The following is a 144,179-nucleotide window of genomic DNA, read 5'->3' as shown; positions in this document are numbered from 1 at the left end:
GAACTTGCGTAAATCCCCTGCTACAGTTCGTAAATTAGCATATCAGACTTTTGTTCGCCCACAGTTAGAATTTGCGTCATCAGTATGGTCACCACATCAAAATTATTTAGTTGATATGCTAGAAAAAATTCAGAACAGGGCATCGCGCTTCATCACAAGTAACTACGACAGAACTTGCAGCGTGACCAAGATCAAAGCAGATATTTCGCTCCAGCCACTTGAAACTCGTCGCACGATAAGTCTTCTTTGCCTTTTCCATAGATACGTCCATGGTAATCGAGCTCATGTGTTGCCGCTTGAAGTACCAGCGCGCACGTCACGTCGCCTTAACAATAGCCATAGTTTCATGCGCATATTCGGTAATACACTGTCATTTAACGCATCAGCACTGCCACGTGTCATAACCGTATGGAACAGCCTTCCTGATAACATTGCGAGCATAACAGATCGTGACGCTTTTCGCGAAGAATTGCTGAATTTCCTGTAGAAACATTGTATAAGGATGTTATTGACCTGCTTTCCTTCGCTGTTTTTCACACTTGTATTTTTATATTTTTGTGAGCATGAGTATATTACTGTGTTTACGCTCTCTAAAGCTTAGCCTAGACAAACATTTATTGAACTTCGCTTTACTTATCTTGTGAATGCATGTATAGATATTTATATTCTCCCCTCCTGCACTGCTTTACTTATCTTGTGAAAGCCTGTATTGATGTTTATATTATTTACTCCTGTTGAAACACTTACTTTGTGTCCCCCCTTACCCAATGCCCTTAAATGGGCCTGTAAGGTATTTTAAATAAATAAATAAAAATCTCTGGCGAACACGCGACAACCGGCCGATCTGTTTTGAATGTGGTGGCCCTGGTCATATCGCCCGATTCTGCTGCCGTCGCGCGCCAGCATACTCAGACATCCGTTCACCGAACTACAGGATCGTCCCCGCTCTCGTTATGAAAGTCCGGACCCCGAAACAAGCACGTCTTCACGTGGCTACCCGCAACCCACGTCTCGTCGCTCACTTTCACCCCGTCGCCGCTCCTTGTCGCCCATGCGTCGGCGACCAGCCCCTGAAAATGAGGGGAACTAGCCCCCGCAGTTCATGAGGCAATAACTGGACTGTTGAAATGCTGAAGTCTTAGAACACTTTGCCGTCGAATATCGTCGAAGTTTTTGTAGAAGGCACTCGTGCATATGCTCTTGTCGATACCGGTGCTGCCGTTTCTGTTATAGAGGCCACACTTTGCCGCAAGCTTCGAAAGGTGACCACGCCTCTTGAGATGATGCCCTTACGTACAGCGAATGGAGACCCTGTTCGGTCTATAGGTGCCTGCACTGCTCGACTTATTATCGCTAAAGAGCACTACATTCTTGTTTATCGTCCTTTCATCTTGCTCGCACGACATCATACTTGGCCGGGGCTTTCTGTCGTATAATCCCGCCGTTATTGATTGTGCCAGATCTGAACTTGGGCTCTTCCCGTTGTGTGACCAGTCCTACAACCCCGCTCATCAAGCCGCACACAAACTAGTCGTAACAGAAGACACAGAAATTCCGCCGACAGCAGCTGTTTTGCCCCCCGTGTTCTGCAACAGCATATGTAATGAAGCTGCATTCTTTGAACCATCATGCCTCCTTCTAAGTCGGAAGCCACTTTTTCTGCCTTATTCGACCTTCTCTATTTCAAATGGAACAAACGCTCTCTGCCTCACAAATTCTCTTCCGCATCCCATCAAACTGCTTAAAGGTGAATTCCTTGGATGCGTGCAACCCAATGATATCGGCCAAATTTTTTCCGTGCTGCAAAATTCAGCTCGACGCGACCTCGACGTCGTCAGTGCTCTTAGTCCTTTTGATGTACCAGCTGCCGACCTATTCGATTCGTCGATCGCAGACGGACTGCCGCCATTTGAACGCTCTGCTCTTCTCCAGCTGCACTATAGACCACCCATTGTCACCTCTTGACGTCGCCACCGTCTCATCTGCACAGCGCCACGATCCCTGGATCGCTTCGCTTCTTGACGTTTTATCCGACGTGCTCCCACCCTTTCGACCAATCGAACACTGCGACGCCAAGCTTCGCACTTCAGCATCCGTAATGGCCTCTTGTACCGGCGCAACGACTCGCCAGATGGTAGGAAGTGGCTCCTACTTATCCCCCGAACGCTGCGCTCTGCAATCTGCGCGTCTTTTCACTCCGACCCGCAGTGTGCTCACGGCGGTGTCTTCAAGACCTATGAACGCTTACGGAAAAGGTACTACTGGATGCGGAATGTTTCGCTTTGTTCGCAAGTTCATTCGCGGCTGCCACGAGTGTCAGCGACGAAAAAAACCACCGCATGCTATCGCAGGTTCATTACAGCCCCTTCCTTGCCCAGACCGTCCATTCGACCACGTTGGAATTGACGTTTTGGACCTTTATCTTTGACCACGGCTGGAAACCGATGGGCTATCATTGCTGTCGACCACCTTACACGATACGCCGAAACCGCTGCTCTTCCCACGGCGACAGCACAGGACGTCGCCTATTTCATCCTCAAGCGTTTTGTGCTTCGACACGGTCCTCCTCGCGAACTCCGCAGTGACCGTGGCCGCGTATTTCTCTCCGATATATTTCAAGCACTTCTCCACGAGTGCAGCACTGTACATAGGACGTGTACTGCCTACCAACATCAGACGAACCGTCTGACTGAGCGGTTTAATCGGACACTGGGCAACATGCTTGCGACACATGTTGCATCTGATCAATCAAACCGGGACCTGGTTCTTCCATTTGCGACATACGCCTATAACACTGCTACGCAAGTCACAACCGGGTTTTCCCCTTTCTTCCTTCTCTACGGTCGCCAGCCGACGCCCACTATCGACACGTTGCTGCCATACGCATCAGATGCCTCAGAGTGCACGCCCTTGTCGGAAGGCGCCCGTTACGCTGAAGATTGCCGACAACTAGCCAAGCGCTTTACTACAGCCGACCAACAACGCCAGAAAAACGCCCGCGATGATGACCACTCTCCTGCCGCAACATTCGCTCCAGGAGCACTTGTGTGGCTGCTTGTACCGCCCTGCGCCCCTAGCTTGTCGTCCAAACTACTCTGAAATTATCATGGTCCCTACCGCGCCATCGAGCGTACGTCCCCCGTAAACTACGTCATTGAACCTCTTACGCACGGCGACCGTCGTCGACGTGGACGTGATGTTGTTCACGTAGACCGCCTCAAGCCGTACTTCGACCCTCTTGTCCCCACCTGTTAGATCGCCAGAATTGCTCCACCTTTCTCGACGGGGGCAATTATAATAAAGGAAGAGAATGACATCCCCGGCTCAGCGATCATCATCAAAAGCGGAGGGCACGTGATCGGCACTGGAACACCACCATCTTGTTCTCCCTGCGTACTGTTCCGAGATACCGCCTGTTTGTTGGACTCGCCCAATAAACATCCTTATATCTAGAGTTTGGCGGCCAGCTCAAAGGCAACAGCGCTTCCGAGAGCTCTCAGCTGGAGAACGCGCGAAGCTCGAACCAGATGAATGTGTTTGGAGTATGCGATTTCAGCCAGCCATATGTAAACAGAGCTGCCAGAACACTCCTAGTAGCTCGAGAGAGAGACCTATGGAACATACTGTATTAAGTAGTTTTCACTTTCCTGGAATAAACAAAAGTCCTCATTTACTCAGTACTCATTATTATATCCATGTGGAAAAAATGTACTTTCTACGTTATACCACTGCTACTTCATGAGGCTTGGAGGACAGTGGGAGCGAAATAGTTTGAGTTTCTCTCCGTACGTGGTATTCATGGAGAGGAAAAAGAGAACCAGCACAGGGTAAAAAATATACAATAGGGACTTTGTTGAACTGTGCACCATGCTTCGCCGTTTCTCACATGCCTCTGAATGACATTGTGCATGTCACTGTCGTCCCTAAGACCACGGCAATAATATTCTTAACGAAGGAGCCCCTGGCGACTCCCTTATAATGCGTGGCAAACAATAGCGGACTGCTATTCGCAGTGCACCTCATTCTACACATTCTGGACAAATAAAGGGTACAACGCGTGGTACTAAAGTACAATTTGATCGTGCCCTTGGGGCACGACAGGAGATCGTTGTTCGAAACGCGCGTTCAGTTTCTCCTCACGCTATTGGCCCAGGCCGCGCCGATGCCGTCAGGCGCAAGGCGCGGCCACGTTTTTGGTGACGTCAAAATGACATTCCTGTCAATCGTTTTCAAACCGAACGTGTCATCAGTTAAGAACACAACGCGGTGAGAGCTCTTCTGTTCAAGCGACTACGCGCTCACTACGATGCCGGCTTTGCATGGCACGTCTGGTGAGCTCCAGTAGATCAAAACGGCGGCTGCAGTTCCGGAATGGCACGTTCGGATCCAACTAGCGACCATGCAGAGAAAAGAATAGCAATAAATTGTAGTAGTTGTACGTATTACGATTTCAGAACATCTTTAAGCTTGAGAAGAAAAGTAGATTCTTTTATATAAGCATTTTATTCATTAGAAGGCGAGAAACTTTTTTTGCACTATATCTTCCCCAGGCATACGGCAAACAAGGTATGCCAACTTCCGCGGAGTTCGCTGGCCGATTGGCTGTTCTCTCCCTCCCGCTGTCACAAATTTTGCGGACCGCCCACTTTCTGACGCCTAAACGACAAAGCGCGTTCTGTTCCGAACAAAGATCTCTGATGGCCATCCCCCCCCCGCCCCCATGTTTTCATCTCTTCTAAGCAAGCTCATGGATTGTGCTGTAGCCTCCTACCTGAGACCACCTGCTACTGCAGCTATGTAAGAGGCAAAAAGCACGCATATATTTCTGGAACGCGCACAAACCCCACAAAAACAAAGCAGGGGGCTGCTCTTCTATAGACGTCCGATTCCGCCATGTTGTTGAAGTCCTCAATGCTGGCGTTTTGAGCCAATCAGAGAGGCCACAGCAGCCGCGTGGGCCTAGTAGAGTTTACAATAAGACGAATTAGACAATGTGGTAGAATTTGAGTGTTAGAATAGCACCCCAGGTCCGTCATTTCCTGATAACGAGTAACCTACAGCGGCTCCCACTAGGGACATTTGCCTAGTGCACCTCGCTGAGTATCAACGGTAATATATTAACGCGACAGCGTTAAGAAGCTCGTGTCGCAGAAAAGCCGGTGTCGTCGGCGTCGGTGGCGTTGGCCGTGAGCGATAAATCCCAGCAGGCACTTTATGAATAAAAAATAACTTGTAAGATGGGCTGGGTGGGAACCGAACCAGGGTCTCCGGAGTGTGAGACGGAGACGTTACCACTGAGCCACGAGTTTTTTTTTATTTATTTATTGCCTGTTTTGTACTTCTATATCAAACAACAAATGACATTTGAGAAAACAAGACAAATTTGCAAGTTTTCAGCACCAAGTGTCAGCCTTATAAACCAGAACACCGTGAATTCTAAGCGCGCCGCCATATTGATGAGCGCCGGTCGCGCCATCTATCCCAAGCGCCGCGAAGTAGCAGGCCTGGGCTGCCACGCTGGAAGATGCGACCCGGCGCGAAAGCGAAACATGGGCTTTTTAGCTGGGCGGAAGGCGTGTTTCGCGTTTTTTCTAACCTGTCATTTGCGCTGTCTCGATTCAATCAAACTTCAACACCTCATGCAAGTCCGCAATGGCCACACTGAGTGCTGTGCAGACTGCAGAAGCGAATATATCGGGTATGTACGCTATTGCGTTTGTACAAACCGCGCGCTATGTGCTAGAACACGTGTGAGCTTTTTGGCACGTAACCTGTGAAGGATTTTACAGCACTGTGTTGGTGCCATATTTTATTAAAGCACGCAGAACATTGTCCTCTGCGCTTTCAGTTTGGTCTTGTTTGTCATGGTCAGTACTGGGTTGGCCGCGTTTGGCAACCAACTGGCGAGCTCGTTTGACTGCCTGATTAGCAGACGCCTGCCCTTCACTACCTGCACATTGAAAACAAAATAGATGTTATAGTAAGAAGGACTGTAGTTCTTTCCCATGCCATCACTGTTGCGAAGATATAAAGTCCTCTCAAAATGAAATAGAAAATACACCAGGCCAATTGTATCGTGCAACCACTTAAGAGTACAACATTCAGAACACAAGCCTACAGCACTCGAACAAGCGGCATATGATGCTAAACCTGCACTCATTGGAAAATGAGGAACTACAGTAGCTATAATGTTCAACTACATGTGCAGTCAAAGCCCGTTTAACAGGGCGAGCATGACAGACGCAGGTGTTGTACAGTTGCACAAACCATGACAGGGCACATAAAATTACCATCCCTACTTAAAGCTGCATCATCAGGGACCCCTTTGGTACAAGACAACAACCGCACCTGCATTCCAAAAAATTAGCCTCACCAACTGCAGCTACCTGGTGTCAGACCTGTTTCGCTTGTGCGAGGCCATATCGGATTGTTGTCGCTCCCTTAGAAAAAACAGTAAAAAAACTGGTCAGAACGAGCAAAATTTTGTTACAAAAAACAACAATAATTAAGCACCTTATTTTCCTCGCCATATGAACGGAAAAATTTTGCGCTTTGCCCCGCATAACAGCACGCACGCAGTTTAGAGCTCAGGAGGCTCAAATGAATTCGTTACGAATGACACCTGCAACACCAGCTCGTAAAGTAAAGGCGCGCTGCAAGAACACCTTCGGCGACGAGCAGTCGTCGATTACGTTTTTGTGGACGCATGCTACGTGACGAGCGGACTTCAGTTTACTGTCATTAGCAATAACGCTCACTAGCAGGGCAACATACTATTGCCTACAACTTGTCGTTCACACTTAATGGTCATGCCGTGCACAAGCTGCAAGTATCGCTAACCGCAAACTCAACTGTTCCGCTTAACCGTAGGGAGCTCTGCCTGAATGAAAACACGAAAAGGCTTGCCTTCTCGTTATAGCCAAGGCGAAGCACCGGCGCGGGATTCTGCTCTGTAGGCTTGTTGTCCAGAAAGTGCTCGGAGCAAACCTGCGTGTTACACATATTACGTTCGTAGGACGCAAAGTTGAACGTGGCACCAAAATATACACAGATCGAATACTCACTCGTGCATTTTCACTGGGTTGGTAGTACTTCCTACTCACTGCAGCTATCCACCGGTGGCGCAGCTTGTCATTCTTCGTTGCGGACGGAAATCGGTGCAGGCTGAAAACACCGCACCGGCACGATTCCCTACGTGTATTGTGCTCTTCGCAAACAGCGCTAAGCAACCGGCTCCTTTTCCACTGGTTATTTTGGCATCCAAACACGACGCAATGATGCCCAGATGACTTCTTGTACTTTGGATCCGCGTGAACGGGCACATTTCCGCACTTTGGAGTCCTAGAGCTAGCGCTTGCCGTGGCTACTGGTCGCCGGCGAACACACTTTGGCAGCCCAGTACAATATGGCGCTGGTCGACCGGGCAATCCGGGTGCGAGAGTATGCGTTCGGTTAGTCTGGGTGCGAGGCTAGCGTATTCTGGTCTATAGGGCTGACGAGTTCGATGCTTCAAAGCTTATTCAAAGCGGTACAAAAGCGCCTCTAGTGAACGCAGTGTTGCCTTAGAAACGAGCTGTTTCTAAGGCTCAGGCGTGCGTCGCTTGCTCAGGCGCACATTTCGTTGTCGCGCCGAACGCTGCGTTGCTCGACGCTCACCGCGTCCGATGCGGAGCGCGTAGTCGCTGCGCCGTAGCGCGTCTTACACCCCTTGGCGGGCCGACGGGAACGCTGTCGCGTTCCACTCTTGAAGGCCACTCCGTGTTGAAGGCGAAGCTTAAGCGTCCTCCAATTTTTGTAGTGAATATTTGTACGTCGTAAAGAAGGACTAAATTACCAATAAAGGAGCGCTGAAGTTTAACGTTGGTGTTGTGGTCTTTATTATGCGTGATACTGTTTAAAATTGGAAATGAGGCGGGCCTATATGGGTTTTCCTCTACTGAGTGGTTTTACAGAATCGTTGAGCGTTTTGTGCAAAATCCAATGGCGGTAAGCCTACTTTTGACATTCTAAAGGGTTGAGAAAGCTGTTCTAATACAAAGTGTGCGGTTTCCCATGTTATGTCGGCCGCAGGACCAAATTTTTTTAACCTCTTCTCTTCTATGTGTAGTAGGCACAACCTTACTGATAGCGCCCACAGAGGCTGGAGTCAAGTGGGTCAGGTGTAAAAGAACCTTACAAAGTACGTATCGAAACAACAAAGGTCAACAATTGGCTCCTAAAGTGGAGCGAGGCGAAAGCTAGAAGCTGATTATTGCGTAAGGTGAATTGTTTTTTTTTTTCATAATTCGTCTTAGTTAATTATCCTAAACAAAATATAAATGAATTCTTTGAGCAGCACATCACGGCGAACAACAAGTGGCGTTGGAAATTTCACCCAGCAACTGTTTGCCACTCTTTTTTTTTTTCGTCTTTCGCTCAATTTACATGAAAGACATGGGGCGCTGACCTAGCTCACTGCACTAAAGACGCGTGTATGAATACAGCACTCAGCGGGTTGCTCAACGGGTATTTTTATCGCCGTGTGCGTTAATGACCCGGTGTTTACGACGTGAAAATCGCCGGAAACTTGCAAGCCAGCTGCGGCACCGCGAGTGCTGTCACTTTTATTGGGAGTGCGCACCGGATGCACACATTTCCTTCTGCCTGAAAAAGCGGAGTTAGCACACAACGCTGAATATTCTTCGCGCAGTGTCAGGTAAAGAGATTCTACAGTTAAAGTATCCGCCGTTATTTATATCAGCAAGGTAAACGCGTCCTTACACTTTCCATCCACGCGCAAGATTATTTCCAGGTTCTTTAATATCTTGTACGAATGCCAGTGGATTGGACTCAGTGAAGCTAACATAATGTCTGTTAGCAAAGACTGTACGTGAGACACAGCGAGCATTTCGGAGGTCTGTAATCGTAGTTGCGCAAGACAGGAGAATACATCCGCATCTCTTTAATCTAGAAATCGATTTGCCATATCAAAATTTAAACTTTGCATTAAAATGGCACAAATACAACGTCACAATTTTTACCTGAAGGGTTTAAGCTCGTAACATTACGTTCGTATGGCGTGAGGGACTCATCTGAGTCAATGTGGTGAGCCTTCGAAAGCCTGTCCACCCGAGGAAGTGCCCTCGGGCCTTAACATCTCCTATCTATATATCTGTATAATAAAGGACTTAAACCGCAATAAAATAGTGAACAGAAATCACCATACATCCACATTTGGGGCGCTATAACGTAATGCTATTTCAAACTTTTCTACTGCAATTCTGCAATCAGCCCTCCACCATTGGTCAAACAATTTTCAGGCCGCATCCAACTTCGCCTGTCTGTCATGCGACGTCACAAACACTGCGAGAGCTCCCAATCTGATATGACGTGCACACACTGATTATGCATTAATAAACCGCACAAAATTAGTTATTCCAGATTCAAGGCCTTTCCACCATTAACCCTCTGCTATTGGTCAAAAGTTTTCGGGCTGCGCCCACTTTGCCTGTCTATCACGCGACACCACAAAACCAAGAAAGCTCACCGCGTCAGAGAGACGTGCACGCGTTAAGAATGCATTGATGTGCCGTACAAATATGAACCTTTGTCTGAATAGCCAGAGACTGCCCCATTCAGAAAGGAATAGAAGATGGCAGCCCGTTGATTGCCCAGGCACTTGTTACTTCGGACCTCCCGGTGAGCATGGATTTATGTATAATAAAGCTTTTTGTGTGGCAGTAAAGCGTTAGCGAGCCCTTTAAACGTGTATACGACATCGCTCTGCCAACTATTCCTTGCTGAGGATCCGTTTTAGCTGCGTTCTGAACTTTCCGTGGCACGCCGCCACAATTTTCGACCGGCCATCGCAAGCTAAATAAGGGGAAGCGGACCAATCGCAGAGGCAGAGACCACCCTCTTCATCCGGTTGTCTGCTTTCACTGCACTGGCTCGGCCCCATCGAAACCATCTTCACTTGAACGGGCTCCTCGCCTCTTGTCAGCTAATTACGTACGAAAAACTGCTCAGTGTAGGCAGTGTTATTCATATTGAAAGTGAACAAAGGTGACCTCCTATGAACGAGGAGAGCGTTTGATTGGGCTGTTCAGACAACGTTGCGGGTCACCGCTCGAGGCTTGTGTTGGAGATTACGTAAATATGATGTCAGGAGATTGGAATGTTTTTAAGTTACAGGGCCCCTCGTTGTGCAGTTTTGCATCAAATCCCCACATGCCTAAGCAGATTCATCGCTCAGGGACAAATTTTAATAATTTTCACAAGAGCTCTAGCTAACAACTCATTTATTCTGCTTAAACTGCTCTCCTTCTTGCGCTGCAGTTATGCAGCTATTTATGCTCGTATATTTGCAATATTCAGTACAATGTGCAATGTGCCGAAAAAGGAGCATGTTTTACCGCGAAAAACAACACAACCAGCTGCATGGTCTCGAGCAGATACAGTGTACTATCCGACGTGCCTTCAAAGCTAGAACCCGGACTGGTCCGTGGGTTGGCGCTCACCGAGGCCTGCGCGTGCCAAGGATGTATAAGATCGGCTGCCCGCTATCGCGGAGAGCCAATTTTTTATGCGACCACCCCCTGGCACGCTCCGGCCTACGCGGCCACAACCCACGGGCCGCCCTGCTTCCAGCGTTGATCCCCCCACTACCCGTTGGGTGACCTTATAGAGTTTCTAAATAGATACTATATTATACTAATATGAAACTCTATGGGTGGCCTGGAGATCCTGCACCACCTGCTTTATTATAACCTCAGGTACTCTCCTGAGGCCTCCATTTACCGGTTACATGTGCCCTCCTGGAGCAGTGCTTGTGAAAAATCCAATCTATCGTCGCAACTAAAAAAGCGACCACCGACTTATACAACCCCAGTTAGAACTTTGCCCCTTCAGACACAGCGATCACCAAATTGGAATATGATTAAATCGATGTTAAGAAGCATAAAGTCCGCTGAGGTGACAACTGCTTTCCTAATATGCGAGCTGGTACATTACACGCTGCCCGAGCACGTTGTTCGCAGGAGTGGCATAGTGAAGGCCTACGGGATCAGCGATTACAGCGACCCTACACCCGCCCACGCCAAGCACGCAATAAGCACAGAGGACTCGCGACCATACGAAGATTAAACAGAGGAAATTATGCAGTAATTTTAATCACTACCCAGTAGTTCAACCTCTTTTCAGGCCCCTGATTGTAGTGCGTGGAGGCCTTTTTTTTTATGTTGCGCCGAGCCTCGTCCGCGGATGCGGACAGCGTGAACGAGGAGGAGAGACACGAGGAACCCTGCAAGACTTATCACGAAATAGCCCACAGGCATCGACTGAGGCGTCGCGCGCTCCCACCACCAGCCAAGCAACTCGATAAAATGCAAGCGGTCGCGAAACTGACTGGACAGCCTGGCTCAGTTCCAGGGACGTGGACCGACAGCTTGAACTGGTGGGCTGGTTGGAGAAGGCCAAGCAGGCCCAGGGCCTTACTTGAGCCTGATCCGGCAGCCATCTCCCCCTTTCTCCTTCCCCTTATCAATAAAGTTTACCACCACCACCACCACCATGTCGCGTTTCGCAATACATTTCCGCACTTCAAAGTATCAAAAAAAAAAAAAAAACGCCTATGATTATTGATGATTTAGAACTTCTATTCCATATGGACAGGAAGAAAGAGACTATACCTTGCAATCCTTTTTAACTGTGTTTTACGTAGACACAATAAAGCATAATTCGAACGAGATTGTGGTTATTTTTTATTTATTTATTTATTTATTTATTTATTTATTTATTTATTTATTTACTTGGACAATGCTGTTAGCCTCATTGAGCGGCTGTTACAGGATAGGGCCAGAATTTAGATTATAGGGTTTTACGCGCCAAAACCACTTTCTTATTATGAGGCACGCCGTATAGTGGAGGACTCCGGAAATTTCAACCACCCGGGGTTCTTTAAAGTGCACCTAAATCTAAGTACATGGATGTTTTCGCATTTCGCCCCCATCGAAATGCGGCCGCCATGGCCGGGATTCGTTCCCGTGACCTCGTGCTCAGCGGACTAAGGAAAGGGCCAGAATGAAGCGCAAAAAGCTGAAACACACAAATGAAGGCCCTGGAACCTAAATAAAGAATTAAGAGAAGACATAGCCCCAACAATACAAGTCAGAGTTTGAATACTAAGTAACAATATTTATACAAGGTAGAAAAGGCGCAGTATAGTTATACAAAGTAAATACAAAAACAAGGCGTTTGTGGCGTATATTCACACAACAAACATTACACGAATGAAAAAGCTAAGTCTGATACATGGCAGGTGTCAAGAGGGATAAGCAGGCCTTAGAGTGGATAGAAAACCTTCAAGTGACGGTCTGTTGACTGTATCATCTGTTAGTACGTTCCATTCCCTGGCTGCTAGCGAAAAGAAAGAATACTTAAATGTATTGCAATGACATCTTAATTCTGTTAAATGTTTAGAATGCTTTGTGCGCAACTTTCTTGTAGCTGAAAGTAACAGGTATTGGTTTATGTCAACTTTTAAGGGCTCCACTCAAAAGTAGGTTGAGGAACTTAAGGCGCAAGAAATAGGCTCGACTGCATTTAATGGTAAGACCGGCTTTATTAAGGAGATCGCTAGGAGAGTCCTGTGTACGATATTTATTATAAATGAATCGAACTGCCCTCTTCTGGACCCCTTCCAATTTCGCTATAAGTTGTTTGTGCGAGGAAACCAGCCGATAATGTTATATTCAAGTATCGGAAGAACTAGGCATGTGCAAGCCAGTAACTTAGTAGTAGGGGATGCGGAGGAGATAGACCACTTGAGCGAAACAGCGCGGTGAGAGCTTTACTTGTTATGTAAGAGACCTGCTTGCTCCACTTTTGGGTCGACAGAAAGAATAACGCCAAGTTATTTATATTCATCCACAGATTTTATTTCTGTTTCAATAATGCTATATATGAAATTAAGGGTTTTCTTTTCTTCCTTATCACTGATATAAATACAGTTTTTTTTTTTCTAAATTAATCTAGCATCTGCCAGTCTTGATACCAGTCCGCAATACAAGACATTCCGCTGTTTAGAATAACGTGATCGCTATGATCCTTAATTTCTTTATAAATAATGCAGTCATCTGCAAGCACGTGAACTGTGACATCTACGTTGAGTGGTATATCGTTGATATACAGGAGGAAGAGAAGCGGTGCAAGAACAGTACCCTTGGGCACCCCGAAGGAAATTTCGCATAGTTTGTACATTGATCTTCATCCTGAACTAATTGATATCATCAGTGGACGCGTCTTAGGCTTGTAGCGCAGCTCAGAAAGAGCAAGAAAAGGAAGGAGGTAGGCGTAATCAAAGGGAACAGAAAACAGAGTGAGCTCCAACTTCCAACTGATGGTTTATTTCATGACACAAGACTACTTATACACTCGGCAAACCATGTGACATCAAAAGATTACAAAGAACCAAGCAACAAAACCGATAGTAACCAAGTGGCAACATATTCAGACAGCCTGTGGCTGCAGTCAGAGATACGCCAATTCATTGCTTGATAATGATAATGCGGGTCAGCTTACACAAGCATGGCCCAGACCAATGATAGTCTTTGCTTCGATGATTTCTCTTGTGATCTGATTACGACTATGACCTGGAATGACGCATCCGAAGGTTTCGTTGAGACGTGTAGCTACCTATCTGCGTGACAATTCGATTTGCGTGTTACCGCAAATAAAGAAGGCGGGTTCTGTGTACTCTGAGAAGGGAATTTTCACGCAAAAGCTGGTCAGGCAATTTCCGCCGTTTTTAAGCGTCAGGATACAGTGTCCTTAAGTAAGGTAAAAGCCCAAGGCTAAGAAACTTTGCAGGGAATGAAACTTGGACAAAATGTTGAGAAACGTTGCCAGCAGCAAACGAGATCACCTAGAGGTGTTCTTTAGCGCGAAAACGCGCAATCCTGACGTCCCGTTGAGGGTTACTGTTTCAGAGAAGGACACGTGGCAGAAGGCTGTCACACTGTTTCTGCAGGCCAAGCTAGCCATTTTACCCGTGAATGACCCGTTGTTAATACGCAACTCCGATGAAGTAATTGAATTTTTAAAGGACAACTCTGATCGAGGCTTTCAATTCTTCTCCGTCGATGTGAAGGACCTCTACTATTCTATTCCTCACAATGACCTGCTGTCAGCTATTTTGCAGACAATTGAATTTGGCGTCACTCGTTTTCAAAATAATGCTGGGCTGCCTAGTAATCACTTTTTAGAACTTTTCAGCTTTTATTTGTCATCAACATTCATTACATGGAATGACACCATCTATTTGCAGAAAAACGGAGTATGCATTGGTTCGTGCATTGCCCCGCTCCTCAGTGATTTATATTTAGCTCGCCTAGACGTCGCCATGTCAGTGAACCTTTATCAGACTAACATTTTTAACATATTTCGTTATGTGGACGATTTTTTATTTTGTGTTCAGTGTTCTCCAGCTGACCTTGAGACTGAGGTTGCCTCGGCAGTGCCAATAGTCAAGGAATGCCTTGCGCCCCTTGACGTTACCTACGAGCTCCCACAGGATCACACGATCCGGTTTTCGGATCTGCGCCTAGCTTGTTCGGATATTCATACGTGTTGGTTCTATGAACCTCGTGCTAACAAACCACTTCTTCCGTTTCATTCTGCCCATTCTAAGTTGGTCAAGAGAGGCATTGCTAACCTTTGCCTTAATAATGCTTTGAAAAAGTCGTGCCACCATTGTGTTTCGTCTAACTTTGCCTCTCAGTGCGAACGGCTTTCGCAGGCTGGTTATCCCGTGTCCCTACAAGCGTCAATAGCAGAACGAATTCTAAGTGAGTGTAGAAAAGACAGCCAGCACGCATATAATCCTGCAACTACTCGGGGTAGGACAAGCCTCATCCCTTATATTCATACCATCTCGCATAATCTTAAGAAAATCGCCCAGCGAGCGAATGTTCGTGTAGTGTTTTCTGCCCCTAACAAGCTCATGAGGATTTGCAAGCTCACTAATCTGAATAAGGTAGCTCCCCTTTCCTGTGATGAGAACCACAAAAATAAGTTCGTTAATTTCGCACATTGTGTTGTTTATTGTTTTCCACTCAAGTGTGGAAAACGTTACGTTGGTCAAACTGGCCGATGTCTGAATGACAGGCTGTGCGAACATGGTTACAATGCCAGGAATTGTATTACAGCTGGGGGGTTTCCTGCGCAGCACTGCAAAACGTGTGGTTGCGAACCTGTTTTAGAGGAATGCGTCATTCTAGGTCATAGTCGTAATCAGCTCACAAGAGACATCATCGAAGCAAAGGCTATCATTGATCTGGGCCATGCATGTGTAAGCTCACCCGCATTATCATTACCAAGCAATGAATTGGCGTATCTCCGACTGGCGTATCTCCGCCACAGGCTGTCTGAATTTGTTGCCACTTGGCTACTATCGGCTTTGTTGCTTGGTTCTTTGTAATCTTTTGATGTCACATGGTTTGCCGAGTGTATAAGTAGTCTTGTGTCACGAAATAAGCCATCAGTTGGAAGTTAGCACTCACTCTGTTTTCGGTTCCCTTTGATTACCCCTACCTCCTTCCTTTTTTTGCTCTTTCTGAGCTGCGCTACAAGCCTAAAACAGTCATGACATACCAACTCGCCCAAACTGCCACGCTTTTGACCTTCAGTGGACGCGTGTTTTATTTCCGGTGTTCTAGTGCTAAGCGATCAACAAACCGGCCTCACTGAAGCATCATTAAGCGGGAAACAGCTGAGGCACGAGCAGCAGACAAGCAGAGCGACGTCGAGTCCCAGCTGTGCCACAGTCCATCAGCACTTTCACTCGGCACATTGCTTCGCGGCACAAGCGCTTTTAGTTTCGCCGATACCGAAGCTGCTTGCGACATGGGGAACAGCGACGTGCTGCTGGTACTCGCTGCTTTTGTGGTCAAGTGCGGATTTGCTCAAGAAGACCGCAGTAATGCCTGCCGCCCGCAGTACAAGGCCTCTTCTGACCTCGGTAATTTCACTCACTGGGCCGTCTCTACTGAAGCTGCTTTATGTGCAACGGTGCCAAGGTAACTGAAGAAAAGGTTCATTTTTCTTCCTAGCGAAAAGCTTAAACTGCCATTACCCAAGTAAGAAAGGTTAGCTTGGGGCTCTTTTCTACGACAAGGCAGAAGCGTACTCCTTACTTCTTACTCCGTACTGAAGAACTATTTGTTTTTCATCTTGAAAACGCTCTAGGAACTTAATTGAGCAGCCGCAAGGGCCTTAAATTTCCCCGAGTGCCAAAGCAAATTTGTCTTTCAATCATCTTCTCGGTCGCAATTTTACAAGTGAACATCGTAGCGTAGCTTATACAGCGTGTTTCAGAGAACACTTTCACATTTTTATTTTTTATTTTTTATTTTTTAGTACTGCCTGCGGCAGATAGCGCAATTCTAGTCTCTGAGATGGTCTGCTCGAAGAGGCGGACATTACTTGCACAAAAAATCTAAATCCATATCCACTAAATAACCAAAATTAAATAATTATGTTTTTAGCTAATTCACTGTTATGTTTGATTGTCTAGTGAGATAACAACTGCATTAGCTTCTACATGTGCGGCTGGCAGCTCATATTGTAAATAAATGAATAAAAAGATGAAGTTCTGAACGACACTAGCATTGCGTAAAACATGCGAAAATCGTCGGAGAAGATGAAAGAAATTGAAGTTTGCTATATAAAAATGGAGTGTACTTATTTCATAGACGTCTCGTTAAGCGTCTGAAAAAAATTATGACGACACGACTCTTGAGTCATCATCATCATCATCATCATCAGCCTGGTTACGCCCACTGCAGGGCAAAGGCCTCTCCCATACTTCTCCAACAACCCCGGTCATGTACTAATTGCGGCCATGCTGTCCCTGCAAACTTCTTAATCTCATCCGCCCACCTAACTTTCTGCCGCCCCCTGCTACGCTTCCCTTCCCTTGGGATCCAGTCCGTATCCCTTAATGGCCATCCGTTATCATCCCTCCTCATTACATGTCCTGTCCATGCCCATTTCTTTTTCTTGATTTCAACTAAGATGTCATTAACTCGCGTTTGTTCCCTCACCCAATCTGCTCTTTTCTTATCCCTTAACGTTACACCTATCATTCTTCTTTCCATAGCTCGTTGCGTCGTCCTCAATTTGAGTAGAACCCTTTTCGTAAGCCTCCAGGTTTCTGCCCCGTAGGTGAGTACTGGTAAGACACAGCTATTATACACTTTTCTCTTGAGGGATAATGGCAACCTGCTGTTCATGATCTGAGAATGCCTGCCAAACGCACCCCAGCCCATTCTTATTCTTCTGATTATTTCCGTCCCATGATCCGGATCCGCCGTCACTACCTGCCCTAAGTAGATGTATTCCCTTACAACTTCCAGTGCCTCGCTGCCTATTGTAAATTGCTGTTCTCTTCCGAGACTATTCAACATTACTTTAGTTTGCTGCAGATTAATTTTTAGACCCACTCTTCTGCTTTGCCTCTCCAGGTCAGTGAGCATGCATTGCAATTGGTCCCCTGAGTTACTAAGTAAGGCAATATCATCAGCGAATCGCAAGTTACTAAGGTATTCTCCATTATTTTTATCCCCAATTCTTCCCAATCCAGGTCTCTGAATACCTCCTGTAAACACGCTGTGAATAGCATTGGAGAGATCGTATCTCCCTACCTGACGCCTTTCTTTATTGGGATTTTGTTGCTTTCTTTATGGAGGACTACGGTGGCTGTGGAGCCGCTATAGATATCTTTCAGTATTTTTACATACGGCTCGTCTACACCCTGATTCCGTAATGCCTCCATGACTGCTGAGGTTTCGACAGAATCAAACGCTTTCTCGTAATCAATGAAAGCTATATATAAGGGTTGGTTATATTCCGCACATTTCTCTATCACCTGATTGATAGTGTGAATATGATCTATTGTTGAGTAGCCATTACGGAATCCTGCCTGGTCCTTTGCTTGACAGAAGTCTAAGGTGTTCCTGATTCTATTTGCGATTACCTTAGTAAATATTTTGTAGGCAACGGACAGTAAGCTGATCGGTCTATAATTTTTCAAGTCTTTGGTGTCCCCTTTCTTATGGATTAGGATTATGTTAGCGTTCTTCCAAGATTCCGGTACGCTCGACGTCATGAGGCATTGCGTATACAGGGTGGCCAGTTTCTCTAGAACAATCTGCCCACCATCCTTCAACAAATCTGCTGTTACCTGATCCTCCCCAGCTGCCTTCCCCCTTTGCATATCTCCCAAGGCTTTCTTTACTTCTTCCGGCGTTACCTTTGGGACTTCGAATTCCTCTAGACTATTTTGTCTTCCATTATCGTCGTGGGTGCCACTGGTACTGTATAAATCTCTATAGAACTCCTCAGCCACTTGAACGATCTCATCCATATTAGTAATGATATTGCCGGCTTTGTCTCTTAACGCATACATCTGATTCTTGCCAATTCCTAGTTTCTTCTTCACTGTTTTTAGGCTTCCGCCGTTCCTGAGAGCATGTTCAATTCTATCCATATTATACTTCCTTATGTCAGCTGTCTTACGCTTGTTGATTAACTTCGAAAGTTCTGCCAGTTCTATTCTAGCTGCAGGGTTAGAGGCTTTCATACACTGGCGTTTCTTGATCAGATCTTTCGTCTCCTGCGATAGCTTACTGGTATCCTGCCTAACCGAGTTACCACCGACTTCCATTGCACACTTCTTAATGATGCCCACAAGATTGTCGTTCATTGCTTCAACACTAAGGTCCTCTTCCTGAGTTAAAGCCGAATACCTGTTCTGTAGTTTGATGTGGAATTCCTCTATTTTCCCTCTTACCGCTAACTCATTGATCGGCTTCTTATGTACCAGTTTCTTCCGTTCCCTCCTCAGGTCTAGGCTAATTCGAGTCCTTACCATCCTGTGGTCACTGCAGCGCACCTTGCCGAGCACGTCCACATCTTGTATGATGCCAGGGTTAGCGCAGAGTATGAAGTCTATTTCATTTCTAGTCTCGCCGTTCGGGCTCCTCCACGTCCACTTTCGGCTATCCCGCTTGCGGAAGAAAGTATTCATTATCCTCATATTATTCTGTTCCGCAAACTCTACTAATAACTCCCCCCTGCTATTCCTAGTGCCTAGGCCATATTCCCCCACTGCCTTGTCTCCAGCCTGCTTCTTGCCTACCTTGGCGTTAAAGTCGCCCATTAGTATAGTCTATTTGCTTTTCACTCTACCCATCGCCGATTCCGCGTCTTCATAGAAGCTTTCGACTTCCTGGTCATCATGACTGGATGTAGGGGCGTAGACCTGTACAATCTTCATTTTGTACCTCTTATTAAGTTTCACAACAAGACCTGCCACCCTCTCGTTAATGCTATGGAATTCCTGTATGTTACCAGCTATGTTCTTATTAATCAGGAATCCGACTCCTAGTTCTCTTCTTTCCGCTAAGCCCCGGTAGCACAGGACGTGCCCGCTTTTTAGCACTGTATATTCTTCTTTTTGCCTCCTAACTTCACTGAGCCCTATTATATCCCATTTACTGCCCTCTAATTCCTCCAATACCACTGCTAGACTCGCCTCACTAGATAACGTTCTAGCGTTAAACGTTGCCAGGTTCATATTCCAATGGCGGCCTGTCCGCCATTGAGTGACATTGAGGACTCTTGAGTGATAACTGATAACTTCAATATATCAAGCCTAAACACGTGCTTCCTTTCGTGTGGATATTTCGCGCCGAGTTTATCTTTAGTATCTTAACCACGACCATGAACAATGCCCACTCCTTCCAAGCCTTTCTTGTTGCATCGCCCGCTCGACGTCCCAAACGCTGCTGGCGCATCGACTTTCTCACTCGTGCAATACTGGCGGCTCTAGGGGAGGAAGTAGCCTGTGCAAACATAAGTTACGCCAAAGATGTGCAGCCTGTGAAGATAACTGTGCTGCGCTATACCTCACAAAAGTGCCCCCAACTGCTTCCTCTTTAACGTATGTGATAAAAAAATTTACTCTTGTCTTAAAGTGACACTCCAAATAATTTTTTGTTCAAGAAAAAATAATACCAGTCGATAGTGCGGAGCAAATAAATGTCATTTTGTTAACTGCGCGATGTTCTCAGGTACTTGGTTTAAAGACAACCTGGGCCCGCATTTAGAAAAGAATATGTTACGCTAGAATTGTTCGCAAGAGAAAATTTCCCCCAATGGATGATGCTAAACATATTATTAGTGAAGGCAACCGGCCAATTGCAGAGAGCACCAACGAATTCAAAATTTTGCAAATTTGGCCACTGTGTTTTGTTTTGTTTTGTTTTGTCAACTTTTGGCATGTTCCTGTTCAAGCCGCGTTCCCTCAGGAGGATCCTGTCGTTTACCAGCGAGCGAACTACGTACTTGGACATCATTAAACCAGCTTTAAGTATAAGACAGATGGAGAACCGTCTTCGAAGCTTCAAATTCGTGGCGCAACGAAGAAATCTGTATTTAAACTGGGGCAATATAGCGTAAAACTATTCCAATATGTTTTTGTTCAAGTCTCCTGCCGTCAAATTTGTGTAACCGCCGACGCAAGCATCGGGCGGTCACCCACAAGTTTGTCTGAACAGACCAATCAAACGCTCTCCTCGTTCGTAGGAGGTCAATTTCGTTTGCTTGAAAAACGAATAACATTGCCTACACTGAGCGGCTTCTCTTATCTAATTGGCTCAGAAGAGGCGAAGAGCACGCTCAAGTGGAGAGGGATTTGATGGGGCCGAGCCAGTGCACTGAAAATAGATAACCGGATGAAGAGGGTGGTGCCGCCGTCTGTGATTGGTCCGCTTTCTCTTACTTAGCTTGCGGTGGCTCATCGACAATCGCGGTGACATGCAACGGAAGCTTAAGAATGACGCTAAAATGGATCTTCAGCAAATATGAGTTGGCAGAACGAAGTCGTAAACGTGCCGAAAGTTCTCCAAAACGTTACACGGCCACGCAAAAAGTTTTATTGCACGCAAATAAACCCACGCTCTCCGGCAGGTACGAGTAGCCTGTGCTTCAGCGATCGGTGGCAGCCATCTTTTATTGCTTTCGCAACGGGGTAGCCTGCGGCTATTCTGAAGAAAATTCAGTTTTGTTCAGTATATTAATGCATCTTTAACGCGTACCCGTCACTTTGACGCCGTGAGTTTTTGCGGTTTTCTGACGTCGCGTGAGAGTCCGGTGAAATGGGCGCAGCCCGAAAACTTTTCACCAATAGCCGAGCGCTAATGGTGGAAAGGCGTCAAATGAGAAATAACAATTTTTCTTTTGTTCGGTCAAATTATGCGTAATCAGTGTGTACACGTCATATCAAATAGGGAGCTATCGCAATTTTCGTGACGTCGTGTGACAGACAGGTGAAGGTGGGGGGGGTGGTCCTTAACAGTTTTTCACCAATCGCGAAGGGCTGATAGCAGAAGTGGAATAGAAATGTTTGGAATAGTTTTACGTTACAGCGCCCCTGCTATCGTATACTTTCTTCGGCGTAATTTTTTGATGCTGTTACGGGTCCGACGCCTGTGTCATGTGGTGTCTGTTAAATTGACGATGGTCATTGGCACTCCGACGACGAAGCATTGAAACCTGTTCGAACTGTGCCGACCTTGAAGGCGTTATGCAGTGCCGCGCAGTTCCTCGCAGTAGCTGACGCTACTACGAGGAAAGGACTGGGTAATGTCATGTGGCCCGATCCCGAAGATGAATGCAGTCTAATACAGGCTCTTAAATCGCTAGCTCTCAGGAGGAAAGAATGTGAGAAACGGGCATTTGACGCACGTGCTGAAAGATTTGAAATAGCTAGTCGAAAGGAGTGTGTGAGAGGAGTATGCTTGCGATCATGGCCTAGTAGTTCGAGCATTGAGCTTTCTGCTTGCAGGAAAAGGTTCAATTCCTGTGACAATCATGAATTTCTTTCTTTTACGTAAGGTCCGAAATGTGGCGGGACAACACCTACCTACCTTAGAAGAACTTTCTGTGGGCCTAGTTAGTGCGTAATTGGCAAGTAGTTTTCAAAGAGAAAACAAGGAACACGGCACAAAAGGAACTTCATTCAAAGGACAGGCGCTCTCCTGCGCATGTCCTGTGAATGACCTTCGTTTTGCGCCATGCTCCTTGTTTGCGCTTTGAAAACTATTATCTACCTACCTACCCACCAACCTCCCGCGAAGTCCCTGCAGCAGAGAATGCTTCCCATTGGAAAAATCAAACAAGCTGTGCTCGTTGTGACTCCTGACACATTGAGATTACCATAGATTTGGAGACGTAGGCTGGCTGCATGTATTGTTGTTTTGTTCTTTTGTCAAACAATATTCCTTTCTAGTTTGTTTTCATGCGCTGGGTTCTCCCGTCCTTATTCGATAATGAGCGCATTCTCTCACGTATGGGATATAAACGATGTTTATTCATCGATTCTTATAACCTCATTTTAAATAGTGAATACTTTGTGGGGTATGCTTTCATTTTTTTGTCAGTCTTTGTTTTCCTACAGTGTAAACCATCTTCGCATTTTCAGGATTCAGCAACGCAGCATCCACTGCTAGACAAAAAAATTAGGCTCGATCCCTCTTTCATAGGAATCGGCAGAACACGAAAGTGAAGCGTGCCTTCACAGAAGCTGTTGCATGTTGGCTCCGTGAACTCACGGTCCGCTGCAGCGAAAGGCGCACGATTTGCGTGTCGGCGACCGTGTTGCAGGTTTGCTTGGTGTGCGGTGTCCTGTTGGCGAGGGGCGCCCAGCTGCCACGTCACTTCGGCGACGACACGAGCATTTTGGTCCGACTCCCTAGTGTGTTGGGCAGCCAGTTGAGTAGCCACGCGCTGAGCTTCAGGAATGCCAGCGGCGCCGCGAACGCGCGAAGGCGTTCTGCTTCACGCTGGCGTGTCTCTCGCCGGGCCAAAGCGAGATTCGCCCGTCGACGCCGCTGATATTCTGCGCCGCTTAGCGTAGCGATTTTCTTAGTTGGTGTCATCGCAAGCGAAGCATATAGGCCTCCTATTTTCCTGTTTTACCCTTTTGCCTTAGCAAAGGCTATCAATAAACAACAAGAAAGCTTCGTCTTTTTTTTTTCTTAATTCTTGTGTGGGACTCTCAAGGAAACTGATCCCGTTTTTAAAGATCCGGTGAAAAACTTTTTTTGCGTTGCCCTTTGTAAAATAAACTGTATTTCCTAGTGTCTGGAATCGTGGAGAATCTAATAAAAACTGCTATAATTATAGCTCACGGGGTGCCAAACGGAAGACTGACATATCCAAGTAGACGAAGTTTCTCTGTCACGTTGACTTTATCTTTGCAGGACAATACACGGGAAGGGAGGCAACATAGCGGACGCAGCTGTGGCCACCTTACTTTGCATGGGCGTTGTGCTTCCGCAATTCATGGGCATCGGAGGCGGATTTGTCGCAACGCATTACTCAAGGTATGCCGCATGGGGGCCTGACTACGCACTTCTATATCATGATATTTTTGGGTGAGCGGCAAGCACTATGTAGGCGGTAAATGACAAGCTGATAAATGACAAGCATCGGTCGCTTGCTTCACCTGCTGAAAAAAGTCTCGAAAGGTCTCGCTTATATCAAGAGCCAACTTATCGTACTTATCATTACTAGAATAATTAAAATCTGTTCACGATCGGAACTTCCCAACACAATGCTTACCCAAAAGCGTCTACACGACACCGCTCGTATTTTTTCTATTACGCATGTAGAAGCGCTGTCAACGCAAATTCGCTTGCTTTTGAAATGTTTTTTTTATAGGACATCCTGTCCTTATACAATCAATGAATTTCAGCGCAATTGCTCTGCTCTGCTTAACTACTACAATTTGCAGGCGCTTGCACACAAACTGTACACTCGTTGGATCGGGCTAACTTTGTCGGAACCTTTAGACAAATGTTTCGACTTTCAACAGCCAAATATATTTCAGCTCTCTGTCGTTGTGCGTGCTAGTATTGTTTTTTTTTTCTTTTTTGAACGGGCCAACGTTGCCTCAGTTTAAAGAATTAGCGAAATGGACCCCGGTATAAAAAGTGTTATGAAAAGAGCTCCATAGTTAATAATGCGTTGGGAACACATAACTGATATATAGTAGGCAAGTACGGGAACTTTCAAACCTACTACTCAGTAAAATTAGAGTGCAATTAACGAAAATAGCTAACTAATCAAGAAAATAGCTCACTAGCTACTTCAATAACGAAGTAAACAAGGCCGCTCTCGCACTTATTCAGCCTTTACAATATGGAAACAATGCTCCGTTTCAAAATTTGTAGGTTGTATGGCGCACATATTTATGCTTATAACCATGTCCTATTCTTCGTAAAATTTTTTAGATAAATTTTAGCTAGCCAGAGAATTAGGGTTGAAGATTCTGAGAATTTAAACGGTGTGCTTCTTTGTAATGCAGCCTCTTCCTCTGCTAACATGTGATCGACCAAAGAAGAAAGATCTCCTGCGATACTGTCTGTGCCGCTATGCAGTAACTCTGCCTTCGTCTTTGGTGCGCGTAGGTTCTCTATCTATGGCCAACAAAATTTAAAACGAACAGTGCAGCCGCTCGTACTTTTTCATTATAACCAACACGATATCAGCTGCCTTGGTCCTCAGTTCAGCAATTTGCTCTTTTACAGTGCCTAGCTACTTTGCCTTTCGTTATCGACCCCTCTCTCCCAGAGTCATTTGCACCGCTGTGCCGGCAACGACCGGGTGTTGCTTTTACAAAGTCATTCTCATTCCTCAACGGAATGGTTGACTCTTTTGTATGCGAACGCTTCAACCGTGACGAGCCCATCGAGCACCCCCTCCGCCCCTGCACACGCGTTGACGTTCAACGTACGCCTCTTTGGAGCGCACTCATTCAACTGGACGATCGACCCATTGCAGACGCTACGATTGTGACTACTTGGCGTCATCCATGGTGAACCCAGAAAGCATGCCTCATGTCTTCTCTAAAATCAACACACCTAAAAAGACGCTTGTAGAACTCTATTTGGTACGGTGCGAGTGAATTGTCCCATTCGCCTTCCCCTTTTTTCTTTTAATCCCTCATCCCCTCTCCTCCCTACCCTATCTATCTATCTGCCCGCCGTGGTTGCTCAGTGGCTATGGTGTTGGGCTGCTGAGCACGAGGTCGCGGGATCGAATCCCGGCCGCGGCGGCCGCATTTCGATGGGGGTGAAATGCGAAAACACCCGTGTACTTAGATTTAGGTGCACGTTAAAGAACCTCAGGTGGTCGAAATTTCTGGAGTCCTCCACTACGGCGTGCCTCATAATCAGAAAGTGGTTTTGGCACGTTAAACCCCATAGTTTTATCTATCTATCTATCTATCTATCTATCTATCTATCTATCTATCTATCTATCTATCTATCTATCTATCTATCTATCTATCTATCTATCTATCTATCTATCTATCTATCTATCTATCTATCTATCTATCTATCTATCTATCTATCTATCTATCTATCTATCTATGAGGCCGAATCAGAAAGTTTGTGCCCCTATTTGGCCAGAATAAGGTAAATACAAGTAATTACAAATGTACGTGCTGTTTTACGTACCTTACACTATGTTTTAACATAGTCCCCACACCGGTTCAGACATTTCTCCCATCGCAGCACTAAATTAGCGATGCCCCTGATGTCATTCAGCGATGCACACGGCCTCCCCGAACGCTCATTGCCGTGCGAGTCTTCACGGCCCCTTTTGCTAACTCACAACGCCACCACCTCATACTTCTCAAAGCGAGACACCTTTCCCCATACGTCGGCTGCATTTCCCAGTGGAATTTAATGGGCGTTCGTCCCTTGTTTCATACAAAACGAATCAGACTTTGTTGCTCGTATGCCGTGTACGTGTGAAGCACAACGGCCATCTTCAGGAATAAAGTCCCTTGTCAAATTAACAAGGGGCTTTATTCAGCAACTGACAGAAGCGCCATGCCGCGGAACTACCGGCAGATATGGTCGGGCCGGCCCAAGAAAGGTCCACCGCTGGGAATGGATATGTTGACTTCGCATTTACAGTCATAATTGGGCTAAAAGATATAGAGGCAGGGACTTTCTGATTCGCCGCCGTATATATCTAGGAGGAGGAGGAGGAGGAGGAGGGAAAGAGATAAGTAGAAGGCAGGGAGGTTAACCAGAATAACGTCCGGTTGGCTACCCTACACCGGGGGAATGGGGAAGGGGAAACAAAGATAACAGGGAGAGAGAGAGTATGTATCTCGGGTAATTCTGCGTGTATGCCCCGGTAGAAACCGTGGTGAATGTATTGCAGGTGATAGCATAATTATGTAATACTAAAAATATTAGAGCCTCTAAGTGCATGGTAATACCACTGCATTTATTTAACTTTGAATATAAATCCGAACGGCATGGTTGTAAGCGCTCCCATTTCAATGCAGGCGTGACGGGCAGGCCATGTCGCTCATCTCTCGAGAGGTGGCTCCCAAGGCTGCGACCACGGACATGTTCGTCGAGAACGCTACGCTGTCTCTCATGGGTAATGTACAGAAGTTTATTATTCGTAACACATAACTGCGAATGGAAGACACTTCGTCTTCACACCGCAAGCTTTCCAAGAAATAGGATAGCTTTACAATATTCACGAGTAAAACGCGGATGATATTGAGTGTTTCCAATAGTTCGTACGCTGCTAGAGGTATTTCTTTTGTATTTCATACCTTTGAGCTATTCGATACAAAATTTCACGCTAGCTGGATCTTCTACTGCGCCATATGTTTATGCCTGTAATGCAGAAGATGAATAGATGTTGCATTAAGGTTATTTTCTTCATGATTGTCCCTACAATCGAACACAGCCAGTGACAGCGGCTGCCTTCTCTAGCTGAAATTTTGGTACCGTAGCACAACACTACTTGAAAAAAAAAAAAAACTTCACGCGCAGAAGCACTGCGTTGCAAACCAGCTTACACCTTCCCGCAATTCACGCGGAAACTACGTTGGAGCAGCATTTGGCTTAGCTGCCATATTGGTGCATAACTGACGTAACAAGCACAAAGAGCAACTTATGTGCCAAGGAAATACCATAAAGACAAGAAAGAATGCAACACAAAGAACAAGTGGATAAGCCGAATAAATAAACCAAGTGCAATGATATTAAGATTTGAAATTAAACGCGTTTTGGCAGCGCAAACATAACAGGATTCCCCTAATGCCCCCGAGACACGCTATCTTAACCAATTTAGAACGCCTTGAGTGTTGTCATATAGGCTACATTATTTGTGCCCTTGGCCCACATATTTGTCGTCTAAAAAGTTTTCTTTACCTAACAGCTTCGTATACTTTCGATATGATTTGTTTTGTTGCTGTGCATGTAAAATTCATTTTCTTGTGCTCGTGACCTCTTTTCGTAGCATTAAACCATCTGTAGTGCTTGTCTAGCTATCATCTATATTCTTGGACCTGAACTAGCCTGGTGCTACGGGTCCGATTAGGGATTTGCAGCATCCGTGCGCAAATTAAGAGTACTATAACAATGGCGGCCGGACAGGCCGCCATTGCAATCTGAACCTGGCAACGTTTAATGTTAGAACGTTATCTAATGAGCCGAGGAATCTGAACCTGGCAACGTTTAATGTTAGAACGTTATCTAGAGTTTAGGAGAACAAAAGAAGCATATACAGTGCTAAAAAGCGGGCACGTCCTGTGCTACCGGGGCTAAGCGGCGAGACGAGAACTAGGAGTCGGATTCCTGATTAATAAGGAAATAGCTGGTAACATACAGGAATTCTATAGCATTAACGAGAGGGTGGCAGGTCTTCTTGTGAAACTTAATAAGAGGTACAAATTGAAGGTCGTACAGGTCTACGCCCCTAAATCCACTCACGATAACCAGCAAGTCGGAGGCTTCTATGAAGACGTGGATTCGCCGATGGATAAAGGCAAAACAAAATACACTATCCTGATGGGCGACCTCAATGCCAGGGTAGGCGAGAAGCAGGCTGGAGACATGTCAGTGGAGGAATATAGCATAGGCTCTACGAATAGCAGGGGAGAGTTATTAGTAGAGTTTTCAGAACTGAATTATATGCGGATAATGAATACCTTCTTCCGCAAGCGGGCTAGACGAAAGTGGACGTGGAGGAGCCCGAATGGCGAGACACTAGAAATGAAATAGACTTCATACTCTGCGCTAACCCTGGCATCATACAAGATGTGGACGTGCTCGGCAAGGTGCGATGCAGGGACCATAGAATGCTAAGATCAAGAATTAGGCTAGACTTGAGGAGGGAACGGAAGAAACTGGTACATAAGAAGCCGATCAATGAGTTAGCGGTAAGAGGGAAAATAGAGGAATTCCGGATCAAGCTACAGAACAGGTAATCGGCTTTAACTCAGAAGGAGGACCTTAGTGTTGGAGCAGCGAACGACAACTTTATCGACATCATTAAGGACTGTGCAATAGAAATCGGGGGTAACTTCGTTAGACAGGATATCGGTAAGCCTTCGCAAGAGACGAAACATTTGATTAAAAAACGCCAATGTATGAAAGCCTCTAACGCTACAGCTAGAATAGAATTGGCAGAACTTTCCAAGTTAATCAACAAGCGTAAGATAGCTGCCGTAAAGAAGTATAATATGGATAGTATTGAGCATGCTCTCAGGAACTGAGGAAGCCTAAAAGCAGTGAAGAAGAAACTAGGAATAGGCAAGAATCATGTATGCGTTAAGAGACAAATCGGGCAATATCATTACTAATATGGATAAGATAGTTCAAATGGCTGAGGAGTTCTATAGAGATTTCTACAGTACCAGTGGCACCCACGACGATAATGGAAGAGGGAATAGTCTAGAGGAATTAGACATCCCACAAGTAACGCCACAAGAAGTAAAGAAAGACTTTGGAGCTATGGAAAGGGGGAAGAAAGCTGGGCTAGATGCGGGTACAGCAGATTTGTTGAAGGATGGTGGGCAGATTGTTCTAGAAGAACTGGCCACCCTGCATACGCAATGCCTCACGACCTCGAGCGTACCGGAATCTTGGAAGAACATCAACATAATCTTAATCCATAAGAAAGGGGACGCCAAAGACTTGAAAAATTATAGACAGATCAGATTACTGTCCGTTGCCTACAAATTTTTTACTACAGTAATCGCAAATAGAATCAGGAACACCTTGGACTTCTGTCAACAAAAGGACCAGGTAGGATTCTGTAAAGGCTAGTCAACAATAGAACATATTCACACTATCAATCAGGTGATAGAGAAATGTGCGGAATATAAACAAACCTTATATATAGCTTTCATTGATTACGAGAAAGTGTTTGATTCAGTCGAAACTTCAGCAGTCATGCAGGCATTACGGAATCAGGGTGTAGACCAGCCATATGTAAAAATACTGAAAGATATCTATAGCGGCTCCACAGCCACCGTAGTCCTCCATAAAGAAAGTAACAAAATCCCAATAAAGAAAGGCCTCAGGCAGGGACATACGATCTCTCCAATGCTATTCACAGCGTGTTTACAGGAGGTATTCAGCTACCTGGATTGGGAATAATTGGGGATAAGAGTTAATGGAGAATACCTTAGTAACTTGAGATTCACTGATGATATTGCCTTGCTTATAGTAACTCAGGGGATCAATTGCAAGGCATGCTCACTGACCTGGAGAGGCAAAGCAGAAGAGTGGGTCTAAAAATTAATCTGCAGAAAACTAAAGTAATGTTTAACAGTCTCGGAAGAGAACAGCAGTTTACGATAGGTAGCGAGGCACTGGAAGTGGTAAGGGAATACATCTACTTAGGGCAGGTAGTGGCCACGGATCCGGATCATGAGACTGAAATGATCAGAAGAATAAGAATGCGCTGGGGTGCGTTTGGCAGGCATTCCCAAATCATGAACAGCAGGTTGCCACTATCCCTCAAGAGAAAAGTATGTAACAGCTGTGCCTTACCGGTACTCACGTATGGGGCAGTAACCTGGAGGCTTGCGAAAACGGTTCTGCTTAAATTGAGGACGACGCAACGAGCTATGGAAAGAAGAATGATGGGTGTAACGTTAAGGGATAAGAAAAGAGCAGATTGGGTGAGGGAAAAAACGTGAGTTAATGACATCTTAGTTGAAATCAAGAAAAATAAATGGGCATGGTCAGGACATGTAATGAGGAGGGAAGATAACCGATGGCCATTAAGGGTTACGGACTGGATTCCAAGTGAAGGGAAGCGTAGCAGGGGACGGCAGAAAGTTAGGTGGGCGGATGAGAATAAGAAGTTTGCAGGGACAACATGGCCACAATTAGTACATGACCGGTGTAGTTCGAGAAGTATGGGAGATGCCATTGACCTGCAGTGGGTGTAACCAGGCTGATTATTATTATTATTATTATTATTATTATTATTATTGTTATTATTATTATTATTATTATTATTATTATTATTATTATTATTATTATTATTATTATTATTATTATTATTATTATTATTATTATTATTATTATTATTATTATTATTATTATTATTATTATTATTATTATTATTATTATATTCAATACCTTCCCCGGGATTCTGTATTGTCTAAAGGCTTGCTCCACGGGCCTGCTAAGTGTGACGTGTCGCCGCTTTACGAAATTCACATATGATGGTGCAGGTTTGGCCTAGAGACAGTTTAAATTTTAAAAAATCTTTGCATATTATGCACTTCATTAGCATGTGCTAGGAAAGTTGAGAATCGCACTCGTATAATGCAAGCGCCAGTAGTCTAGCAAGCACGCCAGGGATTAGCAAGTTCGAAAGGTAAACGGCTGGTTAAAAATGAGAATATGGAAGTATTGCGGGTAAATAATAAATTGACGAGGTGCTGGTGCTCGAAGAGGAAAAGGTGGGCAGCGTGTACAGTAGGTGTGCGTGGCGAGAAAGGTATGTGGTAACAATTTCAACGTTTGACTTCGACGTAGTTTAAACAGATAATTTTTTGCTGACTTGTCCGTTTTATGCGTCGGGTATCTTATGTCACAAGATGCAATAAAAGATCACATTTTATATGTACCGATAGATTGATAGCCACCTCGATTTGATCGTATTTTGGAAGCATACGAATCACCTTAAGATGGCAGCAACGACCGTACGGCATAACTCTATTTCATTTTGAACCCGTCGTGGTGGCTTAGTGGCTATGGTGTTGGGCTGCTCAGCACGAGGTCGCGGGATCAAATCCCGGCCGTGGTGGCCGCATTTCAATGGAGGCGAAATGCAAAAACACCCGTGCATTAGTGTACATTAAAGATCCCCAGGTGGTAAGAATTTCCGGAGTTCCCCACTACGGCGTGCCCCATCAGATCGTGGTTTTGGCATGTAAAACCCCAGAATTCAATTTCGACTTCATTCGCATCTCCTGACGTCACATTTGCGTAACCGCTAATGCAAGCACCGGGCTGTCATGTGAATGTTTGAACTACTCAAACCAATATTCTCCTAGTTTATGGGAGGTCACTTTTGTTTGCTTTGAAAGCGAATACCTTTGCGTACTTTGGCAGGATTTTCTTGTCTAATCGGCCGATAAGAGGCGAGCAGCTCGCACAAGTAAAGAGGGTGTCACTGGGTCTGAGCTGGCATAGTGAAACTAGATAACCGGATGACGAAGGCGGTACCGGCGTCTATGATAAGTCCGCTTCCCTTTGCTTAGCTTGCGGTGGCTGGTAGAAAATTGTAGCGGCGTGTAACCGGAAGGTTAAAAATACCGCTAAAATGCACCTCTACTGAAGTAGAGTTTGTACAGCAATGTCGTATACGTTTCGATAGTGCTCTACATTATACTGTCATCATAAAAATATTATACGCAGATAAATACATTCTCCACGGCAGCTCAGAGTAGTCAGTTCCAGAGCGCTCGGTGGACAGCGTCCTCTTATTCCTTTCGGAACGGGGCAGTCTTCGGTTATTCCCAAAAAAGCGCAGTTTTCTTTCTTGGCATATTAGTGCTCCTCTTTAGTGCGTCCACTTCGTGCTCGCGGTTTTGGGACATCGTGTGACAGACAGTCGAAGTAGGCACACCCGGAGACAATTTGGTTACTAACGCAGTGCGCGTGGCGAAAAAATCGGAGAATTGTCATGAATTAACTTTTCGTTTGTTCTCGCCTTATTGTGCATAATGAGTCTGTACACTTATCAGATTAGGTGTTTTCGTGGTTTGTGCGACGTCGCGTGAAAGACGCGCGAAGGGGGGGGGGGGGGGGGGGGGGCGAGGCGTGCCGGCAATGTTTGACCGCTTGTGGAGGGCTAGTGGCGGAAAAGGAATATAAACAAATTGCAATAGCTTTTACGTTACAGCGCCCCAAGATAGATATATCGCCCATACTGACCAAAACTGGTGGTGTGACCTCGCCAATTTGCATTAACCTTTATTTCTCTATTCCTTGCTGTCTCTTTATGGGGTAATCTGCAGGCGGCCTGTCCATTGCCGTGCCCGGAGAGATACGCGGCTACGCTGAGCTGCACAAGCGCCTAGGTGGCAGGCTTCCCTGGAAAGCGCTCTTTGAAGACGCCATTCGCTTGGCCAACGAAGGATTCCCAGTGGGGCATTATACGCCGTATGCTCTATGCTACGAAGCACCCTACTTGTTTGCTTGCCCCAATGGACCATGTGATTCGCGATGGTGAATAGCATCTCACATGAACTAATGCGATTTTTTTTTTTTTTTTGCAGAGGTTACCCACTTTTTTTTCTACAAGAAAGGAAACAGACGATTACGGAAAATGTGATTTTATATTTTCTATGCTACCTAAATGTTACGTGATGATACTTTTATCTTTTTACAATGCTCGATTCCTACTTCTTCTGCTTCGTCTTCTTCTTTTTTCGAGAAGGGGGATGGGACGAAGCAGTGACTACGTAGATTGATCGTGTAAAGCCACGAGGTGTTTACTTCAAACTGAACAAATGACGATAATTTTTCTCCTCATTATGTTTACTGAAAAGTTCTTTGAGCGCGAGGTTGGTAGCTCACGAATGCTTAGCGCGGTAACATGAGCGCCATTGTCTGCGAGTAGAAAAAACACAACGAATGCAGTTTTGTGGTCTCAAGGTATCGCATATTATGCCTAAAGGTCAGGGCTGTCCTATTCTCAGAAATTTATCCGTAAAAGAAGCCCAGGAGAGAAACACAAGGTGAAAGGGCTTAGAGGGACTTTGACATTGGAAGATCTGCCTGCAATTTACGAAAGGTTAATTATGTAAAATAAGCTCCACATCTAACATATGTACCGTGTTCAGGAAAATTGACTGCACGGATTTAATTTATTTAGCGACAATATGCCTTATGGCAAACCGTGTGGTGAAAAAAAAAAACGAGACATTTTCATATGTTATAACGTTGGGAAAACTCTTATCCTCCTGTGACAGTACGTGAAAAAAGTGCTTAACTATTGAGTTAAAGTACGTCCTCACTTGCGCAAGTAAGCGCACGCAAGGCGGCGTGCTTAAAGACGTGCGCCGCGAAAGCAGCTTTTACAGCAAGAATTCTATAGAATAACAGCTTGGGCTTGTTGGTTTTCCGTCCTGGTGTTCACAGTGCAAAACGTAGATGGGACACGAGACGAGAAGACGACACCACAAGCGCTGCTGAAATAAGCACGCCGCATTGCGCGCGCTTATTTTCGCAAGTGAGGACGTACCTTTATGCGTTTACTAGCATGATCAAAACATGATGCGCAGCGCACGTTCAGCCAATGCTGTGACATGGAAAATAACGGAACTTCGTGATTCGGTAGTTTGGATCTAGCTGCGCATAAACCCTGCGCTGCATCGCGCTTTATTCTTGGCATTGTTATATTGTATATACACATGTCGCTGACCTGGTGACATAATTACTACCGGGTGTTCAAAATTACGTTTTATGGTTTTCTTAAGGCTAGGCACTGGGAGGCACTCGAAGACCACCTGTGCAAATAAGTTATGTGGTCCGGGGGACACAAAGTGAGATGATAATTATTGCTCTCAGCACTCCAATTAACTAAAATTGAATAATTACCTTTTTTCTTACTGCAGTAAGTGGGTATGCTTGTATTGAAAAGTTAGAGGCAGTTGTGTTTCTACGCAGTGTCAATTGGAAGAATTCTAGCGTGTCTGCGCTTCGAGATTATCGTCATCATCATCAGCAGCAGCAGCAGCAGCCTGGTTACGCCCACTGCAGGGCAAAGGCCTCTCCCATATTTCTCCAACTACCGTGGTCATGCATGTACTAATTGTGGCCATGTTGGCTCTGCAAGCTTCTTGATCTCATCCGCCCACCTCACTTTCTGCCGCCCCCTGCTACGCTTCCTTTCCCTTGGAATCCAGTCCTTAACCCTTAATGACCATCGGTTATCTTCCCTCCGGATTACATGCCCTGCCCATGCCCATTTCTCTTTCTTGATTTCAACTAAGATGACATTAACTCGCGTTTGTTCCCTCAGCCAATCTGATCTTTTCTTATCCCTTAACGTTACACCCATCACTATTCTTTCCATAGCTCGTTGCGTCGTCCTCAATTTGAGTAGAACCCTTTTCGTAAGCCTCCAGGTTTCTGCCCCGTACGTGAGTACTAGTAAGACACAGCTGTTATACGCTATTCTCTTGAGGGATAATGGCAACCTGCTGTTCATGATCTGAGAATGCCTGCCAAACGCACCCCAGCCCATTCTTATTCTTCTGATTATTTCAGTCTCATGATCCGGATCCGCGGTCACTACTTCCCCTAAGTAGATGTATTCCCTTACCACTTCCCGTGCCTCGCTACCTATCGTAAACTACTGTTCTCTCCCGAGACTGTTCAACATTATTTTAGTTTTCTGCAGATTAATTTTTAGACCCACCCTTCTGCTTTGCCTCTCCAGGTCAGTGAGCATGCATTGCAATTGGTCTCCTGAGTTACTAAGCAAGGCAATATCATCAGCGAATCGCAAGTTACTAAGGTATTCTCCATTAACTCTTATCCCCGATTCTTCCCAATCCAGGTCTCTGAATACCTCCTGTAAACACGCTATGAATAGCATTGGGGATATCGTATCTCCCTGCCTGACGCCTTTCTTTATTAGGATTTTGTTGCTTTCTTGTATTGGATGCTTAGTGAACGGGATGGTTTCTCACTTGACCACATCGACTAGTTCGGAGCTTGTTGCCCTCCGAGGTGCCGTTGATTATATTAATAACCAGCCGGCTAATCGGTGGGCTATATTCTGCGATTCGAAGGCGGCCTTACAATGTCTTCTAGCATCTCTTCGTCGCGGGTCATGTGAACAACTCGTGTCGGAGATACGAGAAATGCACCATCACATGATCGCGAAAGGACACGACGTCGTGTTTCAGTGGCTACCTGGTCATTGCGGTATCTCCGGCAACGACCTCGCTGACGAAGCTGCTAGAAAAGCTCACGAAGGAGCAACCCTTGTTTCAATACCTTTATCGCGGACCGACGCAGCCCAACACTTAGGCAAGCTAGCGCGCTCTTTGACATTGGAGAAGTGGCACACACCTGAATTCACTCACCATCACTTGCATTCCCTCGATCCCTATATGCAACTGCGGCTGTTACCAGGTCTTCCGCGAAATGAGGAAACAGTGCTGTGCCGCTTACGTTTGGGCGTCGCACTCACAAATGCTTATGCATTTCTGATTGGAACGGCTGATAGCGCCGAGTGCAATGCCTGTGGTGTCGAGGAAACCATAGAACACCTACTGTGCTACTGCCCATCTTATGAAAATGAAAGGCAGGACCTCTGCACAGCTCTCAATCAGCTAGATGGAAAGCCGTTCACCTTGAACAAGATCTTGGGATCATGGCCTCGCTTATCACAGCTACAAAAGGCCACAAAAGCACTGCTGCGATATTTGAAAGTGACCGGATTGAGTAAGCGTCTGTGATCCGGACTGCGTGACCGACTGATATCTCCAGTGGACTTTCTCTCTTTTTTTGAAATCTTTCCGACCATCTTTCCCTTTCCCCTGTGTAGGGTAGCCAACCGGGCTCAGTCCTGGTTAACCTCCCTGCCTTTCATTTATCATTTTCTTTCTCTCTCTCTTTTGTTGCTTTCTTTGTGGAGGACTACGGTGGCTGTGAAGACGCTATAGAGATCTTTCAGTATTTTTACATACGGCTCGTCTACACCCTGATTCCGTAATGCCTCCATGACTGCTGAGGTTTCGACTGAATCAAACGCTTTCTCGTAATCAATGAAAGCTATATATAAGGGTTCGTTATACTCCGCACATTTCTCTGTCACCTGATTGATAGTGCGAATATGGTCTATTGTTGAGTAGCCTTTACGTAATCCTGCCTGGTCCTTTGGTTAACAGAAGTCTAAGGTGTTTCTGATTCTATTTGGAATTACCTTACTAAATACCTTGAAGGCAACGGACAGTAAGGTTATCGGCCTATAATTTTTCTAGTCTTTGGTGTCCCCTTTCTTATGGATTAGTATTATGTTAGCGTTCTTCCAACATTCCGGTACGCTCGAAGTCATGAGGCATTGCGTATACAGGGTGGTAAATTTTTCAAGAACAATCTGCCCATCATCCTTCAACAAATCTGCTGTTACCTGATCTTCCCCAGCTGCTTTCCCCCTTTGCATAGCTCCCAAGGCTTTCCTTACTTCTTCGGGCGTTACTTGTGGGATTTCAAATTCCTCTAGGCTATTCTCTCTTCCATTATCGTCGTGGGTGCCACTGGTACTCTATAAATCTCTATAGAACTACTCAGCCACTTGAACTATCTCATCCATAGTAGTAATGATATTGCCGGCTTTGTCTCTTAACGCATACATCTGATTCTTGCCTATTCCTAGTTTCTTCTTCACTGCTTTTAGGCTTCCTCCGTTCCTGAGAGCATGTTCAATTCTATCCATATTATACTACCTTATGTTATCTGTCTTACGCTTGTTGAATAACTTGGAAAGTTCTGCCAGTTCTATTCTGGCTGTAGGGTTAGAGGCTTTCATACATTGGCGTTTCTTGATCAGATCTTTCGTCTCCTGCGATAGCTTACTGGCATCCTGTCTAACGGAGTTACTGCCGACTTCTATTTCACACTCCTTAATGATGTCCATAAGATCATCGTTAATATCTTCAACAATAAGGTCCTCTTTCTGAGTTAAAGCCGAATACCTGTTCTGTAGCTTGATCCGCAATTCCTCTATTTTCCATCTTACCGCTAACTCATTGATCGGCTTCTTATGAACCAGTTCTTTCCGTTCCCTCCTCAAGTCTAGGCTAATTCGAGTTCTTACCATCCTATGGTCACTGCAGCGCACCTTGCCGAGCACGTCCACATCTTGTATGATGCCAGGGTTAGCGCAGAGTGTAAGGTCTATTTCATTTCTAGTCTCGCCATTCAGGCTCCTTCACGTCCACTTCCGGCTATCCCGCTTGCGGAAGAAGGTATTCATTATCCGCAGATTATTCTGTTCTGCAAACTCTACTAATAACTCTCCCCTGCTATTCCTAGAGCCTATGCCATATTCCCCCACTGACTTTTCACCAGCCTGCTTCTTGCCTACCGTGGCATTGAGATCACCCGTCAGTACCGTGTATTTTGTTTTGACTTTACCCATCGCCAATTTAACGGCTTCATAGAAGCTTTCGACTTCGTGGTCATCATGACTGGATGTAGATCTGTACGACCTTCAATTTGTAGCTCTTATTAAGTTTCACAACAAGACCTGCCACCCTCTCGTTAATGCTATAGAGTTCCTGTATGTTACCAGCTATATATCCTTAATAATGAGGAATCTGACTCCTAGCTCTCGTCTCTCCGCTACCCCCGGTAGCACAGGACGTGCCCGCTTTTTAGCAGTGTGTATGCTTCTTTTGTCCTCCTAGCTTCATTGAGCCCTATTGTATCCTATTTACTGCCCTATAATTCCACCGATAGCACTGCTAGACTCGCCTCACTAGATAACGTTCTAACATTAAACGTTGCCAGGTTCAGGTTCCAATGGTGGCCTGTCCGGAGCCAGGGATTTTTAGCACCCTCTGCTGCACCCTCAGATAACGGGGCGGAGGCATTGGCAAAGATGATAACTGCCCCCCTCCTTCCCCTCTTGGCTGGCGAAATACAAGATCGAAGAACACGGAACCACGGTCGTAACAGGTGACCGCTCAGCCTGTAACGATGCCAAGCCAAGATAATGGCGCGAGCGGAGAAGCCAGAGGGCAGTGCGCGGGCGTAAGGGTGACTAGACGAGCGGGCATGGCCCTTGCCTGGGCTACGCAAATTAAGTGAGTGTTGATTTCCAAGTATTGTACTTTTTATTGAAATCAAGAGCAACAACTGCACGGCACACCGCGCTGTCATACCTTGATTTCGCCAGCCGAGAGGAGAAGGACAGTTATCATCTTTGCCTATGCCTCAGCCCCGTTGTCAGACTAAACGCCGCACGCAACAGCCACGTCAGATCAAGGAGGAGCTTTTGGCCGATCCTCACTCTCTTGCATACGTAATCATGCGAACGACAATGAAAACTTGGAGTCTGATATTTGGAAGCAGAGAGACGCGAGAATTCTTCAAACTGATACTGCGTAGAAACACAACTACCGCTAACTTTTCAATAGAAACATACCCACTTACTGCAGTCAACAAAAGTTGATTATTCAATTTTAGTTAATTCAGCTGCGGCTGACAGCGATAATGATTGTCTCCCTTTGAGTGCCCTTGGCCACATAACGCATTTGCACAGGTGGTCATCGCATGCCTCCCATTTCCTAACTTTAAGAAAACCATAAAGCTTAATGTTGAGCACCCTGCATAGAACAAATCTTGGAGGCAGTGTTAAAGCGAAATGACGAATGCAATACTTACGTTCATCGTTCTATGAATTTCACATTATGAGAGATTCTCATTCTTAACGCGAATGACGCTACAAATTAGGAAAATCCCGCGATCCAGGTTCTCAGTGATGGACTGGACGAGCGCCGATCTGCCGGACTACTAACTGAAGCACCACTACGCCACTAGGTCGTGTGGGCTTTGCCGCACTTATTATATAAAGTGTGTTTCAGAAAGTGCGTTCAAAAATCTTTGATAACGGGGAAGGCGCGATAGTACTGTATTCACTCGAATATATGTCGGCATGAAATCAAACATCATAATTCGAATTTATGTCAACCCATATCCTTATCAAAAGAACTATCAACTTTGAACATGTCACACCTTTATTTGCCGTAAACTGGGCTACTGAACCTCGCCAGCCGATATCACAAGCTGCATGTTCACCGGAACTGCCAGTGAAGTAATCCTCGTTGGACGCATCGCAGGCGTCGGCGACAGACACCACAAATGATCAACGCCGTCCATGGTGCCGCCGAGGGCGTTGGATATGCAGCACTTCTTAGAGCCTGTCTGGGTAATCTCCAGACTGACTTTACGATGAGCGCGACGAAGGAGCTCATTAAGATGGGCACTATTGTTAGTTTTCTTCACGAATATAGGTCGAGATTCTTTTGTAACAAATACAGGTCGATAGCTCATCCATCGAATAAATGCGGTAAAACTATTTCCTCTGAATTCAGTTACTCACAGAAGCATACAGTTGAATATGATTCGACATTCTTATTATTCGAGTAATTTTCCAAATTAGACTAATTGCCTTGGTAACCAATAAAACCAATTTATGCTAATCCAAGACACGAAGACTATCATGAAAAGAAATTATAACCATTTTGAGACATAAAAAATCTTTAGCAGCCTATTTCCACAGCGCAGTAGCTTCCGACCAGTTTCATCAGAAAACTGAAACTCAGCTGTCAAAGAGCGCAATCTCCTCACAGTTAGCAGACGCCCATGAGTGATGGATGGATGGATAGATGCAAAACTTTAATGAAGATCCTGAGGTACGCGACTCAGCGCGCTGCGGGCCGCTCCCACGTTGGGACAGTCAGGCCATGCCCGACCGCCGAATCGTGGGCCCTCTGGACAGCCCATAGTTGCGCCCCGGCATCGGGGCTCTTGATAGCGGAGAGCCACTTGTCCTCATTGATTTGTTCTGTGCCTCGTAACGAGGGGCAATGACAGAGCATATGGTCTAGGCTAGCTAAGTCATTGCAGTGCCTGCAAGAACTAGTTGCATAGGTGTCGGGATAAAGCTTGTGGAATAAAGCCGGGCTGTGATACGAGCCTGTTTGCAATAATCTCAGTGATGGGACCATTTATGTTTCACCGTTGGGAGGCCATAAAGCGAGCGCCATTAGAAGCCTAGATCTGTCTCCCGATGGTGATAGTGTAAACAGCTACCTCCCTCCCATGGACGTGTGCTAATTGTGGGACATTTGCACTTTTCGGTAGTTCAGTTTAGGCCTTCTCGATGAAATTGGAGGAATTTCAAGAAACTGTGAAAGCTAGCGTCAACTTTTTGCATGTCTGAAAATGGTTATGAATTCCTAGGATGAAGGGCTTTCAGTCCTTCGTTAGGATCGATTATCTCGTTCTTGTAGTTAAAACAAAAATAATTTACACTCGCCCGCATTCTTTCGCTCGCTTACCCTTTTGGAACCTGTAACGTGCCACACAAAATATAGCCGACCCAATAACAAAACTAAATTCCAGCCAATGAGTAGGCACTAAATTCTAAGCATTCGTTACCTCAGGAATGCCTTCTGGAATTTCAAGCGTGGTAGCCCACTCAAGCAAGGTGAGGTGCTCGTGCAGAAGGACCTGGCACGCACGCTTGAAGCCATCGCTGAGAACGGCCCGGATTACTTTTACGAGGGCCCATTCGCAGAGGAGATGGTTCGCGAAATCGCCAGCGAAGGTAAGAGCAATGAAATCGGCCATATCAGTAAAACAAATGAAATCATATCGTCCTATATGACGGATCACTGACTAGAGATTTCATGCATGAGCGTGGCAGTTAGTGTTCTTGTTAAGTTCACAGCAAGCTTGTTTTCGCTGAACGTTGATTATTATTCTCGCGGGTCTTTCACCACTATCACCCGCCGTGATAGCCAAGTGGCTATGGCGCGTCTCAGCTGAGCTTGATGTCCCGGGTTCGATCGCGATCCCGCCACGGCCGCATATGGATGAGGCCCGAATGCGAAAACGCTCGCGTACATAGAGTTAGGTGCACTGTTAAGAAACGCAGGTGGTCAAAGCTCGTCCGGAGTCCCCAACTACGGCATGCCTCATAATAATATCGTGCTTTTGGCACGTAAAAATCCCAGATTTCAATTCATTTTTTTTTTTCAGTAGTTCAAAATGATGGTCACAGCGAGGAAGAACGCAGCAAGCGCGTAAGTTAAGCATTCAGTGGGTGTACAAGTACGGGAGCCAATGAGTAGGCACTTTTTCCAAGTTAACCAGTGCATGGGCGAATCTTATAGGCTGATCAGTTTGAGTAGACGTGATTATGAGCACGAGTGAGTGCCGCTTAACGTGAGTACGAACGAAAGTGCATGACGGTGATTTTCGAGTGGAGGTGAGTATGAACGTGGCTGACACGTCGGCGACTGTCAGTGGACGTGAGCATGCATGTGAATGAGTGCCGCTGAGTGGGAATCGAAGTGGCTGTACTGGGTGTCCCAGCTAACTTTAGCCAGAGTTTAAAAATATGTAAAAGCCACGTAGCTGGACAGAGCAAAGGCAGCGTTGTTTGCCGTCGCTTGCAGATACTCAAAACTATTTGTTTTCCTTCCGCCTAATCAGATAATTAGGCTAGATAAATAATCAGCTTCTCAAATTATATAGTTAGATGGAAAGTGTCAATGTAAAAATTGTAGAGTGGCATAAAAAGCTCCCGATACAGCTTTCTGTTCCTCAATGCGTGCTACATAAAAGTGTTTTTCCGAGCAAGAAAGCCCGCAAATACAGGCAAAGTGCCCCGAGCGGCCGTTTGAGCGGAAATTCGATTCCAGTATTCCAATTTGATTCTTCTGTCCATTGATTCCAGAAACAGCACAAGTAGTAATGAGATGTTGCCAACGCTCAGCTCCAGATGATCGTGGAATGTCCTCCGGTCGGAAACACATTTCCATTTTTAACTTTTATTTCGTACTCACACTCTGCAAAGGTCGCCATTGACCTCTGAGTTTGGTAGACCCACGAATCTTATGAAAATATTTGTTACGGTATTCCAATGTACTGTACTACCCAGGAGCAATCCTAACAGTCGAAGATCTGCTGTCATACCGCCCCACATGGGAGCCTGCTCTCAGCGTTACTCTCCAAGATGGCCGAGTTCTCTACACGGCACCGCCACCTGGCGGTGGCGCCATCTACACCTACATCATGGCTATCATGGATGCTTTCAGAAGCAACGTCAGCGCAGAGCTTCAAAACGATGCACTCACTCTGCACCGGTATGTGATATGCTGCGTGACTGAGTTCTTAAGGTGTGCACGTTGCAGTCTGCCTCTACAGAGTTTGACTGAAAGTAGAAAAATTTTTGTTGTCTGGTACAGCATTGTAACGGCAGACGGCGACAGCTGAATTATGAATCCGGATGGGCCGTAAGAGTGCGACCAAAAGCTAAGCAATGGGCACGTCCAGCCCGCTGATTTCCTCGGTGCTTTGATGCATTCTTAGACTGCACCTTGAATGCATACTTTTTTGTTTGTTTGTTTGTTTGTTTGTTTGTTTGTTTGTTTGTTTGTTTGTTTGTTTGTTTGTTTGTTTGTTTTATGAAGGAATGGGATGGCTGACATGGCTCGAGCAGTATATCTATGTATATGCGTCCGTCACGTGCGGTCGTTTGTGCATTCCTAAGGTTTCACTAAAGCATTTTCTCGCTATAAATCGACGAGCTGCGTAAGTGAATAACAAAGGTCATTTGGCGGTGAGACTGACCAATGGCGTCGAGTGGGTAAGATCTACTGACCTAGCGCGCGCAGGCAGCATAGTGGAAAGGGAGGAAGGCAAAGGTAGTTTTGTGTCGTGGACAGATCGCTCAATAGGCAGGTCGGCCACGGCAAACGTGCGATTTCCTTCTGAGGGCAGTTGTCCATTAGCCACGCCGATCTTCTTTGTCATTGCAAAGGCGTCATTGAAACTTGTATTTGGTTAACAAAGCGCACAAGTTCTAAATCCACCACACGAATTGAAGCTAAGTTTATCACTATATTGAAGTCCATGGTCATGTGAAACGGTGTTCCCGAATATTTCAAACATTGCGAGTAAATCCTATGCTTAATCTAACTCAATTGCGAATAGGCTTTTAAGAAGTGTACCTTTAATACTTGACTCGTAAACGACAGCAGCCGTGTCTGCTCAACTTAAATTCTGTGAGCAAATTAAATAGTGCGAACTTGGGCTACTTGGTAAATTTTCAATATTAAAAGGACTAAAGAAGGAAACGCAATTAAATACCACAACCCGTTCGAGAACTTTATTATTTTTCATTTTTTTCTCCAGCATTCTCTTGAGAAAACAGTAATGGCTGTTTTCGCTGAAATTAATCATTTTTTTATATACTGACATGAAAGTAACAGATATATCAGCTCTCGCACAATTACGGATGTACGTACACTTATCCAAAGGTTTAACGTTAACTTCCGTCGTCATGGGCACTGTATGCATAAGATGACTTGACAATTCAGAACTGCTTATTTTTCTTGCGCAGCTTTATCGAAGCCTGCAAGTTTGGTTTCGCGAAGAGAAGCCTCCTTGGTGACCCCCGCTTTGAAGATGTAAGAGATGTAAGTAAACAAAGATGTTCTTGTACCACTTGATAGAAACAGAACTGCAACTAACAGTTCTCTAGAAATCAGAAGAAAATACAAATAGCTTATCAAACCCAAGACAGCAACGAGACACTCCTGTGATGCGCATATTTCTATCAGCCAATGTGAGGGGGGGGGAGGGGGGAGGGGAACCGAGTCTAGATATATTTCTCAGAACGGTGCAGTAATCTTTAAATACTTACTATAACATATTTTATTTATATATTTAAGACATCCTTTGATACAGCGCCGTAATGATCCCACACCACGGAAAGCTGACCAATGCTATCGTATTCAACTCTCATACGCATGTTTCAAAGTATCCTTCGTGAATTTGGTTCAAAACAGCGAGTGTGCGGTCCAAAGCCACGAAGTCGTAGTACTCATTCTTTCCACATTTCTATGAAGAGAAATGTTAAATACAGGACATTTTAGAGGCCCTACTGTCAATCAATGTAAATAATATATGAGGTTTTACTTGCCAAAATGTCGATCTAGTTATGAGGCACACCGAAGCGGGGGACTCCGGAAATATGGACCTCCTGGGATTTTTTGACGTGCCCCTAAATCTAAGCACGCAGGTGTTTTCGCATCTCGCCCCCACCTAAATGCCGCCACCACCGTGGCCGGGATCCACTCAATTTATTAATGACATAGATCATTACATATTCTTGCGCGATTACATTACATTGGCAAATCTGCGATCACAGCTGGTGGTGTCTCTTCAAGCGGAACACGTAGAATAAAGTGCGCTCAAAAAATCAACCTCGTAATCCCAGTGACTCCTTTTGTCGGAGCATGCAAGATCAGTGTTATTCAATTGCTTTAGTTGCTGCTTTCTTCTCGTTTCATTCATTTCTTATGTATATATCGCAAAAGAGAAGTAGCAAAGTAATCGCAAAAGAAGGTTAACTGTTCCACTGCACCTAGACTGGCGGAAAGGGAGGAGTATTAGCGGATGGAAAGCAAGAGAGAATATACGTAGCCAGGAGCCCTATAACGTCAAACTATTCCAATGTGCTTTTATCCCAATCTCCTGACGTCAAATTTGCGCAACCGCCGACGCAAGCGTTGGGCGGTGACCCGCAGGATTGTCTAAACAGACCAATCAAACGCTCTCCTCGTTTATATGAGGTCACATTTGTTTGATTTAAAAACGAAGAACATTGCCTACACTGAGCGGCTTGTCTTATCTAACTGGCTGGCAAGAGGCGAGGAGCACGCTCAAGTGGAGATGGGGCCGAGCCATTGCACTGAAAATCAATAACCGTATGGAGAGGGCAGTGCCGGCTTCTGCGATTGGTCCGATTCCCCTTAGCTTGCGGTGGCTGGTCGAAAATCGCAGCGGCATGCAACGGAAGGTTACGAATGCCACTAAAACGGATCCTCAACAAAGAAGAGTTGGCAGAGTGAGGTCGTAAAAGTGCTGAAAGTGCTCGAAAATGTTACACGGCCACGCAAGTAGCCAGTGCCCGAACAATCGGCAGCAGCCATCTTTTACCTTTCGGACTGGGGCAGCTTGCGGCTATCCAGAGAAAAATTGAGTTTTTTTTCTGCATATTAATGCATCTATAACGTGTACACGTCACTTTGACGCCATGAGTTTTCGCGGTTTTCTAACGTCGCGTGACAGGCAGGTGAAGGGGGTGCAGCTCGGAAACGTTTGACCAATAGCCGAGGGCCAACGGCGAAAAGGCGTCGCATCAGAAATAACCATTTTTATTTTATTCGGTCCAGTCATGCATAGTCAGTGTGTACACGTCATATCAGATGGGGAGCTATCGCGGTTTGCCTGATGTCGCGGTGACTTAAAGGTGAAGTAGGGGTGGTCCAAAAAAGTTTTCGACCAATCGCGGAGTGCTGACTGCAGAATCGGGATAGAAAAGTTTGGAATAGCTTTACGTTATAGCGTCCCAGAGCAGCCAAGCTGCTTCGACAGAGACGTTCTTTCTCGCTGCGGGCAGGTGCTACAGAACCTGACGTCGTGGGATTACGCCAATGCGACGCGGTGGAAGATCGACGACGACAGGACATACCAGGACCCAACTCATTATGGCCTCGACACCGCGCCTGCGCCAGAGAATAGAGGCACGGCGCACCTCTCCCTGTGGGAAGACGACGGAGACGCCCTTAGCGTCACCAGCACCGTCAACGGATAGTGAGTTGAATAGCTGTCTCTCTTGTCATTCTACAGTGAGCGATCAGTGCTTGTGTGCATTACAGGACACGATATACTGCTTTCATGTCATCCCTTGAAAATTTGTTCCAAAGTATAAGCAGCCATTCGCTTTTTGATAACATGCCCCACCATGGGTAACTTACTTTCATTGTAATGCCTTTTCCTCTGTTCTAGAAGCCATGAATCGTGTGACCAAACTAGCACTGGGGTTCCAAACAGAATATTTGGTGCGTCCTCAGGCCGAAGTTTTACCAGTGTGTCGTGGTTACGCCCATTTACGTGAAAAGATGCGCTAAATTGCATATAGCGACCGTTTATGGAATACATGGGTACACCGCATTTGCGTGAATCAGATTCAAATGCTGTAGGTGTTCCAGCATGCAGCAGTGAGGACACGCTTTTCTTAGCACTAGTAGTGGCTATTGCTCAGAACACAAAGATCAAACTGCTCCTAAAAGCTACCTCACAGGTTGCGAGCGTAGTCGGGCGTTTTTTGCCGGAGAGCTGCTTGGGAAACTCAGTCTACTGAGGCGTTCGTGTTGGTTTTGCCCTGACGCTGGCGTTAAGCATGTGCGTCTTCAATTTATCTATCATTATTATTTATCCGATTGGTGCCAGTATCTGTTTTTTATTGCATCTATCTGTCACTATCTCTCTTTCTGCCACTATCAGTCTTTAATCAACATTCAATATTTAATACAGTTTACCTCTTGGCGAGTGTTTGTTTTATTCTACAACGTCGAATATTCATTATTTGTCCTTGTTCATTTAAATTTGAGTGTCATGAACATTCTAAGGATTACGAACGGATAATCGAGTAGTCTTTGACTTTGCTCGGTCGGTCGGTCGGTCGGTCGGTCGGTCGGTCGGTCGGTCGGTCGGTCGGTCGGTCGGTCGGTCGGTCGGTCGGTCGGTCGGTCGGTCGGTCGGTCGGTCGGTCGGTCGGTCGGTCGGTCGGTCGGTCGGTCGGTCGGTCGGTCGGTCGGTCGGTCGGTCGGTCGGTCGGTCGGTCGGTCGGTCGGTCGGTCGGTCGGTCGGTCGGTCGGTCGGTCGGTCGGTCGGTCGGTCGGTCGGTCGGTCGGTCGGTCGGTCGGTCGGTCGGTCGGTCGGTCGGTCGGTCGGTCGGTCGGTCGGTCGGTCGGTCGGTCGGTCGGTCGGTCGGTCGGTCGGTCGGTCGGTCGGTCGGTCGGTCGGTCGGTCGGTCGGTCGGTCGGTCGGTCGGTCGGTCGGTCGGTCGGTCGGTCGGTCGGTCGGTCGGTCGGTCGGTCGGTCGGTCGGTCGGTCGGTCGGTCGGTCGGTCGGTCGGTCGGTCGGTCGGTCGGTCGGTCGGTCGGTCGGTCGGTCGGTCGGTCGGTCGGTCGGTCGGTCGGTCGGTCGGTCGGTCGGTCGGTCGGTCGGTCGGTCGGTCGGTCGGTCGGTCGGTCGGTCGGTCGGTCGGTCGGTCGGTCGGTCGGTCGGTCGGTCGGTCGGTCGGTCGGTCGGTCGGTCGGTCGGTCGGTCGGTCGGTCGGTCGGTCGGTCGGTCGGTCGGTCGGTCGGTCGGTCGGTCGGTCGGTCGGTCGGTCGGTCGGTCGGTCGGTCGGTCGGTCGGTCGGTCGGTCGGTCGGTCGGTCGGTCGGTCGGTCGGTCGGTCGGTCGGTCGGTCGGTCGGTCGGTCGGTCGGTCGGTCGGTCGGTCGGTCGGTCGGTCGGTCGGTCGGTCGGTCGGTCGGTCGGTCGGTCGGTCGGTCGGTCGGTCGGTCGGTCGGTCGGTCGGTCGGTCGGTCGGTCGGTCGGTCGGTCGGTCGGTCGGTCGGTCGGTCGGTCGGTCGGTCGGTCGGTCGGTCGGTCGGTCGGTCGGTCGGTCGGTCGGTCGGTCGGTCGGTCGGTCGGTCGGTCGGTCGGTCGGTCGGTCGGTCGGTCGGTCGGTCGGTCGGTCGGTCGGTCGGTCGGTCGGTCGGTCGGTCGGTCGGTCGGTCGGTCGGTCGGTCGGTCGGTCGGTCGGTCGGTCGGTCGGTCGGTCGGTCGGTCGGTCGGTCGGTCGGTCGGTCGGTCGTCCGTCCGTCCGTCCGTCCGTCCGTCCGTCCGTCCGTCCGTCCGTCCGTCCGTCCGTCCGTCCGTCCGTCCGTCCGTCCGTCCGTCCGTCCGTCCGTCCGCTTGCCCACCCGTCCGCTTGCCTGAACCTCTATGCATTGAACCCATCTGATATCAACTGGTTTCCCTGGGTACATGCCAGTAGGTGTGTGCCGCTCTTCAATGAACCTCTTTGACGCCAACATGGGTAACTAGACGGGTGCTTCTGGGCACGTGCCACTGCACAATGACAAAAATTATCCTTTAAATTTCGCTAACGCTCGGCGGAACTGAAGGCGCGCCGCCCGCAGTCCTTATGGCGGCGCCACTGGATGGCGCAGCACTCTTTTCTTTAATTGTTGTGGACGGTTCCCTGAGGCTGAGCCTCCGAGAACTCAATTGAGGACAAAGCCGTTTCTTCCAGAACACACAAAACATTTATTGCAACGAATGAAAATAGCAACACATAAAATAACCACTCTGTGAAAACTTATAACGACAAACAAAATACAATAAGAGCTATAACAGTAGCCACAGCGCTCGAGTTAGTAGCAGGTTATGAGTGTGAGCGCGCACGCAACAGTTTGACGCGGAGAAGCGGAGACGAGGCGGTGGAAGATGTGGCGTTTGTCTCACCAGAATGTCAATGTAACTGACCGATGAGCCATTGACCAGAGCGCAGTTCCGGCTTGAAGAGGTGACGCAGGCGGCTTGGCGGCCAGGGCAGGTGGAGGCGACATCTCGGCCAGGCAGCTGGGTGCAAACTCGGGCCCGTACCCTCACTACTCGTACTCTGCCTGCGGGCGCAGAAGTTCGCCGCCCTCGGGTAGAGTAGTTCACCAGCCGTGCTCGGTAAGAGTAGCCGCGCTTGGGAACAGGATGGCAGGAGGCCCCGGTCGGGTGAAGCCCTGGTGGCTCGGGTCCAGAACCCGACGGCACGTCTTCTACTCCCTGCCCGGTGGTCGATATTCACCCTCGCGTCGCTTCCTCGAGCTCTTCCCCTCTTCTGCCAGCGCGCCTCACTTTTCTGCCACTCTGGCCGATTTGGCTTTTCTTGATTGGCCCCTGGGAACTTCGTGCACTTTTCCGATTGGGTCATTTTCCTTTTTGTTCTATGTTTTTGTGCCGCGCTTTCGCATTTTCTACCCTCCTCCTCGTCGTCATCTTCCATTCTGCACTGAATTCGCCTCCGCACGTACACTGTTTGTCGTTCTCTTCTTTTCTTCCCTTTTCACGACGCTGTATATTCGCACACTTCACACAACACAGTGCACTAGTAAGCGCAAGAGAGGAGTCCCGCAGCATACACCTCTCGGCCGTGTCAGTACGATGTGCCGCTACGTTGCTTCAGTGTGTTTTAATTGCATAAACGTCGACATTCATCATAAGATGAGCTCTGACATTCTTTCTTTTTTTTTCGGGCGCTGCCACATGCCTCGTGTGATTATTAATAAACCTGAAACACACTTCACAGGGATTCTCGGGGAATGAGCTGTCTGTAGAGATCGTAGTGTTGAGGAAGGCAGGAACTTATCTGTATAAAGGCATATATTTGAATAAAGGCATACATTTGTATAAAGGCAAGGTCGACCTAAGCTTATGCGCTCTAACCTGCTTCTCTGCGCTGGGGGGAAATGAAAGCACAGGGGTGTTCTTTCATGTGCTGCGGCTTAATGACGTTCGTCCTTAAAACCGCAGAATAGCTGAGTCAGTCTTGAGTCAGCTCCTGCGTAGTTTACAGATCCTATCATGGTCCTTACTGTTAGTGCAGGCACCTCGAGTTTGGCTAATGACCAGGAATAAAGTTATCCGAGAACGATTACGCATGATGTTTACGAGAGAGAAAATTAAGGTATTTCGTTCATTTTTGTGCGCTGCGCGCTGGGCCATCGTACATCCCGCTGTCACTGAGTTAAAAACGCTTGGGATTGCTCGCGTATGAAGTCATTATTTAGCAGATATATCATATGCAGCCTTCGGTTATCACCGTTACACATCATTAACTCTTAAAAGAAAAGCATCCCATCGTTTTAATCGTCATCCATTTATTGCTACTTGTCCTAAAATTTTTACTCGCATAGCCTGCTATGTTTTACTAGCCCACACAGTGTTGTAATACTAGGAGCACAATCATACCTCCCAGCGTCGAGATTCATTGTTGAGTTTCTCGATAATGATGCGTATCTTCAGCTGCGGCAGCTGTCTGCCGGCATCGGATGGCCTAGGCAGCTCATCACCGAACAAGAACTTGTACTTAACGTAATTCTTAATAATTGAAGTTAAAGGGCAGGACTGAGGTGAGGCGGCAGATACTCTAGTAATTGATTGAAACGTTTTGGAAGAGTTAAGGATGTCCTCTCGTATCTCGTGATCAGTTGCATTCGGGCGCACTTCACGTGGTTTACGATGTTTGCCACCACCAACAGAAGCAGTTCACTTAAAAACAGCTGACATTATCGACACGAGCGCAGGTGAGACATGGCGTAATGAGTTCCCAACGCTCACCTTGTTTCGCACGCTTAATCAATCTGTATCACGCTAAGTGCTCGGTCACACTTCCCTGGCCTTATGTGGCACTTTTCTATTCAACTTCGCTGTGCAGTTTCGGAAGCATGATACGGAGCTCTTCAGGCGTAATCTTCAATAACCAGATGAACGACTTCTCCACGCCCGGCCAGAGCAACTTCTGGGGCCTCCCACCATCGCCGGCCAACTTAATAAAGCCGGACAAGAGGCCGCAGTCCTCCATGAGCCCCATTGTGGTGGTTGATGCCAACGGAGACGTGGAGATGGTCATCGGTGGCTCAGGTGGAAGCAAGATCATTACGGCAGTGGCTCTGGTCAGTGACACGTCATCATTAGAAGAAGGCCATGGCAACTGCTGCATAATTATCGAATAAGGTTCCGCAGAAAAATGCCAGGCAGCTGGCTATGTGGGAGCTTGTATAGGCATTCCTAACTTTTTCTTAAGTAATACTTTAACAAGCTCACCCTCTTAACTAATAAAAAATGTCACTGAGATATGCTGATCATAAATTAGTTGCTTAGATACTTGCTCTACTTAGTTGAGCTAGAAATAACTACAGATGATGTGCCAAAATGAGGCGGAAATTACTGTCGTAAGCCTGGCATGATGTCGCGTCAGCAAAGTTTTCCGTTCTTTTAGTAGGACTTGTCGACAAAAACTTATATCGATATCGAAGACACTTAAGCAAAGTTGGCTTTATCGCGACTTCAGAGCGTGAGATATCGCAGAAATATTTGCTACAACTTTTTGTAGTTGTGACAACAGCAGTTAGTGACCAAGTATCTCGTGGTGAGCTCTCGACTTGCAATGTCGTGTTAATTCTTGTTTTCCACCCAAGTCTGTGTAGCGTCTCCCCACCACCACGCACCTTCATTTTCCCTAGGCGTCGAACCATCCGCTTACTGGCTATAGCAGGACTATGTTATAACACTCTGCTGCTCAGTACAAGTTCGCGGACACCAGTTGCGTCTGCAACGCCCGTATCCCCCACGGGGTCAGAATGCAGAAAGACTAGTGCGGTCAGGTTTAAATGCATGTTAAAGAACGCCTGTGGTTAACATTTATCTGGATGCCGGAACTACGGCGTCTCGAATAGCCCCACTATCGTTATTGTACATTTAGTTTGGAAAAGTTCAAACCAACTACGGGTTCATGAACCAGCTTACGCTTATTAGTTTGCTTTTTACTCGCCCAGTAGGACTTCAATAGGCCAGCCATATGTACAGAGGCTGTGTTATCCAGTGTGACTGAAACATAACGCAAAGAGAGGCGAACGGGCAGATTCTACACTCTTAGGCAAAGTTACACCCTTTGGGGTGTATCTCTGCCACACAACAATAATCGTCACCTGCCTTGCTTGCGTTTCCTTTCTTGAAAGCGCCGCGCCCGCTATTTTCCTGTCGGGAACGCTATGTCATGCTGATAACGCGCATGGCGCTCGTTGCTGGGAAGTACCGGGCTGGTCACGTTAGAGAAACGAAATGCGGACAAGACAGATGATGATTATTGTTGTGTGGCAAAAGGGTGTAATTTTGCTTAAGAGTGTACTCGCCCTGGCGCAGCCTGGTGTAAACACTAGGTCCGACCACGAACGTCTCCAGAAGGCTTTCTAAAAAAACGCCTAGGTTACCCCGTGTCCAGTTTTCTTTTTTTTTTTTTTAGGCAATCGAACACGAGTGCACGCCCAAGTGCCGGATCTGCGGCGAGGCGCACCCCACGGCCGAACGAATGTGCAAGGCAAAATATAAGTTGCCACACATAGTTAAGGAGAGAAGGTGGCGGGCGAGAAGCAGAGAAGAAAGGGAACACACATTGGAAGAAGGAAAGACCCCTCAGCGGACCCTATCACCATCGGGGTACAGTATGGCGCAGGGAAAAGGCCGAAGTTGCTCGAGATCCGGATCCCTCTCGCCGATAAGAAGACGTAGCCTAAGTCGTAACAGACCTAAGAACAGAAGTCGAAGCCGGAGTCGGAGTGGAAGCCGAAACCGAAACCGCCCCATGCCAGACGGCGTGCGGGCCACACATGGCGAGATACAGACAGGACCGCGCAAGGGCACCTGGTCCGACATAGTCGCGGAAAGAAATAGATACTCTGTAAAGAGCACCCCACTTTCTGGCAGCACCAGGGAAGCCCCCGACTCCCTCATGGCGTCGAGGATGGAGAAAATGGAGCGAGAGAATAAGGAACTTCGAGAAGAGCTGGGCAGGGCCAGAAAGCAGAACGAACAATCAGCGAGGAAAATCGACGAGCTACAACAGACGCTCAACGAAATCTTGAAAGGCATGAGAGAATCCCCTTATGAGAGGATCTCCTGCTTCACCTCCCGCGAGGCCGCGGGGCGAGGCGATGCGACCGCGACAGGAGGCGAAGTAGGCCAGATGGACATGTGTTGTGGCGAAGAAGAAGCGCCAGCGGCGGCGGGCTCCAAGCGCAAGGGCACAAGCGATACGCCACCTACGGAAGACGCTTTGGACCACGCACAAGCACTGAAGAGACCCAGGTCAGGAGCCAGAAAGATAGACGCGATCGAAGAGATGGTGAACAAACTGACGGACAAGACGGAGCGAATGTTTGACATACTCCTGACAAGGCTGAACGAATCCGACGTGGAACGGAACGCGCAGTACGCAGCGGTCAACAGCCAACTCGCGGCCATGATTAAGCGAATCGAAGATCTGGAACACGGGACGATGCAGCTGAAGCAACAGCAACATTACCACCACCTGCCCGGAAGCGCCGGGGTACCATCGTCACAAGTGGTAAACGCACCGGCCATCCTCGCCAGCGACAACAACGCCAACATCACCCGCACCGGGGCAGGAGGGACGCACGGACAGTTGTGTCCCCCCAACACCTCTGCATAACAATCATGGCTGTGTCCCGCAAGTCCGACAACAGACGCATAGTCTGGCAGTGGAATTGCAGGGGCTTCAAAATCAAGAAAGCAACGATGGTACAATACATGAAAACGCTTGCCAATAACAAACTTCCTGTCCTGATTGCCTTGCAAGAACCTTTCGACCGGGCCCAGCTTCCGGGTTATGTGACATGCGGTCCCCCCTACGAATACATGGGGAGGGACGTCAGGGTGTGCACCCTGGTTAAGCGCGGGACGGCCTTCATCGAACACGAACTCGTGCTCCACGAAGAGTCGGACATAGACCATGTACTGATCGAAGTCGTGCCGAGTATTGGAAGTAGGAAAACCGGCCTTTTCGTGCTCAACGTATATAGTTCCCCCTCGCAAAGATACCGCACTCACACTTTCGACGCCCTCTTTCGCGAAGCGATGGCAAAGGCCGCCTCCAGTCCCTTGCTGATATGCGGAGACTTCAATGCGCCGCACACGCAATGGGGATATGGAGCCGACTCGCCGAAAGGGAAGAGGCTAGCCGGACTGATGGACGAGCTCGGCCTGACTGTACTCAACGAACCGGCTTCGCACACCAGGATCGGACAGGGAGTGTGCCGCGACACATCCCCCGACCTCTCCCTCTGGTCAGGCGCGGGCGTGGTCACTTGGTCGAACTCCTTCGAGGACCTGGGGAGTGACCACAGGATCCTGTGCGTGACCGTGGGAAAGGATGAAAACGAGGAGGGCGTCTGCCGAAAGGCGAGAATCGTAGACTGCGACAGATTCCGGAAAAATAGAGAGCAAGACAAGAAGGAGGGCCCGATCGAAGACATCAGCGAATGGTGCAGAGTACTACTCGCGGACGTAGAGAAAGCCACCGATGAGGTCGAATGGACGGACTGGCGACAAGAACCACCCAAAGAAGAAACAGCCAGATCCCGCGGAGCCGTGGGCGACGGCGCTCCCCAACCGTCCAGAGTGGACAGCCGGCTGGCACATCTTGTTGCGGCCAAGAAATCCATGCAACGGAGAGCGAGTAGGCAAAAACTCAACAGGAAGATACGCAAGAAGATCGCCGAAATCAACCGGGAGATCGAGGCGCATTGCACCCGCCTGTGCGAGCAAGAATGGCAAGAGCTGTGCGACACGATGAACGGGAACATGAGCGTTGGCCGCACCTGAAAGATTCTCAGGCACCTTGCCGACCCGGCAAGCACCAGAACGGCGACCCGTACAGAGATGGCCAAGCTGCGACACAAGTACAAGGACGACCCAGAGGCCTTCGTGGAAGAGATCGTGCAGACGCACCTCGCACGCCCGGAAGGGCAGAGTCACCCAGAGTACTATGGGGCTCCCAACGAGGAGCTGGACGCGGACTTTTCCGTGCAGGAAATTAGAACGGTCCTCCAGCTACTGAAGACCAACTCGGCACCCGGTCTTGACAGGATCACCAACAAAATCCTGAGGAACCTGAACGACGACGCCATCGAGAAGCTCTGCGAGTACATCAACGCGTGCTGGAAGGAGAGCCGAATTCCGCAAGAGTGGAAGACCGCGGACGTTATACTGATACCAAAGCCGGGCAAACCGCTGGAGGTCCGAAACATGAGGCCGATCTCCCTCACGTCCTGCGTCGGGAAAGTGATGGAGCATGCCTGCCTTAATAGGGTGACGACGCTGCTCGAGAAACAGGACGCCTTCGGCACCCACATCATCGGTTTCCGGAAGGGCCTTTCAACGCAGGACGCCATGCTGCAGATCAAGGAACAGGTCGTGAACGCTCCGAGCACGCACGTGCGCGCCCTACTAGGGCTAGACCTCAAGAGCGCCTTCGACCCTGTGAAGCACATGGCCATACTGGACAAGATCAGCCGACTCGATCTCGGGGCGAGGTTCCACCGATATGTCAGCAGCTTCCTGAATGGGCGCGAGGCGACAGTCAAGATCGACGGGGCCCCACCACGAACGGTCCGAATGGGTGGTGCGGGAACGCCGCAGGGCTCCGTACTCTCCCCCATGCTTTTCAACCGCGTCATGATCGGCCTGCCGGAACGTCTTGACGCGATAGAGGGCATCAATCATACCATATACGCAGATGACGTGACGGTGTGGACCACGGAGAACACGGGCGTCGGCGAAATGCAAGACCGACTGCAGCGGGCCGTCCGGGAGGTTGAGCGGCACCTCGAAGACACGGGACTCGTCTGCTCACCCGACAAGTCGGAGATCCTGCTCCACAGGCCGCGCAAGAAAGGACCCCTTCCGCAGGCCGTGCTTGACGCTCGTCGTTTGGGCGTCCGCGTCACGACGAGGGAGGGGACCCGAATACCGACGGTGTCCAAGTTGCGAGTGCTCGGCCTGTGGCTGGAAGAGAACGGTGCCAACCGCGAGCTGGTTGCCCGACTGCAGAAGAAAATGGCCGCCGCCACACACCTCGTGCGGCGGGTCGCGAACAAGAAGAAAGGAATGAAGGAACACAACGTTACGAGGCTGATACAGGCGTACGCGCTGAGCCACATAGCGTACGTCGCCGCATATGCCGACTGGAACAGGAGCGAAACCGACAAGCTGAACGTGGCGATCCGCAGGGCGTTCAAGACCGCCCTGGGAGTACCCCAGTACACGCCAACCCATAGGCTCCTCGAGTTGGGCGTACACAACACGCTCGAGGAGATTGCCGAGGCGCAGATAATCGCGCAGCTGGAGGGGCTGTCCAGCACCGTAACGGGAAGACGAATCCTGGACTTGCTCGGGTTTCGATATCACGAGGCGCGTGGACTGAAAGAATCACTGCTACCGGAAGTCAGGGACGCCATACAGACGGAAAACATGCCGAAGAATATGCACCCGGTGCATGACGTGCAAAGACGTATACGCAGGGCGGTAGCAATCCTCGAGAAGCATGGAAGACAAGAAGGCGTCCTCTTCGTCGATGCAGCCAGGTACCCGCGGCCAGTCGGTGACTCTGATGGCGACGAGGAACGTCGACCACCACCACCGCTACAAGGGAATGTGCGAGGCGAGCCGCAGTTACCAGCACCACCACCACTACAGCTACTACGACAACAACGGCAGCAGCAACAACGGCAACATCGACACGGCCGGCCGACGGCGGCGGCGCCCGCCTTCTCCATGGCAGTCGTAGATACAAAGGGAACGATCCGAGTCACGGCATCAGCGAGGCTGCCATCGGCCGAAGCAGCGGAAGAGATGGTCATAGCCATCGCGGTACTCCACGGAGGTGCGGAGGATAACCTGATTATCAGCGACTCCAAATCAGCGATTCGGAATTACATCAAAGGTTGGGTGTCCGCGGATGTGGCGCGCATGCTCAACGCCCGGGCCGGGGACTTCGGATCCGGCACCATTACAAACAAGTCCCTCAAGTGGTTCCCCGCGCATGTCGGGGAGCTTGGCAGTAACAGCAACAATGACACCAACATTGCTAACGGCCGAAGACGCAACGACACTCCACCCAACCACAACGAGCGCGCCCACCTCGTCGCGAGGCAACTTACCCGCCGCGACGCGGTCACCCAGAGGGCAGCCGCTGCCGTTGTTGTGCGGGACCCCAGCGGAGGAGTGACGGTGACGGCGGCTGCCACTCCGTCTGACGCGGCCGCTGTCGTTACCAATACAACACAAATCGCGGCGGACGGAGCTGGGGATCACGCGGACGCCGACTGCGATGTCAAGGAGTTTCCGGCAACGTACAGAGAGGTGACTGGTCACTACAGGAAAGAAAGAAGAAAATATCCACAACCCCACGGGCGTCTAGACAGGTCCCAGGCGGTCGACCTAAGACGGTTGCAGACGGGCACTTTCACCAACCCCTACCACCTGCACCGCCTGTGGCCCGCGCTGCACCCGTCGCCCGGCTGCCCGTGGTGCGAGCACGAACGGGCCGATATGGCCCATGTGCTTTGGGAATGCCAACGCCACGTGGAACAAGGACAACGAGGAAGGGGGAATAGAACAGCGGAACCCTCTGAAGCGGGGTGCCTCGCTGAGAGATGGCAAGCCGCCCTCCTCAGCGAGGCACCCGAAGACCAGGAGTGGGCCGGCCAGCGGGCCAGGGCCGTTGCCGAGGATCTCGAAAGATCTTCCTCGGGCGATGGACCCCTGGCAGCCTAGCCCCGGGCACCAACATCAACAACCGTTAGACAAATAAAGTTTATTCCTATCCTATCCTATTCGATGTCACCCTCCACCTTACAATTTCTTCCTCTGTTCCAGCTTCGAAGCTCCTAGTTTATTCAGAACAGCATCGATGCTCGAGTTAGTGTAGCAGATGCGCGCCAGGTTTAAACAGTCATTCGTATCGCTCCAATGGCCCTATAACGTAGTAAGTCAGCCCCTAAGCGCCTGCTGGCATCCCCAGATATTTCGTCTGGTGTCGAGCTATCGCTACCTTATACAACAGGGAAGATAGCAGCAGTGCGTCGTTTATTGCTTCGTTTACGAGGACATGACCTTCGCAAGCTGTTCAAAACTGCTCATGCGCTAGTCTCTAAAGCATGTTTGTACGATGGCGGAAGATAGCACGCTCCCACAGCAGCGATGTCCCTGCCCCAGTCAACATCGTTCACGTCCACCGCATAGTTTGTAGCGCGATATACACGTTGGTACACCATGCTTCGCCTGCGCCACCTGAATGAAAACATAATGTAGCGTGAGCTGTGCACCGAGCTATAGGCGACTAGCGCTGTCAAGCGATGCATAAGGACAGCCTATAGTGCTATTGGTGACATTATTTTCCTTATTTACAACGGTTTGCATTTATCCTTGGCTGAATGCGTTCCAGAAAGGGGCCCTTCTTTACAATGCACTTATTTCCGGCCTTTGTCGCAATGTCTGCAATATGCATGCACTCTGACGAAGTTCACGTCGTTTCCGCAGGTGAGCATGAGAGCACTTTGGCAGAGCGGCGACATCAGGGAAGCCATCGACTACGCAAGGCTGCACGAGCAGCTCACAGCCGATGATGTCATGGTAGAACCTCAATTTCCCGAAGTGCGTACTGGTATGGTTTCCTTGACGCAGAGCGAGTGGTATAGTTCTCATTGGGAATTAGCGCAATCCGTTGACCCTTAAGAATTCCGCACCAAGACTGCGGTTTTTATTGAAGCACATATCATGAAATATTTGGCCCCAGTCCTTTCCTGGTTTGACGGGCATAAAGGAAAAATATATTTCCGTTTACGCAGACGGAAAAGTACTTTAGTCAGCTTTAAGTAGCTTCGGTGCCGTCATCTGCCTTTCCCTAACCACAGCGATAATCACTCACAGAGCGGCTGACTTGCTCTGCCCCGCATGCGGAAGCCTTTTTGATGCGAAAGCATCAAATGGCCAACTGAGTGCAAAAGCCGGCTCCTGTCGTCTGGAGCAGCGAAACGGCAGCTAAATTCCCATTGGCTTCGACGCCACATCACGTGCGGGCATTGATAGCGGAGAGCGGGCAAAACCGGGTTTGCTGGCTGCAGCGTCAGATGCTGCGTAATGGGGAAAGGGCGTCACTGCGACGCCACGTCACTCTCGCTCTCAGAAGCCTGTGTTACCCGCGCGTTCCTTGTGCGCGCAAGCTTTCTCCCACGTTATAACTTCGCCTCGGTAATGGCTATAAAGAAATGAATGTTTCAAAACAGAATAACTTCGAAAGGAAAAGCGTTGGCGGTAGTGAGTTTCGAATCTATTACTACCCCAGCTCAGAAGCCGAGGGCCTTATTCACTCGGCTAAACCTGCGCCTCCTAGATATCAGGCCTGTGCACCCTGTCTTATGGCATTATACTTACTGGACCGAAATTTTCATTTCCAAGCCTGGCGTGATGAAAGTGGTTGCGTCATAATCACTGCGGCTTACTCGGGAGCATCCTTATCAGATTCTCTGGCAGTCGAGCAATGTAGCATGACGTCACGGATCGAAGTGCACCGGCCTTGTACTATCTAGGAGGCGTTGGCCAAGCGTCTCAACGTGATCGTTTACCCGCGAGGATTTCTTAACTCGAAGGACCACTCAGCTGTGTTCAATGGGACATTAATGCTTACGCATTCACAACTCATAAAAATTCCTGAGGTGCCCGCGGATCTTTAGCCATATGGCGATGGGTGCGTACTACAATAGTCTAATTTTTAGCTTATGACTAAGCGACTCACAGTCACTAAACGTCTTATTTCACGATTGTAGACTACAAAGTACAATCTTGTGCAAATTTTCAGCGATAGCAAAGCAACTCTTAAGGCAAAACCTAGATTGCTCATGATGAAAAGGCAGAGCTACATATCGTCTTCTTCTGCCTAAGTATCTTAACTTTCTCAATGCAGTAAGCAGAAATACTGTTTGGTTTCTATAATTTTGACACCTCCCAAATACGTGATCGGCGAACGACCAGAAGTGCATTAACTAGCAATATAATAAATACACTTTATAAAGCCTATTAACCCTCAAGATTGATGTGGGTGTCATTTTGTGTTGTGTAGGCGTCTAGTACCTTCTTATGTCAGGATGCATAAGAGAGCAGATGTTGCTTTTCCAAGTTTAAGTGAATTAGTAATAAGGGTGCGTCCTCTTGCTTGGAACGGAACCGTACACGTCTATATGTGGCGTTTGGACATTTCTCATCATGTGTTTAAAAAAAAGGTGCATTGGCGTTCTCCGTTACAAAGTTATTGTCATTAACGCCGAAGTGTTTCCTCATGAGCAAGCTCACAAGTTTCTAACTACCACTTGATAAGAGAGGCTGAGAATAAAATGCCACAATGTGCAAAACGTTGTCCCTCTCTTCTAGACCTACGCTCGCCAGCTTGAAGAAAAAGGCCACAAGATACAAACAGTCTTTGGAGAGTTCAACAACGTCATGGCCGTGCAGCGAAAGAACCAACGCCTCCAAGCCAACGCCGACTACCGCAGCGATGGAGGTGTCGACGGCAGCTGACCTTCGCGAATGTAGCCATGAGGTGTTGCGTCAGTACAAACAGGGGGGGGGGAGGGGGGGGGGGGGAAGGGGGGGGGGAGGGGGAGTTGAGGCACACATTCGTCTACACAGTATTAATGTTATTAATTTAGTCAGAGTATCTCTGAATTTAGCAACCTCAACGACAACTTTGCATTTCTGGAGTCTTAGAAACTTTCAGGGAGATTTTAGTGACGTAAATTGAGAGTTAATTGTCCAGGTCAAATTTATTGAGAACTGGGTGAGTACACTGCATAGGCTTCTATTACATCCCAAGTGCGGTATATGCGCCTCCATTCGTCGCTGCTTCTAAAGACATACCGCAGAACTTATATATGAGCCATCTGGATGCATCGAAAGCTTCTTTTTCTCCCGCCGCGGTGGCTTAGCGGCTATGATGCTGCTCTGCTAAGCACGAGGTCGTGGGATCAAATCCTGGTCGCGGCGGTCACATTTCGACGGGGACCAAATGCAAAAACGCGTATGTCCCATGCACTGGGGGCTCGATAAATATCCCCTACTTGTCCAACTTAATTCGCAGCCCCCCCTCACCCCCCCTCTCGCCCCCCCCCCCCGCCCGGCGTGGCTCTTAATCAAAGCGTGGTTTTGGCAAGCATAATCCACCCATCGAAAGTTCTTGTGCTAGCAAAACATTGTCTTCAGATCTTATACCGCTCCAGCAAATCGCATGGATGGATGGATGGATGCAAAACTTTAATAAGGTCCTGAGGTACGCGACTCAGCGCGCTGCGGGCCGCTCCCACGTTGGGACAGTCAGGCCTTGCCCGACCGCCGCATCGTGGGCCCTCTGGACAGCCCATAGTTGCGCCCCGGCATCGGGGCTCTTGATAGCGGAGAACCACTTGTCCTCATTGCTTTGTTCTGTGCCTCGTAACGAGGGGCAACGCCAGAGCATATGGTCTAGGCTAGCGATGTCATTACAGTGCCTGCAAGAACTAGTGGCATAGGTGTCGGGATAAATTTTGTGGAATAAAGCCGGGTTGGGATATGAGCCTGTTTGCAGAAATCTGAGGGTCAATGCCTGCGCTCTATATAACTTCTTGTGTGGAAGGGGAAAGTCTCTCCTGCCGAGGTAGAAGTGCTGCGCAATTTCGTTGTATGTGGTCGGTTGATCTCTGTTCTCCACCACGGCGGGCCGGCGTTGGAGTTCTCCATGGTCGCGGAAAGCGAGACCTCGCGCCTTGGAGTGGGCCAGCTCGTTGAGGTTTGTGGGGCCTCCCATGATGGATCCCATGTGAGCGGGGAACCACGTGAGAGTGTGGGTGGCGATGCTTTTGCCGCCGAGGATGCGACAGGCTTCCTTACACACGGCGCCAACGCTGAAGGCGCGAATGGCTGCCCTGGAGTCGCTAAAGATATTGGCATGTCCGTCGTCCAGGAGGGCCAAGGCAATGGCCACTTGTTCGGCCGCACGCGACGACGTGCTTCGTACCGAAGCGGCGTTAATGGTTGAACCCCTGTGGTTGATTGACACTACCGTGAAATTGTTGCTGTTGCCATACTGGGCCGCGTCAACGAAGCAGCTGCCGCCAGGGAGTTCTGTTGCGCGGCGTAGGAGCGCCACCGCTCTGGCCTTCCTTCTTTCTACGTTGCGCTGGGGATGCATATTGCGCGGGGCGGGCGATATGATGATGTTATCTTTCTGCTCTTTGGGAAGGCCCTGTTAGGCGTCTTCGACAGTGGCCGGGGGGACGCCCATCTCAGTTAGGAGTCGTCTGCCCGCCCTGGTGCCGGAGAGCCTGAGAATATGCGCCCTTTCTTGTGATCGCAGTGTCTTTTCTTTTTCTTCAGATCCTGAATATTGACTCCCCACCGCGGGAGGCAATTTAAAACCACACTTTAAAAAATAACGATGATGTCGTCATGAACAATAAAAGAATAAAAATGACAAAATTCTGAGCAGGTCCTCATCATTATCAGCTCTTAGCGACTTCTTTATAAACATTACGTGTTTTGAGCTGCAACCTGGCGACAATCTCCAATAAAAGTTACCTACATTGAACTGTATGCGCATAATGAAGACAGAGTCCGAGTCATTCACACAGCACTTCAAGAAGTGTTTTCCATTTATTGTTTCATTGCATTCTGGAGGAAGATAGCATTATCTGCAAGAGGATCTTGCCTGGCGAAGTTGTCCTAGTAGATGCTCCTCCCGGGCGTTTCCGTTTACTATGTGTGGGGCTAAACTTGCCCCCAAGTAAAATGTGACGCAAGCATGCCACTTTTCACCAGCTCTACCAACAGAGATAAGCAAGGCAACTAAACGAAGCTAAGGTAGCATGCATTCACTCCACCAAGCCTGCCCCACACCCAATGAGCAGTCGAGTGCAACCACAAGAAGTGCTCTAATAAAGAAACACACATTCAAGCATGTGTAACAGGTTTCATGGACGCATTCGTTTGCCTCGTAATGGGTCAGGCATCTTTCAAGTCAAGTAGGGAACCACGTGTATCTGTTATAGTAATTTGATAAAACCAGGCACAGAAAGTAGAAAAAACACGCGGCGTGAACACTCCATTATGAAATCATATTTTTGGTCTACCATAACAATGTTCCTGGCATGATTGCATCAACTGCTGTTTACTGGCTCATCTCCCAAGGTCGATACAGGTTTTCTGAAGAAATTTATTCAGTGTGCTCATAAATGAATGTGGTCAGGCATATTATTTTGAGCTAGCATATTCATTGTAACGTTGCCCATATTGCACTGCACAACTCTTTCTCACATGACCAGGAATTAGGACGGACGGACGGACGGACGGACGGACGGACGGATGGATGGATGGATGGATGGATGGATGGATGCATGGATGGATGGATGGATGGATGGATGGATGGATGGATGGATGTATGTATGTATGTATGTATGTATGTATGTATGTATGTATGTATGTATGTATGTATGTTATGAGCGGGGCGGCGGGTTGCGCCACCAAGCTCTTGCTATTATACTCCCTAATGTCCTACTCAAGTTAAAAAAGAAAAAAAGAAAAAAAACACTATGAACTCCTACAACCACATTTTCTGACCCCCTATTGCGAACTTTGCTTTTGTACGTCTCCGTTTTCTTTCGTTTCCCTACTCTTCTTTGACCAATCTTCCAATCGCCTCTTACTAATCTCTATTGCGGACGCGTTTAATTTTCCCCTGCTCTCGCTGAACCCGAGAGTTTCAAGGAGGCCAGTGGTGCATAACTCGACTGCTGGGCAGATGTCTCCGCGTTCTAATAAAACATGCTCCATCGTTTCCCTAGCGTTACTGCAGCAAGCGCATCCTTCCTTCTTAGATCTCGATTTATAGGTGCGCGTTCTAAGGCATTCGGCTATCTCTTCGAAAAGTAATGCGCTTCCCTTCGAGTTATCATAAATTGTTTCTTTCCTGATTGCGTTCTTTCCTCTAACGCAGTAACTCATGGCAGGTTTCTTTTCCATTGCCGCCACCCATGAGATATTTCAGCATCTCTAACTTTCCGCTTGACGTTCTTTGTTGCTGTGTTGCCCACCCTACTGGCCGTATGCTTCCTAGTCTTTCCCTCCACTGTGAAGCAATGTTTTTCCTATACAGATACCTCAACATTCTGCAAGCCCATTTACTTTCTTTCATATTCTTCACTCGTTCTTCATAATCAATTTTACTGCAAGCTTCCCTTGGAGAACCACCAGACGGCGCTCACCTCCGCGCATCCCGGCTGGCACCGCGGCAGCAGAGTTTCACAGTTTTGTGCGTATGGCACGTGCTGTGCTTGCATTCCTGCAGCACCTGCTTGCAAATGCAGGTGCTGGGCTGTGGAGGTCGCGTGTTGGGTTGTGATAGTGTAAACATTACAATCATCTATAAGCTGAACATAGCGCTTCGAGCTGGCCTCTAAACCGTGTGTTAACCTCGTATGCAGAAGGATCACGTAAACACGAGCCAGCCAAATGGCTCCAAAGCGTGCACTCAGCGTCGAGAACATCCAGGCTCGAAAGAAGGGCCGTGCGGAACAGGAGCATTTCGCTACGCAGCGAAATGGGCTGCAGACCGCGAACGTATGTATACAGTGTATACATACAGTTACAATAAAAAGTTGAATTATGTACAGCCCCATAATTAAATTTTAGTTTAACACCTCGGCGGCGATGCAATGTGCCATGCGAGCCAATGATAATGCTCGACCGTCTAAGAGATTATGAACAATGACGCACCTCAACGCCTCAAGCAAACAAGCCTCCCTGAGTGTTCTATGTTCTACACAGAAAAACAGCACTGTTGCATGCAAGGTAACGTTTAACATCAACTCACAGCTCTCGTGTTGGACTAAAGGTTAAAGTAATTAGACATTCGCCGTCAATCACCTCTAATTATCGCTAATCAAAGGTAGCAGCACAGAAAGCTTCGCTTACCTCTATTTCCACAGAGCGTGGGATCCGCCTAAATTTAGCTTCCGATGTTCACTGTTTGCCTCGTATCACAAGTGGGGGCCCCTTCAATACAGCAGCGTAAACAATCGCCTCCTTCAGCTTCCAACGGTGTCAATACTGGCAGCAGCGTTTTCGCGAGAAAACTACGCGTTCTCCAAATGAACGATCACACTCGCAATGTCCTAATCTATGTCTACTTTACGCAACACATTAATTGTGTGCGTGAAGACAACAAGAAGAGTGATAAGTAAGCAGCATAACAACGCTCCCATGCTACGGTCTCCCGCTGGCTGTTTTCGAAGGTGTGTGGTCGCTGATGTCAGCGCGACTCGGAGTGATGCTACGGCGCTTACGTGCACAAAACATGCGTGTTTCCCTATGTTCTGACATTAATTGATGCCACTGTTCAGCGACTATTATTACATCTCAAGCGAACGACGAGCGGTCGCTATACCTCCCGATGTAAACAAATGCACCGGTTGGTGCTTTGGACTACCAACGGCGTTCTTGCGGGATATAAATGCGTAAAGTCACGCTCCACATCATATAGTGAGCGTGCGTAGCACTTCCGTGAGAAGGAGTAAACCACCTAAAATAGCAAGCAGCGCGAATAAAATGATTGGTTAGGGCTACCCTTGGTCTTCATGTTGCAGCGCGATATGTTGCGCATTGGGCTCTGGCACTAGTGGCGTGTCGAATGCAAACGGTGATTCGTGGCTATTGAATTCGTCGGAATCGTAGCTGCCACTGTTTGGCAGATCCGAAACAGGGACACTCACACACATAATGTGCGAATGCACCTCGATCCCCCCACCAACAGCGAGACTGACTGGACAGCCCGGCTCAGGTCCGGGGACGTCTACCGACAGCTTGAACTGGTGGACTGGGCGGAGAAGGCCAAGCAGGCCCAGGGCCTTACTTGAGCCCGATCCCTCAGCCACTTCCCCCTTTCCCCTTGCTGCTTTCGATAAAGTTTACCACCACTAAGGGCTGGTGCAACTGTCATTGTCACCCGAAGGTCAGGTGCGGTCACGAATCAGCTGAGCGTCTGCTCTTCACCGCTTTCGCTCATCCCACAGGCGAGACCGGCATGCCTTGAGTGCCTTCCCCGCTGGCGTGCTTCTCGTGACGGGACAAAGGAGGTTCCCTCGCCCATTCGGTGAGGCTTCGATTGCGTTTTTGCGCTTTCCTGCATATTTAAGATTCCTTTCGAATTTGCGGAACAATGCTACTATCAGGCGCGTGACAGGGGGGCTTCGGGAACCTAAATGTTCTATTATATTGATATAGCCAAGAAATCGCCGAGTTGCCCTTTAATGAATATGCGCCGCTCTTACGCAAAGATTATAGATGAGCGAAATGCATTTTTAAGTGTCGTACTTCCCTTGTACATACCTCTCATCGACATTCTTCCTTCGACTAGCATCATACATTGCCTTCGTCCTTGTGACGCGGACAGAGAAGCACTGCAGGTAATGTACCTGTGCTGGTGTCATCGTTACTGCTGCTAGCTCACCAATCCAAAGCTATAACGTGCTAACTTGGGCCGGTTGGTACAAGCCTGAAGAAAACGAGTAACAGCGCAAAAAACGGCACATGACTGAGACAGACAGCGCTTCGTCTGTCTCGGTCACGTCCCATTGTTTCAGCTGCTACCAATTTGCTTCAAACTCAAAGTAAGGTTCGAGTAAGTTAGGTTCGAACGTTGTTTGGCATCTGCACATTTTTTACGCTTTAGCATTCTTTGCTACTTCACGAACTTTGCTAGGGCTAACTATGTATATATCCCTCTGTGTTTGTATCTAACTTTTCTCTCGCCAACCTGGGTCACTGCGCAGTCCATAGACTGTACAGTGACCAGACTGCACAGTGACCATAGACTGCACAGAATGAGAGAACAGGGTTCGAAACCAACCGTCGGAACAACATCAGTGAGTGAGTGTTTGGCGATGTGTGCATACACATGCGCAGCTCTTCAAGGAACCTATTTGCCACCGACATGGGTCGCTGCCGATGCGAAACTGGGTATACAGGGTGTTTCGTCTAACTTGGGCCAAGTAGTAAAACAACAAACACAGGCGCTGCGCTTGTCGAATCGGCGCTGTATTGATCTGAGCCATATGGAGCCCACCGTGATACTTCTTTCTCAATCCGCCAAGCTGAGTTATTAACAAGGATTGTCTACTTAAAGTTTTAAATACTAACTTCCATAAAAAAAATTGAGCACTTTTTCTGGAACGTCGGATTATTTCATCTGTGCTAAGATAGCTGCCGTGTAAAATTTTTTTGCAGATTTTGTTTGAAGCTTGCGAAATTTAAAAAAAAATATGGCCGACGATTACGCTTCTTGGTAATGCGATCTTTGAGCGCAGCTGATGCCTTATTTCAACAATAGGCAACCGCATACAGAACACGCAGTGCCGAACGGAGGCGGTTCTGCGCTCCGGAACGGGGAGCACACTACGCGATCCGCCGCTATCGAGCCGGCGATTCGGCGACGCGCCATCTTATGGTGGGTCACCGCCGCGGAGAGGGGGGGGGGAGGTTAGCAATTATTATTTAATGTTCCTTCTGAGGTGGGATGAGGAGACGAGAGGAGAACAGGGGTATGAGTAGAGGTCACACACTCATTCACACACAGACAGGCCTCAATATAGCCGCACAAGGTTGGGGTGGGAAGTAGAAGTAAGGGGACGAAATGCTATAACTGTCTTTCGAATCGCCGCAACGGCACTGCGCCAGGTAAGGGGAGGTATAGGGCAAGAGTGGAGGTGGGAGAAGGACAGCCAGGCGGAAACACTGCCAGAGGAGACAAATGTCACTGCGGAACGCGCATTGCAAACGGGGAAGCGAGAAACATGGCTGAGAGTCATACAGACACGCGACGCGGAGGCGGAGGAGCAAAGAGCCGTGGACCACGCGCGAGGCGGCAAGGAGCAGCCGCCGCCGGCACCGCGGCAGGGCCGCGACAGCGGGAGAAGGGGCGGCGAGGGCGGAGTGGACGGTAGCGGCGAGAGTCACCGTAACGCCGCTGCGCGGAGGAATGGGGCGAGAGGATAGGCACGGCCGCTCAATGGAATCCTATCCCACGGCCGCCCATTGAGCGGCCGTGGGATAGGCGACAACACATGATCCGGCTTTAGAGGACCAGGGGAGAGCAAGACTAACGCAGAGTGCGAGAGGTGGCAGCAGGAGCGTTCGCAGTTAGAGCAGCGGGCGGATCATGACATTCCATACGGCGAGGGACGACAGCTACGCGAAACGCAAGAACGGGTGCCAAAGAGCTGCGCTCTAAATATACCACGTGACTGCCGGCTAACGCGGTGCGCTTTGAGAGCCCTCACATGCAAGTTGAACGCATTAGCAAAGACTGCTCCACGCACACAGATCTTTTGAACAGGCTGTCGGTGACGGCGATGCACGTTAAGTGACAGGTGGCGTACCGTTTTAAGGAAGAAATTTTTCAACGAAAAAGCGACTGCAACGTGCGAATGCGATATGGGACCGGAGGCAGCATTTGACGCAGCGCAAGCATTTTCATTTTCTTTTTTGACTAATCAAGAACACGATGGAGGGGCCGAAGCTTACAGTGTGATGAAAGGCGCAGATGAAAACCGTGCTACCTCCGGTCCATCGCAGTCACCGACAGACTGTTCAATGCATCTCTGTGCGCGGAGCAGCCTTTGCTCATTCGTTCAACTTACATTTAAAGTAATAAAAGCGTGGGTCAGTAGCCGGCAGTCACGTGGTGCTTTTTAAATTTCGCGCACTTTAAGAAAAACCTCGAAAAAAATTTTGCAGGACCGTTATTTCAGCATATAATAAATAATCCGATGCACCTGAACAAGCGCTGGAACTTTTCTATTGAAGATCTTTCGATATAGTTAATATTCTTTCTTTATTCAATACTGCAAACCTTGTACAGGTCCAAGCAGGGTGGGTCGAATGACAACAAAACAATAAACAATAATAACAAAGTTAAAAAAAACATCAAAGTGTGGCGAAAGGCAATAAGGAATCATTCCAGTCGGTTACCGTGCGAGGGAAAAATGAAAACTTGCATAAATCTGTTCGCGCAAAATACGGCGTCAGGGAATTAGGATGATGGTGGCGTGTATGCCTTGACGTTGAAAGCGACAGATATGGAGAAGGGTTAATAGCTAGATCTTGATTCCAAAGCAAGAAAAGAAATTGCAAACGTAATTTTTTTCTTCGTTGTTCAAGACATTGTATACCGTTAATCTGCATTAATTCAGAGGGTGTCATACGGGGAAAATTTAGAGTAAATAAACCTTACAGCTTTTTTCTGTACCTTTTCTAGGCAGGTAATATTGGGTTTATTAAATGGGTCCCAGACAACGCATGCCTATTCAAGTTTAGGTCTAATTAGTGAATTGTAAGCAAGTAATTTTACGCTAGGGGGAGAATTTCTTAGCTTATGTCTTAAAAAGTACAGTTTACGGAATGTGGTTAATTCGGAAAAGTTAATTAAGTAATCTACGTTAATTAACCACGAAACCGTTAAAAATATAATGGCGTGCTCCATAGGGCTCGGAGCAATACAGCACCGATTCGACACGCGTAGCACCTACGTTTGTTTCTTTGAATATTTAGCCCGAATTAGCTGAAACACCCTGTATACCGCTCTTCAATGAAACTGAAATTAAATGCCGAGTTGGAGTGCTGGGTATGTGCCAGTCGGTCTGTGCTGGCCTTCAATAGGCCTCTTTGATGCCGTGTTGGATCAATGCGTATGTGGAAGCAGGTGTGTGCCGCTCTACAAAAACGAAAAAAAATTATCCTTTAAACTTTTCCGCTGCTAGGCTGAATTAAACGCACGTCAAAGGGGTTCCTCAGTGACAGCAACCCGACGCACTAGCAGGCTGTGTTGCTAGTGGCTGAGCAGGCGCCGCGTTTCAATGAACGCCTTTATTGCCAATGCCTTAGCGAGTTGCACCATGAATGCAGTGGGTATGTGCCGGGTAGTGGAGGGGTAGGGTTTACTTCGAGCTCCTTTAGTGAACATAAGAGCTTGTCATTTATGTCAGTTCCCAGCACGCACCAGCAACTTTTAAAGTCACTCCCATTTTTCAATTAACTTATTTCATTTGAAACAACAATATTTAAATAAGAACGCTTAAAATAATAACAGATGGTGCTGTAATTCCGAGCAGCACAAGGCTCTACGGTAAGAAAATTTCTGCGTATGATACATGTCAAGAGACCAGCCGCCGTTTGGCGGACTATCAATGCGCCTATCGCACGTAATTCATTACGGGCTGTACATTATTAAAGTGTAATTGTACACCAAGTGGGCACGATAGCAGCAGGTAATTGTTTGCATCCCGTACATGCACAGAATGTGTTTCCTTCGCAGGACATAAGTACGTTTCTATGGTCGGGTACAACTTTAAAAAATAAGGGGCGTTTACTCCTCCAAGGGGGACGTACACGAGCCTCCGCCAATAGGCGCGCACTCTAGTTTGACGTCACGAGCCGGACGGCCGTGACCCCGCCGAAAATGCCCGCCCGCGCTTCGAACTGGGTCGAATCGCGTCAGTCGCAGTGCGTCTGCCCCTCGTCAGAGTGAATTCCCAAACTGGTTGTGGTGGTCTATCGTGCCGGAAATATTATTGCGAGCTTGTGCCGCGTGCGTTTATTCCGAGCCGTGATCAGTGACGAAAGATTGCAGGGAGCATCGCTGACGCTAGACTACACGAGTTGGCGAGACTGCAGGCTTGCGAAAATAAATGTGAGAAGGAACACATTCACGTTCCTGAAAAGAAGCTTGTGGAAACACAAAACAAAAAAGTATATATATAAACCTTATGCTATTTAAAAGCAAGAGGGCTTATTTAAAACGATGAATGGAGCATTTTTGCATCTTTTCTGCCTCGATCGACTTCTCGCCCCAGGTTTGTAACGGTTTCGATAAATGCATTGCTTTTTTCTAAGTACCGGTTAAATACCAACTGATTCATTTTAAGCTCGGAAAGCAAATAGTAAATGTGCCGTGTACATGTAAACCAGAGCAAAAGATATACAGAGCTGCTCTTTCTTGTTTTGTCCCTTGCATTGAAGCTAAAAAGCAGACGACGCGCAGCACTGTAGACTGCACGTGGTTAGTTTTCTCTTGCGAACCGGCATGTGCTGTAGCATTCCAATCACGAGAACTCTACCAAACTAGTCGTCAAAATATAAGTCTTTATTTATACCAAAAATTACGCGTTCAAAAGCAAGGTTTTCTTTTTTTTTTTTTGAGCGGGACTATTTTAGTCGCGGAGGCAATCGACTGTCGCGCTTCGGTCATCTTGGCGGGGCCTCCCCTTTTTTACTAAAATTGTATTCGACTATAGGGCCTGTAAAGATTGTTACAAACTAGGTTTGAAAAATATCAGTTTACACTGTTGTCGTACTTGACTGTGGCACAGAAACTAAAGTCGTAGCTACTTGTACAGAGCGCTACTGATCACCTACACTTCACAAGTTTTTAACGTACGAGGTATGCTTTGAAGGTCGCTCGATCTGCTTAAGATCAATTGAATTCTTCCCGTGTATACGTCACGTCGTGTACATCTTTATTGCTTGTGTAAGCACAGGACTCTCAGGCCACAGGTCATTTCTAACGTGGACGAGATTCTGAGCAGCACGTTGCTAGAAGATGCTTCTCCTTCGCGTTGATTTGCATTGGTTGTGTACTGTACAATCCACGTGGTGTAGTACGTGTGCTGCCAAAAAAATGAGCTGCTGAATACCGGGCACATTGAAAGTAGCCTACCTGTGCTATTTCCGCACCGGGGCCACCATGCCGACAGGGCAATCAATAATTGAGCATGACCTATGTATACTTACGGATATCCGGCTTATCTGGCAACAGCACTGTGCTTTGCGCATTCTAAGAGCCCAGTGCACTCTTCAGTGCAGCAGTCTTAACATTTTACGTTAATACAGACTCACGCAGAAACTATGCAGAATGGCAGCGGGTCAGCAATAATATCGATGACTGCTCAACTCGGTATTTACACAACACTTTCACAAACCCATGCCGAGTCACGCCGGGTCATGGACGTGAGTGAATACGTCATTACGACAGAAAGCTAAACTTCACGGCTCACGTATGCTTGCATCCGGGGGATATCTGCCAAGGCAAGCTTTTCTAATCCACTCCGGGCACATTCTAGTTAAAAAAGAAGAATAAGGAGAACATGAGAGGACGCACACTGGCATGACCACAAATGACCCAAGTTTCCGCCTTACGTCGGTCTTGAATCGTCGTCCGCGCCCATCCTTACCCCTCTCCACTTTGTTTTCTCTTTTTCAAACACATCGCGTAGTTGAAGCCACTTGCCCCTAGCTTCACAGCCTTTTCTTGGCACTCCACAGTGTTCCTGGGCGAAGTGACGGAGGTAGACACAACACTTTCCAGTCGCAGCAAACGCCATAGCCTCAGCCGTGTAGCTGAAGAAACCGCACATTCACTCCAGTGACGATGATGCAGCAATAAAAAAGCACCTCAGTATCCATCCACAGTGCCGCCTTTCCTGAAGTCGGAGTTAGCGTACAGACGGCCGTTATGTTTGTTAACACCCATCATGATGGAAAATCTCCCTTTCGGGTAGGTGACCTTGTGGCCAAGCTTTCGTAGCTCTTCTACGTAAGCCTGCAACAGAAACGCAGAAAGAACATTTTTAAACTTTATCACCAAGCTTAACCGGTCTAGAATGATCAAGCGATGAAACTAGTATTGAGCTTGCTCAATATTAATGACTCCGAGTCCTCAAGACAAGGGCACACCTAATATGTTTCCATTGCATCGTCAAACGCTGCGTATTAAAAAACTAGACTGCTTTTATTCTGCAACAACTCGCCTAACCCTAAGGCACATGGATGATTCTTCATTGCAGAGCGGATTTCTGTTATGTAGCGTTCGGACGCACTGTTAGTGACGTTTATGTTTATCCTCCACATTCAAGAATTTTTTATAAAGCATAAATGTGTGCATGTCGATATCCGCCATAATGAAACCGTTTTTGCGTTTCGGGTGCCAATAGGGCTGCGGAAGCGCCATTGCTTTTCTTAAACACTGCTTTATTTCATCTGTATGAGAAAAGCCCTTTTTTAAAACGCTGATGGTATTATATCAGGCCGCATGCATGTGTGCCGTCATTTATTCAGGTGCATCTTATGTCAATTGTAAAGGCTATCAAAAAAAAAAAAATAAAGGCGTACCTTCGGGAAGAATGACTCAACCATAAGATGATTTGGTATCAGCTGGTGGTGGAGCCTTGGATAGTCGATGGCTTCCTTGATACTATTTCTCTGCCACAATGCCCGCAGGATCACCTTCAAGGTAAAGAAAGCAGTGCGCCTTCAAGTTAGCAAAAACAAAGCTTAATGTACCGGCACGAAAAGCTGTCGCGGCGATACAATAAGGCGAGTACAGATGACAAATTAGGATAATTATGAAGGTAGAAAGTCAAGAAACAGAGTGAGCTTTGCTGCGTACACGTGCAAAACCAACAAACGAATGGCGATGGAGCTGTGCGTTAGCTGAAATCAACATCAACACACTACTAGCCTCTACAGTGTCAGGCTATTTGTGTTTGTTTTGTATATATCTTTAACTGCTACCAAAATGCTTATCGCGAACAGATCAAATTATTTGTGTTCCGGCAGTAAATATCAAAACATATTTAAATTGTTTGCTTAACAAACACTTTGCGGGGCTAGTTGGTGATGTATTTTTTCTAGCATTTCTGCACCTTTTTCAATAAATATAGTTGAAGTAGCGGCCCCCCTGTCATGCCTTTCTGTGTCCTTGTCAAAACAAGTTGCACTAGATTACATTCTGTTATTTTTGATGGGCTTAAGTATGAAATACGCAACAGTATTTGTGAACTACAAGCATAATTAGGCGACAGTTCTCGAAACTATTTTACCGTTTTCTGGGTCTTATTCTTTTTATTTGGCTATGTGGCAGGCAATACGGTTATCTGGCGCGCTCAGAAAGTAGAATGCATTCGAAAAATAGTTACGAAGTTCAATTAAGTGGGGTCTTTTATGACGCTTATTTGAAAACCATCAATAGTATAGTGAAATATTTAATAAGAAAGAAAGAGAAATAGGGAATTCGATAGAGAACAATAACGATAAACTTCTGAAACTTTACTTTCGTCAGCTATAGTTATAACAAACAGTTCTTCAATAAGTTAACATGTGTAAATTTGATACTTCTAATCTACGTCCATTCATATGAAATTTTTTTATTAAGCTCACCACAGTAAACCGCGCAAATAACGCATTCGGGATCGGCATAGGGTGATGCTCATGCCAGTAAGCTTGAATAAAATGAGTTTTGTTTATAGGAAAAAAAAGAACATTCAGAAATCATTTTACGGAAACTTCCGTTGCACAACGCGTTCGCTGAGTTCCATCATGCCGTATGCTGCCGTGAAGACGATGTAGCGAACAAAAGTCACAGGTCAAATCAAGGAGTGGGGATCATATTTCCTCTTGCTCGCGCGACAGAAACATCATTCCCATCGCTCCCACTAAATCGGCTGAAACGAAATTGCCATATATCCTGTCGAAGACACTATCCTGAACGCGTTAATGCGGGCTACCTGAAACTGGAGACGTCGCTAAAGAAAGTGGTCAAATGATAGCCACGCCTTCCGCCTCTGGAGGATAGGTACATAGATTTCCTTGAACTCCCATAGCAATGTAGCCAGCTTGCTTGACAGCAAATAGGTGCAGTGGCGTTCAATCAAAGGTTGGTGGGTTGATTGGCGTTGGGGGCCCATGGTTGAAGCACAAATTAGTAACTGCAGGATGGCAGGCAAGATTATTTATGAAGAACCACTCGGGAACGTGGATGAAAACAAACGACCTGCTTAAGTGCACAATAACACCACCCAAGCACTTCGTGCAGATTGTTAACTAGCGAAGGTGAAACGTGCGGCCCTGCTGTTTATCACTGGGTTAATCCCTACGGTTCATTAAATGATGGCTTGGTAGGCTGCCGGATTCTCGGCACGCCGTTTCTGCATGCGCTCGGCTACACGAGCCTGTTCTTGTGCCCGGACTGCGGCATCGGTACGGCGCAGGCAAGCTCGTTCCCGGTTCTGCTAGCAGCGTCGCTGATCGAAAGCTACCTGCTCCTCAGGAGTACGTATGACTCGTGGCATACCCATTTCCGTGCCAGAGAGAAACTGCTGCGCGCGTGCTCGGCTGCGACGAATAGCAACCACCTCACTACTGGCACAGCCAATCGCGCGCCTCTCTTTCTCATTTTTTTTCGCGCATGCGCATGGGGTTGCGCCGGAGAAGTTTTCGGCGTACAGGCGACAGACGTATGGACGAACGAATCAGCTGGCCATATACAGCTCCACTGTAGCATACGTGTGCGCCTCGAAAGCGTGGACAAGGAATGGAGGAAGAGGTCAAGAAATCTATCTACCAAGTACAAGGTAAATGAAAGTCTAAATAGACTTACAAAAGTCATCAGCAAGAAAGCGGGGAAAGAGAGATGGTAAGTTCATCAGCAAGATAGTGAGAGAAAGAGAGCCGGTAAGTTTTATTCAAGAGATGGAAAGAAGAAAGAACATGTAGTTTAGAAACACGGCCAGAAAAGATCAGAAAAAAGATCGGTGCTATAGCACAACGACCTTCATATTCGAGCTCCAAGTTGGCTGCCTGAGGGAAAAACATACTGGAGAAAATACTCGAAGCAGGGTGAGTCATGTGTCTGTAATTTTGATATATCCGGGCGAACACATTTTCGCGCAGCAAAAGTCCCGGAACGACTCCACACATCCTAATATAATTCCAAGATATTCACGCCAGCAAGGCCCGTAAGAAACCTCCGAGTTTCATAAACGCGGGGATTAAAAGCGGGCGGAAGCACTAAGTGGCAAGCAGTGGAGATAATCAAGAGATGTTTGAAGTATTGGTCGAAGAAAAGCAGGAAAGAGGTTGATAGAACTGAATTCATTACGGTGATTTGTACAAGAAAAGTGTCAGTTAAGGAACAAAAAAGATACGCAACATGCTAGACGATATACGTATTAAGACATGATTGCGCCAAGCAGGCTAAGGGACTATTTGTCGCCGCCCTGTTTCAAGAGGGATGCCACTAACGATCATGATAATCATCTCATCACCTGTGGCACCGAAGTAGAGCGTCGTGGTGCTGTCCCGCAGTGCATATCGTCTTAGGTCTTTCGCAATTCCGCCGAGTTTCTTCCAAAACCGTCAAAAAATTAAAAATAAAACAGCCTGAATAGATCACAACATATATAGCAAAGTGTAATATATATGCAAAAAGTCACACAGGGCACTTATTGCGATTGAGCCCAGTCGGCATCAAATTAACCGTGATTGCTTCTATTGCGCAAGCTACGGAGGGGATCCAATCATGGAGGACAAATTCTGTTCTACTCGGGCGCGATCCCCATCGAAAGTGCCGCGTACGACAGGGGTATAAGATTTCTAGCTGAGGCAGGTCGTGCGGATCCACCTCACCCCCCTCCCCTTCCACTCTCGAACTGTTTCCATGTGCGCTCTGGCTAGAAGTGTGCATGGATCCTTATGAACGTTCGGGTGCTAGTGGATGCCTATCTTTGTGGGTTGTCTTTTTTTTTTTTGCCTTATTGTTGTTTGTGAGCAAGAATGCCTCCCTCACCAGCGCAACGCCTGAGGTGATCTTCGCACCTCCCGTGCCGCCCAGGGCCAGCTGGACGTCCCCTTTTTCGTCGATAACCACCACAGGTGCCATTGAAGACATGGGCCGCTTTCCCGGGAAAATGAAGTTCGCCACGGAAGGGGCCACGCCGTAGAAGTTCCGCATCCCGGGCGTAGAGAAGTCGTCCATCTGGTTGTTCATCACCACTCCACCCGAAGTCCGCAACATGCTTCCGAAACTGCAAGAAGAAAGCATGAAATGGAATCTTGACCCATACGTTTCTTTTTTTTTTTGAAGTGCTATTCCCTGCATATGTGATGCAAAACGAGGCGGCATTAACGACGGATTCCGAGATCGGCGTTGCGCAATATTTCTCAAATCGTCTGATTCGGCGCTCTTCTATCTTCACGTAGTCCAGTTCGCTGAAACGTGGATGCTCTATCCCCTTGACAAGTTTAGCAAGCCATGGTGCAAAGAGCACTTAGTACCATGCGCATCTGTAGAATTCTCGCGAATGCGTTCGAATGACTGAGCAAGCGATACGCGGAGGAGTGCCATAAACAAACATGACAGCCACATCAACGCGATGAATTCTCCAGTGCTTCAAATGCCTTTTGGAAGGCTTTTGGAACGAAATGTACGCGAAACGCGCGCGTCTGTGTCGCTGCTCATAGTAAAGACACGTACGTATGTCAAAGAGCAGCTTTCCCAAAATTTCTAATATTAAAAATTATTTTAGCTGCCACCCATTTCAATTCCGCAATTCCGAGATTTCTCGTTAAGTCGTACACAAAATATCAAATGTAACTTAGACTAAGCAATTAGATTTCTAATTAATATTATTGTAATATTTCTGACGACCCACAAATAAGAAATTCCGCCAATACCAAGTGTGTTTCTTCACCAACGCAGTCTTCAGCTCATATAAATACTTTTTCCGTCTACGAGACATATCTCTATAAGTCAAATAAACTTTCAGTGTGAAATTTCTAGAGAATACATTTATGCCACGCACTCTCTACAGACCATCTATAAACAACGCAGGCGCTACCCACGGTCAGGTAAAGTCACTGTTCGCTGGGATTCACCTACGCGGAGCATTGCACCAGCTACTGCCGAACTATGATAAGCCTTCTCAAACTTGGGCATGTCCCACCTTTGAAAACTGCACCAGTGATTCTTCCAGAAAATAAAAACGGTAAGAGGGACGGATATGACGATAAAAATTTCGGCTGCCATGTTCAATGCTCACTTTTAAACAACACGGTATGCTTATTCCTTTTATGGTTTTTTTTTTTAAATACCTGACCAGTCCACTCTTATTTATAGGTCGTGTGTGGACAAAACGAAGATTCTACATGAGCAAAAAGATATGTGTAGGTTCGTTAATGGAACTTCGTGGACTGTCTCAATATAGAGAATGACCACCTCTTTAGGCATTGCATAAATTATATGCTCAGATCAGCAAGAGGTTACACAAAATTTGCGCGCTCATACTTTCTGACGGCATTTGTACGTGTCACCTAAATAAACCCTAGCACTTTTTTCAGTTCCTTAGAAGCTTACTTACCTGAAATTATCTAACATATCCCTGCGAATAGGTGTGTTGAACGGCGTTTGATGAAACATGCGGTAGTTTAACGCAGGTCATTTTCGGTACGCTGGAGTGATTGCTGTAGACTAGGTTTGCGTTCCAATGCACGTAGACGCCGTTGTGCTGGTAACAAAGAAGCGAAACGTGCACGACTCACTAGTAGTTGACGGTGCTGGATACGACGATGACGTCACCATCAGCTCCCCAGAAAGTGGCGTGCGCCGTGCCCTTGTCAGGCTTTGTGACCTCGTCCACGAAACCGTAGTAGTGTGGGTCCGAAAATGTGCGCTCGTCGTCAATCTTGTATCTCGCTTCGGAAGCAAACTGGCGCGAACTCATGTTGCGGACCAACTGCAGGAAGCAGAAAAGAGAGAACGCCACCACGGCCACGTTTCTTCTGGGAAGATCATTGTATGATTGGAGAGCAAACAAAGAGAGTGAAAAGGGCTAGAGAGTCACAATCATGTGCGTGTGTGTGTGTATGTGAGAGAGAGAGAGAAAGACCTGAGAGAGAGAGAGAGAGAGTCAGTCAGTGACTGTACACAAAGACGTCGGCACTAGTAACAGGAAACCTGACAGTCCAGCCAGGCGTAGCCAGTATTCACCCACAGCAACGTTAGGAACATTAAACATAAACTAGTACACACCTGCTCGCATTCAACAAACTTAGGGTCTCCTAGGAGGGCCCTCCTGGCATAAGCAAACTTGCATGCTTCAGCAAACCTGCGAACGGAAAGTAATAAACACCGGGTGGTTGGGTTGCACTAAATACGTTAACCCTTCAAATACTGGCCGTTAATACTGTGTTAGCAATTAAAATCTGCTTTTTAGTGAGTAGGCAATTGTGCATTACATTGCATCCTTACCCTCTGTAATTCCACTGTGTAATTACACTGTACTGCATTATATTCGCTCTTGTTTTACGAATATGAAGCGACATATCTAGCTAGAATTTGTACTCACCTCAAATGATTGAGTAAAAACATATTAATTATGGTCAAATTACTATTTCTTTTTTACATCAGAGGCATCAAGCGCGATATCTATGGCAAAACAGTGCCGGCAGATTAAGCGTAATTTGCAATTAAATCATTTATTGAAGGGAAATAGGCGACAAAAATGTTTGCCCCAACGAGAGAGAAAGTTTAATGGCAGAAACGTGGAGAGGTCGGCTTAGGTGAAGTGCCTCAAGCATATTGCTTGAATTAAGTCAATGCGGACTCCCTCTCTCCCGCGATATTGCCGAAATAAACCATATTTAAATGCATTCTTGCTCGCGTCCTGCGTCATATGTCACCATCGAGTATGTGCCGGGCCACAGTGTTCGACACCGCCGTTTGTAGACAGTGGGCCAATTCGGGAATCACACTGCTCTTTCACTTCTGCCTGTCTTCACTCTTGTCTTGCATTAATGTCCGTCGCGGATACTGACCTACATAGACATAAATAGCCGCGAGAGAATGATCCGAGTACAGAAAGGCGCTCTTTCTCACGCTGGTTTTAATGTGTTCAAGTCAGCTGACAGTGTATCCCACGTGCGATGGATTATTTCTACCTTGTTGATGATCAGGTAGGTATAATTTTACCTGTGCAGGGTGGTCACGTTGTCCTCCAGAAAAGATCCCGGCGACGACCGGAACGCGTCCATTATGCCCAAGATATAGGCGAGCACAGCACCGCTCGCTGGTGGTGGCGCCGAGAACATGGTCATGCCGCCCTTGAAACGGGCAGTCACGGGTTTCTCCCAAGTCACCTGGTAGCGCCTCAAGTCCTCCTTCGTGAGCATGCCACCTGAAGAAAACAGAGAGAAGGTGTGTGGCATCTGAAGTCAGCGTATAGTCGAAAACGCTGCCACAACGACGTGGCTCTGACACCGACGGTTCTTGAGTGGCTGTTCTCGCTCGCTGTCATACAACGTCAAGGTCGATGAGGCAGGAAACACCATCCGCTGGATCCGGGCCAAAGTTCCATTGGCAAACTTTCCCGCCTAAGAAATGACGTCGCTTAAAGTCCACTGCTTCCGGCAAGCTAAGCTGTACCGTGCCGAGTGGTACATACATTGTCAAAAATAACAGGTTAAAACGACGAAGTCACTGAGCACATATTGGCAGGTGACTCCGAGATGACAGAGAAATAGTTGAAGCGCTAGAAGGCACAGGGGTCGAAGAAGAACAAGGGACACATACGCACAGCGCCATGGGGATAGGGGATGAAATAGCTCGTTTAATCGTTGAGGCGGAAAGAATATATGCGTTGTGTAGTTCATTCAAAAGCAAACCGTCGATAGCGCTATCTCCAAAGGAGTTAGAATTCTTGCGGAAGCGCTGAATGTGTGCCTATAACAGGTAATTTTAGCTAGAAATCTCTCTCGTAGTGTTTTGTGAGCATGTTCTGAGCTTCTTCACGCAATTAGTGTTTTCCATTGCGTAATGGCAAAGCGGAAGGGAGGGGGGGGGCGCATATAGTTCGGTCTGTGATTGAAGTAAACACTCTTGTCGGTAGTAGCCCTGCGTGTGTGTCTCCTTAGTTAATATTCTATCCGTGTTCATTTTAGCGCGACAACTACTTCTCTATTATAGAATGCCTAGAAGCCCACATTGCTGCTCTAGTTGACTCGGAGGTGCCCAGTCAGCGTTCCATTACATCATCACAGTTCAGAATTATCAGAGAAAAAAAGAATTTCTTCTATTCATCCTCCGATGTTCTCTATCCACAAGAATCGCAATGCTACAACACGACGAAGCCATGATTTAGCAGCGCCTGCGCTTCATTCCTTCTGACAAAGGCTTGCGACAACGCCCATTTTTCTCGGTAATGGCAGTGAGCGTTTGCTTCGAGTTAGCGCGAGCGTTTTTCATGTGTCGCCATGAGCGCGTGCTTCGGGCCGGCCACATGAGTTTGCGCTGTATAATTAATCTGCGCAAAAGAAAGAAGGAGTCAGGAACTTCCGAAGTGAGATACACGAGGTGTTTTTCCTCCTGCCACTTCTGAAAAGTGCAGAGCACCAACCGCAGCACGTCTTGTAGGTGTCACCTTTTCCTCGTGCTCATCGTGGACTCAAGTATACGTATTAGGACACACGCACGCGCACGCACCGCGCGTGAGCACATAGAGGGAGGAGGGGAGGAGTCAGTCATGTTAAGCTTCGTAGTGCGCTAGAAACATCGCCTGCTCTGCTACTGGGCCATTGAGTAAAGTGGTTGCGTGCAGCATATGGATTTAACTGCGAGTAGTTTGCCCCTTGTGAGCGTCGCGTATAAATGTAGAATTTATGCAGAGATAAAAAAATAAGCGCTAGAAGTGCTGCGTTCTCATTCAGCCCAATAGTTTCATACGTTATAGCCATCTTCGTTATAGCCACGAGAGCAGGTCATCACTGCTCTGCACGCCTCTCGCTATTGTTGATCGCACCTGTTGTAAGTGTTGATATACAGGGTGTTTCGGCGAACACTTTCAAACATCTTTTAAAGGTTGCCTCTGGCACGTAGGTCAATTCTAGTTTATGAAGTGTTTTACTCGAAGTGGCGGACACTACTTGCACAAAAAATTGAAGTGCAAAATCGACTACTTAAAAGAAATGCCCTAATTAACTTTTTAGCTAATCATCTCACGACCCATATCGCAATTTGCAAATTCTAGCCGTGGAGTTCGCAAGGCGGATCCACTCGGAACGAATGCTCAGGACGACACTGGTTTCGAAATATCGGTTCCCAAACTTTGCTGAGAAATGCATTGGCGTTACAGTTACGTTTGTGCTTGAATGCATGAAACATGTTGTAAACAAATTAACTGGAACACCATTACATTTATCCGCAAAGCTCGGGAACCAATATTTCGAAACTGGTTTCATCCGGAGAATTTGTTCCAAGTAGATCCGCCTTGCGAACTCCACGGCTAGAATTTGTAAATTGCAATATGGGCCATAATGTAATTAGTTAAAAAGCTAATTGGTGAATTTTGTCAATTATTTGATTTTGCATTTCAACTTCTTGCGCAAGTACTGTCCACCGCTTCGAGCAGGCCACGTCACGAACTCGAATTCAGCTATCTGCCCTAGGCAACCTTTAAAGATTTTTGAAAGTGTTTGCTGAAACGCCCTGTATAGTGCCACAGCATCACAAGTTTTTTCTTTTTTTTTAATCCTGAAAACCGCACGCTACTCTCGCATTCGGTGTATATGTGAAAAACATAGTTGGTTAATTATAGCTCGAACAGTGGAAGATGCGCACTTGCCATTATCTTGGACTTCTTTGACGAGATTATCGGCTAACTCTCCCTCGTAAAAGTAGTCGGGTCCGTTCTCGGCTATCTGCTCCAGCGTGGTAGCCAGGTCCTTGAGTGTCACAAGCTCGCCTTCGGCCAGCAACTCTCCCGTCTCGGGATCCGAGAAGGCTTTCCTGAGACCAAGACCAAGATAATTGTCTTCATCGCTGACAGGCGCTTCAAGCGAGCATAAGTTATCGCATGTGAGTCCTGAAGATTGAAGAGCACATCTCAGTACCAGTGTTGTGGCTCTTTTTTATTGTTAAAAAGCAGAACGAAGAAATTCATCTTATGCACGGAATTGTAGGACCCGCCGCCATTGCAAGAGACAGGTCTGTAACGGTTGCCAACGCAGGGCCGGTATAATGGAGGACTGGCTGATTCAGCCACTCTGAACATTCACAAAGAACAAAAAGGAATCGCATATTGATATAATATCCCAAAATTATCCCCGCCCAGGAGGACATAGCGTTGCAGCAGGGACCACCGTGAACTCTAATGCAGTAGCATCTTGTTTTTATTGCTCACAGTAACGTCGCTGTGCTTGAGCAGTTACATCGCTAAGTCCTTACCGACTTGAACAGAGGCTACAGCGTTGCATCAGATGGTTATGTCTTTGTAACGCGTATGCCCACGATAAATGCCGCTTTAAGGGTAAATCAATACTTCGTCTTCGGCAAATTGATTCAGCTTGCCCTACATCTCGAACCCCGCAAAATGAATGCTACATAAAAAAGGGTGGAACGTTCCCCCACCAGGGATCGACCAGTGCATTAGTGCCATTAAGTACAATTAAATAGAGGCTTACATGAAGAACCATTTTTTTTTTCAGAGGAAAAAATTAACGACGATGCAGCAATGCGACCCTTGTCAAATAAGATATACGATCACGTTTCCGGGCGTACAGTACTGCCTTGTATTTGCAACAAAAGCAGTGTCGTGTTTTGGTAAACACCAATCCGGCTTTGAAACGTGAGATATGCATAGATCTCTTGTCCAGTATTATTTATTTTTTTGCTTTCCAACAAATACGTTCATCTGCGACTGTAGTGCAATTGTCTGTACTATTTAAAGCGCTTGCTTGCTGTCTAAGAAACCACAATAAATTTATGCTGACTAAACCAAATTAGAGTTGTTCCGAAGATTACGAAAGGTCATTGTATTTGTTGTGACAATTGTCAGTGAGCGGTCTCGAAACAATAAACAGAACTACTATATTTAAACAGAACAAAATAGTGAATAATGACAAACACAATTAATGCAGCACTTTCCCTTGTCCGTCTTTCTTCTCGTATACAGTTTTTTTTTACCTGCTCAGAATTCAGAAAAATGCACTGATTATTATCTTCCTGTGCATGTGGATGGGTCTCTTTCTTTCTTGCGTAGCGTTTAATTTATATAACTCAGGGAGTTCACAGCTGCGACACACGTTCAACAACTTGTAAACCCTGCGCGAAAACATGCTCACCAAAACCGCGTCTAAATTCCAACCTTAAGAAGGCAGAATAGGGACACAGGGAGACGGAACTTCGTCTGCGTTCCGGCCCCTGCTGGCGTGCACAGTACTTGGGCGCCAAACCTACTTGACGTTTTCTTCCAAGGCAGGGTCGACGTTTCGATGCTCCCGCAGCGCGTTGGCCAGATGTGCGCCCATGGGGAAGCCGTGCCTCGCCAGCCGAATGGCGTCCCTGAACAGCTCCTTCCATGGCAGAGAGCCATTAAGGTGCCGGTGCAGCGCCTGGTATCCCCGAAGTTCTCCGGGCACGGCCACAGCGAGGCCCCCTGCACGTGCAGTGAACACCTGTCACTCGGTGCTGCGGGGATTATGAATGTGCCACTCTAGCGGTCGTAGCCAGTTAAAAACCTTCTCTTTGCACCCTGCATGTGAGAAATCACTTGAAGTACCGTTTGAAATCTTGTTGGCCGATTGCTTGTTGAACCGTGGGATTACAGCATAGCTTGCGTAGCAAGAACATAGCTAGCAATCCGACGGATAAGTGATTTGAGAACTGCATTTACTTGTACCTTTACTGAGATCCAGCTGAACAAATGAATTCGTGCTTGAAGTCCACGGCTGAGATCAGTTTTCTTTTTCGTCCTTCATTTCCGGACTGTTATATTACTTGCTTCTTTTCATTATCAATTTCGTTTCTCTCGAGCGTACGCTATGAACCATAACCCTGGTGCGGTGCGTCTATCGCATGGCAACCAAGTTATTTTTGCAAGCACGGACCTGTGAAAGGGCTATCATGCGCGTTAGTTGTGTTTATGGCCCTCTGGTCTTGTTTGCATGTATAAGTCACTACACAGCTTCACTGAAATACAGGCAGAAAAGCACAACGCCATCTTGTTCTCTTTTTTTTTTTTACATCTCTTTGTTCACGCGTAAGTTGTATTCGACAAACCGCACGTCGCTTAAACGACTTTTTCTTGCCACTGGTTTGACAGGGCGCTTACCAAACCTCTTCATTCCCACAGAAGGAAATTTATTGCAGTGGATAGCGTAACCGTTGTGAACCCTGCCCCATGAGTTCTGATGAAAGTGCCCAGTGCACTACTACTGCACTTTATTCCGCAATCGACCAGCACACAATGGCCAAATGCCATTGGCTGAAGCTCCGCTTGCCGCATGGAGTACATTATCTTTATTTTTTTTCCTTATTTTCTCTCTTTCTTTTAAGTGCGGAGCAACTGGACAAATCAGGCTGTATGAAACAAAGCTCTTTCTTTGTGTGAAAGTAAACTGTAAAGTTTAACGTCAGAAAGCAGGACCGTGTCTTACGAGGGACGCGGTCAGTTTTGAGCTTGTTGTTTTCGTCGGTGCAACCGCAATTTCTATACACAGGCGTTCCGTATTCTGCAACCTTGCCGTGTAGCTTCCGTGGCCGGAATTCGTGCTCATGGCAAATTATCCGCGGCAGGGTGCCATAGCGACTCGGCGAACACTGCGGGTTGTCCTGTGTCAAGGAAATCCTTACCGTTCATCTGCGTGCTATTTGTATATATTACTAACTGTGATCTGAGTAGTATCGTTACGCTGTCGTTACTCAACATCACCGACACAGACAAGGTGGCCTCACCAAATAGGCTTCCTTTCTTGTTGTTCACGAACATGTCGCTCGTGGCACCTGCAGGAGCCACTTCCCGGGCGACGAGGACTTGTGCTTCTCTCTTGGGCCTTAGTGCAAAAAATAGTAATAATAAATAAATATTGTTATTTTTTTTTTCTATGACTTCATTGTGTGAGGTACCATGATAGAATACTGCTGAGTTAGCTTTCAAGGGCTAGCCGGCAGATACTTTTTGAAGTTTGGGCCATTGCTCATCTCTTCGTTCAGGTATTCGCAATGCTGTTTTACAGTTACGGTGGTCCCGCGACAACCCAGCGTCCGAATTCTCTCGCCGTTTTGCGCATTTATTTTATTTATTTCTGCAAGCACCTTAAGAATATTTAAAAATAAACCAATAAAGAATTTGAAAATACTTTGCATCTATGGCATTCATACAGCCAGTTAGGAAGTAATTTTTTCTACAATGATTAATTCTATTGCGCCTTATGGGTTTGATTGAAATGCATGAAATGGTATATCGGAAACTGCAGGCTAAGGACAGTCTCGGTAAAAGAACAAATGAACTTCTTTGCTTCTTTGCGATTTTGACACAATGCAAAGGTAATCTCCGATCCCCAAAAGAAGCCTCAAGGTTATCGTGCTCCCATTCGCAAGTTACGCTTAAACCCGCGCCTGCAGCCGAGTGTTATGCGGTAGCACTACTAAATGTGTTAGCGTCACCTCTGAAACGGAATAATACATAAACCAATGGAGGACAGTGTACAAAACATCACGTACCGTGAGTAGACGGTAGCTATAAAGCCTCCTCCGATGCCCATAGAGTGAGGAATGACGACACCCATGCACAGCAAGGTGGCAATGGCGGCGTCCACGGTCTTTCCGCCTTTGCGGAAGATACGCCTGAAGAAGAAGCATTACACAGTGTTCAGAAGCGAGGCCCTAGCTCTGCTTGACAATCGTTGTTTCTTTGCGTCACCGCGAAAAAAAAGTAAATGGCCTTGCCCACCGTAATCACTATGACCATCAGAACATTTAAGAATGAAATAAAACTGAGGGGCCCGATTCTTTGTCATGCACAGCGACATGAACCCAACAGACAAGGAAGCCAAGGAAAGCATAGGGTATTCATTTGTAGTCTTTAATTCAAGTGTAGAAATGATACGCTTAAGGGAAGTGAAAGTGGATGAAAAAAACAACACTAGCAACAGGTGGGATCCGAACTCTCAACCTCCGCATTACATGTGAGGTGCATTACCATTTGGGCTACGCAGGCGCGCGTTTCAGCATCACCATTTTTGGGCATTTATATATGTCTACAGTACTTAACCCGCGCACTGTTAGCGAGCGCCCCTCAAAGCCATGGCGGCAGATGTGCAACACCCTATTTGAACGATGGCGTCACGTAAAAAGTGAATTTCAACCGCAGCTGGCAGCATACCAATAAACCTTCCTATGCTACTTAAAGGCAGCAAACATGCCAGATTCAAGACCCTCGCTTTGCAATGAACGAGAAGAGGAGTTCGGGGCCTGATTTTTGTTACTCACAACCATATTGGTGGAAATAATTAAATCGACCAATCAGATAATGAAGCCGAGGATACCAAAGGGAAAGTTATTCGCAGTTCTGGAAAGGGGGAATAGGAGGTATTCATTGCAACGACACGAAGAATAGTCATACGGTCGCCATTACTGTTATTTCAGATTCCTTCGTCCTCGACTTGTCAAATCCATCAGCTTGCGTCATCTTCTTTCTCGTCCCCCTTACATTCCCCCCCTTATCCTTCAAATTTCCTGAGTTAATAGCGGAGACATTGCCTGTTGCGGTGAATTTTAGCTGTCCGTTATTGAGGGACCCGATAGTCTAAAGCGCACCTTGTTGCAACAGCATTTTCGCGACTTTGGAAGAGCCAAGAGTTCTTGCACCACTGCCCGGCAACTCCTTACGTACAAGCACAATCAGTGCAATGTCAACGAGATCTACATGGTGCCGTTTGTCAAAAAATTCGGTCTTCATCGCCTTTTGATATTTGCGTTGCTCCTCGTCGCTGCTTTCACGGCACTCCAACAAGCGCATTTCGTCTTCAGTTCCAAGTTCTTTGTCAGCTGGTAGCGTCCGTGCTTCACCATCAGAAGCAAAATGTGGGCTGCAATCTGAACCAGTATTGTGCGCATTGTTATGGTGAGCCACAGCCGCTTCTAGACAGCATCTGCGACCGCCTTTAAACGTTGGGTACATGGTGATGAACTGCTTAAGGCCACGAATCCCTCTTCCCGCCATTGCATTTGCGGGTGATACGAAGTACCATTTCTTAGTGCAACCCCACGGCCATCTGCTCAACTGCTGAAGCTTTTTGTTTAGAAATACGGCTTCACTGTGGGATATCACAACTTTCAGCAGTGAAAACACCGCTCGATGAAGGTAGGGCCCTAACGCTGTTATTGTCTTCTAATCCAGGACGCGCTCCTAGAATTATTGTGCACTGAGCAATTTACACCAGAAAAGACTGCGTGTTGCGAACTCCAGCACTCTTATTCTTCAGTTCGGCAAACTCTATGTGCACGGCATCGAAGGTTTTGTCCAAAGGGTGTGGCAAGACGAGTTCACAGGGTCGCGGCTGGTATTTTGCCTTGTTAACTAGAAGCCATCATGGCCACCAGGTTCAGGGCTGTCATGATATGAGTGAAGTACTTTTGGTATCAGCATCGCTGGTACATCGAATCTTCCACCCTCGAAGTGCACGTATACATACCATTGTGATTATTTCTATAAGTTGAGCATTCTACGAGGGACTTCATCTGCCAGCCGTGACCGGGAATCGGCAGCTGTAAGGTGCCGATTGCACCTTCATGGTGAAATATCTCAAAGTCGTATTGCTGGAGTTCATTGACCGAACGGGCCAGCTTCCCTCTAGGCTCTTACATATTCAAAAGATGGATTAGTGCACCATGATCAGTGTACAGTTGGAACTTCTATCCATCGACGTATGGTCGGAGGTGACGCGGAGCCATTCAAACAGATATACTCCGTAACACACATATCAGTCAATGCTGTAGAATCTACGCAAGAAGTTCGGTCAAGAAAAGTTCTCACTCCGCGCGTTCCGTCTATGCTTCGCTGCGCGCCAACAGCGTTCGCTTGCGCGAGCTTGCACTTGAGGCTCCCCACAACGAGTTTCAAATAAAAAACCCGAAAAGAACAACAAAAATAACAGTGATATAAAACGATGCATCAGCAGCCGTATACCATAGTGTGTTTGTTTCTAAGAATTAAAACTTTTCTCATTCACTACTGAGCCTATATTAAAAACAGTGGGCACAATTGCGGTAAAAAAAAACAGAACGATATCCAAGTGCAAACGTGACCACTACATGAAGTATCTCTAGGCTCCACAGCGTTGACTAGTATGTATGCAATGCTGTATAGTGACTCTCTCTCTCTCTCGGTTATAGAATAATTCAGCTGACTTGAGTTGAATGTAGAGTAGTAGTATCCTATAACCCACAGCTGCTGAAGAGAACCACATCTCAAACCTCATTGGTACAGAAGCGCCCCTGTATCGTAATCTGATGCGTCTGTGTTCATCTGGAGATATTGTCAGGAAAGGGTAAGAACAGGGTCAGACAATATACGACGTGCGAGTTCTCGATAGGTTTCTCCGCATTCTTTAGTCCAAACAAATTGTACATCGTTCTTTGCGACCTCCATCAAGCACTTGTTGATCTTGGCGAAACCTTTAATGAAGCTCCTGAAGCGGACTTGGGAGCTCCAAGACGACCCTGAGGGAGTGAATGTCATGCGTCTTTGTAAGCTTCGTGATCCTGTGGGCGGACTCCTGTCTAGTGCTCTTGGTAGCTCCGTCGAGCACTCTTTAAAAAAAAGTCTCCTTTGATCTGAACTACTTCCTTCTGATTTTTCTTGACATGCACGGGACTAAGCATTTGCAAAGTTTTCGCAAGACAGTAGAGTACGATGTCTTCAATATAAAAGCTGCAGAAGAGTCTGAAGTGTGGTTTTCCAACACCGCTCATCATCTTCTGAAATTAGGTTGGTGAACTTTTCCAGCCAAATCGGAGTTGATCGTAATAATAAATATCAAACGGAGTGATGAATACTCAGAACTTTGTCGTCCCTTCTTGCAGAGGCACCCGGCAGAAGTTCTTGCAGACCTTGAGACGAGCAAAAGTATTGCAGCGCCCTGTCGCATTAAGTATTTCGTCTATATTTGGCACAATAAACAGAAATAGGTTTGTCTTTGCTTATCTGCCTGTAGTCGGTCCACAGACGAAATTTTCGATCCTCTTCAGGCGCAATCGTGATTGGAAAGCAAAAGGTGCTGTCGGCAGGCGTGTGACAGCAGCATCAAGCATCTTCTGCAACTCTTTTTTTCCACCAAAGGTTCTATTCTCTTCATATGTTGTAGGCCTTCCATTTCACTGCTGTTACATCTCGTAGCTCAACTGGCACTTGAAGCTTTGACTTGCTTTAGGCTAGCCTATGACACAAAGTAGCTCGGGTACATACGAGTGACATGTTCTGCTGTATTGGGCTTGCGAGGGTTTTCATCCAGGACTTTGAATGAAGGCAACCGGCGATCATCCTGAGTTGCGACTTGGCCATCTCAGAAGAAGTTGGAACGGGGCTCTTGCATTACCGGATGGGATAAGATCATTTAGTACTTCGCCCCGCTAAGAACTAGGGCGTCTACGGGAGCGCTCTTACCTGACACGTAATGAGCACATCTGTTGGTTGATTGCGCACTTGTTTTTTACGCCGTACCTATATAGAATGACAAGATATTATTTGCTTATATTTAGCTTTGGGATCTCTTTCTTGTTGACCACAGTGATCGACGCTCCGCTCTTAAGGAGTGTTTTCACATTCTTTCCATTTACTTGTGCGGGGAACTTGTATTTGCTTGGCACGATCAGTGAGCTAAATTGTTACCTGCATGCCTGGTGAGAGGTCGCCGGGCATCTTTAAAAGCATTTTCTCTTTATTCTGCTTAGGCACGTTTTCCACAAATGCATCATATTTCCCACCTGCCTTCCAAGAACAAGTGCCCCTCGGAACACTAGTGTGGCAGGTACTTCACTGGCGTTGACTTCTCTCGTCATGTTGGCGTTCCTGAATAAATAAGTGCTCCATAATTGGTAGTAGGTCTTCTAATGTTTTTGGTGCACCAAGTTGAACCTGATGCTGCATGTGTTTAGGAAAACCCAGTATGACGAGGGTTATGAGCGATTAGTCTGACAGTGCCGAATCTGCTCCATGCGGAAACCTCAATCCAGTTTTGAAATGTAGTCAACAGAGTTGGAAAGGTCCCACGTCCCAATGTTGAAGCTTATTTGCAAAAAATGCGGCCAAAAAGTTCTTCCTCCAGTCTGCGAAAGGATGTCTTGTCTTTTCTGCCTCTCGTGTCTCATACCAGGCCCTCGCGACGCCTCCCAGGTACAACCACATGTTCACAACCTTGTCAAGATTATCCTGCCGACAATTACGATCACAGGTATATTCACAGGAATCGAGCCAGGTCAGAGCATTCTCTGTCGATGATCCGTCAAAGATATGTGGTTTAATTATTTCCATAGCCGTCCTCACAAACCGTGAGGACGCCCATGAGTTCCGACAGCTGCTGCTGCTGTTGGCTGTTCTCTTCTTGGTAATGAATCACATTTTGCAAGATATCTTTTATTCTGGAAACATCTTGGCTTTTCTTCTAGAAAACTCTTTCTGTCTTCGTGAGACCATTGCTCTTTAGTGTGGCGTCACGTTCCTCCCTATAAATATGCGCGATCACCGCTACATGTTCATAACCGCTGCTATTTATTTTGAGGGTACTTATTGCCGCTGGCTCGTCGGAAACATGTACGCACATTAAGGCAAAGTAGTCAAAGTTCACGCTAACCGGCCGGCTTTCCACCAGAGGCGCAGCATGCTCCGCTCGTCCGCTCGACACCATTCATATCAATGGACCTGACGTCGATACACGATTTACTTGCGAAATAGTAGCTGGGTGATCAACACACAATCCTCCAGTAGGCTGTGTGAAATTCGTAACGGCAGGAAGACTAGTTAAAGTCATAAGGCCGCCATTACTGTTCCCTCCGACTTTCCCTCTTCGACTCTTAAAACCGTCATCTTGCGTCATCATCTTTACCATCCCCCTTAAATCTGTAAGCGGGTATTTTTTTTGAGCATTTTCATTCCCCATAAGCTTATCACTTGTGCACTTCAACTGGAAACTAAAAATAAATTCCCTTATTCTTTCTTTTGTTTCATTATCTGTTGGCTTCACATGGTTGTGATGAACAAAAAGAAATCGGGCTCTTCAGTTTTCCTCTCTTGTAGTTCATTGTATGGTAAGCGTCTCCAATTTGGCAGGCTTAGTGCCTTCAGGTAGCACACGAGGGTTTATTGGTCGGCTGCCTCCTCATAAGGTTCACATTGTACGTGACGTCATCGGTAAAATAGGGTTTCTACATCTCCCGCCATGGCCTTGAGTGGCGCTGGCTAACACTCACAAAGTTAAATACTTTACGCATACATAAATAACCAAGAATGTGAGCGTGGGAACAACTACCGCCGTAGCACACTGGTCTGCAGTGTACAGATAAAGCAGAGGTTACGGTGTCGGCTCCCGACGGTTGCAAACTGCTTTCTTTTTTACATTTTCGTTTTCTGCGAGTCTATTATATTTACTCTTTAATTAGAAACTAGAAATAAATTTTCACATTCTTTCCTGTGTTTCATTATCTGTTTGCTTGGCTAAGAGCATTTAATGTCATTCATTGTAGAACAAAGGTCGTTCGTGCCAGTTTGTATCCACATGCCCTTTAGGGGTTAGGGGATTAAGTCGCGACATCTATTCAGCTTTTAGTCCATATTCCTTTTCAGGGTGTTTTCTGGAAAGATTAAACCTTATGTCCATCCGTCCGTCCGTCCATCCGTCCGTCTGTCCGTCTGTCCGTCTGTCCGTCTGTCTGTCTGTCTGTCTGTCTGTCTGTCTGTCTGTCTGTCTGTCTGTCTGTCTGTCTGTCTGTCTGTCTGTCTGTCTGTCTGTCTGTCTGTCTGTCTGTCTGTCTGTCTGACACTTCACACACAAGAGTGTGTGACTGGCATTCATTTTGTCGTAGGGGGAAAAGCCCATCATACTCGACATAAGAAAGTTCCAGCTTGATCGGCTGAGCTAACTTCAGTTCATTTCTTACCTGGCGACCGACGTGCATGGTGCGGCGTCGGTAGACACGGCCCATGTGCTGAAATTACCAAGGGCTGACGCCGAAGGAGTGACCTCGACGTGGACGGAGCCGGGAAGGCACTTGATGCGTAGACTGTCCTTGGCGTAGAGTGTCACCAGCACACTGGTTGCGCTCACCACGGCCACGATCACCAGCAAAATGCAGCACAAAAGAATTGGCCTCGTGGCTAAAGCAGTACTGCACGAAATAATATAGAGGAAGAAGGGTCAGGATTTTGTTATCTATAACAAGCAACATTGCAGCTGATAAAGCATATTTAATATTGAAATATGTTATAACTATAAATGTTAGAGTGCTGTTTTCTGGCAATAGTGATATCACAGCGATCATTTAGCAAATTATAAGAGCAATGCTTAATAGCAACTCTCTAGAAGAAGTTTTCTCTTTAGTGTTAGTATATGTCAAATTATTGAAAGATTACATTTTTTTCAGTTTATTTTAGCAATAGTAGATATTATCACCAACGTGTAAGCGTAACTATCGCTATTTTCTAGGATGGTTACGTATACATGCTCGCGCGCCTTGGTTGTGCAAGTCAAGAACAGTGGTAAAAAAAACAGATTAATAGTCAATATTTTGAACGTATTGAATTTAGAACATGGAGCAGTATTATCACTGACTGACAAAGCAGCAGTCTGTTCCTGCTCGTGTAACATCTTTATGCGCAAGATATTGGCCGCCATTCGAAGAAATCGTCGTAGTTGTCGACATATTCTCTCTTTGCTTTTGTTTGTTTTCTTTGAGCATTTTACTCACTGCTCCCACTTACAAAGCAAATCTCCGATGACAAATCAACTCCAATGTGGAAAGAAACAAGGATTTCGAGGCCGAAGAGATTAACTTCATGCGATTAGATCAGAAAAACTTCACGGCAACTTCAGCGTATCCATTGCAAACGTTTAGTCAATACAACGTTTCATACTCTCTCGTTACCTCTTATAATTTACTGTTAAGAGCTATTTGCAAAAAACAAAGCACAGGAAGTGTTTTCAACGATAATGCCTTCCAACGTATGACACTTTCATGCGTATCTATTATGAAACCGATCAAGTTACCACACTTAAGTATATCAACAATCGCTGGCACTTAACCAACGATAGCCAGAAATTGAATGGCCAAGAGAGTGTGCTAAGTAATGTACCTGGAATCGCCGATTGTATCTGCACTTAACACCTAACACGTGCGCACACATGCAAGAACGCTTACATACATTCGAAAGCTATTCACAGCAGTGTGTCCGAACGGAACGAAAAGAAACGGTATTTTGACCGGAACGAAACGTAACCGAAACGTTATTTATTATTTTGTTTTGAAGACAAACCGAAATATTTTTGTTTAGTTCTCAGTTCAAGGGGAAAGTCGGCAATGCGAAAGAACCAACGTCAGGCAACGTCGGAATTAGCGCGTGTCTCAGGTAGGGATAGTGCGAGTGATAGCTGGTCGAGCGCTCCACTAAAGTAAGCCTGCCGGTCGCTGCAACAGCAGATCGGCATCGTAGCAAGACCCAGGGCTTGTGCGCTGAAGAGCTTATCGTTTCGTTTTCTGCAGGTACAACGCTTTGTTACCGAAGTTTTATCATTCGTTTAAGTTCGTTTGATCGCAACAGCGGTCTCGCATTTCGACGACTATAGTCTCATTACACTCACGCTGCATCCGAGATCATGCTCAGCGCCTTGAGTCGAGGCGCTGAGCATGATCTCAGAATTCATATTTCACTTATTGACAAAAATAAATACTCTGTTTTATCGCTACTTTGCTGTGAAAACTTTTGCATGCCAACCGAAAACGTTATGAACCGTTACGGATCATTTTTTTTTCGTTCCGGAGCAGAACCGGAGCGGAACTTTTTTCAGCGGAACGAAACCAGAACCAGAACAAAAAAGCCTTTTGATCCGCCTCCCTGAACTGTTCACAGTATCTGATCAGTGCCTCTAGCTGTCAAGAATACTATAAGTGCTTTCGAAACGCGTTAGCTCACAACGCGTCAATGAACGAAACTGAAAACAATTCATCATGGAAAAGCTCAGTCTGACAAGTATAATCACACTACGCCACACTGCACCATGGTGCATGGCTGGAAACGCGTCGAGCCAGGATTTGTATACCCCAAGTCGAACCTTATGCGGTGAAGCTTCTTTTTGTCAGTTGAGGCTCCACGAAGAACTTTTGAGTGCAAAATTCAGTGGAAGTTAAGACTGATTGGCGTGTTGTGTGTGATGTTCCTGAGATTTTGTAACATGTTTTCAATAATGCTGTCAACGACATTACTACTTCTCATACCGGTAATCTATGATGGCCACACTACACTTCCACTGACACAGCATATTAGAGCTTCGGTATATTTCCGATGCGTGGTGAAGACCTGCATGCGCGTTTCGAAAGCACTTCTAGTATTCTTGACAGCTAGACGCATTGATGAGACGTTGCCAATAGCTTTCGAAATGTATGTAAGCGCTCTTGCGTGTGTGTACGGTTTGCATGTTTGCGTGGTTGTGCAATCACAGTGTGTATGTATTATATCGCTCATATAACACCCGTTGTAGCATCCTGTGGTCGCCAGTCAGGCTAACACTTCGAGGTTCTCATCAAAGTCAACATCTCGAGCTAATCCCGAAACAGCTAAGACACGACTCCGAACCATCGAGTTCGAGAAGATATACTTGGGCGCAGGAGTCACTGGCTTGTCTTCCTCTTGCGAGAGCCGCTCGTAAGCCGTTGTGTCGTCGCCGCGATACCTTGGCAGCGACATGGTGGACCACTGTTTCCACCAGAGGAAAGGAGAAAAACAGACAGTGGATACTCTCAGTCGACGTGCGTTATCTCACAACGCGGCGATAATGCACGAAGCTGAGCGCAAGTCATCACGGAAAAGGTCAACCTGATAGGTGTATCACAATATGCTAAAGTACTCCATGTTTTGCGGCTGCAAGGCGATATATTGAAATGGTAATGGAGTGATAACGCGTCACACTCTAATGTTTAACTGGAAGAAGCGTTAAAAGAAGCACGACTAGTTCCTCTGGTGCATATGAAAGGGCAAAAGCAATTTTCGTTATTTTGTTTTCCTTGTCAGCAAACGTACATAAATGCAGTGATATATCATAGGCTCCCCGGAATCTTAAAAAAAATTGACAAAAGTAGTAAATATTCTTAAAAACGGCGGCGCCAGGTTACCACTCAAATAAGTTAACTACGAAGGAAAGAAAGCTGCCACAGTCCGCACAGTGACACAAAGTACGTGTAAATGATACATCGGCGCACGAACTTTGCACACTTTTCTTCTCCAATATAATTGTAAGCTCTGAGCCCGCTTGAAAAATGACTACTTTGAATGCTAAAAATTTTATAAAATATGCATCTAAATTTTTTTCGCTGCAGTGTGCATTGTAAACGTCACGTTTTCATTCCTTTTTCTTTATTTTAACAAAAAGGTGGACCTGTACCGAAATTTTGCTGTGATCAGTCATTGACATTCACAATTACTTCCAAGTACAGTGAATTTTATTTATGTAGGTTCAACAGTGCACCGAAGACTGCATTTCTGCATGGCACATTCATCATGAAATACGAAAATGCAGTTTATGCTTATGCCAAATAAAGCTCATTTATGCGTTATGCGTAGATATTTTCTTCCTTCACCGTCTACGGGAGTCCCACAGCAGAAAATAATTACACGTAGCTCTTTTCTTTTTTCAAGTCTACAGGAGCAAGTCAGTGGGGAAATGAACATAAGAAATTCGCCCTGAATTTGGAGCATAAATATGTCGTATCAGGTAGCACATAACAAAAGATGTCAACAGCCGGGGTCCTTCCCCATGACAACAAGCTGGCAGAGATGGCGGCTAACCGGTGCTTTATAATAATGTTATTACATGTCGCGCCACTAGCTGTCTTATGCAAACACATTTTGTGTCCCTTTCCAATCTCTTTCAAGAAATACCCAATTAGAAATTGTGCAGATTGAAGAAGCATATTCAAATCGCCGTCAAGAGAAGCTTTCGCGAAGTGGTCAAATAAATGCCCTAAGGCTCCTCTATGAATCATCTGCAACGCATTTCGCAGCATAAGAGATTTCGTGCCTGCCTTCAAAATGAGCTATACGAGGAAATCCCCCCACGAGACCGGTGTGTGTGTACGACGTAACCACCGATTTACACCGTCTCCGGTATTGGCCCACTTTTCATCACGCCTTCTCCAGGTTCAGCCCAGTTCACTGTTGCACCATGTCGCGGACCAGCCCACGTCGCTCGGCCAGAAGCCGAGCGAAAAGACGTGCAAAGGCGCGGCGTAAAAAAAAGGCATATAAAGCTTTAGTGAAGGCACTACGCGCTTGACGGAGCCTACTTGTTGCACTGAAAATGTTTAGGCAGCGTCTGTTGTTTCACTGCATAGTTGCTGCGTTTCACTCCGGTACTGGGTTGTAGAAATGTAGCTACATATACCATTCGTAATAGTGTGAGCGCTGTCTTTCATGTGAGCTATTCGTCAAGACAGCAGCGACGGCCGCAGCGGAAGTCGCGGTCAGCAACGACCTGGACGGTTCGCCTGCAAGGCTTCGCTTTAATACCGTATACTCTATTACCATAGCGTCATACGATAAGATTTTTGCGAGCGCGCTAGTCTTTTACGGGATCCTATTTTGTATTGCCACCGTGGCGTAATATTTGTATGATGGGATTCTGGATACGGTGGCATACGGGGCTATGGTTTTTAATGGATCTTTGATTTGGATACGCGTACTTCTTGATGGGTTTTATTAATCAGATTCTGTAAGAAAGGTCGGTTCATCCCAAAAATACGAACAGAGTAGGGAGGGCAGTGGCGTTTTAGAGCCCAAGAAAATTACTTCTGGCGAAATGCTCAGGGAGAAGCGACTCATTTTTATCATTAGAATGCTACGCGTTGCCTCGTGTCGTCAACTAATTCGGCTTTGCGTTCCTGCCTCTCACACCTTAGAACGGCAACTTCAATGATCAGGTGCTGGTCTCAGGGTCAATCCCCGACCCAAGGTTAAATTCCGAAGTTTTCTTTGCGAAGAAGTCATTCCTTCTCATGCAACGCTCAAGGCAGTCAATTGGATGACAGCTATTTTCTTGAAATTCCGGCCACCTTGCGGATTTAGGCAAAAAACTTTGATAGCTAGTCAGCGACTCGTAATAAACAAAGAGTTAAGTCTAATTTGAAAACCAAAGCAAATTCAGCTTTGCCAGATAGGGTGGTGGCTTGGGTGAGTTGGTGATGTGCGATCTACTACTCATATTGCACACAAGGACGGAACACAAAACAAAGAACGACTCATACGCAAACAAAGCGCTGACTCACAACTAAAAGATTCATTGGCACAACACGCGTTGTGCCAATGCTGGCACAACGCGTGCCAATAGCTATTAGACTTCGTAAAGAAAGCATACACCTATACTTTATAGCTATATATTTCTTTAAACGTGCAAAGTGGTCAAAATTAGCGCATCGCGATGTGGTTGCGTCAGTTATCTCAGATTTAAGAGACGACGACTGGTAATTGGCTATTGACGATGCTATAACGTATCAATATTGTCAACTTTTGACTGAGTTGCGTGTAGTTTATAGAATTTTGGCATCCTTCTTTTTTTTTTAAATAGAAAGCTACAAGCCCACCAGCTCGAAATCTTCATAATAGAATGTACTACTTTTTCAATTTTTCAAGGAGTATCATGGCCATATCTCAACGTTCTATTTAAAGGTATTGCAAAATTTAACCGCCTCCTTTGAGCCAGACAAACTTGAAAAATAAACGACATGCGCAGCCAGAAAAAGCCCAGTCATTCATTATCGCGCATTTAGACGCAATTTTTCCTCTGAACTCTAAGAGACCCTCAGTTAACAACAGCCAGCTAATTGTGGCTGCACGGCGCACGTGGCTATTATTATCTGACATTATGGGCATGAGCAGCCTGAAGCAGGATCAGACATCTCCTTTTAACCACATGGAGGCACCCATATCAAGGTCCGCACGTTGAGCAGTTGTGCATAACGAGTCGCCTGGTTAGCGTCGCAGCAGGGGAAAGCAAGTGCCAAGGTTAGGTAAAAAAAAAATAAGGCTGGCATATGTCCAATCACATAATTATACGCGCGCACTTCTCCGCCAGCTTCTCGCGTGCGGATTAAGCTGTAAACAAGACATCGATTGTCAAGGCTGAGACCGTACGTGGTCTCACACTATACTGCCCGCCTCTGGCTTGGTTTCCCTCCAAGTTCCACCAGTGCGCCGAACAAAGGCGGAGGTATCTATAGCCGCTCATGGCCATCTACATGATCTCGACCTTTGTCCTCCGAGCTGGAACTCGTACACTTCGTTGCGTCACGAATCGGCGACGCTCGTTATGAGAGGTACAGCAGAGTTGCGCAAATTTGGAGATTCAATCTGAAGGAAGCTTGTTTTCTTCTATGAGACGGCTGTTACTTCAAGCGCTTATTGATTCATTCTATTACTAAGCCGGCGTAAACAACAAGACTAACGTACAGCTGCTGGGGATGCGAGCAGAATACAGAGCGCCAGCTGTTATTTTGTCTTCGTTACGAAACCCAGCGCTGCCTCCTCAGGCAGGCTGTGCTCTTGCAATATACGATATGGAAAACCTGCAAGTGTGCTTCTCCACACGCCTTCCATGACGCAACCATGATGGCGGACCTCGGGCTAGAATTGCACTTGAGTTATCGGTATGTGGGTCACCGACATCATTCCTGTCACCGTTGGTTCGTCGCACCGTCGAAAGTTTCAAAAGGTCTTTATCAGCATAAAGTTTGCTACTAGCAAGAACGCGGCCATTTTGGTCAGGGAAAGTTAGCTCTGTAGGAAAGCTAGTTTATGGTCTTTTGCATATCATTACATATTGGACGCGACAGTCATCGAATTAGCTCAAGCGTCTCTACGGCACAAAAAGCAAGTTCAGTATAACTGCAAAAATTTGTGAAGCATGTCTTGGTGGCACTGCCCTTAGAGGCGAAAAGTGTCTTATTACAACGTAACCCAGCAGCCCACGAACACATTCTCGAAGCTCTTAACAATGCTGAAATTGGAAGCGACGTGTTTCGAGAGGCTAGAAGCTACCCTTCGAGGAGATCTATCTTCGTTTTTACTGAGAATGGTCCCATAGCTAGGCATATTCCCAAGCGTGGGGTCCTTCAAGGAGGAGTGTTGAGCCCTACGTTTTTCAATCTGATTCTGGTCAAGCTCGCCACTATCAACACAACACTACCATAGGTGGCTAATATTTTTCTCTAACCACGTGACATATGTACGGGGGCTTTCAGCGTGACACGGCCACAAGTGCGCACAAGAATTTAAAAAGTAGATTCTTTAACATCTTCGTACGTTCACCGACAAGGTTTCACTATGTCTACGCGAAAATGTACCTTAAGTGGCGTTTAAACGCAAGCCAATGTCCCTCTGCCCTGTGTGCATCGAGGGCCGGGTAGTTGCGTACAGGAAGGCCGAAAGGATAGTAAGCGTTATCGTTGATCCTGATTTTACCAGGAGTCTCCACGCTTCTTGCTCGAAGGTCGCTGTTCACGCGAGAGCGGCCACGCCGCGAAGTGGGCCAACGATGCTGTCACAAAACGCGTCCACTGCTGTAACACTACAATAGGTTTAGGTTCCAGCAACCGGTCAGCTACGCTGGTCACGAACAAAATAAGCATAATACGCGGCCTTGAAGAAGGCCGGGCTCCCGCGAGCACGCAAATACGCCCTCCATATAGACCGTTTTTTCGTAGGCGCCGCCATATTGTGAACGCAGTGGCGCCGCCTATGAGCAGCGCCATACTGGCTTGGGTGAAAGCGGTTTTTTGCATGGCAGGTATACGCTCGGCGGTAGGTTCTGGCGTTTGTTTTCGCGGTCGTGCGGTCTGTTTAGTATGACGCGCGTTTTCTACGTGGTAAACGGTTCTGTGAGACGTGCTAAAGTGGTTTAAGGCGTCATGGCCGGAATTTCTGCTGGCGTTGAGGTGGACGGAACACGCAGCGCGACGTGTGCGCGCATATTTGAGCCTACAATCAGCCTCGGAGATCAATTGTGTATTTATGAATGTTCCAATCACCAATGTGACCTTATTGCAGTATTATCCTCTATTTCTAAGCTGCGGTTTAGGAGCCATGAAACATACGCGACGATCGTAACAGCGCGGGTACCGTTCTGCTACGATAGGAGTTGTGCTGTTATACTTTGACAAGCGTTCAAACTGTTCGCTGCAGGTTACATTGCGTGACTACTTGGTTCGATGGATGAGGTTTCCGCCCTTGAATAAAATAGTTTTGGCAAGTAATAGCAGCATACCTCACAGTCTGAATTAAGCTTGTCCAGCAAAGGGACTGTTTACGAACTGCGCGAGCGTCCTAAGCAGTGGTAGGTGCTGGATTACATATATCTTTGTTCTATATACCGCATGCTCCAAGCATACGGCATCAGCGGTTATTTATTTATAAACGTTGTGCGGCGTGACTATGCGAGGTCCTACTGCATCGTTAGCCCGTTTTATCTTGCTTTTTTGAGAAAGAGGATGACAACCGAATTTTTTTTTCGGTTGTGTTGTTTCCGTTCTCTACGACGCACTCGCACGTATTACGGAAACTTTGTCCTCAAAAATAGGCATCGCATTCTTTTTATGCGATCCCTCTCATATATTATGGCTGTATGCAGGCCAAAAAGGCAATGCCGAAGCGCACAGCTTACATATGTATCGTGCTGGTTCACCAACCGCAGTGATCGCTGTGTTGAGCAGCGCCATCGGCCTCATGCAGGAAGGCTAACGTAGACATATGGTAATTTGAAGCCTACTAGACTTGAAATGCGCGAGAACGATGTCGGTGCATCACAAATATTTGATAGCGCCTGCCGCTTAGATGTTTCGTGGTTGCCTTAGGTTGGCCGTGCACGAGCATGTGCTCTTATGCTTTATGTTTTACTCCCTACGCCAAGCGATCAGATAGTGAGCAGATTTACCATTTCATGCTGCTAATACAGAGACACCGGTTTTCTTTGTTGAATTAAAACCGATATAAGCAAAATAATTCACAACACATACACACACCGCGGCTGATAAAGCGCGTCACATTTTTGCGCCCCCAAGAGATATTTCCGCCTACTGTAGTTACCGGTCCACCGAAAGGCTTCCCTGACGACCTTATATCAACGGACATGGCGTAAATTTCACAAAGTACCATCTAAAACATCTCGAAATCGTTCCGCAGCACGCGACAGCAATACTTCCAAGCAGCGCCGCGCCGGATCGCCCAAGCCAGAGAGGAGGAAAGGCTCTGCGCGCGCCCTATCCTCCTCGCCCGATGAAACGGTCTATAGGCACACCAACTCCGACCCTCCTGAATTTACGCGCGGCGCTGACTACTCGCTGCGTAACCCTTGTGCGTAACTGCTCAGACGGGCCATTGTTGTGCGTCACCGGAGCCTATTCTCTCTCCGGTTTTCACGGAAGACGCGACCCGACTCTCGTTAGCCCAGGGCATGATGTTGTCGCCTATGCATTATGAGCCCTTGCATCCATCAGCGCCTGTTAACGTGCCCCCAGCAGCAGCGACACTATCCGTGCTGGGCGTGTTTTGCCGTCTTTCCTTGCTTTCTTTCTTTTATTTCTTTCTTTCCTTCCTGGCGCACCAGTGGACTCAGCTGCAGCGAATGACTCCTTTCCTTCCCGTCGCCGAGTTGTTTCTTGGTTCCGGTTAAACAAAGGTGCGCTCTCCCAGTGCTTCGTCACTGTCCTGTATAAACGGTGACCAGTGACCTTATTCAGCGCCTCACAAAAGTGTTCGAGTGTCATATCTCATCCGTGTCTTACACTGCGCATTTTCATCCCGAAGTGCACGCGATATTCGTTTATTTTGCTTTTCCTCTTCGTGGACGCGCAGTGATAATGGCTTTCTTGTTAACCTAGCCGTGGTCTAGTAAGATGTTGAGTAGTACTTCCATATGCTGCAAGTGTTTCGTACTTTCTAGCCATGCGCCTAAGCTGTTCAAATGGCCATTTCGTTAGCTTGATATGCACCATAACTGGCACAGTATGACAAGAGTGTATGACGAACATAAATGATCGGTCATGACATGCGTGTCATGAACTAGCCGCCTACGTCTTGGTGCTCTCATGGTCGTTTCGTTAACTTGGTATGTACAAAAATTGTCGTAGTATGAGAAGGGCGCCGATGAACATAAATGATAGGTCATTGCATGAATGTCATGACATGCGTGTTATGTAGGTCACGAAACAGCCGCCTAGGTCTTGGTATGCACCATAATTGGCATAGTATGACAAAAGTGTACGACGAACATAAATGATACGTCATGACATGCGTCTCATGTAGGTCATAAAACAGCCCCCTACGTCTTGGTGCTCTCATGGTCGTTTCGATAACTTCATAGGCTCCCCGCACACTGCTTCTCATTACATCGATTCCCACAAGGCGTGGGATCTGCCGGTTTTTATATTGTAGTGGTGTTCTCTCCACACGTTTTTAAGGAACGTTGCGAGTTAAATGGGTTCTTAACAGGCGTAACTGATGGTGTAAACACAAATAACTCCCTTTACCATAATTTTAGTACCCTTAAAAATGCAAAACGTTTACTGTGAGGAGAATAGTTCCGCCACTAGCCAAAGAGCGTAAAAATTTTGCAAAAATAATTAGCTTCTCAGCCTTTTTGAGGAGCTTAGTGTGCGTAAATATTATTCAATATGTTGGTATAGCATACACACAAGTTGCGTGTTTTTTCGGTGGTATTCTCATGCCCGCCTATGGCCTTCACCTGTCAGTACTCAACCTGAAGGAACGACAGCCTCGACAAGGTTAAAGCGGTCGTTGGCGCCAGCCGGCATAATGCCAAGTTAATGACCATAGACACGCGAACCGCGCTCATTCACACAGCTTTTGCAGAGCGCGTTAAATGCCGAGTTTGGACGGAATAATTCCGTGTAGCACTCCTTCACCAGAACATTACTGGCCGTCCTGGTGCAGTATTCGGCCTCTGCCTCTCTCATTACTCTTACAATTAACCCGTGGCCCTAAATCCTCAGCGGCTGCGGAGCACCTGGACAAGGTGGTGGTCACACCTGTGACGCGGCAGGGGGTGCTAAGTATCTCTGGATCCGGACAGTGCGCCAGTGGAAACTGAACCTGGCAACATTCAACACACGAACCCTCCCGAGTGAAGATGATAATTCTTTGAAGAATTATCAGACATTGGCTGGGATAATATTGGCCTTTGTGACGATAGAAGAACTCGTGATGCTTATACAGGGCTGGGGAACAAGAAAATGGTAGCTACGGCATCGATTCTATGAATAGTAGAGGAGATGTGTTGGTAGAATTCGCGGAAAGAAATAAACTACGAATAAGGAACCACTTTTACAAGAAACTCAATAACATGAAGTGGACCTGGAGAACCCCTAATCAAGAAACAAGAAACGTAATAAATTTCATACTCTCTGTCGTTCCCAATATAGTGCAGAATGCAGGAGTGTTTGGTGGGGCAAAGGGCAGCAACCATAGGTTAGTGAGCTCTTAGAATGTTTTCAGTTTGAAGAGAGAAAGAGCAAGATTAGTGATCAAGAAACAGGACAACCTAAACGCATTAAAGGTCAAAACAAAGAAATTCAGGCTGGTCCTTGCAAACAAATATGGAGCTTTAGAACAGAGAGATGAAGATTATATAGAGGTAATGAATAAAACCTTAACTAAGTTGATTTCAGAAGCAGCAGTTGAAGTGGGAGGATAGGCACCAAGGCAACAAGTAGGCAAGCTCTCCCAATTAACAAAGGACCTAATGAATGAAGGAGCAAGCATAAAAGTGTCTCACTCAAGAGATCATACACAATCCGCTACATTGTCAAAGCTGATAAACAAGAAGAAAATCAGCGATATTATAATTTAAAACGTTGGAAGAATTGAGGAAGCAGAAAAAATGGGGGCAGTATGAAATCAGTGAGAACACTTGGCATAGGACAGGGCAAGATGTACGCAGTGAAAGGTAAGCAGGGTAACGTCATCAGCAGCTTTGACTATATAGTAAAAGCAGCCGAAGAATTCTATACTGACCTGTATAGTACCAAGAGCAGCCACGCAAGCTTCATTAGAAGTAGTGATGAACAGAATAAAGAGGCTCCTTCTACAACTAGCGATGACGATAGAAGAGCCTTGCAAAACGCGTCCCGGGAAAAAGCGGCACGATAAGATGGAATAACATTCGATTTAATTAAAGATGAAGGAGATATTATGCTTGGAAAGCTTGCGGCCCTTTATACGCAATGCCTGCCGACTTCAAATGTACGAGACACCTGGAACAATGCCAAGGTTATGCTAATCCATAAGAAGAGACGCAATAACTGAATAAGTATATGCCCATTAGCTTGCTTTCAGTATTGTATAAAGTATTCATCAAGATAATTTCTAATAGCGTTAGGGAACACTTGTCTTCTGCTATTTTCTATTACCTTTATCCATATTTTATTAAGAGGTCCCATTGGAGTGTTCACACTAAGGAACATGCTTCTGTATACCTTTCCCCATATGTAACCCCCCCCCCTGTACCGTTCAATAAACTCAAGCTCAAACTCAAACTCAAATTTCAATCAACTAAGAAAACAGACTGGCTTCAGGATAGCTTCCTTCTACAATGGTTCACATCCATGTCACCAATCAAGTAATTGATAAATCTGCGGTCTACAATCAGCCTTTCTATATGGCTTTTATGGATAATGAAAACGCGTTTGATTAGGTATAAATACCATTTGTTATGGAAGCATTGAGCAATCAAAGAGTACGGGAGTCATGGGTGAATATCCAAGGAACTATCTACAAAAATTTCACAGATACATTCATTCTCCACAAGTAAAAGAGAAAATTAACTATTAAGAAAGGGGTCAGACAAGGAGAGACAATCTCTCCGATGCTATTTATTGCATGCTTAGAAGAAGTATTCAAGCAATTAAACTGGAAAGGCTTAGGAGTGAGGATCAACAGCGAACATACCAGCAACCTTCGGTTTGCGGATGACATTGTCCTGTTCACCAAAACTGGGAACGAGTTATAACAAATGATTGAGGACCTTAACTGAGAAAGTGTAAGAGTGGGGTTGAGGATTAATGTGCTGAAGAGAAACATAATATCCAATAGACTTGCAAGGGAACAAGAGTTCAAGATTTCCAGTCAGCCTTTTGAGTCCGTGAAGGAGTACGTTTATCCAGGTCAATTACTCACAGGGGACCCTGATCACGAGAAGGAAATTCATATAAGAATAAAAATGGGTTGAATCGCATACGGCAGGCATTGTCAGCTCTTGCTGGAAGCTTACCATTGTCATTGAAAAGAAAGGCGCACAACCAATGCATTCTACCGGTGTTAACATACGGGGCAGAAAGCTGGAGACTGACAAAGAAGCTCGAGAACAAGTTGAGGACCGCGCAAAGAGCGACGGAACGCACAATGTTAGGCGTAACGCCAAGAGTCAGCAAGAGAGAGATGTGGATCAGAGAGCAAATGGGGATAGCCGATATTCCAATTGACATTAAGAGAAAAAAAATTGTAGGTGGGCGGGCCATGTAATGCGCAGGATGGATGACCGGTGGAGCAATAGAGTTACAGAGTGGGTGCCATGAGAAGGCAAGCGCAGTCGGCGACGGCAGAAAACAAGGTGTGGTGATGAAATTAGGAAATTCGCAGGCACAAGCTGTAATCATATTGCGCAGGACAGGGATAACTGAAGACTGCAGGGGGAGGCCTTCGTCCTGGCAGTGGACAAAAAAATAGGCTCATGAAGATTATTTCTTCAATTATGTCGGCAACTGCACTTATATATATATATATATATATATATATATATATATATATATATATATATATATATATATATATATATATATATATATATGCATGTACAGATCTTGCGCACAACGCGCTGTATAAGTTGGCTACAATGGAGTGGGCCTGAAAAACCGCCTAAAATTTTCCTGCCTAACCACCGTGGTGGCTCGGCTAAAATGGCGTTCTCCTCCCGAGCACAAGGTGGCGGGCTCGATTCTTTGGCGTCTGCTGTAGCTTTCCAGTGGCGACGGAATGCCAGAACAGCTCGTGGGCCGTGCTTTTGATGCACGCTAAAGAGCCCTATATGCGGTGAAAAATAATTTTGAGTACTACCCAACGCTCTCTTATAGCCAACGTATTGTTTCAGGACGGTAAACCTGAAAAATTATTCAATAAATCACATTATGCGTGTTGCACGAAATATGCGTGCTCCAAACACACTAATTAAAATATGATAAGGAGCCAACAAACACTGACACCAAGGACAACATAGAGGAAATTACTTATGCCTAATAAATTAAATTAAGAAACGATAAATTCATGGAAATGAAAGCGGACGAAAAAACAACTTGCCGCAGGTGGGGAACGATCCCACAGCGGGCCCCTCGGTCAACCCGTTTCTTCTCGTTAATTAAAATATTATTCATTACATTCCTCACGATTAATTTTATCAATGTAATTTGTCGAGCACATGGCGTCTCCCTGCCCACATTTCAATAGCGGAATCGCTCTACCGAGTGCAGAGAGTATCCCAAATAAAATCCGTTATTATGTCCCTGTATACTTGCGTTATCTCATATGCGACGAGTCTCTGCCACATGTTCACGTTTCAGCAAGAAATCTCACTCTGATCCGACACTATCAAGTGCGCTGTAAACGATATTTTTCCTTATCTTTTAAGAACATTTCATCCAGATCTCGTGGCATATGTCGCAAGCATCATTGTCGCTGTACTTCCTTGGCAGTGGGAAGGGCTGGAAAGACATGATGCAGATCCAACGCACGTGTTGAAATCTATGTGAATGGAATCAATCGTGAAGCGGGTAAATAAATGCTGCAAAACCGTTCATCTTCTCCAAGAGAGAGAGAGAGAAAAAGAGACAGAGGGAAAGGGAAAGGCAGGGAGGTTAACCAGATGGGAAGATCCGGTTTGCTACCCTACGCTGGGGAGAGAGGGCAGGGGGAGATAAAGTGATAGCAAGTCTTCTCCAAGACGTTTCGCACCATAGCCGTAAGGTGCCCGTTCGGCAAGATGACAAGGCATCAAAACACCACCACGTGACCTATGTTACCCATGTAACCGCGAATGACACAGCCTTCGGGTATGTGACTTACGCAAACCCTACAACCGTTTGCCGCACTATGGCAACTTTGGTTTTCAATCGCCATTGTGAAAGATAGACAACGGCAAGCTCTACAAGCTCTAATAGGAGGTTACCTACCATACCACGTGCTTGTGCGTATGGTGCCGCTTCGGCAGTGCTTTTTCACTGAAATTCGACATGCCGACCCACAGCTGCATGCCGTGGTGCCAGTGCTTTGTCTTCGGAACATTTCCTGCACATCGAAAATTTCGGCCTGCCCATCTAGTCATTCTACAATTCCGTCTGCGTAGCAGGACGACAACAACATCCACAGAACTAGTGGCCACCAGAGAGGCAGTTCTCTGTGTTTCGCGACAGCCTCCTCAAGTATGGACCTTCTTCAGCAATGCGAAATGAAAGAAAGCTCCTACAGAGTGCTGGCTCTAACTGCCAAGCTATATACTCTAGGGAAAGAGAACGGCCAGCACGTTACATGTCAACGGATTCCCAGTTACTGTGGGGCCCATGGCCACGAACTGGCCGAAACCAAAGCGAAAGAGGCACTCGAAGAATCGGAGCCACTTCTTGCAATTCCTTTTTCAAGAGCGAACATCGACTGCCTTCTCTCAAGTATCATCTGAAAAGCGACAAAAAAGCACAGAGATCATCCGTAATATGTCCACAGACGATTCCGGAGATTCGACCCTAACATGAAATTTAGGTCAGCACCAAAAATTCAGCGCAGCTGTGCCAGGCATCGGAACAAACTTAGAATGGAATGTTTATTTACGTATGACTAAGTGCACCTAATGCAACGCACTGAGTCTCCAGACTGTGAGCTGAGCCATATGTACGAGATTATAGGACATGTGCTGTGTGACTGCCCTCAGTACGTGGAAAAGCGACAGAAGTTAACTAATGGTCTTGCCAGCCTCGAGGTCCCACCGTTGTCATATGGCGTTATTTTAGGCCGTTGGTGTGACGTTAAATCTAGTTCTGAGGCCACCCAGGCCCTATTTAACTTTCTAAAGAAAGTACGGGTCTGAACTTCAGGCTTTGAGTAGACCTTATTGTTCGTTGTATGTTTTGCATTCTCGTTCTGTCTTCATCATTACCCATCATACTCCTATTTCTTTTCCTCTTCCGTTTTTCCCAGCGGAGAGTAACTGGCTACAGGAATGTACCTCAGGCCAGCCTCTCTGCATTTCCTATCATCAAACTCTTCCCCCTCTCTTTCTTGGAACCGTTTCCAGCCATAAGGTTTAAATAGGAGCGCAACATTCAATAGTGAGTTCAATACACCGAACTTCACCTGTGAACTAAGCCACACCATGTGCGTGCCGGCATTCACCCGTATTTCATACTGATAACAGTCAAATGCAGCCGCTTTTATTCGTGAGTCACATAGTATACCGAAGGTATAACTTGTGCAGCGCACGTATGGTCCGTTATCTCTTTTTACATATTCATAAGCTACAGTACCGCGGCAACGAGCTGCGTCACTCGCCTAAAACCGTGCAGGTGAAGGCGGTCACGTTTCTTCAGCTAACGATGATGTGCCGGGCAACCGCGGCTGCTACTATTCCGCCTTTAATTGTGGGGATTTAAATGTGGTGCTTTCTCGGAGGAGACACACGCCCAGTGTCAGGTTTGTTTGTTTGTTTGTTTGTTCGTTTGTTTGTTTGTTTGTTTGTTTGTTTGTTTGTTTGTTTGTTTGTTTGTTTGTTTGTTTGTTTGTTTGTTTGTTTGTTTGTTTGTTTGTTTGTGTGTTTGTTTGTTTGTTTGTTTTCCTCAAATAGTATATAATGAGCACAACTGTTTATTCTGGTCATGCCGAAGGGAAAAAAAAGGCGTGGTTAGTGAAAAATGCCCTCTTGGTGTCCGAGAGAAAAATGCGGAGAGCGCATGGGCACGCCAGTGACATTGAAAGAGAGAAGCTGACCCAATCGTGGTGGCAGAACACTGTAAGTGTTTGTGGGGCCATTTCAGCCTTAAATGCTAGATGATCGGGCAGGATTGCCACCCTAATGGGCTATAGACAAAATATCGCAATAAGTCGCGTTTCTTGCCTTTCTTCCATCTTTTATGTGTTGATTGCTCTGATGGAATGTGGAATTTCTTAAGAATCGACCAAAGCTGCGGAGCTACCTGCGTTACTTATCCTCGTGGCTGCTTCCGCTTAGTGTAAATTATTCTACAGTGTAGTATAGCCCTCGACGCCTTTTTGATGCAAGGGCCGGAGCATGTGAAGATATTTCGCCTATTTCCATACGGGTATGCAAGCTTGCGCACGCATGGTCGTGTTCATACAGCGCAAACGCTATGTGTACGTCAGAACAGCACTCGTATCAAACTCTCAGACCCGTAGCAAAGCACCTGCGGCCCACAAGCTTTCTAATCGCTACCCATGCTCGCCCGCGTCTCTAGGTTCACGGTGCTAGCGGTAACCCAATGAACGCACAGGGCTGTCGGTATTGCGCAAAAGTCTATAGCTAGGTACAGCCCTCTCCCCCCCCCCCCCCCATCCCCCCATCTCTCCATATCTGTCAACGACCTACTTTAGACGGCGAGAAATTAACTAGACGCGCGAAAATCATGGAAATAGAGCATAAAACGTTTCGCTGTAATAAAAATAAATTGTGCGCTGGAAGTCCTTTGTTGCAGTGAGGATATCTCGGTACATTTCGTTGTTTCACTGCCTAATTTCGCTGAGAGTAAAATCAACAATCGGCCCATCTGCACGGGTAGTGCAGACGGCTGCAATGATGCCTGGTTTTGAGCGGCGCAAGGGCCCGGGATGGCCAAAGGGCGACATACACATACCCTACTAACGTGAGCCAAGCTGTAACAAAAAAATTGTATAATGTTATGATACCTACGGCGTCTGGCCACCAGCCCTCTTCCGCTACCAGGGCAATTTCCGTTTTCGAATTATCTAGCTAACTGCATATGGAGAAGAATAATTAAGCATTTCTTGTACTTTTCATTTAAAGGTGCGGCTTCTCGTGGGAAAGCTGTTGTGTCCCAAAACATACAATTCAGTCGATTTCAGTGTGCTATGTAACAGCGTAATTATTATTAGTTATTTATTTATTGTGCTCATCCTGCGCTCAACCATCAAAATACGAAAAAGCTCCGCGCGCTTACGCGCCCGCTCTCCGCGGGAACAGCGGTCCCAAAAGTGATTTGAAGGAACTAACCCTACCCGTTGCCTGCTTCGGCAACCGCCTGGTCATTACGCGGTCTGCGATGGTCACGAGCCACACGGAGCTCGCGATCAGCGAAAGTCAACACCGACGCAGACAGCTTGTCACTTCCGCGTGGTATGCTGGAAACTTCAAGAGCGTCACGTAAATGAAGGGCTTCGGCTACACTCTAGAGTGCTCGTTGAGCGATACCTCCGTCACGTTTTATGCTACACTGAGATGCACTTTTTTAAGTAACGGGGGAGATAATACTTGAATGTCCCCTCATACATCTCTTGTTGCACGCGCGCAGCAATTGCACCATGCCCCATCTTTTCTTTTAATTAAATGAGTGGGTATATTTGGAGCTCGGTGTATCCGTGTGTTTCTACCGTGAGTGTTTCTTTTTAGCGCCCTAGTATCATGTTGTTGTTTTTTTCGCCCTTATTATTGTTCACGCTCACCACATCGTCTGCTCAGCGTCTATTTGGCGTTTGCTCGTCACCGTCATCACGTACCATGCTGTAACCTATCTCAGTAGTTCCTTGCAGCACTGTGGAAGCTACGCCAATTCTTAACGAAAAAAAAGGCCGAGTGCGCCTCGATATGTGTTCCCCCGCGCCGCGTCGTCTGCGCAGGTCTGCTTGCCAAACTGTCGGTACATGCTCCGTGGTTGGTGGATTGACGTAAAAAACTTATTTAAAGCCGTAACGATAAGCTGCGTTTATATGCGTGCGGCAGTCGTGCTTCGCTTCACCTGTACGCTTTGCCTTCTGTAACCTTGCCACCTCGATTTAGCAAGCGGTAAGGACGAACGCCTTTGTAAATCACCTTCGCCGCAGCGTCGGCTCGGCGTCTACTTGGCGTCTGCTCGCTATCGTCATGTACCATGCAAGAGCAAGGTAGCAAATTAATTAGCCAGTGAACAATCCCGTCTTTATAGCGTTCCGCATCTTCAATGCATTGCCAAAGTTGATGCTGTGGTGCCTTCTGCCTACTAGAAATCAAACCACTTTAACGGCCCGGCACCACCTCTGTAGTCCGAGCAGCGTCAAAACAAACGGCTCATCCCAATAATAACGGCAAAACATACCTAATGCGCTGTCCTCAGTATGAGATGAGACTTAGCGATGACGAACTTGCCAATAATTACTTGCTGTCAGGCGGAGAGCCAGCAACAAGCGCGAATTCGGATCGAAGCGGGCGGTCTATAGGATGCACGGGTGCCCTGCCATGTTGCTACCTAATCATGGTTAGCGTTCCTATTACGGTTACTGGTAGTAACCGCCACTGTAATTCGCGGTGTACGACGTGCATGTCAGAGGACCCACTATGTAACGCATGGCTGTAATGTATCACGTACCAAGCAAAAATGAAACTATCTAATCCCGCCGATAATAGCGAGATCCATAAGGGTCCGAGCTTCTCTTGCCATAAAACACACAGAAAACTAAAATAAAAACAAAAAGCAAGCCAAGCGTCCCGGCACCCACAAGAACTAGCTTCCTTTGCAGTTAATCGGCAGATCTGTAATATTAAGCCACAGCGTTAAAGTCGGCCCCTTTAACTACCTCCGCCAACTACACTGTAACTAACATAATGTACACCTTTAAAAGCGAATAAAGGTGTTAATCATTCTACAGCTCGCACTCTCAGAGCAAAAAAAGGGCGTAAAGATGTGAATTATATATCGATTTGCACCCCTATTCACTTTTTCCCACTGCAGATTATTTCACGGCGTATACTGCTCTGTATCATGTGACTGTGCAGCGTTTTCCCAACACTGTAACGCTGGCTTACCCAATTCATCGCGTCACGAAATACTAATTGATCGCCCCATAATCTGGGCGCTTGAATGGCAAGTCGTCGCATCCAGCAGGATTCCGAACGGCGCTCGGCAGACGCACGCATGCTTCTTCCGCCTGTCTCGGCGAGCATGGGCTACAGGGCTGCCACAACGTCAAGCCAAAGCTGTCGCGATTTCATAAACACCGCAGCCGCCAAATGTGTTAGAAAGCACCGGCAGAGCCATTAGCAGCGAGCAAAAAAGGAGCGAGAGATGGAAAGACCGGGTTCTGTACTTACTACAACGTGGCCGCCGCTAACGCGACCAAAGCCGCCGACGCGGGAAGGCCTCGCTGTTCGTTTCCCAGCGCCCTCCAACCGTTCAGCGACGCTAAAGGGCCTCGCGTCTGGCACGTCCCTGCCGCGTCACGTGGTCTACGCGGCGGCTTCGAGCTTCGGCTGCAGCCGGTGCCGCAGTCGCAGCTGGTGCTACTTTGAAACGGGCAGGAATAAAAAGAAACAAGGGGCGGAAAAAGAGGGACAGGCCGCCGTCTCAAAAGGTCGCTGACGTTGACTGCGACAGCGAGCACGTGTACCTATTTGTCGAGCCTTTCGTTGCTTCTATATACTACAGTCTTTAACTATGTTTCATGTACATTATACACATGCACAGCTGCGAACAAAACGATAACACATTGCCTTTTTTCTGTGGAAAATTTATGGCCTACATTTTATGGTTTTTTAGGTGCGCTTTTATTTTTTTATATTTTTTTTCGTCCGGCCGGGTGCACAGTTTAGCTGCCAGAGGACTATAATAAATAATTTATTCGGTTTATGGATCGATGCATATTGGAAAAAAATGCTACAAGAATTTTCTATTAATGCGCAAGCACTCTTTGGCTCGTTTGCTATATCGCTTGCTTGCTTTTCGCTTAATGAAGGGAAAATGAGGCATCCACCCAAACGTAGCATTTGCGACAAAGGAAACCCATACGGTTTTATCGAAAGAAATGCCTCGTAGTTGAAGAAAAATTCATTATGGTCCGGGACTCGAACCCGGGACCATCGCCATTCCGGGGCAGCCCCTCTACCATATGAGCGAACCAGGCGGCTAGCAGATGGCAGGGTGAAGTCGAATTTATCGACAACTCGAATCAAAGGCAGCAGTTTCGCGCAATAGTTCTGCGGAAAGCCGCAAGGTGGAGGGAAGTAATTAATGAAGGGAAAATGACACATCCACCCAAAAGTAGCAATTGCTACAAGAAATGAAATGCGTGTACTGAAAGGTGTGTTGATGAGTTGGCAGGAAGGTTGCGTGGCCCCTCCGAAGTGAAAGTGTCACCTGAGCCGGAATGCCGTCACAACCGCTTTCACCACAGCTGCTTTTTCCCTTTATTTTATTTTATTTTCTCTTGTTCCCTTTTTGTTACCACCTTGTTGCGGCGACGAAGACGTCACCATTTTGTTTTAGCGCCGCCAATCGTGTATTATTATTATTATTATTATTATTATTATTATTATTATTATTATTATTATTATTATTATTATTATTATTATTATTATTTTGCAAGAACCAATCAGTTATCCTTATTTTAATCTCGCCAGCCCCACAGCAGGTTTTTTTGCACACACACTTGTAATGCGGAAAAGTAAGCCTTCGAGGCGGCCTGACAAGAACTGTTTTCTCTCATCAATTTAGACGTTTCTTTTGTTTCAATTGTTCCTTGTCCCTTATAAAGCTACCGATCATCTAAATTTACACAATTATAACGGTTAAACGTCAACTTTGCAAATTGCGCTTTTTTGTGCCGATACAAGGCACTACACTTCTCGCGTGACAAAGTTTGCTGGGGTACTCGTCAAAAAAATATATATATATCCTTGCGCATTAACAACGGTTGGTGTTCACACTATTAACAATTAATTGGTGTTTTCATAGCCTCAACTACCACTTCTTTCAGTTCATGGTGCTCCCCGTTGGATGTGTTCCCTAGTTCGTGTGGTAGGGAGTTGCGCATGTGTGACTGTGTGTCCTTTCTTTTCTCCCTATCTCTCTCTCTCACACTCTATCTATCTATCTATCTATCTATCTATCTATCTATCTATCTATCTATCTATCTATCTATCTATCTATCTATCTATCTACCTATCTATCTATCTATCTATCTATCTATCTATCTATCTATCTATCTATCTATCTATCTATCTATCTATCTCTTGCTTTCATGCCCCATCCTCCATTACACCTGGAGTAGCATGTCAAGTCTGTCGCCAGGCAAACCTCTCCAGTTAACGAGGAACGCTAACATTGTATCTTTACTATTTTCTCACTTTAGTTGCTTCTGTCAACCTTTCAACAGACACGCATGTGTGTGTGTGGAGGGGGGGGGGGTGACAGTACGTCTATCCAATACGTCTGACAGAGAATCTGTCCTGTCCCGTCAAACCGCTGATACGGTTACAATACGTTCCTTGTCTGTTTTCCTGAAGTTCAAGGCGTTACTGAGAACCATCATGTTTTTCCGGCTTGGGCAAAGGTTCTATATCGCCAATGTTATGTAGAATAATCTAGTACGAAGTACGTTTCCTTACCGCATAGTACAGTCCACTGTAAACTATAATGCAAGTCACTTGTGTTTATTAGTTTGAAAGAAACCGAAGAAAAGATTTCGCCCAGGGAATTTCACCCCAGATTGGTATAAATGAATAAATTAGTCGTGGTATGCTATCACCGTTTCCGTCATACTATCGTCGGATCCCTGCTGCTGTCGTTGACGCACACGAGCGACACACAAACAATTGCTCGACTTGCACAAATATTTTCGTCCATCTGGTAACGCTTTGCCGAACAGTGCTGAACAGCCAACTACTTCCAGAATGCTTCGCGTAACGTTGATTCCCACTGTATCTGGAATCTGCATAACTATTTTCTTATTGAGATAATAACCACCTTTTAAACATGTAAGCGCTGTATGTCACCCTCCTCGCGTTTTTCCGATGTTAACACGCGATTTCGTTACCATTACCTACACGCGGTAGCGCCGCTCTCCCGGCCGCACCACATATAGCTTAAAGGCATGAGAAAAAGAGCAAGAAAAGGCAGGGAGGTTAAGAAGACGGACGTGTGGTTTGCTACCCTGCACGAAGGAGTGGAAGAGGATGAATGAAGTGGAATAAAGTAGAAGAGGGAAAAAAGAAAGTATTCATGAGCAAATTATAGAGACACAAGGGTGTCCGTAAGCGTTTTCTCAGGCCAATTGATTTTAGGAAGGACGTTTGAGCGGGGATGTAGCCTTCACAAATTTGCACTTCTTCCTCATCGGAATGGCTGACTCCTCCCTATGCCACCACTGCAACTGGGAAGAAACAATCCGGCACTTCTTTGCAACTACACTCACTTCATTGTCTAATGTCAGCCGCTTAGTGCTCAGCCAACTGGATAGTCAAACATTTCCAGAGCAAAGGTCCTGGGTCCATGGCCTTAGCCACCATGAACTCGGAAAGCTTGGTGGCATGGTTGGTGGCGTGTGCCGCCACCCCGTTTCAAAGGTAATGCTCATATCATCAACGACAACAGCAAAAACAACAACTACTACTACTACTACTACTACTACTACTACTACTACTACTACTACTACTACAACCACCCTATAGGCGACGGTGTTGGTTACTATAAGCTATATGAGATGCCGCCACATTCTCAGGCGCTTTAAGGTTCCTTCGGGAGTTGTATACAGGAACGCTAGGGTGTTTCTGTCAGCACCGCCTGTTCCAACTTGCCGCTTTTCGGTCGCTCTGGGTGTACAATTGGCACTATCTACTATCGGCGATATTATGCCCGAGCGTAAGCACCTCACGTCTGAAAACACGACTGAGCAAAAAATGTCTGTGGTGATTTAGCGCTAAATACGAGAGAAATGGGCGTTACGTCGCACATCTTTGATTTCCCAGATCGTACACCTCACTGCAGAGTGTTGTTCAGGAACTCCCTCGACACGCGTCCTGCATTGTAAGTTGCAAGAAAAGATAGATAGATAGATAGATAGATAGATAGATAGATAGATAGATAGATAGATAGATAGATAGATAGATAGATAGATAGATAGATAGATAGATAGATAGATAGATAGACAGACAGACAGACAGACAGACAGACAGACAGACAGACAGACAGAGTAAGATAGATAGATAGATAGATAGACAGACAGACAGACAGACAGACAGACAGACAGACAGACAGACAGACAGACAGACAGACAGATAGATAGATAGATAGATAGATAGATAGATAGATAGATAGATAGATAGATAGATAGATAGATAGATAGATAGACAGACAGACAGACAGACAGACAGACAGACAGACAGACAGACAGACAGACAGACAGACAGACAGATAGATAGATAGATAGATAGATAGATAGATAGATAGATAGATAGATAGATAGATAGATAGATATATAGATAGATAGATAGATAGATAGATAGATAGATAGATAGATAGATAGATAGATAGATAGATAGATAGATAGATAGATAGACAGACAGACAGACAGACAGACAGACAGAGTAAGATAGATAGATAGATAGATAGACAGACAGACAGACAGACAGACAGACAGACAGACAGACAGACAGACAGACAGACAGAGTAAGATAGATAGATAGATAGATAGATAGATAGATAGATAGATAGATAGATAGATAGATAGATAGATAGATAGATAGATAGATAGATAGATAGATAGATAGATAGATAGATAGATAGATAGATAGATAGATAGATAGATAGATAGATAGATGGACAGACAGACAGACAGACAGACAGACAGACAGACAGACAGACAGACAGACAGACAGACAGACAGACAGACAGACAGACAGATAGATAGATAGATAGATAGATAGATAGATAGATAGATAGATAGATAGATAGATAGATAGATAGATAGATAGATAGATAGATAGATAGATAGATAGATAGATAGATAGATAGATAGATAGATAGATAGATAGATAGATAGATAGATAGATAGATAGATAGATAGATAGATAGATATGTGAACGTCTGTATATAAATATTAATGTATATATGGGGTGTACCACGTAACTTGAGTAAATCTTTCGTCATCATCAGCATCACAATCAGCCTGTTCAATGTCCACTGCAGGACGAAGACCTCTCGCTGCGATCTCCAATTTCCCCTGTCCTGCGCCAACCGATTCCAGCTAGCGCCCGCGAATTTCCTAATTTCATCGCTCCTCCTTGTCTTTTGTCGTCCTCAATTGCGTTTTCCTTCTCTTGGTACCCATTCTGTAACACTAATGGTCCGACGGTTATCTAACCGGCACATTACATGACCTGCCCAACTCCATTTTTTCCTCTTGGTGTCAATTAGAATATCGTCTATACCCATTTGCTCTCTGATCCAGACCGCTCTCTTTCTGTCTCTTAACGTTATGCCTAGCAAGCTTCGTTCCATCGCTCTTTGCGCAGTCCTTACCTTGTTCTCAAGCTTCTTTGTCAGTTTCCAAGTCTCTGCCCCACATGTCAGCACCGGTAAAATGTACTGATTGTGCACCTTCCCTTTCACTGATAATGGTAAGCTTCCAGTCAGGAGCTGGCAACGTCTGCCGTATGCGATCCAGCCCAGTTTTATTATTCTGTGAATTTCCTTCTCATGATCAGAGTTCCCTGTGATTAATTGACCTAGGTAAACGTACTTCTTCACAGACTCTAGAGGCTGACTGGCAATCCTGAACTGTTGTTCCTTTGCCCGGCTATTTATTATTATCTTTGTCTTCTGCATATCAATCTTCAACCCCACTCTTACACTCTCTCTGTCAAGGTCGTCAATCATTTGTTGTAACTCGTCTGCATTGTTGTTGAATAGAAAAATGTCATCGGCAAACCGAAGGTTGCTTAGATATTCGCTGTCGATCCTTACTCCTAAGCCTGCCAGTTTAATAGCTTGAATACTTCTAAGCACGCAGTGAATAGCATTGGAGAGGTTGTGTCTCCCTGTCTGACCCCTTACTTTATGGGTACCTTCTTGCTTTTCTTGTGTCGAATTAAAGTAGCTGTAGAACCTCTGTGGATATTTTCCAAGGTATTTACGTAAGCGTTCTGTACTCCTTAATTATGTAATGCCTCTATGACTGCTGGTATCTCTACTGAATCACATGACTTTTCGTAATCTATGAAAGCCTTATAGAGAAGCTTATTGTACTCTGCGGATTTCTCGATAACCTGATTGGTGACGTGGATGTGACCCATTGTAGAGTATCTCTTCCTGAAGCCAGCCTGTTCCCTTGGTTGACTAAGTCCAGTGTTGCCCTTATTCTATTGGAGATTATTTTGGTAAGTATTTTATATAATACTGGGACTAAGCTAATGGGGCCTATGATTTTTCAACTCGTTAACGTCTCCTTTTTGCGGATTAGTACAATGCTTGCATTCTTCCTGTTTTCAGGGACCATTGCAGTCGATAGACACTTCGTATAAAGAGCCGCCAGCTTTTCAAGAACTATGTATCCTCCATCTTTGAATAAATGGACTGTTATTCCATCTTCTCCTGCTGCTCTTCCTCGTTTCATGTCTTGAAAGGCCCTTCTGGCCTCATCGCTAGCTATAGGAGGAGTTCCTTTACCGTGCTCAATACTCTCTAATTGAGGTATCCTGACTCCTCTGGGTACTGTACAGGCCAGTATAGAATTCTTCCGCTGCTTTTACTATATCTTCGAGATTGCTCATGGTATTACCCACTTAACTTTCAGTGCACACATCTTGGTTTGTCCTATGTCAAGTTTCTATCTCACTGACTTCAGGCTGCGTCCATTTTTACGACTTCTTCAGTCTTTCTCACGTGATAGCTTCGAATATCCCTATTTTCGCCTTGTTAACCAGTTTTGACAAGGCGAAAATAAGGGATATTCGAAACTATAACATGAGAAAGACTAAAGAAGCCGTAAAAAATGGACGCAGCCTGAAATCGCTGAGAAAGAAACTAGAGAAACTGAGAATGATATGTACATGTGTGTATATAAATATTAATGTGTAGATGGGTTCCACGCAACTGTAGATATAGCTTCCACGCAACTCGAGCCATTCCTTAAAGTTATGCAGATACCACGTAGCTGGACAGAACCAAGTTAATGTTGTTTGCTATCGCTTGGAAATATTCAGATAATTTTTTGTATACAACCTAATTAAATATTTAGTCTTAGTTATTTACTTATCAAATATCTCTACCCAAGACACCATGATACAAATAAAGGAGCATGCCATAGACACCACGGGGCGGGGCTTGAGGGCAATACTTGGACTTGATCTAAAGAAGGCCTTTGACAGGGCTGACGGCCATCCTCGACAGAATCGCGCAACTCGGCCTGGGCAAACAAATGTATAATTATACCCGAAATTTCGTTACGAAAAGAACAGCCATAATCAGACTGGACGAGGACGAGAGTATCCAGGTGGACATGGGCAGCGCTGGCACACCGCAAGGGTCGGTCGTGTCACCGATGCTCTTCAACCTCGTCATGATCGGACTATCGGAAAAACCGGAGTGAATAGAAGGCATTAATCCCACCGTTTATGCCGACGACATTACGATTTGGACCACGAAGGATGCAAGCGAGGGCGATGTGGACAACAGACTTCAAGGGGCGGTGGAGGCAATCGCCGGAGAAATTGGAAATGCTGCTCTACCGCCCCAGGAGGCTCGGCAAACCGTCCAGAGACGTAGCGGAACTACACAAAAGGGGAATCAGATTAACCATGCGAAAAGGCACGGAGATACCCATGGTCCAATAGATTAGAGTCCTGGGTCTCTGGATCGAAGCCAGGGGAACAAACACGGAAACTATAACACGCCTGGAAAAGAAAGTCACGGCGGCCATTCGGCTAATACAGAGAGTCTCCAACAACAGGAGGGGAATTAAAGAAAGAAACGTCGTACGGCTCGTTCAGGCCTTCGCGATCAGCCACATCGCGTACGTGGCGGCGTTCGTCCACTGGAAGGTTGCGAAAGAAAAGATAGAAGCGCTCATTAAAAAAGCGTACGAAACAGCACTGGGTCTCCCCCAATACACAAGAAATGAAAAGTTACTGCAACTCGGGGTACATAACACGCTGGAGGAAATCGCTGAAGCACAGAGGATAGCTCAACTCGAAAGACTCTCCGGAACCAAGGCGGGCAGAAAAATCATGGGAATAGATCGGCATAAACTATCACGGAATGAACGGGCCCAAGACGCAGATTCATCCAGACGTCCGAGCCACAATAAACACGGAAAATATACCGAAGAACATGCACCCCGTGCACAATGTCGAGAGAAGAAAATGCCGCACGAAAACGATTCTCAAAAACCACGGCGCGCGTGAGGGGGTGCTCTTCGTAGACGCCGCACGGTACCCCCCAAACCGGGACGACAATGGTGCTGACAGAGGTGACTCCCTCTTCGCAATGGCGGTCGTATGCACGAAAGGAAAGACCGTGACTGCGGGCTCCGTAAGGACCATATCGTCGGAGGCAGCAGAAGAAACGGCAATCGTATTGGCTGTAATCAACGGTCGGCAGCAATACAGAACAATAATCAGCGACTCCAAGATGGCTATTAAAAAGTTCACAAAGGGATGGGTCTCCACCGAGGCGGCTAAAATAATGAACCGCATACCAGAAGACTTTAACAACGGCAAAATTGCACCCAAATACCTCAAATGGATCCCGGCACATGTGGGAGAAGTAACTACGAATGCCCCTCCCAACCTCAACGAGAAGGCCCACCGAGCCGCGCGAAAACTAACCCACCGCGGCCCGGACAGTGACGGCCCAACACCCCGCAACTCCCGGGGAAGGCGGAAGGACTGCGGCGGAGGCGATGGAGAACACGGAGGAGGCGACGACGACGAAGAACCGATAAAAGACGACAAGGACAGGCTGGTCACGTACCACGACATACTGACACATTACACGAAACAAAGATAAGCATACCCAGAACCCCACAAACAACTCGACAGGTTTCAAGAAACAGATTGGAGAAGGTTGCAAACCAGAACGTTCCGAAACCCAGTACGCTTAAACAGAGTAAATTCAACACAATACCCAGACGCGAGCTGCATGCTCTGCAAGCACGAACACGCAGAAATGCACACATCTTATGAAAATGCACAGAGATCAGATCATTATACGTAGAGGACAACATAAAACCGGACCTTCTCGAGGAGCGATGGCTAAGCGCTCTGACTAGCTCGGAACTACACGACCAACTATGGGCTATACAGCGGAATGGGGCAGCGGTGGAAAGGCTATGCCTCATCGCACATAATGCCCGGGTGGCCTGAGCCCGGGCTGGCAACCTCGCAGGTCCTTATCCCATTAATGTTTTTCCGTCCGGCGCAGGTTCGTGCGCCCCCAAGAGGACAACGGTGTATTGGAGAAAAAGACGACGAAATAATGGCACGTGTTTTCGCCGCATGCACTCGCATCGTAGGTGGCCGTTGTCGGCGCGTACAAGAAGAGGTGAAGCGACGCTCGAGAGAGAAGAAAAAGGCATTCATGTTCTCTTGTTTAGAACGCGGCAGTCTTTGTTTATTTACCCCCAAGGTACAAATTAGCCCACAATAAATAGTTGTGTCTGAACTCCCTTGACTGTTTGGTACAATTCTAGTGGAGGTACGTGGTAATGATTTCCAGCCCAATTCGAGTTAGAGGAAGCAGCCCGGAGCCACGCCGTTTGAGACCCAACGAGCTCACGCCTGTCCACCAGCGCACGAGCCGTCGCCTACGTGGTGAGCCGCCTGAGTTTCCTCTTTTGCCGGAGCGAAGTATAGTAGCAGCAGCAGACAATACTGAAATGACATCCCAGACAGCCTCAACCCTCATCGTCGTTGATCAGCCGCGGACGCCCGAGCCCTTTCACGGCAACACCTTCGAAGACGCCGAAAACTGGTTGGAAGGCTTCGAGTGCGTCGTGGACTACAATGGATGGGAAGAAAACCGGAAGCTCCGCAACGTTTACTTCGCGTTGCAAGACTGTGCGCGAACATGGTTTGAAACCCATGAAGCTGTCCTCCAGTCGTGAGATGACTTCCGACGGGAGCTGTTGGCCACATCCGAGCACAGACCGCCGGGAAAGAGCTGAAGCCGCTTTGCAAGCAAGAAGCCAACGAAACAACGAAAGCGTGGCAATGTATCTCCAAGATATGTCCCGCTCATTCCTCCGGGCCGATTCGAGCATGAGCGAGGACAAGAAGCTGCGGCACCTGATGAGCAGTGTGAAGCAGGAGCTTTTTGCCGGTTTGGTTCGCAGCCCTCCACGAACCGTGGCCGAATTCCGCTCCGAGGCGGCAACTATGGAAAGGACACTTTAACAGCGAGCGAGACTCTACAACCGCGATATGAACGTCGCCTCTATGGATGCGATGTCGGCAATGTTCGGGAACAGCATCGAGGTCTTACGAAAATTCGTAAGATCTGTGGTTCGAGAAGAGCTGCAGAGGCAACAGCTGAACAACGGACCCACAGCAGTCTCTTCGTTGGTAGAAGTGATTCGCGAAGTGAGAGAAGCAGTCCGCGAACAGCACCCGCATGCATAGCCACAAGCGTCACCGGTACGCCCGACGGTATCGTACGCCGAGGTACTCAGAGGATCCCCGTGACGTACTTTCGTCACGGCAACTACGCATGTACCCGAACCTCGGTTCTTGCCGTCTCCGCCTGAGACGAGATTCCGGAAGGCTGACATATGGCGCACTCCTGATAGAATCCCACTGTGCTACCACTGTGGCGAAGCTGGTCATCTCTACAGGATGTGCGAATACCGCAGAGCGGGACTTCGGGGGTTTTCCGTAAACTCTCCTTGCCCAGGAAACGGTGAACGCCCTTTTGAAATCCAAGATTATTTGCCAACGCGTCAAAGCTCGCAGACTTCACAGCAACATCAACCTCGGTCAACAGTGCCGCTGAGGTATCGATCACCGAGCCCGCGTCCATCCTCAAGCTCCCCAAGGCGACGCTCCCAAAGCCCACGTCGGGAAAACTAATGCCGGCGACCTGTAGAGGTGAGGCCGCTGTCGACGCAAGAACAGAGCCTCCAGCGCTGATTCTGAAATATAGGGACGGACGCGAGAGCAGTTGCGGAAAGAGTAACGTTGCTTCCGATTTATGTGTGTTTATAGACGGCTGCGAAATTACTGCTTTATTAGACACAGGCGCAGAACATTCCGTTATGAGTAAAGTACTTACGAGAAGACTGAAACAAGTGCTGACTCCTTGGAGAGGACCGCAAATTCGAACCGCCGGAGGACAGCTCATCAACGCAGTGGGTAGGTGCACTTCTAGAATTGGAATACGCTGCTTTACATACCTCGCCAGTTTCATTGTCCTGTCAGAATGCCCAAGGGATCTAATTATTGGAATGGACTTTTTGCAGGCGAACGGTGCAGTAATCAACTTGCAGGAATCCTGTGTGTCGTTCTCAACGAAGCACGCCATAAAGACGTTCGAGTGTGAAGAACAATTTGATGCGCTTCAGACTATAAACGATGACGTCACGATACCCCCAAGATCCAGCATAGCAGTCGCCGTAAGAAGCACCGTATTCAGCGACTATGAAGGAATAGCAGACAGTAACGCTGGGCTCTTACTCGAAAAAGGGATTTGTATGGCAAGGGGTCTTGTTAGGCTGCGCGACGGGTGTTTGAATATCTTCCTTACAAGTTTTGTAAATGAATTCCAGCATGTTGCGAAGGGAACCGCCATTGCCCGCCCTAACGATTATGAACAGATTACGGATTTGAGCCCTTCCGATGCTGCACTACTGGCTTCTGACAACGCAGACTCTATATTCGCATCCGTCAACATCGAAGCAGCACTATCACCAAGTAAGAAGCAGCAAGTAGAGAACCTTATACGATAATTCGCCTCGTGTTTCTCAACGACATCGAAAGTCCAGAGAACATCCATCGCCAAACACTGTATCATTGTCGACGAAGCTGTGAGGCCTATTTTCCAGCATCCCTACCGAGTGTCACCGAAGGAGAGAGAGATCATCAGCAAACAAGTCGAAGAAATGCTTAGAGACGACGTAATTCAACTATCGACCAGCCCGTGTGCTTTACCAGCACCACTTCACCTGTGGTGCTCGTAAAGAAAAAGGACCAGACCATGTGCTTGTGCGTTGAATATTGAAAGCTAAACGTCGTCACAAAGCGGGATGTCTATCCACATCCGAGGATCCATGACATCCTCGATAGACTACGGGATGCGAAATTCTTTTCCTCTCTCGACCTCAAAAGCAAATACTGGCAAATAGAAGTGGACGAGCGAGATGGTGAGAAGACAGCATTCGTCGCACCACACGGACTATACGAATTCACGGTACTTCCGTTCGGCCTCTGTTCCGCACCTGCTACCTTTCAGCGGATGATGGACACTGTGCTCTCCGGGTTAAAGTGGCAATCCTGTCTGGTTTATCTTGATGATGTCGTGATTTTTTTCTACCACCTTTGTTCAGCATGTGGAACGACTACGGACTGTGCTCAAAACTATTATTAGTTCAGCAGGGCTGACGATAAAGCCACAAAAATGACACCTCCGATTCCAGGAGCTCTTTTTCCTCGGCCATGTGATTAGCTTCGAAGGCATTGGCCCTGACCCTGAGAAGACCGCAGCAGTAGAAAAGTTTCCTAGACCAACCGATAAAAAGGCCGTAAGGCGATTCCTAAGACTTTGTGCCTACTACGGGAGTTTCGTCAAAATTTTTTTGAAGATTGCCGAGCCGTTAACACGATTAACGAAAGAAGATGTGCCTTTCGTCTGGCTAAGTGCACAAGAAGATGCATTCAATGAGCTACGACGGCGTCTTCAAAACCACCCAATCCTTGCGCATTTGATGAGGAAGCCGAAACAGATATCCACACAGACGCCAGCAATTTAGGACTCGGTGCCGTCCTCGTTCAATGGCAAAACGGATAGGAAAGAGTGATTGCATACGCTAGCCGCACTCTTTCGAGGACTGAAACCAACTATTCAGCCACGGAAAAAGAATGTCTCAAAGTTTTATGGGCTATAGGAACATTCCGACCATACTTATACGGTAGACCGTTCCGAGCAATCAGCGACCATCACTCATTGTGCAGGCTTGCATGCCTGAAAGACCCTTCTGGACGACTTTCTAGACGGAGACTGAGGCTGCAGGAATAAGACATAACGGTCGCGTACAAGTCAGCTCGCAAGCACAGTGACACTGATTGTTTACCACGTGCGCCGGTCGAATCTGTTCCTGTGAAAGATGGACACGACTTTTCATTTCTTGGAGCCGTGACCACATCTGAGATGGCTAAACACCAACAGTCTGACGCCGAGCTGCTCCTACTCATCAGGCACCTCGAGGGACACCCTGTCCATGTTCCGCGAGTTTTCTGCCGGGGATTGTCATCGTATGTGATGAGAAATAGCGTCCTCTACAAAAGAAATTTTGAGCACAACACAGAGAAATTTCTACTCGTCGTTCCTTCAGCTTTGCGATCCGAAATCTTGGAAGCCTGTCACGATGATCCATCAGCAGGACACCTCGTAGTGAGGAGAATGTTCGCCCGAATTCATGCTAAGTACTACTGGCCAAAGCTATTGAATTCAGTACAGCATTATGTACGAACATGTCGGGATTGCCAAAGACGCAAAACGCCTCTATTAAAGCCAGCAGGCCTCCTTCAACCAATAGAACCCCCAGGAGCCCCGTTCGAACAAGTAGGAATGGATCTGCTCGGTCCCTATCCGACATCGTCATCAGGGAAACGATGGATTGTAGTAGCGACGGATTACCTAATCCGATATGCCGAGACATCCTCTCTAATCAGTGCAACGGCCGTTGAAGTGGCTGAATTCTTCGTCACCAAGGTACTATTACGACACGGTGCCCCTGCAATTATTATCACGGACCGAGGAACTTCGTTCACAGCCGATTTGACGCAGTCCATTATGAAACTGACTCATGCCAGCCACAGGAAAACAACTGCTTATCAGCCTCAAACAAATGGACTAATCGAGCGATTGAACAGGGCGCTGACCGATATGTTGTCAATTTACGTAGACTTAGAGCAATGTACATGGGACAAGATACTACCATGAGCAACATTCGCCTACAATACCGCATTGCAACAGACCACTCAAGTAACGCCATTCCAGCTTGTTTTTGGTCGAACAGTTACCACACCCTTAGATGCAATGCTGCCTGTCAGCGACAGTGCAGAACAGAACCCTGACATCAGCGACTTTACACAGAGAGCCAAAGAAGCACGTCAGCTGGCGTGACATCGCATTCAACAACGGCAGCGCATCGACGCGTACCGATGCAACTTGCGGCGATGAGAAGTCGAGTATGCACCAGGCGACAGAGTATGGGTGTGGACTCCCGTGCGGACGCGCGGCCAGTCCGAAAAGCTTTTGCGCCGTTAGTTCGGCCCTTACCGAGTGCTTCGCCGCATCAGTGTCTTGAACTACGAAGTTACGCCAGAAGGACAAGTGAGCTCATCACGACGCCGGCGTCGCATAGAAACTGTACATGTGGTCAGACTGAAGCCATATTATGACAGGCAGTGAATATTTTACCAAACATCTATTCTGTGCCATATACCACTTTAGTATGGATAACAGCTTGCGAACAGTTTCGTCGCTTTACGCATCGGGATGATGCGTTTTGGAGGGGAGATAATGATACAAGGCAGAAACATCTTTAAAACAACGCGCGCAGGTTCGTGCGCCCCCCAAGAGGACAACGACGTATTGTAGAAATAGACGACGAAATAATGACACGTGTTTTCGCCGCACGCACTCGCATCGTAGGTGGCCGTTGTCGGCGTGTACAAGAAGAGGTGAAGCGACGCTCGAGAGAGAAGAAGAAGGCATTCATGATCTCCTGTTTATAATGCGGCAGTCTTATTTTATTTACCCCCAGGGCACAAGTTAGCCCACAATAAATAGTTGTGTCTGAACTCCCTTAACTGTTCGTTACAATATTATAGTTAGCTGAAAAGTGTCAATGAGAAAATTCGAGAGCAACACGAAAAATGGCCGCGCGACTGGCTGCTCGAGGCATTTAGCGTCTATTCGCGGGTTTGTTTCATGCTTGGAAAAGACCTTTATAAATCCCGTGCTAAGCAACAAAAAGCTCTATCGGAAGTTTTTCATGTTGCTCTACAATTTTTTTCATTGACACTTCACCTAATTATGATAGTAGTTGGTTAATTAATTAATGCTAATGAGGTAATTAGGCTGACTGCAAAGAATGATATGGATATCTCCAAGCAACGGCAACAACATTACCCTAATTTTTTCCTGCTACGTGGCATTCGCATTTTTTTAACGCCTGTATCAAGTTACGTGGGACACCTGTGGTATATCAATAGAGACGCTCTTCTAAGCTTTCCCATCGCCTCTCTACCTCTACCATGTGGCTGGTGTCTCAAACTTCACAAATATGCAATTCTTTTCACCTTTGACACTCCTAATGCTAACACATTAACAGCTAGGCGAGGCGCAATGTGATAGTCATACGCATGCGAGGCACCCAAGACCAGAAAGCTTGTAGAACCTACGGCACATAAACAAGGAGCAATGCTGTGCTGCTTGTGCAGAGAAAAGTGGAGTGAATTCTAGGTTTAGCAAGGCAGAGAGCAGAGGAAAGAGAACGTACGTTAAGCAAGGCTAGAGAATTAGGACGTGCGCGGCGTTGTGCATAGAAAGGCAAACATCGCCTTAACGCCTTCGCTTCTTGGCTCAAGGACGACCAGTTCAACAGCGCTGCTCGTAGACGTCGGCTTAAAAAACGGCTTTCGAAAACGGTTCTCAAATGGTGATATCAGTTTCGTCTGTAACTGCACTTTGTTCAACCCACATCTCCTACCTGTACAAACACAACACAATCACTTTCTTGAAGGCATCTCTCACGGAATACGTCAGCACGCTTGTGCATTGCTCTACAAGCAAAACATGTTTAGATAATAACACGCTGTGTACAACCAGAGCATCACAACGCTTGCGCACATACACATCATTTGCAGCGAAGCACAGAGATACGCGATCTTCTTTCTTTACCTTTGGTGTACGCCTCATGGAAGTGCAGGTATTTTCGCCAGCGATTAAACAACCAAAAATAACTGACGTTTTTTTCTTTTCCTATCGGAGAAGAAACGAGAAAGAAATTACTTGGGAAGCTGCAGGCTGGCATGTGAGTATATCTTCCAGCCTGCTATTCTGTGCTTGTGCCGAGAGAAATGGAGAGCTAGAAGGTTATGAGGGCTGAGGTTGCTAAACAGAAACACCGCTAGCTTGGCAGTGTATAAGTTAATGCTCTGAGTCGTGCATGCTACCTGAAGGGTTACAGAAAATACTACCGCTTCCTCTTCACAAACTCTCTCTCTCTCTCTCTCTCTTCCTCTCTTGAAGTAAACAGCATTATCTGTACTGAGTTCCTATTATGCCACACCCTATCTCGCTTGCAGCATCCCTGCCTTCATGTGAGGAATAAACAAGAGCAAAATATTTGTAGCGAAAGAATGAAAGTGTTCCAGGTGGCGTAGTAAGTAAAAAAAAAATAATAGCTATGACAAAATACAAGCGCCAAAAAAAAACTTCGCCCAACGTTGGGCTCGAACCCACGACCCTGAGATTAATACCCTAGTTACACGGGTAGCTTAACCGCGGTTAACCTTAACCGTGGTTAACTCGCTCAACCGTGGTTAACGCGAACCGTAGTCCGCCAGAGTTACATGGGCTATCCCGATCACGGTTAATGGTCTAATGATGCGTCACGTGATATCTCGAGTACAGGCTTCATTTTGAATATTTTTTCTTCCCTGCACGGCGTCTTTCCCAATATTGACTTACCGATAACGTTTGTTCATGTCGTCGATCTTCAGGTGCATTTGCATCGTCGAGTATGGTCCTTCGCCGGCGGGAGCACTGGCGTTGATCGTAGCCGTCATCTTTGTGTAGAGGCGCGCGTTTCGACTACTTGAGCGCCGAGGAAGGACCTCAGTGCCTTCCTCGTATCAGTGCCTCAGTCGTTGCGTCAGGCCATATGATACGCTTTTTGGAAGATATCTGGGAAGCGCCAGCGCTGCACTCGTGAGAAGTACTGTCCGCCATTTTGCACGTTCCCGAAACGTCGGTTACGCTAAACCGAGGTTGCCAACCTCGGTTGGCGGTCAACGCGGTTAGCGGGCACCGCAGTTTCGCCTGCCGTGTAACCGCGCTAACCGCGTTTAGCGATAACCGTGGTTATGTTAACCGCGGTTAAGGTCACCCGTGTAACAGAGGTGTAAGAGCCTCATGCTCTACCGACTGAGTTAGCCGGGCGATGTGACACAACGGTGGAAAATGACGTCTAATGCCATCAATTCGCTGATCAAGCGCACCAGCCTTTGAGCGCGATGGTAACAGTAGCACTCGGCGCTTTCTCATTATATTTGCGTTCAAGGCGGCTTTGAGGAGAATGGCGAGGCCAATGCAAATCTGAATTTTCTTCCTGTGGGGCAGGAGGGGGATGGAGGGGATGGAGGAGGCTGTAAAAAGAAAGCAATCCACAAAGCCGCGAAGCTTCCATCCGATTATCTTGCTCACCTATTCCACCTGATTTACTTCATTCCACACGAGTCCTGCTCTGCACTCCCTCTTCTTACTCCGCGTTTTGAAAAGATGACCGCTTCTATGAAAATCCTCGCGCCCACAGATCACCGATTTGAGGCATCTCGCACCTGCCCCCAGACAGCGTTCATCATCCTGTTTACATAAGTTGCTAACGTTGAGTTGCTGTGGTCAAAAAAGATGGAGAAATACAAGAAAGTTTCTGGATGAAAGTCGCAGTGGCCGCGGTGAGGTGAAGCTCCTCTAGCCCTCCACTCTGCAGAGGTAAGGGCAAAAAGAGAGGGAAAGCTCGGGTGCAGGGAGGGGGGGAGGGGTTCGGGTTGTTTTTGTCCAATGCGTGCGTTAACAGTACGCACTGGCCTCTTCGTCAGTGTTATTTGGCAACAGACCATTGATTGATTGATAACGCAATCACCTACCGCGGTGGCCTAGCGGCTATGACGTCCCGCTCCTGAGCACGACGTTGCGGGTGCGAATCCCCGGCCGTGGTGGGTACATTACGAAAGCGGCGCAATACAAAAAGACGCTGATGTGCCGGCGTTTTCCGGGTGCACGTTAAAGGTTCACCAGGCGGTGAAAAAAATAATCCATAGCCCTCCGCTGTAGGCGGTCTTCCTCATAGCCTATTCTAAATTTTAAATTGGCACAAAGCTGCTATACATGAAGTAAATGCCGTATACTCAAGAGTTGAAGCGGTGCTATTGCCCATCCGCTCGTCCTTTCCTGTATGCGACGTCTTGCGTAACCTTTCGTTGACTCTGCGCCGTTGGCATGCATGTTGTCTCATCCCTGAACAATGAAGTGGCCGACGATAACATTGAACAGTCGAGCTTTTCGTCGGCTGATCAGTGAGGCAACAAAACAAAATGCTCAATAAAAGCCCAGAATCACATGCGCCGCGCCGTTTCCTTGATCGCGCGCGTTCTCTATCGCCAAATGAAAGAAATCTCACAAAAAAGAAACCGCTACGTGCTTGTAGATCATCTTGCCGCCTGCAGTACATATAATAGCTGTGCTACGTCGCATCTGGCAAACGCGTGACCTGTATTGCAACGATGTCGCCTCTTTCCTGCGTTTTGTTAAGAAACAAGGTGGCCAACAAGCTGGGTCATGATGCAATCACCCTTTCGTGTGCGAGTTTTGGAGCTGCCCAACTCGCGAACAAAGGGGAAAGAACGGTAAATGTAACCTCTGCATAAGCGCAGGAATGAGAAGAACGGAGGTTTAAAACAAATTGGTTTATCCCTCTCGATAGGTCATAACACGAAAGTGAGACGTGCATTCTCAGAAGCAGTGGCAGCTTTATTACACGTCATCAAGTACAAGTCCTTAAATGTACACAGTATTTTATTATTTACAGCTTCTCTCGAAGGGCGAAGCGCGCGAAGCCTGTGCCGCTGCGCAACATAAACAGCACCCCAGAGACCTCCAGGCGCCATAGACATATCCGATGCCATGGTTAGTGTTTACGTGGCCAAGCAGCGTCGTTAGAGCACCGACAGCATCCCACGCGAACGCTTATCGATTCGCATATCTGGGCTACAGGCTAGTGTGCGATGAACAGCCAGTCACCTTGGCGGGACGGGCGCACGCGCCGTTTCCCTCTGTCCAGTGGTGTGGCCAGGGGGTGGCACACCGGGTACGTGCCTCTATTCTCAAACTCACTGTGTACTAGGACGCCGCCTGGCCCACCGTTCTCCCCCGCTCCCTTCCGCCATGTTCCCGGTCATGGGCCCTCCCCCCTTCCGCAAAAAACTCCGTACTACGCCACTGAGTTTGCCCTTACCCTTCCAGCCACTCCATTCTAATCCCAGCCTTCTGTGGGCGACCCTTCCCTCCCCATCTGTGTCGCTCTAATCTTCTCCGGCCATCTTCCTTTCAGCTCTCACAGCCTCACAGAACAAGGGCGCCTCGATAATAGCGAGTTTTAGATTAGATAACGCAAGCGGCTTGCGTACTCAAGCCGCTTGCGTTTCCTTCTCTAGAACTCTCCAGTACCGCTTATCGCCATTTAGGGTGGTGATACGTTCACCGTTGTGGTACAGATACCGTATAGCCGCACCATATCGGGTGATTGTAAGTGGTTGGAATTGCCTGTACTTGACCCCTGAAAAAGTTACACGCAAGCAGGAAGCCGGCCACAGTTCAAGTAATTTTGCTTTGTGAATGTATATTCTAGGCTATATGAAAAATAACAGGTCGTTCTCCCGGGCTAAAGTATAGCCCCTGATAGATCGGTGATTCCGTGGTGCCCGTACTATTTGCAAAATTATCAAGCTACATCACAAATCCAGTCAGAGAAAAAGACACGTCGATGCAGTACCCTGTAATACCAGAACATGTGCGTGATGATGACTGCGTGACGTAGGTACATAAAACAGAATTTGGTTGGAGCCCGACAGAGAACGTTTTCCTCATAAAATGCAAACATGCAATATTATTGGTTGCAGTGCTTGCATAGCTGGGTGACCAATTAACATCCTAATTGGGTATAAGGATGCGAGTCATAAACTAATTTACACCCTTAATGACCTTTAAGGGTATAAACTATGTTTCAGTGCAGATGATTACTTATGACATTTGTCTGCGGCCATTTATATCACATCTACGTTAACTTTTTCCACGTGCCAGGAGCCTCTCGATACTTGTGTATATTCAGGATCATGCGTACGATTTACAGCTACTCAATTGCAGCTACTCCAATTTCTATATTTGAATATAGACCTATTATAATAACCTATTATACCTGTTAAAATAAATTTGGTTGCCGTTAAAAGAAAAAAAATGCTCAGTGTTACAGAGTGCAGCAACCAGAATTTCAATTTAAGAGGTCGGTTTCATTTTACATAAAAGCTTTCGAAAATTAAAAAATTAAATTAAAGAAGAACTAAGGCACATACTTTACAAATTCGTAACTCTGCACCAAAAGCCGTCCTGTAAACTGGAGCTGTTAGAGCAATTAACGCAAACAAATATCAAATGTAACTTCACAGTTTACGTAGAGTGCTAACAATCCTTGCAATAGTTTCAAATAGTATTAATCACTGATCAGTGGTACGTTTCTCCAATTTAGATGTCCCAATAGGTACATCTCACAGAATTGGGATATTTATTTTTTCATTAACATTTATTGCGTAGTTCGAGAGTATTAAACGTCGAACTTCCGCTTTCTTAATTATTTTTCCATATTCAAATATTTCTACAAAAGAAATGACAGCGTAACTTGATAATCTATTTCCTAAGTAACAATATTTTCCCATTTTCCTTTAAACGCAATAAACCTAATCTATGTCGACTTGATATAGTTGCCGAGAAAAACGATTTCACCATTCTGTGTAGCACATAGATTGCAGATCGCGGGATAAAGCACCCTCTTGACTGCCACGGTACAGCTCACTGGAGGTTGCAGGGGCGCTCCGGTCGCGGCGGCCGCGTTTAGACGGGGCCGAAATGCCAAAGCGCTCGTGCGCTTAAATTGAGGTGCGCGCTAAAGAACCACAGGTGGTAAAAGCTATTCTGCAGCCATCTCCCATAACGCTACAGTTGCTTAGCGACGGTAAATTCCATCAACTCGTCAACCAATCTATTTATTTATCATTCAATCAATCAATGAATCAATCAAAAGCTTACTTCTCTAAATAGTTCACAGTCCAGCGGAGCTGCAACATTCAATAAATGCGGGCGCACGATGCCAATACAGCCATTCCTTCGCTTTGGGGCTTTTATACGGTTCTTCTTTTGTTTTGCTTTTTTCCTTTTCGACCTTGTGCACCGCTCACGGTGACCCAGTTTTTCTTCCGCCGGTGGCGCCCTTCTGAGCTCCGCCCCAGTTTCTGTCTCCCTGCCGACCGTCCGGCCGGACAGCCGTGATCGTATAGTGGTTAGTACCTTGCGTTGTGGCCGCAATAACCCAGGTTCGAATCCTGGTCACGGCACGATTTTTTTTTTTTACCAACATTGCATTGGTATTATGTCCCGAAACGACTTTGCCTGTACTGAGCTAGTGCGCTGGAAGCCTCTATAGTAAGGTGCCAATGCAGGCCGCTTACCGTTCGCTAATTGTAAGGAATATCCCTCAGAAGTATCAATTTGCACAACCAACCAAAAAAGATGGACAAGGCTATTTATTGGCGGGCAGAGCAAGACAACACGCCCATGTTCGTATGCGCCAGCCGTAAGTGCGCACCCAATCAACAGCCAACGGACACATCATCAGCGTGGAAAGCTGAAAGCCTCGGTGAGATTCACTTAATTTGCGGAAGGACGACGTGTTTGTTCAGTTTGGAATAGATGACCGCAAGGGCTGATGAACGCGCGCTCGCGGTTTACAAGTCTTAAGCGCGTCGTTGTGTTATAGCGATTGTTTCTTACGTAGGTCTTGAAAACAACGAGAACCGAGTTACCTTCTCTTTGTCAGGCATCCCGCGCACTGTGACGTGCGAGTTCTTGCGAGCCAATGGCGCAATTTTCTATTTCCAAAAGTACCCTTATGTGAAAAAAATATTGCATTATACCGATAACTCTTATTCTACGGCCGTAAGCTTCAATGTTTCCTGGTTTCGTGAAGAATATGAACAATGTACAAAATTCTTAGCACCGCACCAAAATCAAGTATCCCATACCTCGGTGGGGAAGTAGCCGAGTGACAAGGACAAGGCGAAAACACAGAAGAAAACACTACACTCGCGACACACGAGCCATCGTGAGGTTGCCTTCTTGGAAGAAGACTAGGAAAAAGAAATAGAAAAGAATGTGCAATAAAAAAAATTGTTTTAGTGGTGCAACAAATAGGATAGGATTGCACACCATGATAGATAGGTTAGCTGTCTTTGACACCCGAGTATGCGCGTGGAAATGAATTTGAAAATGCCTTTTTGTCTTGCTTATCTGCGACATCTGATTGTAGAAAGGTATATAAATATGAAGTGCGTGTTCTGAAATGAAGTATTTGCGAGTACAGCGAGTGTTGTGTTTTCTTGGGTGTCTTCACCTTGTCCTTCTCAGTGCGCTGATTCACCACCAAGGTATGATGGTTAATCATCAACTCGCCAAACTTTCCACATTCAGATATCACAGTCCTGTAAAGAACACCTTTTATTTACAGCATTCAATATGGAGAAACATCATATGTCACCCTAAAGCTTACGTTATATTATTACAGTTCTTACGGGAAAACGCAGCGAAGGCGGGAGATGGAAATTCAAGACGATGAGCAAAACGACAACAAGGTAAAAGCAGGAGCCAACTTTCCAACAAGTAGATCTATTTTTCAAGGCTCTGAAAAAGGCAAGTCCACTTGTCGAAACGCTGGCACCGGCTTTCACTTTCTTCTTGTTTCACAAACCTTTCGGAAGTACTAAAAAAGTAGTATCCCCAAATTAATGCCATATTGGAGAGTGGCATATAATATATAAATTTTGTCGGACTGAAATGTTCTCAATGAGTGCACATTGCAGAATCTTGACATTATTATTATTATTATTATTATTATTATTATTATTATTATTATTATTATTATTATTATTATTATTATTATTATTATTATTATTATTCAATCGCTGCGTTACAACGTTACAACGTTGCAAACATGTATCTTCATCGCATTTCTTTCTGATTTTAAAGAATCATTTTTTTTAATTATACGGATGACCTCGATAAAAAAAATGCACTTCGTACAGTCGGTAGGTTCTACCTTTCCCATTTAAATGAAACAATGCTGATCAAATTAGGTGCAGTGGATTCGAAATTGACAGGCCTCTCCTTTACCATGAAAACCAGAATTCTTCAACGCGAGCATGTTCGACTTACTTTCTTTTTTCTCTCCAATGTTCTACGAGTTTTATGTCGATCTCTTTCGCAGCGCACGCATATCTATGTGAACAACGGAGAGTGTTGATTCCCGACTTAGAAATACAGCGCTTTTCACTCTCTTCCAATATTCTGTTTCCTTAGATATGTGTGCGCTCTGAAAGCGATCGAAATAAACTGCTGCCAACTCGCCCCCCCCCCCCCCCCGACTTTCTACATTTACACTCTATATATTTCGGCTTTCTTGTACATTGACGATGGGATGTTTATTTTCCAATCCAAGTCATTTATCATGAACTTGTTGCTCAACCAAAACTTCGAAGAAATACAGAAATTATACAAAAATTATGCATATTACACGGAATACAGCATGTGATGTCATAATTTCATATTTGATACCTTATAAGTTACACGCAGTTAGGTACCTCTATAGAACAGTCTAGGACTATACAGGCTTTGCGGGAAAACAAGAATTAACAAATTATACTCATCTTACAGCAAAGCATTCAAACAAGACAAAATGCTAACGCACAGCGTACTTGCAGGACCCTTAACGTTGGACAATATCAGTTTAACATAGCATGCCGTACGCAAACATTAAGAGCATCAATGACTGAGGCGAAAAGATATGACGTCGATGAACAATAGGACAGCTCACAGAGAAAAGCTACGCCGAATTTCGGCCGCGCCATAAAATCGACAACTGATGCAAACTTCAAAAATTAGTGAGCATTGGCATATCACCGCTGTAGAGTCATTGGTTTAAATAAAGAAAAGAAATCACGCCCAACGTGGGGCTCGAACCCACGACCCTGAGATTAAGAGTCTCATGCTCTACCGACTGAGCTAGCCGGGCCACGCGGACGACTGCGCATCTGTAGAAATAGGTGCTTTCTGTTGCTGCGAGTTCTGCACTTTCCTCCTCTCCTCATATTTCTGCCCTCTCGCGATACGTCCTTAACTTCTAGAAGTGGCACTGCGCCAAGTAAAGGGGATCGGAATGTCGCTAGCCGCCAGCGCCAAAAAAAAAAAAAAAAGAAAGAAAAGACACGTGCGAGACTGTGAACGCTAGACCAAATGAATGAATCGATGAATCCGAAGGACGAACAAAGGGTCTAGGTGGTGTGCGTTCATGACTGCAACATCGCGACTAAAGACAAAGAAAAGGAGGGAGCAGCACATGGCGTCGTGTGGTATCCCCTCATATTGTTTCTTTTTTTTTGTCAGTGTCTGCGGTCACGTTGTTGCAGCAATGAATTATTTATAAGGTAATTATGTATTAATTACTCATTTATTAATAATTAATTGATTAATTACTTGGTTGATTGATTATTGCTCTATGCTCGAAATTGTGCGGCGAAAGAAATTGCAATAGTCGCTCCAGCACACGGTCCAGCAGGCACACGTATTCCTGCTCATCGCTGACGAACGTTCGTTCGGAAAATTGGACGATACTACACGTGCCTTGACAAAACCTTTGTGTTTGCTCGGGTAGTGTATTGCGCCGCCATCTAACAAACGCTGGACGAAGGGTGCCTGATAAGGCCGAGATTTCGGCACAGACCCTTGGCTCTTCTTAGAACTCCACCCACCCTTCCTTTCCTCTTTTCTATTTCTCTCTCTCTCTCTGCTCCCCCCCCCCAAAGTCATTTTCTTTCTTTATTTGCATGAGCAGGCACACAGCAGCATGCGTCAGACAAACTGACAAAACTTGTGTAGGTACTGCTCCCAACTGATTATCGCAAGTCATGAAAAGTAAGTAACATGGACAAGTGCGTCTGATAAAGCGCGACAGTATTAAACCGGCCTGGAAGAAGGAGAGTACTTGAGTTGCATGCGGCCATAATCGCTCAAACATGGCGTGGACGCATAGAGCAGCACTACTTGCTACGAGATCCACCAATAATAGGCTGGTATATGGAAAAAAAAAAGAAAAGGTCAGGCAAAGTATTCGACTCTTCTATGCTATATAACAATAGTCGATAACACATAATCTAACTATCACCCACAAAGCTTGCCTGTCGTTAGTCAGAAAACAACGCGCTAATCCAGCAGTTCCTCCTACATACGAACCCGATTTCGGCATATGGCTGCCTTTTATCGTGAGAGCGCATCGGTCTGCAGAGCGATACATTGCAGCTTGCGACAGGGACATCCTGGCTCCGTGCCCGACCGGCGTCCCAGCCATGCCAATAGGAGGTTAGCGCCACTTAATGTGAATGGAATAGCTCCACCGATGACGTATACCCCTCGAAGACGCGGTGGCGCGGCGTGCGTAGAGCGGACGTGCTTATCTTTCCGCCATAGGCGGCAGCAAAGATAAAGCAAGATAAAGCAATGCCACAGCGTTTCGCGCGACCGCGGTCCGCATTAGCATCCCACGTATAAAGTCATTACGTCTGTGCAAAAAGAATGGCCGCACAACACAGACGCGCCCATATTGTCTCCGATGACGATTTCCTGCGCTGCGCCCGTCGTTGCTGCCCAAATATTACTGATGAAGTTTGCCACAACGCAGAGCCTCTACACGGGCCCACCGTACCTCGTATTAGAGTCTCGGATGGTGCAGCGTCGGACGTGAGCTACCGAACAAGGTGCCTCGCAACCTTTGACCACGAGGCCAAAGAAGGCTTCCGTTTAACAGGAGAGAGACGGACAAGAGGTTTTGCTTTTCTTCATGTTTTTCACCTTTCGAGTTCACTTGTGCAACAGGCTTGATACGGACTTCGTCTGGAACGCCATTCGAGATTGCCCACCTGTTCTGTGGTCGTTGGAGGAATGAGTTGCACAGTCAGAGTCCGCAAGTCTGCTACCAGTTACCAGTCTGAACAGCCTTGCTTCAACGAGAGCCAAAAGAGAGGAGTTCAAACTTCATATCCCGCACCGGAGTCCTTTAACAACATTGCTTTCACGAAAGTGAAAAATGCGCCGACATTAGATTCTCTGGGCTAAAAGCATCCATCTATTACTGCATTCGTTCGCGCATTACCTCTCTCCTTTAAAAGCCGGAAGTGTAGTGCGATTGGTTCGCAGAAGAAAAGCGAACACTCCGTGATACCAGGTGCTTGAAAAATTGTATATAGATATAGACACGTTGTTTTTCATCATTTCCTAAAACGTCGTCCTTATTCGGGCACGTCCACTAAACAATACAACTATCAGACACATTATCGAGGCCTTAATAACAGCGACAGTGACAAGAACTTTATTAGAGTGTCCTGAGGAACTTGATTGGGGGGAACCGAAGGCTCCCCGGTCAAGTTGGTGGCTCCGCTCACGACGGGACACCGAGGTTGTGACTCTTCGTGACATTGCGGGCCCTCTGGACTGCCTGTAGTTAGTTCGTGATACCCGAGCTCGTCAGCAAGGCGTCCCACTTGGACTTGTATTGAAGGTCGGAGCCCGCGTTGTACGGGCACAGCCAGAGCATGTGGTTGAAGGAGCAGCATGCGTGACCGCATTTGGAGCACGACTGCGGGAAGTTCGGGTCTATCCAACTAAGCGCTCCGGGGGCGAGGTAGGACCTGGTCTGTAGGAGCCTGAAAGTAATGGCCTGAGCCCTGTTAAGTTTCGGGCTGGGGGGATGGAATTTCTTCCTGCTGTGTATCTAATGCGACGTAATTTCGTGAAAGGTGGTAAGATGATCTTTGAAGGGGCAATCCTGTGGGAGACCCGGACCGTTAGCCCGCGCACGGTTCGTGAATTCAAACGCCAGGCAGTTGGTCCGCTCGTTAGGGTTGCAACCCGCTTGGTTGGTTAGATCGTTCACGTGGGCCGGGAACCACGCTATGGTATGACCTCTAGTTTCTTCTCCCGTACTAATATGAAATGATCGGCTGACTATGCCGGTTGTGTGTTTAGAAACTAGAGCGGACGAGAAAGCCCTGACCGCCTTGCGCGAGTCGGAGAATATGGTCGTTGGGGTTTTTGCGGCTTGAAGAGCCAAGGCTATCGCGGTTTCCTCCGCCTCATTCGTGTGTTTAGTGTTGATTGACGTCGCGCTGATAAGTGTTTCGCGCGCGTCAACGACGGAGATTGCAAACCTGTTTTCGCTGCCGAATTTGGCGGCGTCAACGAAGAATGCATCTGCCCCGTAAGGATCTATTCGTCGAAGGATGGTTGTAGCTCGCGTTCTTCTGCGACCTTCGTTATATATTCGGTGGATGTTCCTCAGTACGGGTTCCACCTTTATGCCTTCCCGGGCTAATTTAGACAGGGGGTGTCTGTCGAGCGGCGCCTGTATAGGGAGTAGACCAGCTTCATCAAGAATCTTAATTCCCGGCTTAGTTGACGAAAGCCTAGAGATCTGTTCAATAAACTGTGCTTCAACTAATTCGTCTGTGGTATTGGGAATTGCGAGTTCAAGTAGTTTTACCGTGCTGGCGGATTGTGGAATACGGAGTATTCTTTTGACGCCGGATCTGATGAGCGTGTCGAGTTTGTTCTTTTTGATTTTGCTCTATTTGAGGTACGGTGCCGCACAAGTAATATGACGGATGAAGAAAGCTTGGAAGAGCCTGAGTAGGTTGTCCTCCTTGAGTACCACCATTTCGCTTGCGATTCTCGATATGAGTCGTAGTATATTAATCGCCTGCGCGCCCAGCTTGTTTAGAGCTTCTGCATTACAGCCTTTGGCGTTGATTAAAAGTCATAAAATTTTCATGACGTTCACCCTCGGAATGGGGTGCCCTTCTCGTGTTGTAATTTCGAGTGGCAGCGTTTCCAGAGGCTCGAGGTTCCTAACGCCCTGCCTCGACTGTCTGTAGAGGACGAATTCGGATTTGGTTGGTGACAGCTTGACACCTGTGCATGTAAGAAATTCTTCCGTTACATCTATGGCCACCTAGAGAGATTGCTCTAGATCGGCCAGAGATCCCCCCGCGGACGAGATTGTGATATCGTCTGCGTAGATTGCGTGGCCTATTTTTGGGAGTGCGGCCAGCCTTTCGGAGAGCTTATGCATGGCGATAATAAATAGTAGCGGGGATAGCACCGAGCCCTGAGGGGTTCCGCAGTTGCCCAGTTCGTAAGGACAGCCCGATATCGCCTTAATAACAGACCAACTGACCCAGCAAGGAATAAGCTGCAAGAGACACCTGCATGTCTCCTGCATTTATTAAACAGCGTTTGTTGTTGTTGTTGTTGTTGTTGTTGTTGCCGTTGTCGTCGTCGTCGTCGTCGTCGTCGTCGTTGTTGTTGTTGTTGTTGTTGTTGTTGTTGTTGTTGTTGTTGTTGTTGTTGTTGTTGTTGTTGTTTTCTATCCCATTACCTCCATCTTCTTCCCTAAAAGCGTTGCAAATATTCCAAATATGGTCAAGTTTTCAAGTAGGTCAACTTGCTGCGCTAACCATTACCAGAATCATATTTCACGCCCACCACTTTCATCGTCTTATTGGGATCGTGCAGCATTGAAAACGACGACACAGGCAAGGCTTAAACAGTAAGCTTGTCATTCGGGGTTACAGCATGGCGCTATTGATCACGAGGTCGCGTGTTCGATCCCAACCACGGCACCGTCGCATTTCAAAGAGGGGGAAATTCGAAAACGCCTGCATCCCGTGCAATGCGTGCACGTTAAAGAACCACAGGTGGTAAAAATGTTCTGGAGCCATCTCCCATAACCCTGGAGTTGCATTGCGACGGTAAACTCCATCAATTGATCACTCAATCAACCTATTTATTTGTGATTCAATTAATTAATCAAAAGCTTACTTCTCTGAATCGTTCAGAGGCCAGCTGAGCTGCAACATTCAAGAAATACAGGCGCACGATGCCAACACAGCCATTGCTTCGCTTCGGGGCTTTTATATGGTTCTTCATTTGTTTTGCTGTTTCTTATTCGGCCTTGCACACCGTTCATGGTGGCATGGCATGGCATGGCAAGAACTTTATTTTAGTCCAGAGAAACTAGGGTCCGAGGGCACAAGCCCCCAGGCTAAGTCGGTGGCTCCACCCACGTAGGCACCGGTAGGCCAAAGGCTTTCCCGATGTCGTGAGCTCTCCGGACGGCCAGGAGTTCATGGTGACCCAGTTTTTCTTCCGCCGGTCGCGCTCTTCTGAGATCCGCCTCAGTTTCTTTCTCCCTTGCAGCCATCCAACCGGACAGCCGTGATCGTATAGTGGTTAGTACCTTGCGTTGTGGCCGCAATAACCCAGGTTCGAATCCTGGTCACGGCATGTTTTTTTAAACTTTTTTACTAACATTCTTTTGGTATTATGTCCCGAAACAACTTTGCCTGTACTGAGCTTCTGGGCTAGAAGCCTCTATCGACACAGTGAGTCGCGATAGGAAAACATGCTTTTCTTATTATCTGATAGTAAGGTGGTCATGCAGGCTACTTAGTGCTCGCTAATTATTAAGAATATCGCTCAGAAGAAGCACTTCCCACAGTAAAAAATAAAAATTTTGGCAAGGCTATTAGTGGGCAGAGGAAGACAACACGCCCGTGTACTTATCCGCCAGCCGTATGTGCGCACCCAATCAACAGTCAACGGACGTACCATCAGCCTCGAAAGCTGAAAGCCTCGGTGAGATTCACTTAATTTGCGGAAGGACGACGTGTTTTTTCAGTTTGGAATAGAAAACCGCAAGGGCTGATGAACGCGTGCTCGCGTATTACAAGTCTAGCTAAGCGCGTCGTTTTCTTATAGCGATTGTTTCTTACAAGGATCTTGAAAACAACGAGAACCAAGTTGCCTTCTCTTTGTCAGGCATCATGCGCGCTCTGACGGGCGAGTTCTTCCGAACCAAAGGTGCGATTTTCTATTTCTAAAAGTACCCTCTTGTGAAAAAAAATGTCATTATACCGATAGCTCTTATTTGACTGTCGTAAAGCTAGAATATTTCCTAGTTTTTTGAAGAATATGAACTCCATACTAAATCCTTAACACCGCACCAAATTGAAATATAACATATATATATATATATATATATATATATATATATATATATATATATATATATATATATATATGTATGTATGTATGTATATATATATATATATACCTTCCTGTGTAGGAAGCGCACTGACATGGACAAGGCGCAAACACACAAGAAAACACTGCACTCGTGCCACACAAGCCATCGTGAGGTTGCATTTTTGGAAAAACAATAGGAAAATAAACAGAAACAAATGTGCAACAAAAGATTGTGTTAGGGGTGCAACAAATACGATAGGATTGCATATCATGATAGGTTCCCTATATTTGACGCCCGAGTATATATATGCACGGGCAAAGTAATTGAAAAATGCTTTTTGGCTTGCATATCTTCCACGTCTGATGGTCCGCAGGTGTATAAATATGAAGTGCGCGTTCTGAAATAAAGTATTTGCGAGTGCAGCGAGTGTCGTGTTCTCTTGTGTCTTCGCCTTGTCCTTCTCAGTGCGCTGATTCACCAGCAAGGTATGATGATTAATCGCCAACTCGCCAAACTTTCCACATTTGGATATCACAGTCCTGTAAACAATATCATTTATTTAGATCATTTAAAATGGAGAAATATCATATCTCACCTTAAAGCTTACGTTATCTTGTTACAATCCTTACGGGAAAACGCGGCGAAGGAGGGAGGTGGACATGTAGATCTGAATTTTATAAGGCTGTGAAAAAGACAAGCCCACTTGTCAAAACGCCGGCACCGGCTCTCACCTTGTTCTTGTTGGACAAACCTTAAGGGAGTTGCTGAGTTACGACATTGCAAGCTCGTTGCTTCATCGCATTTCTTTGTGATTTTCAAGACTCATTCTTTAAAGAGGCATGATGACCTCGATAAAAAGTTTACTTGGTGTCGACGGTAGATTCTACCTTTTCCATTTAAATGTAAAAATGCTGATCAAATTAGGTGCAGTGGATTCCGAGTTGAGAGGTTTCTCCTTAACAATTAAAACCACAATTCTTCAACGCTAGCATGTTCGACTTCCTTTCTTTTTCTCTCCCATGTCCTACGAGTTTTATGTCGATCACTTTCGCAGCGTACGCATTTCTATGTGAACAACGGATCGGCAGAGAGTGCTGTTTCCCGACTGGAAGATAAAGCGGTCTTTCATTCTCTTCCAATGTTCTGTTTTCTTAGAAATGCGTACCCTCTAAAGGAGATCGAAAT

The 144,179-nt window shown here is 46.7% G+C and overlaps 2 protein-coding genes and 3 non-coding genes across 5 annotated transcripts; 3 read left to right on the top strand and 2 right to left on the bottom strand.

Annotated features, from left to right (window-relative positions):
* The first annotated feature begins 42,082 nt into the window (after positions 1-42,082).
* On the top strand, positions 42,083-60,223 carry LOC126524964 (scoloptoxin SSD20-like). The gene is made up of 6 exons (XM_055067419.2): positions 42,083-42,283; positions 43,543-43,618; positions 45,607-45,800; positions 50,474-50,711; positions 58,156-58,269; positions 60,043-60,223. The coding sequence occupies exons 1-6, from the start codon at positions 42,213-42,215 to the stop codon at positions 60,187-60,189; spliced, it is 840 nt and encodes a 279-aa protein (XP_054923394.2). The 5' UTR covers positions 42,083-42,212; the 3' UTR covers positions 60,190-60,223.
* Positions 60,224-70,813: 10,590 nt separating this feature from the next.
* LOC126525042 (scoloptoxin SSD14-like) lies at positions 70,814-112,999 on the bottom strand. Its single transcript, XM_055067494.1, has 13 exons — positions 112,918-112,999; positions 95,161-95,258; positions 92,450-92,677; positions 86,018-86,140; positions 85,250-85,347; positions 83,753-83,951; positions 82,140-82,303; positions 79,493-79,697; positions 78,554-78,629; positions 78,064-78,257; positions 76,313-76,550; positions 72,859-72,972; positions 70,814-72,289 (listed from the first exon to the last, which is right to left on the bottom strand). Exons 2-13 carry the CDS (start codon positions 95,247-95,249, stop codon positions 72,143-72,145), a joined length of 1,875 nt encoding a protein of 624 aa, XP_054923469.1. The 5' UTR covers positions 95,250-95,258; positions 112,918-112,999; the 3' UTR covers positions 70,814-72,142.
* A 21,131-nt stretch (positions 113,000-134,130) lies between these two features.
* TRNAH-GUG (transfer RNA histidin (anticodon GUG)) lies at positions 134,131-134,202 on the top strand. Its single transcript has one exon. It is a non-coding gene; the product is annotated as a tRNA-His (tRNA).
* A 2,656-nt stretch (positions 134,203-136,858) lies between these two features.
* Positions 136,859-136,931, bottom strand: TRNAK-CUU (transfer RNA lysine (anticodon CUU)). Its single transcript has one exon. It is a non-coding gene; the product is annotated as a tRNA-Lys (tRNA).
* Positions 136,932-142,180: 5,249 nt separating this feature from the next.
* On the top strand, positions 142,181-142,252 carry TRNAH-GUG (transfer RNA histidin (anticodon GUG)). The gene has a single exon. It is a non-coding gene; the product is annotated as a tRNA-His (tRNA).
* Positions 142,253-144,179: the final 1,927 nt, after the last annotated feature.

This window comes from Dermacentor andersoni, chromosome 3 (assembly GCF_023375885.2).
Source record: "Dermacentor andersoni chromosome 3, qqDerAnde1_hic_scaffold, whole genome shotgun sequence".
Taxonomy (NCBI): domain Eukaryota; kingdom Metazoa; phylum Arthropoda; class Arachnida; order Ixodida; family Ixodidae; genus Dermacentor; species Dermacentor andersoni.
The sequence above is the reverse complement of the archived record's forward strand: the minus strand, read 5'-3'. Positions and strand labels throughout refer to the sequence as shown.

Coding starts and splice junctions, on each gene's coding strand:
- LOC126524964 (XM_055067419.2), top strand. CDS start 42,213: ATGGCTATCATGGATGCTTTCAGAAGCAACGTCAGCGCAGAGCTTCAA. Junction 42,284..43,542: donor GATGCACTCACTCTGCACCG/GTATGTGATATG, acceptor TTTCTTGCGCAG/CTTTATCGAAGCCTGCAAGT. Junction 43,619..45,606: donor GCTTTGAAGATGTAAGAGAT/GTAAGTAAACAA, acceptor CGCTGCGGGCAG/GTGCTACAGAACCTGACGTC.
- LOC126525042 (XM_055067494.1), bottom strand. CDS start 95,249: ATGTCGCTGCCAAGGTATCGCGGCGACGACACAACGGCTTACGAGCGG. Junction 78,258..78,553: donor AGTTTGTTGAATGCGAGCAG/GTGTGTACTAGT, acceptor TGCTTCCTGCAG/TTGGTCCGCAACATGAGTTC. Junction 72,290..72,858: donor TTGAGTCATTCTTCCCGAAG/GTACGCCTTTAT, acceptor TTTCTGTTGCAG/GCTTACGTAGAAGAGCTACG.